General features: G+C 44.1%; 5 protein-coding genes across 5 annotated transcripts; 3 read left to right on the top strand and 2 right to left on the bottom strand.

Annotated features, from left to right (window-relative positions):
- Positions 1-18893: 18893 nt before the first annotated feature.
- LOC311148766 (ferritin, heavy subunit-like) lies at positions 18894-32580 on the top strand (the record flags this gene model as incomplete). Its single annotated transcript, XM_084185731.1, has 3 exons — positions 18894-18929; positions 30386-30532; positions 32287-32580. 3 exons carry the CDS (start codon positions 18894-18896, stop codon positions 32578-32580), a joined length of 477 nt encoding a protein of 158 aa, XP_084041857.1.
- Positions 32581-34617: 2037 nt separating this feature from the next.
- LOC311148444 (myoblast determination protein 1 homolog 2) lies at positions 34618-35890 on the top strand (the record flags this gene model as incomplete). The annotated part of the gene is made up of 3 exons (XM_084185413.1): positions 34618-35130; positions 35380-35458; positions 35664-35890. 3 exons carry the CDS (start codon positions 34618-34620, stop codon positions 35888-35890), a joined length of 819 nt encoding a protein of 272 aa, XP_084041539.1.
- A 24003-nt stretch (positions 35891-59893) lies between these two features.
- On the bottom strand, positions 59894-72200 carry LOC311148765 (troponin T, fast skeletal muscle isoforms-like; the record flags this gene model as incomplete). The annotated part of the gene is made up of 12 exons (XM_084185730.1): positions 59894-59927; positions 62888-62928; positions 63640-63730; positions 63976-64088; positions 64247-64360; positions 64486-64563; positions 64785-64901; positions 65952-65991; positions 70029-70195; positions 70298-70443; positions 72059-72063; positions 72181-72200. The coding sequence occupies 12 exons, from the start codon at positions 72198-72200 to the stop codon at positions 59894-59896; spliced, it is 966 nt and encodes a 321-aa protein (XP_084041856.1).
- Positions 72201-75884: 3684 nt separating this feature from the next.
- Positions 75885-84581, top strand: LOC311149289 (uncharacterized protein). The gene is made up of 3 exons (XM_084186417.1): positions 75885-76013; positions 76837-76886; positions 79760-84581. Exon 3 carries the CDS (start codon positions 79775-79777, stop codon positions 82961-82963), a length of 3189 nt encoding a protein of 1062 aa, XP_084042543.1. The 5' UTR covers positions 75885-76013; positions 76837-76886; positions 79760-79774; the 3' UTR covers positions 82964-84581.
- LOC311149290 (uncharacterized protein) lies at positions 78074-124673 on the bottom strand. Its single transcript, XM_084186418.1, has 13 exons — positions 124262-124673; positions 110162-110314; positions 96551-97016; positions 96240-96385; positions 95733-95985; positions 94560-94697; positions 92576-92619; positions 90791-90872; positions 88760-88897; positions 86002-86100; positions 84932-85021; positions 84599-84707; positions 78074-79518 (listed from the first exon to the last, which is right to left on the bottom strand). The coding sequence occupies exons 1-13, from the start codon at positions 124318-124320 to the stop codon at positions 79496-79498; spliced, it is 1800 nt and encodes a 599-aa protein (XP_084042544.1). The 5' UTR covers positions 124321-124673; the 3' UTR covers positions 78074-79495.
- Positions 124674-144179: the final 19506 nt, after the last annotated feature.

Raw genomic sequence — 144179 nt, 5'->3', positions numbered from 1 at the left:
CATGACCCTCCTGCGCCATCATTAGAAGGGGTGCTGTGACCTCCCTAATCAACCCAGACCCTAACGGACGGCTATCTAGGGCATGAACAGGGAAAGGCTTATCAACTGGAAGGAGGGGAATCCCTAACTCTATACAAAACTGGCGATCTACAAAATTCCCAGCTGCGCCTGAATCTACCAGCGCCTTATGCTGGGAACGAGGTGCAACCTGTGGAAAACAAACAGGCAAGGTTAGGTGAACGACAGAAAGCTCTGGGTAAGTAGGGCGCCTACTCACCTGGGGGGACCCCCCAATGCGTGACCTGCCTTCTCCTCCACCGGGGGACCCTCCCCAACACCTAGCCGCGGTGTGCCCTCCACGGCCACAGTTAGTGCAGGGAACGGCCCCCCTCGGGTTCCTACTCCTCCGTTCTCTAGCGCCAGCACCCCCGAGCTCCATAGGGCTCGGCTCGGAGGTGCCGGAGAGTGGAATGGGCGAACCCCACCCGGGACGTCCACGGGTGGCGAGCAGGGTATCCAGCCGAATGGCCATGTCGACAAGTTGGTCAAAGGTCAACGAGGTGTCCCTGCACGCCAACTCTCGCTGGACGTCCTCCCGGAGGCTGCAACGGAAGTGGTCTATAAGGGCCCGCTCATTCCACCCTGCATCGGCCGCTAGAGTCCGGAATTCCAAGGCAAAGTCCTGGGCGCTCCTCATCCCCTGTCGGAGGTAGAACAGACGCTCCCCCGCCGCCTTCCCCTCTGCTGGATGGTCAAACACAGCACGGAAGCGGCGGGAGAACTCCGCATAGGTAGTGGTAGCGGCGTCCATTCTCCTCCATTCGGCGTTGGCCCACTCCAACGCCTTGCCGGTGAGACAGGAGATGAGGGCTGAGACGCTCTCGTGTCCCGAGGGCGCCGGGTGTACGGTGGCGAGGTAGAGCTCCACTTGCAGCAGGAACCCTTGACACCCGGCAGCGGAGCCGTCGTACGCCCTCGGGAGCGAGAGCCGAATCCCACTGGGTTCCGGAGATGGGACAGGAGGACTGACCGATGGGGATGGTTCGGTAGGTGGGGTCGTGGGTACCCCGCTGGTTTCCCATCGGTGGAGAGTGTTCATCACCCCCTCCAGGGCATGACAGACCTGGTTAATCCGGTCCTCCTGCCCACGAAGACGTTCCTCCATACTTGCTGTTGGCGCGGTCGCTCCTGCTGATTCCATGGTCGATGTGTGATTCTGTCAGAGTGCTGTGTGTGGATGAGTGAAGGGAATCAAGCGCAGGAACAAGGATGACTTCAACAGACTTTAGTAATATCCAACACAGGAATGAGTCGCCAACCCAACCGGGGGCGGCGCGAACAATTACGCACAACACACAGTGCGGAAAACAAGAAAAAGCGCACGCAGTGCGAACTCTCGAAAATGCAACAAACGAGAGAGACAAACTCCTCGGAGGCAAGCTGACAATAACAATCACACATAACACCTGACCCAAACAAACGAAACTAAATAGGGAACACAATCAAACACAAACAAGGGACAGGTGTTACAAAGAGACAAAACCAAACGAACATGAAACATAGAACGGTGGCAGCTAGTACTCCGGAGACGACGACCGCCGAAGCCTGCCCGAACAAGGAGGAGGAGCAGCCTCGGCCGAAACCGTGACAACCTGTTAGGTGGATGGATTATCTTGGCAAATGAGAAATGCTCACTAACAGGGATGTAAACCAATTTCTGCACAAAATTTGAGAGAAATAAAATTTCTGGGATATTTTATTTCAGTTCATGAAACATGGGACCAACTGTACATGTTGTGTTTATATTTTTGTTCAGTGTAGTTGTCTAATGTTGGTGTGGCATATTATTATTTTTTAATGTTACTTCTGAATCACTATGATAAATATAATAGTTTTTCTTGAGTGTTTTTCTAATAAAGTTTAGATTTACTTTGAAGTCCAAAGTGTAGGAAAATAAATGTAATCAGTTATTGACAGACATGGTGGTGTAGCAGGAAGATTGGAATGCAGTGAATCAAGAGGTTGTGAGTTCAAATTCCAGGTAAGGACATGTTGAATAATAATTACTGTATAAACACACACTGTAGTCAGGTGTGTGAAATATGTAAGCTGAGAAAATTATGTTAAAAGCACTGTGTGTATCATTTAAATTTTAGTCATTTAGCAGAGGCTCTTATCCAGAGCGACTTACAGTTAGTGAGTGCATAAATTTTGCATACTATCATAAAGACTTTGTTTGCAGGGCATCACCTGTGAATTATCATGTGAAAATACACATGTAAAACATAATGTGAAATATCATCACATGGGAAGTGTTCCAAAAACACATGTCACATTTGGAAACGTGACATGTGAAACATTATAGAACAAATCCTTTTAGCTTATGAGTTTTACTGAAGTGGAGAATGCTGATAGAGCATAACACTAACATGTGAATAAAATGTTTAGAAAGCACTTGTCAAAACACCTCTTAGGCAGATCTGATTACCACTACGAGATTTTATTTTTCTGAAGCAGTGGGATTTTAACTAGCTGAGGGTTAGCTTTGTATTGATAGATACAGCATAAACCAAACATTTGATAAATTTGAGGAAATCGACTACTGACAGATTAACCTAACCACTGTACATTATTTTATACTCATACGTTGCAGCAAACCCAGCCCCAATGTCTATCATACACAGTGTTCAAAGTGGACAGAAATGTTCTCAAGCAGTAGAACATTTGAGGTGTCGTTATTCCCTACTGGTGAGCACTGGCCCAACTTAAGAACTGTTCATAAATGTCTTCATCTTTTCTTCACCCACGGACAGCAGTCTTTTTTTCTCCTTCACGGTAAGATTACACACATCCCTCTGGACCCAGAGGCCTCCCTGCTGTGTCTCCCACTTCCTTGTAGGAAAGTCATTTGTCAGTATTAACTTGGATCATGTAGAGAGCCACCAATAGGTACTAAGGTTAGGACACAGCAGTTGAGTAAATAGTGGTCACAATCCTCCTGGGGTATCTGTTTCACGCTTAAGTCACCGGGCGGGCTACTACCCTTACCTCAGGGTAAACATTCAGTGTGTCCATATACAGACCAGACAGACACTCAGGTGTCAGACCGGCCATTCTCATTTCTACTGGGTCCGCCCCTGGATCATACTTATGAAGTATATACCTAGTACATTTATTGTGCTGTGAGAGTGACAAGCTGATGCTTTTGAACAGCAGGGAATCCTAATGCATTGATAGGCCAGGGACGCCTTGGCCCTCTTTCTCCCTTCACACTGGGTTAATAATGCTGTCCTATCCTATTCCTTCTCTCAGTGCAGGCATCCCCTGGCCGACCTTGGACTTGGGAGGTTTTTGATATTTACCGACAGATTATGGGGATAGTCGGCCTTCACCCTTGTCTGCAGTCTGATGGACAACCTGACCTCTCAGTGGATCCCTGACCTCACCTCCCTGATCACAGCCTTCACCGTCAAACGCTCTTCTTCCTACTGATATTTGTGTTATGTGAGGACTCTCAGGATGGCCGTTAGTAGCCATTGTTATTTTAGCGCATCACTATTAATCAAAACTATGGACGGGAGGGTTGACCTGAGCCTGGCAGCGTGGCAGGACGGGTAACCTGAAGCCAGGTCAACTCACGTTACCTCCACCATCTCTGACCAACTGAAAACACATACACATGCATTGAGAACTGGTCTGAACTGGTTCATGAACTGGTCTCTAGGAGATACTGGTGAACAACTGGAATGTTTTTTCTTCCAGGCTCCCTGCTTATTTCCTCCAAATTTAAAGGGATCATTTTACTTAACAGTGGTGATGGCTGGTCAGACCTCAGATCTAAGTAACCTCTTCAATATCCTAGTTGGCTGAATTTATGTTTGATCAAACGTGTTATGGATGTAGATTTAGATTTGAACTAGCTATCGCAAAGTGAGTGACTTAAAGACTGTAAGATGAAATGGGGAAGAAACCAAACCAAGACAATGATACTGACCATAGGCTACACTCTTAGAAAGAAAGGTGCTATCTAGAACCTAAAACGGTTCTTCGGCTGTTCACAAAGGAGAACCCTTTGTAGAACTATTTTTGGTTCTAGGTAGAACCCTTTTTGTTCCAGGTAGAACCCTTTTGGGTTTCATGTAAAACCCTTTCCACAGAGGGTTCTACATGGAACCCAAAAGAGTTCTACCTGGAACCAACAAGGGTTGAGCCTGGAACCAGAAAGGGTTCTCCTATGGGGACAGCTGAAGCACCCTGTTGGAACCCTTTTTTCTAAGAGTGTAGTTAACAGTTGGACACTTAGCTATGCTATTTCCCAAACAATTGTGACTTGCTGTGCGGCTGATGAAACGTTCAATGATGATTGGGTTACAGCTCCCCCTTCCACCCCCTAGAGAACCTGTATCCTGTGGCTCACACTCCTACCCCCCTGGGTCTACCCCCATAGGGGCCCGAACCCTCTTGGTAGTTCCAGTTTGGACTTCATCACTCCCTAGTGTGCCCTTGGGACCTATTTAGAACATGTCCCCTACACTCCAAAGGTAACTTTTCTTTGACACCTCTCCACCATAGTGTTAAAAGAGTGAGTCTTCAAAATGGGAGTTTCCACATGTACCGGGCTGGCGTTTCCAAATGGGCTTTCATCAAGTGCCTCCTCTTACAGCCAGGGCATTCAGAGCCAAGGACAGGTCCTCTGTTGAAAGCTCTGCCATCTTTGGGGAAGTGTTTTTGTGGGTTTGGAGGTTGAGAGGACTTGGATGACTGTCCTGACTGGTGAAAGTCTGGTTAATTAGACCGAAGGCTGGGTAACATCACAGACCTAGGAGCACTTAAAGAAAGAGAGGGTGATCTGATGGGTCATGTGTTGGGGGTTGGGTGGATGCTGAAGGTGACAGGGTTCATGGATTCATCTAGTCTAGAGGTAATCTGGGATATACACTACCAGTCAAAGGTTTGGACACACCCACTCATTCAAAGGTTTTTCTTTATTTTTATTATTTTTTACATTGTAAAATAATAGTGAAGACATCAAAACTATGAAATAACACATATGGAATCATATAGTGACCAAAAAAGTGTTAAACAAATCAAAATATATTTTATATCTGAGATTCTTCAAATAGCCACCCTTTGCCTTGATGACAGCTTTGCACACTCTTTGCATTCTCTCAACCAGTTTCATGAGGTAGTCACCTGGGATGCATTTCAATTAACAGGTGTGCCTTCTTAAAAGTTAATTTGTGGAATTTATTTCCTTCTTAATACGTTTGAGCCAATCAGTTGTGTTGTGACAAGGTATACAGAAGATAGCCCTATTTGGTAAAAGACCAAGTCCATATTATGGCAAGAACAGCTCAAATAAGCAAGGAGAAATGACAATCCATTATTACTTTCAGACATGAAGGTCAGTCAATACGGAACATTTCAAAAACTTTTAATGTTTCTTCAAGTGCAGTTGCAAAAACCATCAAGCGCTATGATGAAACGGGCTCTCGTGAGGACCGCCACAGGAATGGAAGACCCAGATTTACCTCTGCTGCAGAGGATAAGTTCATTAGAGTTACCAGCCTCAGAAATTGCAGCCCAAATAAATGCTTCACAGAGTTCAAGTCACAGACACATCTCAACATCAACTGTTCAGAGGGGACTGCGTGAATCAGGCCTTCATGGTCGAATTGCTGCAAAGAAACCACTACTAAAGGACACCAATAAGAAGAAGAGACCTGCTTGGGCCAAGAAACATGAGCAATGGACATTAGACCGGTGGAAATGTGTCCTTTGGTCTGGTCTCCAAATTTGAGATTTTTATTTCCAACTGTTGTAGCTTTGTGAGACGCGGTGTGGGTGAACGGATGATCTCCGCATGTGTATTTCCCACCGTAAAGCATGGAGGAGGAGGTGTTATGGTGTGGGGGTGGATTGTTGGTGACGCTGTCTGTGATTCATTTAGAATTCAAGGCACACTTAACCAGCATGAAGGTCAGTCAATACGGAACATTTCAAAAACTTTTAATGTTTCTTCAAGTGCAGTTGCAAAAACCATCAAGCGCTATGATGAAACGGGCTCTCGTGAGGACCGCCACAGGAATGGAAGACCCAGATTTACCTCTGCTGCAGAGGATAAGTTCATTAGAGTTACCAGCCTCAGAAATTGCAGCCCAAATAAATGCTTCACAGAGTTCAAGTCACAGACACATCTCAACATCAACTGTTCAGAGGGGACTGCGTGAATCAGGCCTTCATGGTCGAATTGCTGCAAAGAAACCACTACTAAAGGACACCAATAAGAAGAAGAGACCTGCTTGGGCCAAGAAACATGAGCAATGAACATTAGACCGGTGGAAATGTGTCCTTTGGTCTGGTCTCCAAATTTGAGATTTTTATTTCCAACTGTTGTAGCTTTGTGAGACGCGGTGTGGGTGAACGGATGATCTCCGCATGTGTATTTCCCACCGTAAAGCATGGAGGAGGAGGTGTTATGGTGTGGGGGTGGATTGTTGGTGACGCTGTCTGTGATTCATTTAGAATTCAAGGCACACTTAACCAGCATGGTTACCATAGCATTCTACAGTGATACGCCATTCCATCTGGTTTGGGCTTAGTGGGAGTATCATTTGTTTTTCAACAGGACAATAACCCAACACACCTCCAGGCTATGTAAGGGCTATTTGACCAAGAAGGAGAGTGATGGAGTGCTGCATCAGATGACCTGGCCTCCACAATCCCCCGACCTCAACCCAATTTAGATGGTTTTGGATAAGTTGGACCGTAGAGTGAAGGAAAAGCAGCCAACAAGTGCTCAGCATATGTGGGAACTCCTTCAAGATTGTTGAAAAAGCATTCCAAGTGAAGCCGGTTGAGAGAATGCCAAGAGTGTGCAAAGCTGTCATCAAGGCAAAGGGTGGCTATTTGAAGAATCTCCAATTTGTTTAACACTTTTTTGGTTACTACATGATTCCATATGTGTTATTTCATAGTTTTGATGTATTCACTATTATTCTACAATGTAGAAAATAGTAAAAATAAAGAAAAACCCTGGAATGAGTAGGCGTGTCCAAACTTTTGACTGGTACTGTACATACTTGAAAATAAAAGTGGTTCTTTAGAGCTTATCAATTATGCTAATGATCTAATTTCAATATGTAATGGAGGAGAATTGATAAGTCATATTGACTTTTATTCTCTTTCTGAATTAACTGGTCATATTATTACAGATTACTGCTTATTTTCTTTCTCTGTACTGTCATCCTTTGATCTTCACCAGCTAAAAGGCTGTACCTATTGTGAACCCAACCCCATGTTCTACTTATGAGGCCAATGCCAACTATCCCCTGAACACACTCATAAACCGTAAACCATAGTCAGTGTCAGGACAGGAGAGGATGTTGGACAAAGGTGAAGAGATGTGACCCAATTCTAACGGTGTCTTGTCCTATGCAACAGTGTGTTTGATGAAACAGAGGGGAGAAAATCTCAAGGACAAGCAGGGACAACCCGTTTTTGATACTAGGTAGCAAATTTTTCTAAGGGTGTATATTTCAATTTTATTTTATAAAGATGTTGTCTTGATTTGATTTGCCCAACTGCTTTGGTTTAGTTAGGTGTGATCTAACCCTTTGGGATGTCAACCACAGGTCTACCAGAGGCGGGTCCAAAATAACCCCTCAACTAAAGACTTCAATGCCACAGACACTGTTGGGAGTCTCTGCTATGAACACATCATAAACAATACATAGTCCAAAATAGGGAGCCAGGGTAAGAGAGACGCTGTTGAAAGGTCTAAGCTCCTGTTGGTATCTAGTATCGCAATATTTTCTCCATAGCAAAAAAAGAAAACACGAAGCAGACCAAACTCTTTTGGTCCCATAAAAACCTGCTGTATGTAAAATATTGTGTGCTATAGCTTGGAAAATAAATACATGTGACTCTGGATGACAACATAACGATGTTTGTTTCCAACATTAGAGCTGTTTTCCTAAAGAAGTTTAATCTGCTTCGTGTTTTGTTTCCTTGCCACGATACTAACGCAACACAATTATTTTTGATTTAATGCTGGTATTGTCCCGTCCCTAGTATCTAGAGAGGAGAGCTCTAGTCTCGGGAATGTTTTAATCCACAGCAGATCCATGATTTCATATTACTGTATTATAATATTATAATAATATGAATATTATATATTATAATATTTTAGTAATATTATTATTATTATATTACTGTATAATGTGCAGGTTCATTAAGATCATATAAATATAATCACATAAAATAGTATATTAGACTAGTCCATAACAGTATTTCTTTATTAATCGTTTATAATCTAGTTCTATGATGACAATAGCATGACTACTTCATGAGAGCATAGCCGAAGAGAATCAGGCATGACTCGTCTTTCCTGAAAGGGTGAACACAGTCAGAGAGCATTATGGAGGGGGCTATTACAACATTATGGAGGGGGCTATTACAACATTATGGAGGGGGCTATTACAACATTATGGAGGGGGCTATTACAACATTATGGAGGGGGCTATTACAACATAAGACTAAAGATTGTGTAAAATATTATTTATGTGGGTAAGAGTCATTGTATAGAAACTCTAGTGTTAGGAGCTCAAAGTGGAGTTACCGTAAGAGTGGTAGAGCTTCAGGGTCCTCTGGGGTGTATTCAGTGAGGTGAAACGTTCCGAACGTTACAGATAAAAATGTAATGATTAGAGCTGACACAATGCCCAATTTTAAATGACAGAAAATCATACCTGTTCTATAAAATGCATTTCTGTCTGAAAGTTTCAACCCCCTGAACAGAGCCCTGGTAACAGAATCTGTGGTGCAGTTGGACGGCGCTGCGTGATAATTGGGGAATTACAGCTGTTAGTCACATGAAATACACTGCAGTTGTGGGTTCGGGGACCTGAGGGTCGGGTCACAGGAAGCAAAAGTGTAATTTAGGGGAGGTGAGCCCCCCCCCCCATACCTCTCGGTTAACATCCTGTTAGTGAAGTGAGTGCTCCTGAAAAAAGCACAGACAAAACATAATCAATAAATTATTTATAATGATCGATTTGTCTCTCATGGACAGAGTGCCGGGTTGGGTCTCTACTTTCCAATTGAGATTAATGTGAACAGAGTGCCTCATGGTGGCGGTGGAGTTATGTTATGGGCAGACATAAGCTACGGACAACGAACCTATGGTAATTTGAATGTACAGAGATACCGTGACGAGATCCTGAGGCCCATTGTCGTGCCATTCATCGGCAGCCATCACCTCATGTTTCAGCATGATAATGCACGGCCCCATGTCGCAAGGATCTGTACACAATTCCTGGAAGCTGAAAATGTCCCAGTTCTTCCATGGCCTACATACTTACCAGTCATGGCACCCATTGAGCATGTTTGGGATGCTCTGGGTCGACGTGTACGACAGTATGTTCCAGTTCCCACCAATCAATATCCAGAAACTTCACACAGCCATTGAAGAGGAGTGGGACAACATTCCACAGGCCACAATCAACAGCCTGATCAACTCTATGTGAAGGAGATGTGTCACGCTGCATGATGCAAATGGTGGTCACACCAGATACTGACAGGTTTTCTGATCCACGCCCCTACCTTTTTTATCCGTGACCAACAGATGCATATCTGTATTCCCAGTCTTGTGAAATCCATAGATTAGGGCCTAATGAATTTATTTCAATTTACTGATTTCCTTATATGAACTGTAACTCAGTGAAATCTTTGAAATTGTTGCATGTTGTTATTTGAGAGTGAACTAGCCCTTTAATAAAAGGTCTTATGTGGTTTGGCCTCATTCTACTACAGTGTACCATCACTGCTCCTGCAGTATGAGCTTCCCAGATGGGCCATCAGCAGGGTGGACACCTGTCTTGTCTCTCTCCCCTGGCCTTGGAAAGGCCTGTCCAGGAAGGTCACTGTGCTACTGGGCTAACTAGGACAAAGGCCACTGTCAGCAGGTCAAGGGTGAAACGATTAGCCATAAAGTGAACAATCACTGATTATGGACAGTGGGGCATTGTGAGAATCCATCCAAATAAATTTTTTAGCTAAAAAACCCTGAAATAAAAATGGATATTACAGCAATGTAAACACACGTTAAAATGTGAAGGCGGGAGAGAGAGAGAAAGAGAGAGAGAGAAAGAGAGGGGGGGAATCCCCAAGCTCATCTGGAAACCACATCCACTACTATACCACTCCTAAACCCCCCTCCCCCTCCCCTAACCCACTACCCCCTCCATTACCCCCTAACCCACTACCCCCTCCCCTACCCCCTGCCCCCTGCCCCCTCCCCTAACCCACCACCCCCTCCCCTAACCCACTACCCCTAGGTGTGAATGGCCAGGGCGGGGACAGTCAGTATGATCGAGAACAGCATGTCAGCACATGCCCGCTCCGCTCCTCTGTCCCTTCCCTACTGTTGTCATTGGGAAGAAGCCACTGACTAAACTCCCACGGCTCACAGCTTAAAAGAGCCACCATGCTACCGTACTGAAGTTGGCCTGGATGGGTTGTTTCTATAGGTTAGACAAAACTTTGTCGACCCTTTCTGTGTGATTTCATTAGACAATAAGACTATAAAAAGGGCTCTTAGAGTGTTGGTTCAGGAAGGAGAAGCAGTTTTGACTGAGATGCAAAGAAACATAAGAAAAGAAACAATAGAGGGGCATGATAATCTTTTAGAAAAAGTCTGCAAAGGACTTAATACATTTGACTTGATTCACACTACAAACCACACTCAGTACAAAATAATCAAATTCCTTTAAGAAAACATTGCAAATGTGAGATACGTGTTGCTAAATAATGTAAAATATTACAAGCAAAAGAGACTACTCAGATGTTTCGCTTTTTTTTTCATGGCATTTAACTTTACCTAATCAAGATTATCCCAACAGTCGGAAATTACTGGTGCCAACATTACACTACGTGACCACAGAATAGTAAAGCCAATCCTCTTCAAGCAGCCATATTTACGACCCTGCCTAGCCCAGCCTGCCACCCAGACTAAACACGCCTGGGTGTGAGACGATTATTCACAGTCACTCAGGTTCCCTCTGGCCTGGTCTGAAGGCTGGCCTACTAAGCCCCCTAGGTGCTATGAACGTGCACTTCTGCAGGTCGATATTAAACATGATACCCCACTGGATGGTCTAACAGTGTTTACCAAGCATGACAAGGCTATCCAGACCTGCAAAATCCATTGTGGGGTTTAAATACGAGTACCCATTGTTTTCCAACTTCCACCTGTTTACATGGGTATCTTTGTAATGTGTATGTTTGTAATACCGTCTTTTGCCATCTATCTTTCCATACCTCCAGCCAATCCACCGTCGACACTGTTGAACTTTAGCTGTACTTTTACCACCATCGTCTACATGGCAATGTGTGTGTGAGTCAGCAATGTATCAGAATAATACTGGGCATTCACAAGTTAACACAATGCATACCATAACGCAACCATTCCCGGTGGAGAAGACAGAGACTGACAGAAGTGGAGAGGCTTTGTTGCTGCCCTATGCGATGGGGATGATTAAGTGAGTCAGTGATCCCATAACTTCTTCAGCAGTACCCAGAAAGACTCCAGAAAGAGAGCAGATCAGAGTTGGTCGGTGGCACCACAGTGGAGTGGGGTGATGATCACACATGTTAATGGAGCATGTGAAAGCAGCGTGGCCGATGAGATTGGGCATGGACACGTTGGACAGGGCCCTCTGAGGACCACCTTCACTGTCAACGCCTCCCAGCTCCTCTTGGTGTCTCCCTCTCCCCCCATACTGCAAAGGGAGACCCTAACCTTAACAGCCTCCCCTCTACCCCTCCATCCCTGACAGGGAGACCCTAACCCTAACAGTATCCCCTCTACCCATCACAGGGAGACCCTAACCCTAACAGTATCCCCTCTACCCCCACAGGAAGCTCCTAACAGTATCCCCTCTACCCCCACAGGAAGCCCCTAACAGTATCCCCTCCACCCCTCACAGGGATCCCCTAACCTTAACAGTATCCCCTACACCCCTTACAGGGAGCCCCTAACCATAACAGTGTCCTCTCCACCCCTCCACCCGATCCCTCACAAGGAGACACACCACTACCTCTGTAGCTCAGCTGGTAGAGCACGGCGCTTGTAACGCCAAGGTAGTGGGTTCGATCCCCGGGACCACCCATACACAAAAAATGTATGCACGCATGACTGTAAGTCGCTTTGGATAAAAGCGTCTGCTAAATGGCATATTATTATTATTATTATTACCTGCTCCTCTCCACCACCCCTCCACTCGACCCCACACAGGGAGACACACCACTGACCTACACCTCCAGCCATAAGCCCAATGTTTCTATAGCAGAGGGGATGTTAATGTGGCCTAATGCAGCCATTCATACTGGATGATCACAATGGTGATTATAGTGATGACAGTGATGACAGTGATGATAGTGATGACAGTGTTGACAGTATTGACAGTGATGACAGTGATGACAGTAATGATGGAAATGGAGATGATGAGGAAGATGATGATGTTGATGAGGAAGATGATGAGTTTGATGAGGAAGATGATGATAGTGAATGAGGTGACTCCTGTTCTTGTCTCCCCCCTGGGAGGGGGAGTTTAGGACAGTGGGGTGAGGTGGTTAGTGTTCCTACAGTCACAGCTCCTCTGTGTCTTTCATCATGAAGACCCCACACTGATCCCCTCTCTCTCTCTCAGTGGGCATGTTCCCTATGTTCAAAGGTTGGTACCAACAGAGACCCCCCATACCCACCCACCTGGCTTCCCTGGCAGTGTGCCCACGCTAAGTGTGGAACGGGGCAGGACGGCGCCTCCGGTACTTAGGGCCAACATTTTAATGTTTCACATCGCTAAATCCGCCTGGAGAAGGAAAAAAGCTCAGCCTGTGGGTTTTCTGAAGCAGCTCACTGGCATGGCCGATTACAGGGTGAAACACAAGGAAATATACATTAACCTTGCTGGCTCACTACACAACTCCACAGCCACACCTGACTAGCATCAAATGACCACTGCAAACCAGAGAGAGCTCATACCTCCCTGTATCATGGGGACATTTGATCCCTGTCAATTATGGGAGGGGGGTGTTTAAGTGTAAGCTTTGGTGGAGGGATAGTAAAAGAGGACACTGAGTCCAGCCTAGCTCTTGGTATTGGGAATCACTGGAGTTCTGGGAAGTCCCTGTGTGTGATAAAGTCTGATGAAGCATTTCGTATTTTTTTTATTTTTTTTATTTAACCTTTATTTAACCAGGTAAGCTAGTTGAGAACAAGTTCTCATTTACAACTGCGACCTGGCCAAGATAAAGCAAAGCAGTGCGGTAAAAACAACAACAACACAGAGTTACATATGGAATAAACAAAACGTATAGTCAATAACACAATAGAAAATCTATATACAGTGTGTGCAAATGTAGTAAGTTATGGAGGTAAGGCAATAAATAGGTGTCACACCCTGGCTCTGGGGACTCTATATGTTGAGCCAGGGTGTGTAAGTTCGATGTGTTTTTGTTCTATGGTGTATTCTATGGGTGCTATTTCTATGTTGGCCAGAGTGGCTCCCAATCAGAGGCAACGAGTGTCAGCTGTGGCTGGTTGTCTCTGATTGGGAGCCATATTTAAACTGTCTGTTTTCCCTTTGTGTTTGTGGGATCTTGTTCCGTTTTGGTTTGTTGCCGTGTCGGTTGTGTTGTACCGAGGACGTCACGTATCGTTTATTGTTTTGTTCGTGTGTTCATTAAATAAATTAAAGTATGTTTGCAACTAACGCTGCGCATTGGTCTACTCCATACGACGATCGTGACAATAGGCCATAGTGCAAAATAATTACAATTATAATTTAGTATTAACACTGGAGTGATAGATGTGCAGAAGATGATGTGCAAATAGAGATACTGGGGTGCAAATGAGCAAAATAAATAACAATGTAAATAACAATATGGGGATGATGTAGTTGGGTGGGCTAATTACAGATGGGCTGTGTACAGGTACAGTGATCGGTAAGCTGCTCTGACAACTGATGCTTAAAGATAGTGAGGGAGATGTGTCTACAGCTTCAGAGATTTTTGCAGTTCGTTCCAGTCATTTGCAGCAGAGAACTGGAAGGAATGGCGACCAAAGGAGGTGTTGGCTTTGGGGATGACCAGTGAGATATACCTGCTGGAACGCATACTACGGGTGGGTGTTGCTACGGTGACAAATGAGCTAAGATAAGGCGGGGATTTGCCTAGAAGGGATTTATAGATGACCTGGAGCCAGTGGATTTGGCAACGAATATGTAGTGAGGGCCAGCCAAGGAGAGCGTGTACAGGTCACAATGGTGGGTAGTATATGGGGCTTTGGTGACAAAACGGATGGCATTGTGATAGACTACATCCAATTTTCTGAGTAGAGTGTTGGAAGCTATTTTGTAAATGACATCGCCGAAGTCAAGGATCGGTAGGATAGTCAGTTTTACGAGGGCATGTTTAGCAGCATGAGTGAAGGAGGCTTTGTTGCGAAATAGGAAGCCGTATGGCCCTGAATGAGAAATGGGGAGAGCGTGACACGGCCCAAATGGGGCTGTCATGGGGAGCCGTGGGTCAGCCAAGGGCCCTCACTTCCTCCTCTACTACCTAGGACCAAACAGGGACGTGTTCACACACACGCACACACACGCACACACACACACACACACACACACACACGCACACACACACACACACACGCACACCAGTGGAGGCTGCTGAGGGGAGGACGGCTCATAATAATGGCTGGAACAGAGCAAATGGAATGGTATCAACCACATGGAAACCACGTCTTTGATGTGTTTGATACCGCTCCATTGACTCCATTCCAGCCATTATTATAATCAGTCCTCCCCTCAGCAGCCTCCACCGACACACACACACACACACACACACACACACACACACACACCTCTCCCCCATCTCCTGTTGAATGTTCCCAGTCAGAGAACACTGGGGCCTAATCACATCATTTCCATTCTCTTTTTTCTTTCATAATTTTGTTTTGAAAAAACAATGGATCGTATTTCCTCTCTCCAAGTTACACCAGTGCTCTTAAAAGTCCAGCGTCTATGTTTATGTGTGTGGAGAGTTTCAGGCTACTGCTACTTAAAGACTGTTGTTTGACTGCTGCGGGCTGAGGGAGATTTGGCAGCTTTGGCAGGTGCTGATAGGGACATAGTCCATAATGTTGAACATGCATGCCAAAGACTGCACTAATGGCTGCCTGAAAACAGAGAGAGAGAGAGAGAGAGAGAGAGAGAGAGAGAGAGAGAGAGAGAGAGAGAGAGAGATAGCGAGAGAGAGAGACAGAGAGAGAGAGAGAGAGCGAGAGAGAGAGGAGGAGTTGCTTCATTTCTGTTGAGTGCCAGGAGGAAAGACCTCAAGGACGTTATATTTTTCTGAGGAAGAATGATGATCTCAACTCTTCTCATATTTCCATTATTTTCAATAACAGTGTACTGAACAATTGAGAATATCCAGAACTATGAACAGTGGCTTTTCTGGGGAATATGATCATTGTATACAAACATGTGAGTGCTACATATGCCCTGTGACTATAGTGAGATGGCATTTTTCAGCACCATGTAAAGTATTTTAGTCATCAACTGTATATTGCCATATCGCTAAAATGTTACTGTGAAAGATTCACAACATTTGTGTGCCGTTGTGTTAAACCAACATAACATTGGTTGCAAACAAATCTATCCAGTCAGTGTTTATTATGGGGTGCCTCTACTCTGTCCTCGTCCTGGTCATCCAGGTAACCCAATCCTTGGGAGTTACAGGGGCCCCTGCACCCCGTGTTTATAGCCAGGCTGCTACAATTACACTGCTACTCCAAGGTAAGGCTCTTTACTGTCGACAGCAAGTGCATTCCACTGCTTTCGTCACAGCCATGCTTGATATTACTTTTAGGAACTTTGGGTAGTAATTGAGAGAAAAGAGGGTAAGAAATTACTGAAACAGGAACTGGAGGAATGCAGAAGTAAAGAAGACGTGGTTTAGGTTTCCATGACAGAATGTTTATTTTTATGAAACGTAATAAACACTCTCACATGCTTCACTACAAGATGTGAAGTGTATAACAAACTACAACATGTGGTGTGCATAACCAAATGGTCATCCTAATGTGGAAGATACACACACCAACTGCTTGCTTTCTAAATCAGATTATTGAGGTTGTTACCCTCAAAGTCTTCACTGAACTACCAACACATATACAGCTCTGCTGTTCAGAAATAACAGACCATAATAATTCACATATCCTATTGCTGCAGGATTCTTATCCTGCTGTAGCAAACTAGCTCAAATTAAGATCCAACATCTATAACTGACTCTGATGGCATACCATGGACAGAATGAATGTCTGCAGCAAAAGTAAAGAGGCCATCACATGTTATCCCATGAGCCTCTCTTTCACAATATTGACAAAGAACGAGAACATTGTGTCAAATGGAACCCATTTATGTGTTGGTACAGGCAGGCGATTTTCTTGGCACCGAAAACCAACCTATTGGATGCCTTCACCATTTGCATTAAACAAATCTGTAGCAAAGTGGAGTGGACCACAAGGACAGAAAAAGAAAGCAAGGAGAGAGACAAACAGGGGACTGTAACTACCACTACCACCTCGGAGGCATGTGGTTTTAAGTGTCCTCTTGTCTTGTCACCCGCTGGTTTGTCCCTCTGCTCTGGGTGTTCTCCCATCAGAGCCCTGACGAGGACGAGGAGTGACACAGGACGATCAAACACCAGAGTGTCTTGGGGAAATATTCTGCTGCTGTGATCTTAGCTGAGGTCTGCCTGCCTGCCTGCCTGTCTACCTGTCTGTCTATCTGTCTGTCTACCTGTCTACCTGGGTTGTTCAACATGGAGGATCGTTGGGCATACTTAATTGGTGTAAAGTTGAGGCTGCAAATAAACAAACGTTTGTATCAGGAATGTGGTATAGAATAGAGTTGTATCACCAGATCTAAAATTGTCAATAATAGCACGTGACAACAATAATCATGGTTTTTGTCATGGTTAGATGAAGCTCCCGTTTTGATCATGGATTCACAACATTTCTGAAACATGGCCTGTTATCCAACTTGCACATGATTGGGGTATTGTAATAAGCCATTTCATCTTCAAATAGACTTGATCAATGAAAACCAAGTAGGAGAAAAAAAGGGTCAGGGTACATCTTCTTTTCTGTTCCATCAGAGCTTTAGGAACTGTTGACTCACCCGTTGTGGTGAAGGAGGGTTGTGGGTGTTGGGGTTCCCCTGATTCTCTGGCTAAAGGGGTTAGCACGGTAGGACCACACAGTGAGATGATCATTATCATCACGCACACTCACTCACGTACGCACACACACACACACACACTTTTACATGACCGTGTCCCTAAGCTGTGGGGTAATATGACCCTCATTAGGACTGATGATGCAGTCAGTCACACAGAGAACTTTAGGGCTGGTAGGGAATGAATTCTGAGTGTTTATGAGTTAATGTTCAGAATGTGGTCATTAACTGCAAGCACGCACACACACACACACACACACACACACACACACACACACACACACACACACACACACACACACACACACACACACACACACACACACACACACACACAGAGAGAGAGGGAGAGAGACAGTAGCAGCCTCTGGAGGTCATGTCTGGGTGGGCTGCTGCTAAAAAGGGATGCTGTCGTAATGTCGTGTTTTTAGAGGGCTCCTCTTCAAAGAAGGTGTTTACAGGGGGTGCGGCACATGACATCGCAGGGCCTAGAGAACACACACAGGCGGGCGCGTACACACACACACACACACACACACACACACACACACACACACACACACACACACAGACCCACACACCCGCACACACACACACACACACATACATAGTAATGCTGGGGGTTCGGTCGGTGCTCAGAGTCCAATGAGACAGCCGCCCACCACTGAGAGAGGAGGGTTTGGTTTCACCGTGGTATCTCATAGAGTTACAATGTCCTTTGACTCCACTGACACCACTCCCCCCAACATTAGCCAGGATATGGTGAGCAATTCCAATATCCCATGTTGTCACTGTGGTTCCCTTGTCTCACAGGACATCTTCATGGCAAGGTTTGAAAATACACAATTCCCCTCTAGGACAAATCAATGATGTGTTCCTCACAAATTGTGTCTATAAGTCTCAAGTCCCAGTAGAGAATTCCCCAAAACATAAATATCATCTTCAGCACTAAGATCATCGATTTCGGGTTAAGTCCATTGGTAGGCTATGGATGCACATTCATCTTAATGGTGACGATGATCTTTGTATTTTGAAAAGTTTCCCCTGGTGATATATGATTGAAACCCTCATCAATCTATGACAGGTATGAATGCAACAGTACTCTGATGTAACAGTGATAAAGGGTGTGGATGGAGAAGATCTAATAAATCACTGGTACATGCAGCGACGCAGGCCATCTGATAACCTTCACACATGACACCTAGGTCATCATCACTATCCACAGAATGTTTGTGAGAGAGAGAGAGAGAGAGAGAGAGAGAGAGAGAGAGAGAGAGAGAGAGAGAGAGAGAGAGAGAGAGAGAGAGAGAGAGAGAGAACAAGAGACAGAGAGACAGAGAGAAAGAGTGAGAGAGAGCGCGAGAGAGCGAGAAAGAGTTTGAAAGAGAGAGAAAGTGAGAGAAAGTGAGAGAGAGAGAGAGAGAGAGAGAGAGAGAGAGAGAGAGAGAGAGAGAGAGAGAGAGAGACAGAGAGAGAGAGAGAGAGCAACACAATTGGACCCAACCAAATCATGAGAAAACCAAAAAATATTACTTTACCAAAAAACTACGCAGACTGGAATGCTAGTTGGCCCTAAATAGAGAGTACACAATGGCAGAATACCTGACCACTGTGGCTGACCAAAACGTAAGGAAAGCTTTGACTATATACAGACTCAGTGAGCATAGCCTTAGGCAGACCTGTCTCTCAAGAGAAAACAGGCTATGTGCACACTGCCCACAAAATGAGGTGGAAACTGAGCTGCACTTCCTAACCTCCTGCCAAATGTATGACCATATTAGAGACACATATTTCCCTCAGATTACACAGACCAACAAAGAATTCCAAAACAAATCCAATTTGATAAACTCTCATATCTATTGGGTGAAATACCACAGTGTGCCATCACAGCAGCAAGATTTGTGACCTGTTGCCACAAGAAAAGGGCAACTAGTGAAGAACAAACACCATTGTAAATACAACCCATATTTATGTTTATTTATTTTCCCTTTTGTAATTTAACTATTTGCACATCATTATAACACTGTACATAACCTTAATATGACATTTGAAATGTGTAATGTTTACTGTTAATGTTTTATTGTTTATTATCTATTTCACTTGCTTTTGCAATGTAAACATGTGTTTCCCATGCCAATAAAGCCCTTTGAAATGAATTGAATTGAGAGAGAGAGAGAGAGAGAGAGAGAGAGAGAGAGAGAGAGAGAGAGAGAGAGAGAGAGAGAGAGAGAGAGAGAGAGAGAATAATCTACAGCAGTGGAGGCTGCTGAGGGGAGGACGGCTCATAATAATGGCTGGAACGGAGCAAATGGAATGGAATCAAACACATGGTTTGATGTATTTGAAACCATTCCACTGATTCCGCTGGTGACACTGTCTGTGATTTATTTAGAATTCAAGGCACACTTAACCAGCATGGCTACCACAGCATTCTGCAGCGATATGCCATCCCATCTGGTTTGGGCTTAGTGGGACTATCATTTGTTTTTCAACAGGACAATGACCCAACACACCTAAAGGCTGTGTAAGGGCTATTTGACTAAGAAGGAGAGTGATGGAGTGCTGCATCAAATTACCTGGACTCCACAATCTCCCGATCTCAACCAAATTGAGATGGTTTGGGATGAGTCGGACCGCAGAGTGAAGGAAAAGCAGCCAACAAGTGCTCAGCATATGTGGGAACTCCTTCAAGACTGTTGGAAAAGCATTCCAGGTGAAGCTGGTTGAGAGAATGCCAAGAGTGTGCAAAGCTGTCATCAAGGCAAAGGGTGGCTATTTGAAGAATCTCAAATATAAAATATATTTTGATTTGTTTAACACTTTTCTGGTTACTACATGATTCCATATGTGTTATTTCATAGTTTTGATGTCTCAAAAATAAAGAAAAACCCTTGTATGAGTAGGTGTTCTAAAACTTTTGACTGGTAGTGTATATATTGTGTATAATGTGCATATTTATGTTGTATTATACAGGGCACATTTAAAAAGAGACGTAGGTCTCAATATATCTTCCCTGTTAAAATAATGGTTCAATAAATACAAAATAATTTAAAAATACAAATCTCCACTGTTGAAAACCAAATGCTATTCTAAAAGAAATGGGAGATAATATCTAGATACTTTTTACAGTGGAGAACAAGTTCATAAATTGCCTGGATGGGCTGATGAGACAGTGGATTGTGCAGTCAGATGGAACAGTGAATAGGCATTTCAACGTCATACTGTAGCCTTAGCTGGTGGTATCTTGTGGAATAGACACCGGCTGGAAGGCGGTTTTAACCAATCAGCATCCAGGATTAGACCCACCCGTAGTATAACTAAAATGATAAACCAAGTGGTTCGATCCCTGAATACTGATTGGCTGAAAGCCGTAGTATATCAGACCGTATACCACAGGTATGCCAAAAAGCACATTTTTTACTGCTCTAATTACTTTGGTAACCAGTTTATAATAGCAATAAGGCACCTCAGGGGTTTGTGGTGTATGGTCAATATACCACAGCTAAGGGCTGTATGCAGGCACTTCGCGTTTCATCACAGAACACTGGTGCTTCCTTGACCCACACAGGACCAACAGGACCAACAGGACCACGCTGGGCTATATCAGTCGCCCTAATGAGGGGAAAGCATTCCAGAGGCTTTCTGGGTAATCATAGTGTCAGGCACAAAGGCATCCGTCCTGGTCTCACTAGGCTCTTTGCACCCCTATCTCCTTACCCCATGTTGGGCAACAACATTTTTCAAAAACACTGAGCGAAAGCGCGTCAGTCTGTTTAACTGACAACCTTAAACCTGCAAAAACGACAAAAGCCTCATGAAAGGTTGAAGAGTACTCTGCAAAAGCAGTTCAAGTGCACATATCAAGAGCTTGTTTGAGGCCGACACTGGTATCAGGTACTGGCAATGAAATGGGGGCTCCAACAAAAGGCTTAGATTTCCTGTGTTTCATGATCATTCATTGTATTTACCTTGTGTCTGTCTCTCCTCCATCTATAGGCCTCAATTAGCAGAGTAGTGACCTGAGCTGAGGAGAGGGCTGTTGATGACGATGCCAAATATGGTTATTAGACAGCTGCTGGCCCTGGTAAAAGACAAACCTCAGTGATCTGTTTCCCAGCTGTGTTGTGCCCACCGAACATAGCTAGAGAGGCCCTCTCTCTTTCTGCCTTACCAGTGAGCTGAGTAAATGGAACTGTTTGTGTCATCTTGCCAATGACCATAAAGTAGGTGTTTGCAAGACAGCAGAAACAGATATGGGATCAGGCTAGCCCAGGCATACTACCTCACACAATACGGAGAGAAACACCAATGTAAGACAAACGTTTTGGGCCTTGATTCAGTTACACAGACCTGCTATATCAATGTTTGCTGTCTTATTATGAAAATTGCTCTGGAACTACAGTTTCCCTCAGGCATTAGGCAAGTGCTTGGCCATCGTTATATTTTGAGTCATGTGATGAGAGACCGGAATGCAAATTGAAAGGCTACATTCCGGCACTGGCCACTGGCGCATTGAGGCTTAGCCTGGGTTATTAGACCTCAATTCTCCATGACACTTTGGATCAACAAGGACAAAAATAGTCCATTGGCAGAAATGATTGACCAACAGAGGAGGACTAGAAAATACCAACACAATTTATGATCATATAAGCTACAATTATAGGCATTTAGCAAAACATATTGTAGGTCTACAATCTTGTACAATTATAGGCATTTAGCAAAACATTTGTTCCCATTACCTTCGTTATGAAGACAAAAACAGCATATACATTTTCACAAATGTCAGATAGTTTCAATGTAGTGTGCATTCCACTGCCATAAACACAAGGGATAAATCACCAACCTCTGTTCAGCAATACAAGATGGGAAGCATTACACACATGCGTAAAGCCTGTTGTTGTACTCAGACCACCTTCCCCCCAAGCCACAGTGTTACTCAGACCACCTTCCCCCCAAGCCACAGTGTTACTTAGACCATCTTCCCCCCAAGCCACAATGTTACTCAGACTACCTTCCTCCCAAGCCACAGTGTTACTTAGACCACCTTCCCCCCAAGCCACAGTGTTCAGTCAGTCAGTCCAGTCAGGCCAGCTCTGCTTTGGGTTGTTTGGATAACTTAATGAGGGGGGAGGGGGTTGTCTAGCCACACTGATCCATCCCAGACAATCAATAAGTATTATGGTCAATCCAACCGAGGGAAAGCCAGGCAACTACATCACTGGACTCTCTCCAGTGCCAGACTACCAGACCACAGAGTAGAGGTTAGCTAAGACAAACAGAACATAGAGCTGCTCCTGGATGGCACATCTATACATTTGGGGGCGGTTTCGCGGACACAGATTAAGTCTGATCCTAGACTAAATTGCACTTTTAAACTGGACTAACTGAAATGGCATTTCTCAGACATGGCTTAAAATAGTCTCAGACTTGCCCTGGTCTAGATTTAAAAAGTCTGATTTACAGAAAGACGATTAGAGTTCATGTAGATCTAAGTGAAGGCTTCAATTAAACCTGTCCAGGAGCAGGTTTAACTTCAGATGCATGGATGTTGGCCCCCAGGTTGACCATGGCAATGGAGCAAAATTGATTACCTGGACTACAGTATTTCACTGACGATCAAAAAGCACCACCAAGGCCAGACAGAAGGGCGGTTAGGGGAAGGCCCATCCCTCCTTCCCTACAAGTACTGGTCACCTTGAGTTTTTTGGCATCTGGAACCTTCCATCGTGAAACAGGAGATTTGTGTGGTGTAAGTGAACCGACTGTATGCAGAAGAGTCCACAAAGTCTAAGCCAACTACAAGGTAGAGTTCTATGAATATAGGACCTTCCCTGGAGTCATTAGCTGTATAGATGGATGTCATATTCCATCAAGCGTCCCACTACAGCAGTGCTTCACAATGACCTCAAACAGCATGACTGCCCAGATCAATGACCTCAAACAGCATGACTGCCCAGATCCTCGCATTGAAGATGAGGATGGCCCAGATGTTCCCATGGTTGAGGCATACAATGACAGAAATGGACTAGCCTGCAGATATGCTTTTGCTATGCTGCACTTCTCACCACAAAGATAGTGATTGAAGCAAACAATAGCCATGGATTGGTGACAAAACGGTTTTTAGTTCACAAATGGAAAGATCGGGACCCCGATCTGGTGCTGGTTTGAGAAGAACATTGGTACTGCTGCTGCTTCATGTTCCTCTTAATAATAATAATAATAATAATATGCCATTTAGCAGACGCTTTTATCCAAAGCGACTTACAGTCATGCGTGCATACATTTTTGTGTATGGGTGGTCCCGGGGATCGAACCCACTACCTTGGCGTTACAAGCGCCGTGCTCTACCTCTCCTCCTTCATAGCCAACTCAACATTAAGGATCTGCATCTTCATATCATGCTCTTCTTTTAAATATATTAGTTTGCACTTATGAAATTCCATGGCCAGTTTCTCCTGCATGCTCAGCCTCTTTGTCTTTGTCCTCCGACCCTGGTTAGTGACACAATCTTCCATCCTGGCTGCTGTAGATGTAACGGGCTAACCTTCATCCTGTCTTATCCCCTCCAAGCTGTGGTGATCATCTGCCTCTAGAAAATTATTACATTGCTGCATTAGAGAACTTTATTTCTTCAAGTGTTCAAGAGTTCATTACATAATTGTTATTAAGGGAGTGCAAGAGATAACGGACAACATTACATATTCCCTGCAGTCCAGGGATGGCACATGTTGAGTGAATGTGTCCTACCAAATGAGGATTGGAACGGTCCCCCATCTGAACTGTCCAAATGGTAATCATCGGGGATATCTTCCAAGGGTTGCTGGCTATCAATGATCCCGGTTAAAAGTCCCTCAGCTCATCTGTCTCTGGTCTTACTGGGGTCCGCCACCAGTCTTGAAATGCTCCCCAGGTGCAACAGCATTTGTCTTCTTTAAATTTATTTTTATGTTTTTTCACAGGACCCTAGAATGACAAGACAACATAGAAATTATATGAATAATTATGTATGATATTGTTTGTTTTACATTTCTGTCACACAAATACATTTCAAAGAGACTCTGATTTGTAAAAGTGGGCCAACAATAAATACAGTATCGTACCTGAATTTGTTGTTGCGTCCTTTTGTTTACTTTTTCATTTGAGTTGGTTCAGGCATTATTTTTCTTGTTTTCTGTTGATGAATCATGCTGTTTGTTCTCAATAACTGGGTGGTTTGACACAATTCGCTTCAAGAGGGTTTTTTAAAAGTCACTGAAATTCTTTGAACGTTTTCTTTTACCTCTGTCCATTGTTTAGTTTAGGTGACTTAATCCACACAATGCTTATGTATTAGTGTATTAGAATCTGAAGTTAAGCGTGTCAGAATTGTCATGCCAATAGGTGGCACAGGGGCACGTGCCCTCTCAGTTTTGTCCTGTTTAAAAAATAAATGTTTTAAAAAAATAATAATTGTTATGTTTAATATGTTTCTCTGTATTACTACTAGCCACCTAGCAATTTTATGAAATTGGCTTTAGCTAGCCCAGATAGGTTCCTAATCTCCCAACTTCATAACTAGCTACCAATAAGCTATTTTCAGGCTATCAAGTTAGAGTAGCTTGTCTAACTATCTTAGCCTTCTGGCAAGGTTGGTACAGTGTCTTGCGAAAGTATTCACCCCCTTGGCATTTTTCCTATTTTGTTGCCTTACAACCTGAAAATAAAATGGATTTTCTGGGGGGTTGTATCATTTGATTTACACAACATGCCTACCACTTTGAAAATGCAAGAATAACAACAAAAAAATCCAGAAAAACGCATGTAAAAAATGTTATGAATTGATTTGCTTTTTAATGAGGGAAATAAGTATTTGACCCCTCTGCAAAACATGACTTAGTACTTGGTGGCAAAACCCTTGTTGGCAATCACAGAGGTCAGACGTTTCTTGTAGTTGGTCACCAGGTTTGCACACATCTCAGGAGGGATTTTGTTCCACTCCTTTTTGCAGATCTTCTCCAAGTCATTAAGGTTTCGAGGCTGACGTTTGGCAACTCAAACCTTCAGCTCCCTCCACAGATTTTCTATGGGATTAAGGTCTGGAGACTGGCTAGGCCACTCCAGGACCTTAATGTGCTTCTTCTTGAGCCACTCCTTTGTTGCCTTGACCGTGTGTTTTGGGTCATTGTCATGCTGGAATACCCATCCACGACCCATTTTCAATGCCCTGGCTGAGGGAAGGAGGTCCTCACCCAAGATTTGACGGTACATGGCCCTGTCCATTTTCCCTTTGATGCGGTGAAGTTGTCCTGTCCCCTTAGCAGAAAAACACCCCCAAAGCATAATGTTTCCACCTCCATGTTTGACGGTGGGGATGGTGTTCTTGGGGTCATAGACAGCATTCCTCCTCCTCCCAACACGGCGAGTTGAGTTGATGTCAAAGAGCTCCATTTTGGTCTCATCTGACCACAACACTTTCACCCAGTTCTCCTCTGAATCAATCAGATGTTCATTGGCAAACTTCAGACGGCCCTTTATATGTGCTTTCTTGAGCAGGGGGACCTTGCGGGCGCTGCAGGATTTCAGTCCTTCGGCCTGGGGCTCCATGCAAGGCTGGAATGGGCTACAAGACCATCGCCAAGCAGCTTGGTGAGAAGGTGACAACAATAACCGTAGCCCATACAACCGTAGCCCATTCCAGATCTTGCATGGAGCCCCAGGCCGAGGGAGATTGACAGTTATTTTGTGTTTCTTCCATTTGCGAATAATTGCACCAACTGTTGTCACCTTCTCACCAAGCTGCTTGGCGATGGTCTTGTAGCCCATTCCAGCCTTGTGTAGGTCTACAATCTTGTCCCTGACATCCTTGGAGAGCTCTTTGGTCTTGGCCATGGTGGAGAGTTTGGAATCTGATTGATTGATTGCTTCTGTGGACAGGTGTCTTTTATACAGGTAACAAGCTGAGATTAGGAGCACCTTCTTTAAGAGTGTGCTCTAATCTCAGCTCGTTAACTGTATAAAAGACACCTGGGAGCCAGAAATCTTTCTGATTGAGAGGGGGTCAAATACTTATTTCCCTAAATAAAATGCAAATCAATTTATAACATTTTTGACATGCGTTTTCCTGGACCATTAAAATTATAGACTGATAATTTCTTTGTCAGTGGGCAAACGTACAAAATCAGCAGGGGATCAAATACTTTTTTCCCTCACTGTACTTTTTAGAGCCACCTTTTGCAGCAATTACAGCTGCAAGTCTCTTGGGGTATGTCTCTATAATCTTGGCACATCTAGCCACAGGGATTTTTGCCCATTCTTCAAGGCAAAACTGCTCCAACTCCTTCAAGTTGAATGGGTTCCGTTGGTGTACAGCAATCTTTAAGTCATACCACAGATTCTCAATTGGATTGAGGTCTGGGCTTTGACTAGGCCATTCCAAGATATTTAAATGTTTCCCCACTCGAGTGTTGCTTTAGCAGTATGCTTAGGGTCATTGTCCTGCTGGAAGGTGAACCTCCGTCCCAGTCTCAAATCTCTGGAAGACTGAAACAGCTTTCCCTCAATAATTTCCCTGTATTTAGCGCCATCCATCATTCCTTCAATTCTGACCAGTTTCACAGTCCCTGCCAATGAAAAACATCCCCACAGCATGATGCTGCCACCACCATGCTTCACTGTGGGGATGGTGTTCTCGGGGTGATGAGAGGTGTTGGGTTTGCGCCAGACATTGCGTTTCCCTTGATGGCCAAAAAGCTCAATTTTAGTCTCATCTGATCAGAGTACCTTCTTCCATATGTTTGGGGAGCCTCCCACATACCTTTTGGCGAACACCAAACGTGTTTGCTAATTTTTTTCTTTAAGCAATGACTTTTTTCTGGCCACTCTTCCGTAAAGCCCAGCTCTGTGGAGTGTACGACTTAAAGTGGTCCTATGGACAGATACTGCAATCTCCGCTGTGGAGCTTTGCAGCTCCTTCAGGGTTATCTTTGGTATTTTTGTTGCCTCTGATTAATGCCCTCCTTGCCTGGTCCGTGAGTTTTGGTGGGCGGCCCTCTCTTGGCAGGTTTGTTGTGGTGCCATATTCTTTCAATTTGTTTATTATGGATTTAATGGTGCTCCGTGGGATGTTCAAAGTTTCAGATGTTTTTTTATAACCCAACCCTGATCCTGTACTTCTCCACAACTTCATGCCGCTTGCTTGGTGGTGCCCCTTGCTTAGTGGTGTTGCAGACTCTGGGGCCTTTCAGAACAGGTGTATATATACTGAGATCATGTGACAGATCATGTGACACTTAAATAAAGTCCACCTGTGTGCAATCTAACTAATTATGTGACTTCTGAAGGTAATTGGTTGCACCAGATCTTATTTAGGGGCTTCATAGCAAAGGGGGTGAATACAAATGCACGCATCACTTTTCCGTTATTTATTTGTTATAATTTTTTTAAACAAGTATTTTTTGGGGGACTTTATTTGGACTATTTTGTGTATGTCCATTACATGAAATCCAAATAAAAATCCATTTAAATTACAGGTTGTAATGCAACAAAATAGGAAAAACGCCAAGGGGGGATGAATACTTTTGCAAGGCACTGTAGACTTTAGAAAAGCAAGCAAAAACGAAATGTACTGAATAAAAGAGAAGCATATTTTTTTAAATATATTTTTTAAAGAACCACCCTGCAGCCATCCTCACATACTTTGTGCCCCCTCAGATTTGTGTGTCTCTGTGTGTGTGTGTGTCAGAATTATCATGCCAGCATTGTCCAGGCTGAGGGGGGTCAGGTTGGGTGCCCTGCCTGTAGCCTAAATGGTAATCTGTGTGTAATGTAATCTGTGGCCAGGGCTGTCCAGGCACAATGCTGCTGTTGTAGTGGTGGCCCGACAGGGTAACCCCCCAAGCAGTCTTTACGGCACGTAGCAGGTGTGAGGACAGACACCTTGACTGTCAGTCCAGTCAAATACTACGTCAGCACTCCTGTCCTGACTGTTAATAGTGTGTGTTGTACGACTGTGTGTATGAGGGGATATATGTGTGTGTGTGTGTGTGTGTGTGTGTGTGTGTGTGTGTGTGTGTGTGTGTGTGTGTGTGTGTGTGTGTGTGTGTGTGTGTGTGTGTGTGTGTGTGTGTGTGTGGTTACATAGCTACAACAATGTGCACAAAAACAATACTTTGAGCTTAGAGTAACCAATTTAAAACAATAAATAAGAAACATTCAAGTTAGAACAAGCAGAGATGAATGACAGATTACAAATAGAATGATCAATAGGAATGCCAAAATAGCTAATAGATAGATAACTACAAATAGTCAATCTGGTCAGGTATGAGATGTGTCACTATGTTTAAGTAGGGCCTTGTGTTTGTACACAGAGTTCAGCTGGACATGAACAATGACACAAGTCTCCATGTAGTGCCCTTGAGTGTCTGTCAACAGCTGTGTTCCAAGCCACTGTGTGTGAGCAGACCAAACTAAAAGTAACAAAGTGGGTAGGGGGACCCTGCCTGGGTTGAGTTCCTAGGACAATCCCCAGGGTGGTCTGTAGCAATACTACATCGCCACAGGCATGATTAAAGCAGTAGTTAAAACTGTTTATTTGTTGTTGTTTTCTCGTTATAAGTCAGTATATCAGGGCATATTTAAAAGCATAATGTACCCTTTAATCCAAATCATGCCATTCTATCTTGTCAGATTTATATAATTTACACTGATTGGAAGTGTTTCCTGGAGGCCTTGGATATGTCCAAAATGGCACCGTATTCGTTAACGGACGTCGGTGTGCTGCTAACAGTTTCCTCCACTGTCCCAGTGTCCCTGTATCCACATCGGGCTTGAACCTGTGATCCTCTGCTCGCAAACACACGTGACCGCTATCCTTGACAGCCTACGAATTGTTTGAGCAAACTATCTAATTCGATAGTGCCATTTCTTTCTTCCCTACTGGCAGAGCAGGCCCCCGAGGAGCGGCCAGCCCCACGCGTCACTCATCTGCCCCCCGAGAGGCAGCGGTGGCACGGGGTGCTGCTGAAACACGGGAGGGGGGAGGAGAAGAGGGGGAGGGGAGAGAAGGGGTAGGCAGAGAGGAGAGAAAGGGAGAGAAGAGGGAAGGAGAGGAGGGCACCAAATTGTTAGAGAGGAGCGGCACGGGGCAGGGGAGTCCCAGATGGAAAATTGTCTCTGTAACACAGGAAGATATGAATGCAATCACTGACACTACTTGGGGGGGGGGGGGGGGGGGGGGGGGTGAATAGTTATGCACACTCAAGTTTTCTGTTTTTTTGTCTTATTTCTTGTTTGTTTCACAAGGAAAACATATTTTGCATCGTCAAAGTGGTAGGCATGTTGTGTAAATCAAATGATACAACCCCCCAAAAAATCCATTTTATTTCCAGGTTGTAAGGCGACAAAATAGGAAAACTGCCAAGGGGGTGAATACTTTCGCAAGCCACTGTACCAACCTTGCCAGAAGGCTAAGATGTTTTACAAATAAAGGATATTCATGAAATTGCATGCATTGATTATAAAACAATCTATTGCCTGAATCACTGCAGGAAATAGGTTTTCAACCCTCTGTCATATATTTAAGCAATAAAGCCCAAGGAGGTGTGGTATATGGCCAATATGCCAAGGCTAAGGTGTGTTCTTAGGTACAACGCAATGTGGAATTGACATGATAAACTAGGTGGTTCGAGCCCTGAAAGCTGATTGGCTGACAGCCGTGGTATATCAGACCGTATACCACGGGTATGACAAAACATTTATTTAAGAACAGCCCTTAGCCGTGGTATATTGGTATATTGGCCATATACCCCACCACCACCACCCCGTGCCTTATTGCTTAATTTAGAGGTCATCATGGCTGTCATTCCACAACATTGCATAACTAGTTTGTACAAGCAATGAATCATACAAGTCCTCCTCTTATCAGTTATTTCCATGCTGTAGCCTTAGTCATATCTGCACACGCCTTTGATGAGTTGATGAATTGTACCAAGTTAGTCACAATATGAATAAAGTTGTATGCCATCCAATACAGCAATATATGTCAATAACCCATTTGTACATGGATCATTCTCACTGGAGTTAATCTGTATGATTGACTCTTCCAGGCCAAAATATTTGAGCGGAATGACATTGCCTTGCCAAGAGTGGCAGCATTCTTCCATGAGCACTCTGAGCAGGAACAGTCACAGGCTGAGGCCATGCTGGACTACCTGTCAGACAGAGGGGGACAGTACTGTAATAAAGACACTACAGTTAGAGCTGCCCACTCATATAAATATAATGGCATAGTTGACCTCAATGGGGATGCCTATTCTACTCATTCTAATTACATGTACCCACTGCTTGGGAGAGGGGATGGGTTCCTCCTAACTCTAGGCAGTACAGAAGGGCATGGGTAATGCATGCATGCTGTCTTCCTTCTGGGCAAAATAAATTGGCACACTAGCTTGGTTTCCATCCAATTGGCCACAGATTTTCATGCGGATATTCTAAAATCTGCATAAAAACAATAAGCTCATTTTCCTACCAGAGATGTTTCCATTAAACTGACTTGTTGAGGATAAAAGGCTGTGCATGATGACATAGTGCACATAAAAATGACTTTTGTGGTTAAGTTCCCATGTACGGAATAAAAAACATGAGTTAGATGGCCATAGCAATTTCAACTCTACCGATGGTTTTGTCACAAACTGTTGTGATAAATAGCAAACTTGCACAATCTGGTTTTGATGCATGCTCTCTAGACAATATATCCCTCACTGATAAAGTGAACAGGGGGTTGGTTATATGATTCATTCATTATATGGATAAGAGCAAGATCATTTTATTTGATCATTGGCAGCCAAGCACCGGTCATCATGTCACCAGCATTGAAATAATAGCTTATCCTCGATATTTAGCCTATTGGCAATTTGCATGATCACTGTGCATTTACCCACCATGTGAAGTTCATCATAACTTATTTAATCTGCCTATAAACGTATCATGCTTTTCCACGTCGTGGTGGTAGGCCCATTTCATCGTGTGACTCCAAGTTTACTTTATTATATCAATACGCATAAATGCGTTTCCACCGCCATTTCTCGCATAATTAATTTTACAGACACAAAAAGGTCCCACCATGTCGAACGAACAAATTGTCTGTGGACATTTATGATATTGTACCAACATTTCCTGTTTCCATAAGCCCTGTCATTACTTTTTTTTATGCGTCAGGTAATTATTTCGCATGAAATGGTTGGATGGAAACCTGGTTAGTGTCTATGCTTGGGGCTAGGGATAAGGGGTTGTGAGTGAACAGAATAGGAACGTCTGAGGCCAAGGGGGATGAGGGGTTAAACCCTAACCCTGGAGCTTTGCCTGGGGCTCAGGCCTATTGCCTGTCAGGGTGTACATTTCCCCTGAGTTCCGGAAAATTGGGGAGATTAATGTGCATGCGGAAGGACAGGGCATTAATTGTGTTTCCAGATGTACAGGGTGGCGTTGACACTTTAGTGCCGTGTCCTCTTTCTGCCTCCTCCAGTTTTACGAGTCATGTCAAATCGATCCCAAGTGGGATCGCTAAGGGGTCCATCATCAGCAATTTGGGACACCTTGTTATCCATTGATCTGTGAGGGAAAACGATATGTCCTGAATAAGTATATTCATCAGTTCTGATATTATTAAGATTTCAATTCTGCAGTAATAGCCTTTGGTTGAAGTTTGGAAAGAAGTTGTCTACAAAGGTTTTTATTTAGTATTTTTAAATTTTTTAAACAGTTTGGATGGATTCATTTTCATAAAGATCATAGTTAAAGTAGGACAGGTATATTAAAATGTTTTCAGATTAAAAAGAAAAACTATTAAAGTAGTGTTATAATTTAAAGAATTAATAAACTAAAAATAAATAAAAAATAAAGTAATCTTCCAAAAAGGGGGACTATTAAGCGAGCTGTTCAGTTCTAAAATTTACATTTTGGTTATTTAACAGGGTTTCCCAAAGTCGGTCCTGTCATTCTCCCCCAGAGGCCAGGCTGTGAGGAGATGTGTGCGGTGATCCTAGCCCTCGAGCTGATGCTGGGCCAGTGGAAGGAGGAGATGGCTGTGATGGTGGAGCTCAGCCAGCTGTCCAAGGAGCACAGCGACCTGCACTCCGCCAGCGTGGTCAACAGCCGCTTGCTGGTGCCCCGCGTCAAACTGCTGGGAGACCTCCTGACCAATGCCCGTAGAGTGGGCTGCACCAGCGACCGCTCGGGGGGCTTCGGGGAGTACCTCATCGACCAGCTGCAGGAAGAGTTGACCAACGTCTCCAGTGGATGAATCACTCACTCACTAGCGCGTGCATGTCTATTAAAGAAGCCTACTTGCTGAATTAGACTCACAAAACAAGCCTCTCCTGTCCTGTCAGTGTTTTTTTTTTCTGGGCACCTATATTGTGTTATTGCTAGTCAGTAAGACCAATGTATTGTAGAAGACACTCCAGGGTCCTCTATGGAAATTATTTCAGAACTGAACAAACAAGGGGGGATGGCTTAGTTATGTGTTAGAGAGGGTGGAAGGTCTTGAATCCAGTATTTTATATTCTAGGGACTACCAAAAATGAAGAATACATGTATTATGTGCTAGATCTGGGCATTTAAAATGGCACAGCCTCAGTGTATCATGTATGTATTTATTCCATAAGCAAAGTGTATTCTTGTTGTCATAAAGGCACTGTTGGATGAATTGAGAGATACAAATTTGACAATCAAAGTTGAAGTCAAAGCACTTCAAATACTGTAATATCTGGTATTTTTCTGGCTGACTCCTGCATTGACACACCTCACAGTATACTATGTTAAGTGGCTTATAATGTGAAGTATTTCTGTATTCACTATGTTACAAAGAGATCACTGATTCATTAGACATTCTGGGTTGATGATAAAGGGATATTGTTTGGGAATGGTCTCATCCATACACTTTCCACAAAACCTATTGCCTTTGCCTATACTGTTGAAATATTCACTGTCCCTCTTCATCACATACAGTACAATTTGACAACAATATGTCTTCCTTTTGAAATAAAGTTGTGAAAAAAATTCTAAGCTCTCTTTTCTCTATGGCTCATATAGTGTTTAATGTAATATAAGTGTTCATAGCGACTTCAATTTCCTGATTGTCAAAGGATTCTGGATTGTTGCAGGAGTTTTGCATGGGATGTTAACACTGGGTTAATCAACTCACTATCGCCATCTAGCGATCCTAACCCAGACCTAGATATTGTGTGTATGTTGTGATATGTAGGCTATGTGTGACGTTATAAATGTATGTATTTCAGTCCTTGACTAATAGTGTTATGTACTATGTATTATGTCATGTTTAATTTGGAACCCAGGAAGAGTAGCTGATGCTTTTGCAGCAGCTAATGGGGATCCTAATAAATACCAACACCAATACATTGAGATTTTCATGAAACAGGTTTATAATGACCTATTATTCTCCAATAGGCCTGACTATAAAAAAAATCTCTTCAGATCACAACAGAAGTTACAGCCATGAGAGCATTTCGTATGTAGAAAATTATATTTTATTTAAAACAAACAGGTCTGCCTGATTAATTATAAAGCAGCCTGCAAATTAGATAATGAATATATTCGAGGGATATAGATTATAATAATAGTGTGTGCGAGACAACAATGAGTGATATCATTAGGCCAACTTAGATCTTCGTAACAAATAGGGTCACTAGAGAAACTTGTGAATAACAGAATGAAAGATTTAGGCTATATGACTTTAAAAGAGCGTTCGAGGCCTATTATTCGTTTGAATACAGTCATACTGATATTTTAAGAAGCTCTAATAATTTTAATGAAAAATGAAATACAATCAATTAACTTTTCATAAATATAATTTACAGATTCCATTTTAATATGTTGGTGCATAGCTGTATTATTATTATAATTCTATGTAGTCCTATTACTAGAATATTATGCTGTTACTGAAGTTCCTTCTGGAAAAATAAAGTAATTATATTCCATGTTATTATAGAGACAGTTACGAGAAATTGTACACTAACTAGCATGAAGTTGTAAACCCCTCCCTGCGCACCCACTCAGCGCGACCATTGGCCAATCCAGGGAGCTGTCAGAAATGCAGAATACGCCCCCAACTCTCTCACCAGGGATAAAAGCTTGTTCGAGCCACAGCATCAGCAGCAGGTACCCAAGGGGTGAACTACGATACAGGTTGGGAAAGACAACCACATTCCATTTTTAAGTTTTTGGTTGCTCTAAGGATACCTTTTTTTTTCTCACAAAGTACAAATACAGAGCCAGGATTCCAATCGTTACAAAGCTGTTCTTGGAATTTGACAGTGAGATGGAGTTGTCGGATATTTCGTTCCCTGTCACCTCTGCTGATGACTTTTATGACGACCCGTGCTTCAACACCAGCGACATGCATTTCTTCGAGGACCTGGACCCCCGGTTAGTCCACGTGGGTCTCCTCAAGCCAGACGACCACCATCACAACGAAGACGAGCACATCAGGGCACCGAGCGGGCACCACCAAGCCGGCAGGTGCCTCCTCTGGGCATGCAAAGCCTGCAAGAGGAAAACCACCAACTCTGACCGGAGGAAGGCTGCTACCATGCGGGAGAGGAGGAGACTGGGCAAGGTAAACGACGCCTTCGAGAACCTGAAGAGATGCACGTCGAACAACCCCAATCAGAGGCTTCCCAAGGTGGAGATCCTGAGAAATGCAATCAGCTACATCGAGTCTCTGCAATCTCTGCTCAGGGGCCAGGACGGCGAGAACTACTACCCGGTGTTGGAGCACTATAGCGGGGACTCTGACGCATCCAGTCCACAGTCCAACTGCTCTGATGGAATGGTGAGTTGGTGCATCTTGACATCAGTGTCTATGGGCATGTCGTTTTTTTCTTAAATAAAACATATTTGCAGGTCTATATAAATACAGATAGTAGGCCTATTCGATTTTATTTTCTTATATTATTTTGGATATAGGTCTATAGTTTGAGATATTAATGTTATTGCATATCATTCCAAAACCTGTCAGAACACACAATGTGTTATTTTATTGATCGAATTCTTAGATTGCATTTATTAATGTTTTATGCAGATGGACTATAATGCCACAACATGCACGTCCGCAAGACGAAGCAACTATGACAGCTCTTACTTCGCCGAGACTCCAAATGGTAAGTTATTATTTTAAAGTGTTATATTATTGTGACCTGTTAGGCCTAGACCTTTATTATACGGTTTTAAAAGTACGTTTTATTCAGCAGCTCTCTTCAGTAGCCTAATGCACAAGATTCAAGACAGACATTATTTGACACACATGTAGACAATGTTACTAGTTTATATTGTCTCTGACTGATGTTTCCTTCACCTCTGTTACAGCTGATGCCAGAAGCAACAAGAACGCAGCAGTCATCTCCAGCCTGGATTGTCTATCCAACATCGTGGAGAGAATCTCTACAGACACGTCCGCGTGCACTGTGTTATCAGGCCAGGAGGGTTCGGAGGGTAGCCCCTGCTCTCCACAAGAGGGATCTATCCTGAGCGAAACCGGGGCACCGACCAACTGCCGACAGCCGTCCCATGACCCCATCTATCTAGTGCTATGAAAAGACAGTTATAGTATGGCTACATTCATGAAAACGAATCGATTCCTGTAAATGAAGAAAACACCAAACGGAAAGGGTTGCAGAATGTTGCTGTAGTAGAAGAATAGGATGGCAAAGCTCCCATTCCTTCCTTTAATAGAAAGGTTTCAATTCCTTGAAGTTCAATCATTGGCTTCCCATGGGTCACGTTTAATGAGATATAATTTCCGACTTATTTATGTGTGTTTGTGTGTCATCGTCATCTTTTGTTCTTTCCTTGCCATTTTTATTGTTTATGACAATAGAGGACCACTTTTGTACATGTGTAAATAAGAGGTGATTTGTTTTTTTTTAAATAAACGAAAAAAAAGTTTTTATGTATTTAATGTAGCCTGGGGCGCTTGGTTTGTTTGTTGGGAGAAATGATTAACTTTATATTTATACATCTTAAAATGAGTGAAAGGCTTTCGACGTTATTATAAATAAATGACTATGACTATTTATACAAAACATGTTTCATCATTTATTATATTATTTTGCCAAGAGAACTGTGAATGTGTTTCATTAATACCTGGCTTGTTTAACCTGAGGAGCATGGGGTTAAGATTATAAGGAAATATTGAAATTCGAAAATATCTTCAAAATACTGTAGCATATTATACTGTATTAAGCATATTATATGATCATATTCAAATCAAATCAAATGACATTTTATTTGTCACATACACGTGTTCAGCAGATGTTATTGTGGGTGTAGCGAAATGCTTGTGCTTCTAGCTCCTACATTGCAGTAATATCTAACAAGTAATATCTAACAATTTCACAACATATACCCAATACACACAAATCTAGTAAGGAATGGAATTTAAGAATATATACATATATGGACAAGCAATGACAGAGCGGCATGGACTAAGATACAGTAGAATATTATAGAATAGAATACAGTATATACATATGAGATGAGTAGTGCAAGATATGTAAACATTATTAAAGTGACTAGTGTTCCATTTCTTAATATTATGCCTATTGTAAATAGGGTAATGCTTCGTTTTGATTTAAAACAATCAATGGACTAGGGTTGATAGTTAAATTTTCACATCCATTTAATAACAAAATAAAACGTAATACAGTTCACAATAGCATATTATCGGAAATAAATAATTTCGATTATTACTCCATGTCATAGGCCTATCACATCTAACGTCTCAAAGCATGAACTTTGATGGGAAGATTATAGGCTATGGCCTATATGAAATACATCTTATTGTATGCCTAATTGATGGGTTTGATAAGGCTACAAATTACCCATAAATAAGACAGAAACTGTTGCCATAAAATAATATGTCTAAAATATTATTTTAAAAGAGAAGTTAATTTAAGGGATATTAGGCCTATCAACGCAGGTCCGGAATACTTACTAACGTGCGTGAAACTCCAACTGTAACATAAATCATGCATTGATGTCAAATGGAGATTTGAGCAAAAATCCATGTTATGCGCGTATTTTTCATACAAAACACATTTTGTTTAGCCGTAGCACACCATTTGAAATGATCACGAAGGTTTCCTCTTTTGCAATTCACACAAATAAATAGACAGTATAGGCCTAGTCTACAAATGTTTTCTCTCTCCATTCTGTAATGGTCTGTCTGTATTCGGGAATTCATTTCCAAAAGAAAACGTTACTCATATTTATGTGAAATATGCACGCAACGAGTAACATTTATTTAAAATAGATTTAAAATAAACCAATAATACTTTTTTAGGCCTATAAGCCTAGAGCCTTTCTTCTTTTTGATGCTATCCCTAAAAAAACAATTTTAGCATATGCATGTTATTCCGTGTCTGACATTTAGCAGGCTAGTTGTACAAAGCATTGCTATTTACCATTTCAATCGGTTAAAATGTAGCCTATTCAGTAAAAAAAAAAAAAAAAAAGAAGCTATCTATGGTCAAATGCACAAACAACATTAGGTCCGATATGACTTATAGCAATGGTCTATATTTTAAACATAATAGCCAATTAGGATAAATACAATTTGATGGAAAAGTACTATGAGCTGTGTTAACATTATTGTTTTTGCCTTTATTTCTTGTCTTGTTCAAAAGTGAATGACAGTAAAAATCTTGAACAGAAGTGAAAGGGAAAATAAGTCTGTGTTTTTTGGCTGAGAAGTGAGCAAAGTGAGTCGCTGGCCCATATGGGTCTAACGTTTGAGCATAGAGACAGCAGCAGCGTCATGACGAGTTCAGATTGTGTACTGCAGTGCAAAAGCCCGGAGCAATAATTCAACTATGCCAATAAGGCTACAGCAAAGATTAGGGCTGTTACAAAATGTTCCATGTACACAGTCTCTACTCGGCGGAAAGTAGGCCTATAGTACGGTCGCTTATATAACAATGGATTTATAGGAAACTTACTATGGCGGGCTTGCTGCAAAATCTCATGGTCTTGTGCTCTTTTGAGAGATGAACACCTAGCTGGCTGTAACCTCATCACAAGTTGCGCATGGGCAGAAGTGTCTGGGCTGTCTGAGCCGCGTGCAGTCGACTTGCAGTAGTAGGCAGGGGCGCCAGTTGGTTTTAGAAGTGGGGGACATTACCTGGGGGTCTGGGGGTCCTCCCCCTGAATTTTTTTGGGCATCTAAAGCTCATTTTCTGCATTTTACACAATCCAATATGCTGTCTCTAATTAGATCAAAAAGTAAGCAAAAACACCCACAGTCATCAAGCTAAGTAAGATATCATAATTAAATATGTTTAAATGATTAATAAGACTGAACTAGATCAAAGGTAATTAAAAAAAAACATATTGTGTTGCACCTTTAACCAATAGCTTAACAAATGAACAACTCTTGAAAAAATATAAAGACTTTTGATTGTCTTTATTAAGACATCCTCTATCTCAAATTTCAGCCAGACCGACCAGCCAGCCCGAGCCGCCTGCACGTCCAACCCCCACCAGTCTAGTTAATCACTCAACTCTCTCCCAACACAATTTCCTTCCCAGTTCCCACCTTAAATGTTTTTGATTCCCAATGAAAGGTTTGGCGAAAAAAAAAACCCCCACAAAACCCCCCACATACACCTTAAATATACAATAAAACAGCAAATCACAGTAAATCCTCCATATAATTAATTATAATTAATAGGCATAATAGTACTGTAGAGCTCTTTTTACTTGCACACAATATAGCTGGGTCGCCCCGTCCTGTCCCTAGGGGTCCACCGCCCTGCAGCACCCCAACCCAACACACCCCACTCAGCTTTAGGATCTTAGTGAAACATTCATTATTGGTTTCGGGTGTGTTAGGCCAAGGCCAGAGTGACAACCCACAGGACGGCAGACCCCCAGGGCCAGGACTGAGCAGGCCAGCAGCTAGGGATTGCTTAAATAGGTATCTCCTCTGACGTGGACATGTTTTCAATACAGACTCCTTTATTCGTACTGTATTCCATATAAGGCATCCGGACCTTATGAAAGTTGCCCAGTATACCCTTAATCTGGTAATAAATCAAATCTAGTGATACGTAACTTGACATTGTGGGAGGATAACCAACTTTCCAATTAATGGCAATGCATTTCTTATCCGCTATAAATGCTTGGTTACAGAGTTTATTCTGATAACAGTCTCCTGTATCAATATTTCCAAGCAAACAAAAACAGGGAGAAGGGAGAATCTGTAGACATCCTGAGATAAAAGTACATACTCTTTGCCAGAATTCAGCCAGCCTTCACAAGACCATAACAAATGCAAATATGTCCCCGTTTGTGTTTTACACCTCCAGCAGAGGAATTACATTTCCGAGTTCATGTAATTCAGTTTCACTGGCATATAGTACGTTCTATGGATGGTCTTAAACTGAAGTAATTTATGTCTGAGATGATATGAACATGACTGGGCATTCATCATCATCAATAGCTTCTACCAGATCTTCCTCACATTTTTGTTTTACATATTTTGTGTCATCAGGAAAAGCCTTTATCAACCCTTGACAGTTTGGAAATCAACTTTGGAGGTTTGTTAGACTGCCTTAAAATAGCATCTGGCTTGTCCAGTGTTTGTTGCACAGAGGGAATAAAGTGTTGTATCTGCAAAAATTACTCTCAGCTCTGTCACAGACTGGCCTTCCCTGGCTGCCTGACCCTGCTGAGACCCCTGTCACCATCCGATTCTCCTTAGATGAGGCATGACAAATAATTACCTTGATATACATTTATACATTATATTATCCAACAACAGAATCAATGGTTCAATAATTAAAATTACCATTATTCCCACATCACAGACTGTAGCTTTAAGCTTAAGCTGCTGTCCTGTAGCTACTGTAGGTCTACCCATCAATTCAAGATGGAACTTTGCATCACTCACTGATATTGTTAATATACTGCCAAATTCACCTGAGCTCTGTAGACTGGTCTTCCCTGGCTGTCTGACTCTGCTGGGACCCCTGTCACCATCTGATCCTGCTAAGACATGACACGGGACCTGCAGGTCCTGACAGAGATCATTGTGGCGCAGTCCGCTTTTTCTTCCCGGGGGGGACCGGGCGGTCAGACAGATGACTTTGGGATGAAAACATTTTTGGTGTCCCACATATTATTTGGAAACAGTCCTCTTTCTGCTTTGTATGCATTAGCCTACCTATTGTATTAAAATCACATATTTTTTGCATTATTCACACACAGAATTCGCTGCTTCAACTTCAGTAGCCTACCTCTCTCTCTCCTAGTTGGGCGTGAGAGTTCAAGTACGCCTAGTATGTGTGGCCTCTTTGAAATAGAGTAGGCTGCCGGAGAATCACATGGCAGTTAACTTGAATATGAAATTAACTTAAATATGATTAGACTGTAGTTTACTACAATGTCTGTAAATAAATCTTGATAATGGAAAGAAGTGGAGGGCTCTCAACCAATGTGAGTCGAAGTGCAATCAAAACATGTAATCATCATTGAAAAGGAAAAGGCAAAACAAGCACATAGGTTAGGCTACTATGGTGAGCGAGCGTTGCGCCTTTTAATTTTCAATAAGTATGGATTACCCATTTATTAGTCTCTGCCTGCAAATCGTCCTCCTAAAAGGTAGGCTATATCCTATAGGCTATGCAAAACGTAGCAAGTGTCGCTGTCATCATTCTTGCTGCTTCAATTTCAGTAGCCATAGAGAAAATGCAAGTCTCTCCAACTCTGCTCTGTTCAAACTACATCTAGCATATTGGCTGATATAGCCCAGTAATACAGATAGCCTAATATAAGGGCCATGTGAGAATCTCTGGTAATTTAACCTATTTCTTAAGTTATTTTTTGCACATTTGATATTGCCTATAGGGTTCAAAATTGCTGGGATCATGGCTGGCAAATGAGCTGCATCACATTCTCCTAAAATAACATTGCAGGACTGCGGTTGGGTTTGGGATCAGTTCTTGTGGTAGCGGGTGGATGATGGACAGAAAGCCAGTGGGTGCTGGCAGGGTGCAGTAGGAAAAGCTGTGGGTGCGGGCGGGAGCCGTATGAACAAATTGGTCCAGCGCAAACCTCTAATGTGCACCATGACAGTGAAGCCTGTAACGTTAGAGCTGTTTATTACTGTGTCAGTGGGAAAAGTAGGGAATTAGCTAGGGAAACGGATAGATCAAAAACGTTACATGCGATACTGACTAATAAAAATCACATTGCCCAGAAAAAACGTCAGAATATTGGTCTTCAATTGTTTGGCCAATGGTTTCATCGTTTGATTCAGGTCTAGTGTGATTGAGGCAAAAATATCTAGTGTGATTGAGGCAAAAATAATAGCTAACTTTAGCTAACTGTTGGCCAGCTCTCGCTCTAACGGTACATCAACTAACAAAACATTTAGTTCTGTTGAAACGGGACAAAACAAAGGCTACTGTCACGATCGTCGGGAACAGAGGACCAATGCGCAGCGTTAGTTGCGAACATATTTTATTTAATAGAGTAATCACCCGAACAAAACAACAAACGATACGTGCAGTCCTACGGTACAAACCAAAAGGAACATAGAAATACAATACTAGAATGGAAAACAAAGAGCACAAAACATACACTCTACACACCCTGGCTCAACATAAAAGAGTCCCTAGAGCCAGGGCGTGACAGTACCCCCCCCCAAAGGCGCGGACTCCGACCGCGCCAACCAAACACCACAGGGGAGGGACCGGGTGGGCACTCCGCCTTGGCGGCGGATCCGGCTCCGGGCATGATCCCCACTCCCTCTCTAACCCCCCAAAGTACCCCTGGTCCGGTCTGGCCCTGCTGGCCGGAGCTGGACTGAACACTGGTGGAGCGGATTGCTCTAGCTCCGGAGTGGAGCAGCTGACCGGTACCGGACCAGGCACCGGTGGAACAGGCACGGGCTGTGCCGGACTGACGACGCACACCACTGGCTTGGTGTGGGGAGCAGGAACAGGCCGAGCCGGGCTGGCGACGTGCACCATAGGCTTGGTGCGGGGAGCAGGAGCGGGCCGGACCGGGCTGACGATGCGCACCACTGACTTGGTGCAGAGAGCAGGAATGGACCGGGCCGGGCTGGCGACGCGCACCACTGACTTGGTGCGGGGAGCAGGAACAGGCCGGGCCGGGTTGGCGACGCGCACCATAGGCTTGGTGCGGGGAGCAGGAACAGGCCGGACCGGGCTGACGAAGCGCACCATAGGCTTGGTGCGGGGAGCAGGAACAGGCCGGGCCGGGCTGGCGACGCGCACCATAGGCTTGGTGCGGGGAGCAGGAACGGGCCGGACCGGCCTGACGAAGCGCACCACTGACTTGGTGCGGGAAGCAGGAACAGGCCGGACCGGGCTGACGAAGCGCACCACTGACTTGGTGCGGGGAGCAGGAGCGGGCCGGGCCGGGCTGGCGACGCGCACCATAGGCTTGGTGCGGGGAGCAGGAACAGGCCGGGCCGGGCTGGCGACGCGCACCATAGGCTCGGTGCGGGGAGCAGGAACAGGCCGGGCCGGGCTGACGACACGCACCACAGGCTCGATGCGAGGAACAGGAACAGGCCGGACCGTACTGGGGACACACACCACTGGCCCTACGCAGGGATCAGGAACGGGCCGGACCGGACTGGTAACACACCCCAGTACCTCTCGCCGTGCCTCTACACTTTCCCTCTCCTCTGTGACCAGTGGCCCCCTTAACCTGGCGGCCTCCTCTGCAAACCCGCTGGACCGCTCCATCGCGGCCTCCTGCTGCCCCGTCGTCCACGGCGTGAGCCCCCCCCTAAAAAATTTCTGGGTGTCTCTCCTCCCCGTGGACCAAGCCTCCCTATCTCTCGCCAGACTCTTCCTCCACTGCTCCAAAGTCCAACCACTCTGCTCTTCATTTGGCTTGACCCAGTCGAGACTCTTCCTCCACTGCTCCCAAGTCCACCCTCTCTGCTCTTCACTAGGCTTGACCCAGTCGAGGTTGCCACGGAGATCCGCTAGCGATTCCCCTGGCGATGGCTCCTGGACACGCTGCTTGGTCCAGTTTTGGTGGGATCTTCTGTCACGATCGTCGGGAACAGAGGACCAATGCGCAGCGTTAGTTGCGAACATATTTTATTTAATAGAGTAATCACCCGAACAAAACAACAAACGATACGTGCAGTCCTACGGTACAAACCAAAAGGAACATAGAAATAAAATACTAGAATGGAAAACAAAGAGCACAAAACATACACTCTACACACCCTGGCTCAACATAAAAGAGTCCCTAGAGCCAGGGTGTGACAGCTACAAAACATTTCCATATGAAAAACAGCTGTTAGATAGCAATAATAGCCTACCTTATATCGCTATCTGACAGATAGCTAGCTAGAGGCTAGAGCTGACCTGGCTGTGGTAGCTACTAGCTAGCGTAGCTAATTCATTCACCTCAGTCGAGATGGGATGAAATGTGTCAGTTACAATATTAGCTCAGCACTGATAAGTTAAACAACAGTTACCTTGCCAGCTACACCAGTAAACTAAAGAGTAGCCAGTTTCTTCTCTGCTTGCTTTTACATACACACTGAACTATGCTCAACACTCCTGCACTGGTCCAGCCAGCCTTCCAGAAGCTTTGCCTTCACACAGTCTGACAGCCCGCTCGGTGGTGTCCAGGCGGTCCTAAATCCATCCAACCTCTCTGAGGTGTCCGCATGGTCCTAAAGCATACCATTGCTGTTTTTTTTAATCACATTGCAATGATAAAACTAGTGGGGTGGACAAAAATGCAATTTCAGAATTTGGAGGGGACATGACCCACCCGTCCCCAGTGAAAGTTCCGCCCCTGGTAGTAGGCACTTGCTATCTTGATGGTTTGTAGGCCTATAGAGTAAAAATGACAAAAGTAGGCCTAATTAAAATACAAATTGTGTTAAAAGGTCTGTTTGTAAGATAGGCTACACGGAAGGAGTCACAATGTCGCTCAAACCATAGGGATAAGTTACCTGGGCCTAGGCTAGCCCAAAGGCCGGCAGATGGCGATATTGAGTCGTTTCGTCTTACCTTCCAAATGCATTGTATGCAGCCTGCAAAACATTCGTAACCCTTGTTGACTGGGTCGTACCTAAAACATTCTCCATCCAGGCTGCATAGGCTTCTATTTCCTCCTTAACTTTATTCAATGGCGAGAAGGCAGAAAAAATCGGGGGAAAAGCGTACTTTCCTTATGAAACCCCATTTTCCACCACCATGCCAGAGTGGCTAAATGCTAATCTTGATGTTGTGTATGGCCTTTAGCCAATCAGATTTAAACTATCAGACCAGGGGTTTTGTTTATTTTACGCTTGCTGCATGAGTATCATCAGATTAGTGGAAATCAAGACGGTTCTCAGGACAGACCTGGTTGTAGCTAGATATATTCGAGTCGCGTCGGGGACAATTTTAGCATTTTATTTAACCCTAACCTTTTTCCTAACCTTAACCTAATTATCATAACTAGCCATGTTAATTCTCATAACCCGCTGCGTAAATTCTCCTTACCTGCGACGAAAGGTTACTATTGCTAGTCAAAACCGGCACACCCGCCCTGAGAACAGTCTTGGTTTCCACTAATCTGATGCTACTGTGATGGAAAATGTCCCTCAATTGTTCGCGGATGATGTGTCTCCACCTGGGCAGCACACAGTAAGTGTCTGGTCTGGGCGGGTCCTCGTCCTCTTTTGGTTAGACAGGAATTTCCCTCATGCTTCATAAAATGCAAATTGATTTTCTTCACATGCCTGCCAGTAAAAGGAAAAAATATATGTTGGTAATGGTTGACATTTACTCCAAATGAACTGAAGTTTTCCCCACCTCAAGTGATATATGTATTGCTGTTGTTTGTTTTGTTTTTGTCTTGCTTCAATACAAATCTCACCAGATTGGGTCTGCTGGATGGTTGGGATTTCCCCCTAAGGATTAGCCCTCTGACTCCCTGACCCTGTAACTCTGCGGTGAGATCGCCAAGATGATAGGGGAGCATAAGCCAATAAAATTAAATAAAATGTGTTTCAACTGTGTGTTGTTATTCTCTTAGACATTTGTCTTAGACATTTGCATTAAGAATATTGGTAGTAGTAATAATTTGTCATACAGTGAATAATTTGTCATTTGTCATACAGTAAATAATTTGTCTGGATTTCCTGAATCAGAAATGCCCTAAACTAAACTGTTGTTCAGGTCTGTCCTCTCTCGAGGTTATGGAGAAGGTGACCACAGATGGTATCTAGATGCATGGAAGGGATGATTTGACTAAGAACAGTGTGAACCTCACCCCCTCTAAATGGCTGAAGTAATGGCGACAATGGCGTTCACTATTTGTATTTGTATTTGTATTGATTATGGATCCCCATTAGCTGCGTCCAAGGCAGCAGTCACTCTTCCTGGGGTCCAGCAAAATTAAGGCAGTTATACATTTTAAAAACATTACAATACATTCATAACAGATTTCACAACATATTAAGTGTGTGCCCTCAGGCCTCTACTCTACTACCATATATTTATAACACAAAATCCATGTCTAAATGTGTGTATAGTGCATATGTTATCGTGTGTTTGTATGCATGTGTCTATGTTTGGTTGCTTCACAGTCCCCGCTGTTCCATAAGGTGTATTTGTATCTGTTTTTTACATCTCATTTTAGTGCTGGCATGAGTTACTTGATGTGGAATAGAGTTCCATGTAGTCATGGCTCTATGTAGTACCGTGTGCCTCCCATAATCTGTTCTGGACTTGGGGACTGTGAAGAGACCTCTGGTGGCATGTGTTGTGGGATATGCATGGGTGTCCGAGCTGTGTGCCAGTAGTTCAAACAGACAGCTCGGTTCATTCAACATGTCAATACCTCTCACAAATACAAGTAGTGATGAAATCAATCTCTCCTCCACTTTGAGCCAGGAGAGATTGACATGTATATTATTAATGTTAGCTCTCTATGTACATCCAAGGGCCAGCCGTGGTGCCCTGTTCTGAGCCAATTGCAAGTCCCTCTTTGTGACACCTGACCACAAGACTGAACAGTAGTCCAGGTGTGACAAAATTAGGGCCTGTAGGACCTGCCTTGTTGATAGTGCTGTTAAGAATGCAGAGCAGCACTTTATTATAGACAGACTTCTCCCCATCCTAGCTATGGCCCTGTCCTTCATCACTTCTACTGTGAGACCTGAGTCCAAGCCAGCAACCTGTACACAGCATCCAGTCGAAGCTATCAACTGCCTTTTCTCTCATGCCTTTTCTCTTAGGAGTGCGACATGAGTCCATGTGGAGTGAGAATGGATAGAGATCCTGTCCAAACTTCTCTCATGCTGCTGGTGTACTGGCAGAAAAATGGACAAGACATAACGGACCGTAAAGGACAGTGGCGGCTCAGGTGAGAGGAATCGGGACATTATCAAGGGCCATCCACTTTGAACATGTACCATTGGGAGGACGAACTGTAAAGCTTCTGTAAATCTGAAGAAGAAAATGAAGAAACGGCAGAAGAATGAGTGCCGTGAAGGAGGGGGTTGGTCAACCGTGCCTGTAATTGATTTAGGCTTGTCCAAAATTGTTTATTTGGGGTATCAGGTTGATTGTGGAGATCTGCACACTGCGAATGTTATAGTAGTTTAGACTAAGAATGCATTGAGATACCAATCTGTCATTAACACAAACGGGGGTCGTGATGAGAAAAGTTAATGCTAGAAATATAAGATGAATATACTGTACGTCAATGTAAATGTACATTCTGCCATATCGGTGTGTGCTTTAGGGTCTTAAAATTTGAGTGAGAGAACCAACGTGAAGCACTAAGGACTGTCATTCTAAATTTGGGTTGGATAATTTATCAATAGTTCTAATTATGATTTGGAAAGGCGAGGCTTCTAGAGACAGAGCGATGCCGCTAAAATGTGAGGAGAGCCACTAGATTGTAGCTTGGGCTAACCTTGCCCCAATCTAATTCTTATCAAGGTTGGTGTGAAACTGTTATAACATGCATTCTCTCTCTTCCCTGTGAAAGTCAATATGGTTTCTAGGTAGTGTGGAACATGTAAGTGATCATTGTTCCAAATGAGGGATTGTTGGAAACTGACAACATTTTTTTCTAACAGACTAATTGACTTGAGCAAGTTTTTAATATGTTTATTTCTATATAAGTGGAGCAATTAATGTGTTATGGGTTAGATGGAATGATTTACAGGACCAGTCTAAAGTTTGGACACACCTACTCATTCTTGGGTTTTTATTTATTTTTACAATTTTCTACATTGTAGAATAATAGTGAAGACATCAAAACTATGAAATAACACATATGGAATCACGAAGTAACCAAAAAAGTGTTAAACAAATGAAAATCAATTTTATATTTGAGATTCTTCAAAGTAGATACCCTTTGCCTTGATGACAGCTTTGCACACTCTTGGCATTCTCTCAACTAGCTTCACCTGGAATGTTTTTCCAACAGTCTTGAAGGAGTTCCCACATATGCTGAGCACTTGTTGGCTGCTTTTCCTTCACTCTGCGGTCCGACTCATCCCAAACCATCTCAATTGGGTTGAGGTCGAGGATTGTGGAGGCCATGTCATCTGATGTAGCACTCCAATTTGCAATTGTGTAAATTGGCTCTGCAAAACAGAGAGGCTCTTGATTATATTTTGTCAGGTCAGGGGGGTACTTGTGTAATCATTGGTGATGAATGTTATACTTTTGTCCCAGATCACTCTTCTAATATAACTGATCTCGCCGAATACATTATCACCAGTGGAGGCTGTTGACTTGAAGAATTGAGGAGGATGGGAGACCCACGGTATAGGCGCGGAACACACGGAGACGACAAAGTGTGTTTCAAAAATCCTCAAAGACTAATTATTTTAACCTAAAGCACTTAATAAATACATTTATAGTACAATATTATGGGGAATGGGAATGAGAGGGCTACTTTCACAGTGTTTGCGAAGAGATCACAGCAGTGATTGAATGAGGGTATGAGGCATGAGTTGAGGTGTTCAGAGGCTTGACTTCAGTGCAGGACAGTATTTGACTGGGAAGACAAAAAACAATAACACAACACACAGTTAGACAAAAGAGCTACGAATGAGTTAGTCCAAGCAAGGAGTAAAATCATTGATGTGTAATAATGTGATTGTGTATGTGATTGACTCTACATACAGTAATGAGAGAAAATTGATAGTGGTACTCACAGTGCTTGGAAGAAACATTCAATGTGCCAGTGGATGAGAGGGCACATGAGATGTGGCAGGAGAAAGTTAATGTCAGGAGAAAGTTGACAATGGTAGTGGAGTGGAGTGGTCATCACCTCTTAATTTGGGAACAGGAGGGGACTTAGCTGTAAATACAAATAGCAGATACATTCCATTACAGCTGCACAATCGTAGGTTTGAACAACAAGTTCTCCATGAAGTTAAACACAGACTGCGCATCTCGCCCACTTGACACATCATATTAGCCCAAGAAACATTCCTGAATAAAGCCCTGATCATCCACATACCTGACGATAGCTGACAACTGCAAGCAGACTGGTGGCACCAGAATTTTTCCTTATCTGTTAACCTAACCAGGAAAACGCTGGACCCTATAAGGTATGGAAGTGATTAATCAGTTGTAAAATGGTTTTATAAGGGCTATGATGCGACCAGTTTTTCCTAATCAGGTCACATGGTTTAAAAAAACTGAAAAGAACTCCTGACACAGAGACAACAACTGATAGACAATATAACTCACAGGGCTGAGCTTGCTTTATGCATGTTTGCTTCATGCAGGCCTATGCTACTGTAGGCCTTGTAAAAAAATCACTGTCAGGGGTGCTGAAGGTGGGTGTGGTGCATGAATCAAGCGCAGGACGCAGAGGCTCAGTCCAAAAGACTTTAGTGCAATATTCACGTAGAGAAATAAGCACAATAAGCCCGAAGGCGAAATCACGGCGCACACAGGCGTCAAATAAACGGCGCACTAACATGTGCGAAAAACCTCTCCAAAACACTGGAGGGAAGTACGTAGCTCCAACACGAAAACAGAAGAGCAATCACACACAAAGACAAATACAACCAACGAGAACTAAATAGGACACTAACGAGGACTAACAAGACACAGGTGTACAACATAAAGACAAAACCAAACGAACATGAAACATCGATCAGTGGCAGCTAGTACTCCGGGGACGACGACCGCCGAAGCCTGCCCGAACCAGGAGGAGGAGCAGCCTCGGCCGAAACCGTGACAGTACCCCCCCGTGCGCCGACCCCGGCCTCGGGGACGACCAGGAGGACACGGAGCAGGGCGCGCGGGATGGTCCCGGTGGAGATGGGTCTAGGATGTCCCTCCGTGGCACCCAGCACCGCTCCTCCGGGCCGTACCCCTCCCACTCCACGAGATACTGGAGACCCCCCATCCGGCGTCTGGAGTCCAAGATGGACCGAACGGTGTACGCCGGAGCCCCCTCGATGTCCAGTGGGGGCGGAGGAGTCTCTCCTATCTCATTGTCCTGGAGTGGACCAGCTACCACCGGCCTGAGAAGAGACACATGGAACGAGGGGTTAATATTCTTATACTCAACAGGTAGATGTAACCTATAACACACCTCGTTCAATCTTCTCAGGACTTTAAAGGGCCCCACAAACCGCCGACCCAGCTTCCGGCAGGGCAGGCGGAGGGGTAGGTTTCTGGTAGAGAGCCAGACTCGATCTCCGGGTGCGTACACCGGCCCCTCACTGCGGTGGAGATCGGCGCTCGCCTTGTGACGAAGGACGGCCCGCTGCAGGTGGACGTGGGCAGCGTTCCATGTCTCTTCCGAGCGCCTCATCCAATCATCCACCGCAGGGGCTTCGATCTGGCTCTGCTGCCACGGTGCCAGAACCGGCTGGTAACCTAACACACATTGGAAGGGGGTTAGGTTGGTAGAGGAGTGGCGGAGAAAGTTCTGGGCCATCTCGGCCCAGGGAATGTACCGTGCCCACTCCTCAGGCCGGTCCTGGCAATACGACCTCAGAAACCTACCCACATCCTGGTTGACACGTTCTACCTGCCCGTTACTCTCCGGGTGGTACCCTGAGGTAAGGCTAACCGAGACCCCCAAATGCTTCATGAATGCTCTCCAAACACGGGAGGTAAACTGGGGGCCTCGATCAGACACTATATCCTCGGGTACCCCGTAATGCCGGAAGACGTGGGTAAATAGGGCCTCAGTGGTCTGTAGGGCAGTAGGAAGACCCGACATAGGGAGAAGACGACAGGCCTTTGAGAACCGGTCCACAACGACCAGGATGGTGGTATTCCCCTGAGAGAGGGGAAGGTCTGTCACAAAATCCACCGAGAGGTGGGACCATGGTCGTTGTGGAACGGGCAGGGGTTGTAACTTACCCCTGGGAAGATGTCGGGGCGCCTTACACTGGGCGCACACCGAGCAGGAGGAGACATAAACCCTCACATCCCTAGCCAAAGTAGGCCACCAGTATTTAGTGCTAAGGCAATGCACTGTCCGGCCAATACCCGGATGTCCAGAGGAGGGTGACGTGTGAGCCCAGTAAATGAGTCGATCCCGAATCTCGAGCGGAACGTACTTCCGACCCTCAGGACACTGTGGAGGGCTGGGGTCGGTACGCAACGCTCGCTCGATTTCGGCATCGACCTCCCACACCACCGGTGCCACAAGGCAAGACTCCGGTAGTATGGGAGTAGGCTCAACGGACCTCTCCTCCGTGTCATACCGCCGGGACAGTGCATCTGCCTTACCATTCTGGGACCCAGGGATGTACGTGATTTTAAATACGAACCTGGTGAGAAACATACTCCATCGAGCCTGGCGAGGGTTCAGTCTCCTTGCTGCCCGGCTGTACTCCAGGTTCCGATGGTCAGTCAAAATGAGGAAAGGGTGTTGAGCCCCCTCAAGCCAATGCCTCCACACCTTAAGGGCTTGAACTACAGCTAACAGCTCCCTGTCCCCAACGTCATAGTTACGCTCCGCCGGGCTGAGCTTTTTTGAGTAAAAAGCACAGGGGCGGAGTTTAGGTGGCGAGCCGGACCGTTGAGAGAGAACGGCCCCTATACCTGCCTCAGACGCGTCCACCTCAACCTGAAAGGGTAATGCGGGATCCGGATGCGCCAGCACCGGAGCCGACGTAAACAGGTCCTTCAGTCTCCCAAAGGCCCTGTCCGCATCAGCTGACCACTGCAGGCGCACCGGACCCCCTTTCAGAAGGGACGTGATGGGAGCTGCCACCTGTCCAAAACCCCGGATAAACCTCCGGTAGTAATTTGCAAAGCCCAAGAACTGCTGCACCTCTTTTACAGTGGTTGGGGTTTGCCAGTTACGCACAGCGGACACACGATCCACCTCCATTCTCACCCCTGACGCGGACAACCGATAACCCAAAAAGGAGACCGATTCCTGGAAAAACAGACATTTCTCTGCCTTGACATATAGGTCGTGCTCCAACAGCCTCCTCAATACACGACGCACCAGGGTTACATGCTCGGCTCGGGTAGACGAGTACACCAGAATATCATCAATGTACACGACCACCCCTTGTCCCTGCATATCCCGGAAAATGTCATCTACGAAGGATTGGAAGACTGATGGAGCATTCATCAACCCATATGGCATGACAAGATACTCGAAATGACCTGACGTGGTACTAAACGCTGTCTTCCATTCGTCGCCCTCCCTAATGCGCACCAAGTTATACGCGCTCCTGAGATCCAGTTTTGTGAAAAACCGCGCTCCATGCAATGACTCCGTCATGGTCGCAATCAGAGGGAGTGGATAACTGTATTTCACAGTAATCTGATTGAGACCACGGTAATCAATGCACGGGCGCAACCCTCCATCTTTCTTTTTCACAAAAAAGAAGCTTGAGGAGGCGGGAGAAGTGGAGGGCTGAATGTATCCCTGTCTCAAAGATTCGGCTATGTAAGTCTCCATAGCTTTTCTCTCCTCTTGAGACAAAGGATACACATGGCTCCGTGGGAGCGCTGCTCCTGCCTGGAGATCAATCGCACAATCCCCCTGTCTATGAGGAGGCAACTGCGTCGCCCTAGTCTTGCTAAACACGAGAGCTAAATCCCCATATTCAGGCGGAATGTGCAGTGCGGGCACTTGGTTTGGACTTTCCACCGAAGTCGCCCCCATGGAAACACCCAGACATCGCCCCTCACACTGAGCAGACCACCCATCGAGAGCCCTCTGTTGCCACGAAATAGCAGGGTTATGGGTGCTTAACCAGGGAATTCCCAGCACCACTGGGTACGCAGGAGAGTCGATCAGATACAGCTGTATAGTCTCTTCATGACCCCCCTGCGCACACATCCTAAGTGGCGCTGTGATCTCCCTAATCAACCCCGACCCCAACGGGCGGCTATCTAAGGCATGAACGGGAAAAGGTTTGTCAACAGGTAGGAGAGGGATCCCTAAATCTACACAAAACTTCCGATCAACAAAATTCCCAGCTGCGCCTGAATCTACTAGCGCCTTATGCTGGGAATGAGGTGCAACCTGTGGAAAACAAACAGGTATACAAAAGTGCGCAACAGAAAGCTCTGGGTAAGTGGGACGTCTACTCACCTGGGAGGCCCCCCCAGTGCGTGGCCTGTTGTCTTCTCCCCCGGAGAACCCTCCCCAGCACCTGGCCGCAGTGTGCCCTCCACGACCGCACTTGGTGCAGGAGACAGGCCCCCTCGGGCTCCTCCTCCTCCTTTCTCTAGCGCCGGCACCCCCGAGCTCCATAGGGCTCGGCTCGGAGGTGCCGGAGGGCGGAATGGACGGACCCCCCTCGGGACGTCCACGGGTGGCCAGCAGGGTGTCCAGACGGATGGACATATCGACCAACTGGTCGAAGGTAAGATGGGTATCCCTGCAAGCCAACTCACGTTGAACGTCCTCCCGTAGGCTACATCGAAAATGGTCGATGAGGGCCCGTTCATTCCACCCTGCGTCCGCCGCTAGAGTCCGGAACTCTAGAGCAAACGCCTGTGCGCTCCTCCTCCCCTGTCTCAAGTGGACTAGACGCTCCCCCGCCACTTTGCCCTCAGGTGGATGATCGAACACGGCCTTGAAGCGACGGGAGAACTCGGCGTAGGAGATGGTGTTGGCGTCCATCTTCCTCCACTCTGCGTTAGTCCACTCCAACGCCTTGCCCGTGAGACAGGAGATGAGGGCGGAAACGCTCTCGTGTCCCGAGGGCACCGGGTGTACAGTGGCCAGGTAGAGCTCCACCTGCAGGAGGAACCCCTGACACCCGGCAGCTGTTCCGTCATACGCCCTCGGGAGCGAGAGCCGAATCCCCCTGGGTTCCGGACCTGGGACTGGTGGACCGGCCGATGGGGTTGGCAGGGTAGGTGGAGGCATGGGTACCCCGCTGGCCTCCCATCGGTGCAAGGTGTTGATGACGTCCTGTAGAGCGGTCCCCAGTTGTCGTATCTGGTCATCTTGGCCGCGGACATGCTCCTCGAGCGACTCAGGCGTAACTGCAGATCCTGCTGATTCCATTCTGGTGTGTGATTCTGTCAGGGGTGCTGAAGGTGGGTGTGGTGCATGAATCAAGCGCAGGACGCAGAGGCTCAGTCCAAAATACTTTAGTGCAATATTCACGTAGAGAAATAAGCACAATAAGCCCGAAGGCGAAATCACGGCGCACACAGGCGTCAAATAAACGGCACACTAACATGTGCGAAAGACCTCTCCAAAACACTGGAGGGAAGTACGTAGCTCCAACACGAAAACAGAAGAGCAATCACACACAAAGACAAACACAACCAACGAGAACTAAATAGGACACTAACGAGGACTAACAAGACACAGGTGTACAACATAAAGACAAAACCAAACGAACATGAAACATCGATCGGTGGCAGCTAGTACTCCGGGGACGACGACCGCCGAAGCCTGCCCGAACCAGGAGGAGGAGCAGCCGTGACAATCACCTTATAAAAAAATCATTATGTTGATTGATTAATTCCAGTTAATAATTTTGGATTAAAATGTATAGGCAGCCTATCCAGCCCAATTCTGAATATAAACTAAATTTGATCACATTCACATTTTCTCCTGACCCACAAATGGACTATAAATACATAACATTACCAATTAGTTTACCCTGACCAGATGGACAGGGCGCATAGGCTGTATGCAGCTGCTCTTATTAGTAGCCTACAGTTGATCAAACTGAAAAATAGTCTCGTTTTCATCCCATACAGCAAGTCAGATTTCTAATGTTTAGGTGTAGCCTAGGCTGCTGCAACATTTATGTAATGAGTTTTTGCTTGTGTCTGACTGGAGTGATTATGTGTTATCATCTTTGCTGGAGGAAAGTGAAAAGCCTACTTGAGCACTTGCGAAAAAATGCGCTGCGTCAACCTCTCTCTTTATTCTAACTTTTAATGGATGATTCGATGGAAGCTATCAAATCATTCTGAATTGATTTTGACATCCCAGAAAAGACAGTAGAAAGTTCCATATATTCAGCAAGTAAAGCATCGTAACGTGCAATTACCGCTGCAAGCTCCTTGTAGTTGCTCTTGTTGGCGGTACTTTCCCTCTCATCGTGTCCTCCAAAAGCCTATTCTTGCATGCCCAAAAAATGCAGTGGTGTTGATAAGTCGCATGAGAACATCTCTGTTTCTTCTTACTTTCTCGTTGTGTTGCGCAGTTTGAATACGCAGACCTTCGTCATGATCGATGCAGCTTTTTCCCAGAAGCTTGAATCTGATGTGGGCATGTATATGCTCCCTGCTTTTGTTTTGCCGTTTAGCTGAACGATCAATGTTCTTCAGGTCACTGTACCCCTCTTTCGCCCAAGGCTGACATTCCAAAAAGCAGGCAAGGCCAACAATACAGGCGGCTTGATGAAAGGCTCCCTGTTAACCAGCTATACTTTTGATACCAATTGGTATTGAACGCCCTCACCTTTTCATCCTTCTTCATGAAACTCAGGCAGAGGTCGACTCTCGGTTTTAATTCGCACCTTTTCCGTGTACCCCAGAGAATGAAAGGGGTTCTTCAACAAAAAGTCACAAAAAAACTGCGGTAGCGTTGGCGGCGAAAACTGCACACTGGAGCTGCTACTTGCTACTGAAGTTAGCAAGGCAAATTGAAATAAATTGCACTAACTGGACACACAAATAATGTTCTGCTGCACAACCCCAATACAACACACTAGGTTCATTCTCTGATCCTAATCCTATGATTGGAAGGACAACATGTCAGTTCATACTGCAAAATCTTTAATTGGTTGGAGGTTGTCCTCCGGAAGTGGTCATAATTACCATGTAGGTCTATGGAAGGGGGTGAGGCCTATGAGCCTCCTAGGTTTTGTATTTAAGTCAATGTACCCAGAGGAGGACAGAAGCTAGCTGTCCTCCGGCTACACAATGGTGCTACCCCAGAGAGTGCTGTTGAAGTTACTATAGACCTTAATTGCAAAACAGTGTGTTTTAATCAATTATTTGGTGACATATAAATATATTTAGTATAGTTTTATCTAAAAAGGATAACTTTTTTAGTGTTTCACTATAAAAAAGAAAAAATACATTTCACTGAGGAGGATGGTCCTCCCCTTCCTCCTCTGAGGAGCCTCCACTGATTGCCACTGTTGCTAAGAATAATTCCCCACAACGAGAGTGGACACCTGCAATTTGGTTGGAATCACTGTTTGGAAGTTGGGGATCCCAAATTGCCAAATGGGCTGCAGCGTGTGTTTTTTTGTGTTATTTAACATGCTGTGTATGTGTGTGTATTTTTGATAAATTCACTCCCGTTAATAGAAGTATAACCTTTATTATGATGATAGTATTACCATACTAATTAGATTGTATAACCCAGAATGAAGGGTTTGAAATGATGAAGTGTCTGGTTTTATGTGTTGATTTCCCTTACTTTAATAGAAGTATAGAACCTCCTTTTGATAGAAGCTCAAAGCGACATGACCCCTTCTTAGGACCATCTGGCAGAACACCCAGAATATATTCTATAAGTTAATATAGGAGACGGTGCCAGACACATGCCGGAACCAACCCTATGAACTAAGCCTATGTAACGTGTCTATAAGCAGTATATAAGAGATCTAACGGGACTGCCCGACAGAGTTCACTTCAGACTGGTACTTTCTGCATCTAAGTTTGACTGTGACCTCTCCAGCTATGCAGCCTGGATGGAGAATGTTTTAAGTTCCCGGCTGCATACAATGCATTTGGACAGTAAGATAAACATCTCAATATCGCCATCTGCCGGCCTTTGGGCTAGGCCTATATTATCAACCACTTGTAAGAAAAAAACAATAGCGGCTGTGAGAGACTACTTACTCAAAATAATAGGCTACGCATAAACATAGCACTTTCAAAGACTTAAGTTTCCTTCAAAGCCATTCGTTAAGTTCAGTTTGCTGTTTCTTGTACTGGTCAGTAGACCTATATATTTGTTTGCTCCGCACTGTCAGTAGCCATTTTCTTTTTCTTTGGGATTATGTTGGCGGATCGCATCCAATTTAAGGTGCATACACCGCCATCTACTGTACTGGAGTGTGAGGCCATTCACGGTACTATACATTTGGGGAAAAGGAAAAGGAAAAATGACCCTGACAACTATTAGCCCTGACAAATAAAGTACCCTGCCAAAAAAAAATACCACCCCATTCCACTATTTCCCCTATCTAATCCTACTCCAGGCCAACAGTCTGGGAGGACAGAACACTACCACTCAACACCCCCTGCAACTGTTCTGCAGTAAAACCTTGCATTCCCAAGTATTTCTCTGCCGCAGCCACCACAACCTCTATTTTCTGTGACTTTCAATCCATTTCTGCAGTACAATTGACAATCATAGCTATGAATGCCAAGAAGCCTTCCTTACTGAAGCACATATTCTTCCCATCACTCTCTCTTGATCTCTGCCTACTCACAGGAATCCTCTCTGGAACACGTATCCTTTTTTTGCACTTGACACCAACCTTCCTCGCCAGAATGCTTCCCACTACACTCAGCTCCTTCTCAGCATTCATCACTGCACCTGCCACCACAGTTAATTATACCTCACTCTCGTCACGTTCAAGTTCCTCCTCCAGTTCTGTGAGATCCTCCATTCCATATTCACTCAAAACATATTCCACTTTTCTCCTTTTTTTCTTGTCCACAATCTTCTCCTTCACCAGATCTTCCAGAAGGCTTGGGAAATCCCCTACTCCATATTTATTCATAATATGCTCCACTTTCTTCCTTTTCTTCCTGTCCGCCACCTTACCGCGTATCCAGCCAGAGCCTCCGCTCCGATGCCAGCTATTTTCCCTCCAAAATGCAGATGAAGACCCGTGAAGTGTTTACACCTGGTCAGGTGGTCAGCTAGGTCTGTGGAAGCATGCGTTGTGACCTTCTCTTGTCCTTCTTTCTCACTTCATAGTATTGACTTTGGTCCTTGGGAGGTCCCTACCCCATTGAAGTTGACATTTAAAATGGTTAGGGTTCGGGTTAGGTAAGGGTTAGGGTTAGGGTTAGGGTAAGGGTAGGGGTTAAGGTTAGGGCTAGGGTTAGTGTCGGGACGTCCCAAGCATTCCGGATAGCACTAACCTATTGACTTTGGGCTTCTTCGACATTGCAGCCGACAGTACAGGCGACTGCCGACTGACTGATCTACAGAGAACCTTGCATCATAAATAACTACTCATTATTATTTGTAGATCAGTCAGTCAGTCAGTCAGAATTTACCCATGATACATAACGGTTTTGATCCTCTCTTACATATTGAGGGTGATCAGTGCCAGTTCGGAAATGCAATGCTTAAATGCTCAATGGCGAAGGTGCATTAAGATGTCGATATGGTTCAAAACATATTTAATTGCAGAACAGTGCAGATACAAAGTTTGGTAACAGAATGACGGCACAAACAGCACAAACCATCATTCTGTTACCAAACTTTGCATCTGCACTGTTCTTCAAGTAAATATGTTTTGTACAATTTTCTGTGGAAACTGTTAAAAGTCGTTTTTGTAAACTATTAAAAGTAGAGTTGTATGTTTTGTTAAAAACATTTTTGGAGTCTCAGCATCATTCTGCTACCTTGGAATTGCCCTCATCACATGTGCGTGGTCACTGAACCACTTCTTCCTGGATAGTTGTTCGCATGATGAGTAACATTGCCTGATACCTGAAGAGTTCCAATGGCTATAGGCTTTGGTTTAGCAGTCTAACGTGCTCTTCTGATGTGCAGTACACCCTTGTTCGAACCCTGCCAGTCATATTTGTGCAGTGGCTCAGATGGGTCTCTGTGAGGAGGAGGAGGTCAAAGGATGGTGAATTGTAACTGAGGTGGTTCAGTTACCAAACATGCATGATGTGCAGGCCTAACCTTGCCTGAGACTTGAAGAGTTGCATTGGCTCCCCGAGGCTTCAGCTTAGCAGGTCTATGCTTTTCTGGTGAGCAGGAGACCTGGGTTGCTTCGCACCGTGTGTTGGTTACACTAGTCTAAAATCAATCCACAGAGAGCCGACATGGCTAGGTTGTACTATTACATTGGGGTGTGGTGTTGCGCTCCTGGTTCACACCTCCAAGAAGCAATTCGCATACAGTTAAAATGGAAATTGTAAAGAGAAAATGCTTAATTGGGTAGTTGGAAAATTAAAACAGACACTTTAAATTCCACTATGCACATTGCATTTACGATTCTCTGTTTACATTTGGCCTTTTCTGTTTACCATTTACCATTTTTATTTAGAATTTATTTTTACCATTTCCAATTTTAATTTAAGAATTTTAATTTTTCAATTGAATTGTTGCATGAATCATGCGCACTGATACGATAATAAAAATGAATTTATCAATTAAGCATTGCATTTCAAACTGGCACTGATCACCCTGATCACCCTCCTATTTGTAAGTCGCTCTGGATAAGAGCGTCTGCTAAATGACGTAAATGTAAAATGTAATAGTTACATACCAGAACATTGTTTGATACATTCAATCTATGTTACAATTGAATTCAATCTAATTGTGATGTCAATTCAAATGCTTGCATTTTCCCTCAAAATGGTGCGATGGGATGTTGAAGAAACCTTCATTATAATGCAATACTCGCTTTGGACCACCCATACGTAAAAATGTATGCACACATGACTGTAAGTCGCTTTGGATAAACGCGTCTGCTAAATGGCATATTATTATTATTATTCTAACACATTCCACAAGTTAATCTTAGTCTACTGTTGCAAACACAACAATATTCTGCCTTGTATTAGAATGGAAATAATTATTAATATGAACAAATTACTTTTTTTTGTATTGAGGGTTTGGTTAATGACACGTCTACAGACAAAGTTGAAGAGTCACACTTTATTTACAAAATTACTGAGAACCAAACAGTCCAGGGCGAGAAAGCATGAAGGATAATTCCTACAACAGCAGCTAATGGCTCTGGGCTGTAGACTGTAGCACGTCTTGGGTGAATAAGCATACAGTAAAACGTAGTTAGTCTTGTCTGAGCCATGACTTTAGCGTAAGTGTGTGTTGTTGTTGCTGCATTAGGCGTGTGTCCGGTAGTACAGTGGCAGTCTGGGCTCCAAGCAGCAGAATGGGACCGTTTACTTTCTGCGGACTGTTTTACCCTTCTTAGAGCTGAAATATGTCAGAAAGAGAGAGAAACAGAGTAAGACATCCCATAAAGAGACAATCAATGCCCATTTTATCTACAAATAAAGACTTACATTGACTTTAACTTACTAAATTCACTTTAATCTAAATTATTTAACATAAAAGTGAAAACAAATGTGCGAGTTATGCTGTTCCAATGTTAATATAACATTGGTCTAACTGACAATCATCAACCACATCCGATACAATTACATCAGACCACTCAAAACAAATCATGGAGTTTTCATGCTTATCCTTTATGACACACCATGCAGCACTTACCATGGAATGAAAGTGATGGTGGAATGAATGAAAACAAAGGAAATATTCCATGATTCTCTCACTGACCCAGGTGTTCTATACCTCTGTGGCTGTGAAGATTCATGGAGTATTTGCTGTCTTTATAGAGGAAAGCCGTCTCTGTTCACATCCTATGGCTGTCCTTGGTGGCAGTGACACACATGAAAGCTTTGAGACATTAGAACGCTACACTGAGAGAGCAAAGGAACGTTGAAAGCACAATATTTCGTAATTGGCCAGGCATTTTATTGACTGCACAGTGACTTCTAAAATGAACAAATATAAAGTAACCTCCGATTTGATGCTTTCATGTATTTTCTTTGCTTCGGAAGCATTTGACAATATGACAATAACCACAAAATAGAACACATGGACTAAAGGGAACTTTAGTCAATGTGTTCTAAGTTGTGGTTATTGTCATATTGTCAAATGCATAAAATAAAAAAAGGCTCTGGAGAGATCTATCTATGTTACATCACTGCTCAGGAAAGTGATGCACAAGATTTAATAGAAGAATAGTTGAGTACCTCATTCTTTGTTGACACCCAATAAGTCCAGTCGTCTTGAACCTGGGTGTAGGCTTACATCCTCTGAGATTAGGACTGCCAGTATGTATTGTATGTATAAGAGTACTGCTTGTGTTTATGACTTTGTGTCCCAAAAGGGCCCAAGAGTACTGAAGAAGTAATGTCATAGGAAATTCAGAAGGAATGGCTAACTATGTTTGCCTATACAGTAGCAATGTTCTATAGCAAACTTATTACTTTCTTCTGTCAGATAGTGAAGGGAGAGATAAACCCAACAGCATTTCATCTCATTGGTGGATTCTAAACTGTAATGTTTTCAGCCATAAACTTACATGAACTGTCCTGAACAGTTACTGCAGTATTGTCATTCTGATGGAAGTGTATTAGGCCTATGTGACCAGTCTATGGATTGCTTGAGTTAAACGTTCTTTAACCTTTTAACTCTGCATGGTAATCAGATGGAGAAAGTCCATATGTCTGTGTTTATACACCAGATTATCATGCCTGCCGTCTGAATGGGTGTAGGAGGGGAATGTTACTAGCCTGGGTGCCAGTCTGAATGGGTGTAGGAGGGGAATGTTACTAGCCTGGGTGCCAGTCTGAATGGGTGTAGGAGGGGAATGTTACTAGCCTGGGTGCCAGTCTGAATGGGTGTAGGAGGGGAATGTTACTAGCCTGGGTGCCAGTCTGAATGTGTGTAGGAGGGGAATGTTACTAGCCTGGGTGCCATTCTGAATGGGTGTAGGAGGGGAATGTTACTAGCCTGGGTGCCAGTCTGAATGGGTGTAGGAGGGGAATGTTACTAGCCTGGGTGCCAGTCTGAATGGGTGTAGGAGGGGAATGTTACTAGCCTGGGTGCCAGTCTGAATGGGTGTAGGAGGGGAATGTTACTAGCCTGGGTGCCAGTCTGAATGGGTGTAGGAGGGGAATGTTACTAGCCTGGGTGCCAGTCTGAATGGGTGTAGGAGGGGGATGTTACTAGCCTGGGTGCCAGTCTGTTTCTTCTCTCTAGCCAACTCCTTATGGAATTGTTTGGTTTGACAATGACAGCAATGGTTGGCAACGGCAAGAGCACAAACAGATCTGGGACCAGGCTAGAATGATATAGGTGTGGAAGCTATATTACTTATTGTTTATGTAACTCATCACTGTGGTCCCTGAGAGTAACGACCTGGAAATTACACATTCAACAGCACATTTAACAGGAGACAGACAGACTGACAGACAGACTGAGGCTTTACCTTGAGACTAAGGAGCCCAATGCTCTCCTTTCTGTGGACTGAATGTCCTGTGGCCAGGGGTTGCCTGCTGTGTGTGGCAGTATGGGGAACCAAGACGGGACATACACCTAGCCTATCACGCCCTTTTGCTGAGTCCTTGGAGACTGCTGCTGTGTGAGAACATTGATATTTTGTGTTAGGTTTCTTATTAATGTTTTATTATTTTTGTATTATTTTTGTGTTTACCATAAGAGGGGGAAGAAAATATTTTGTATTAATAAAAGAGGACTATGAGAGATTGTGAATAGTTAGGCTAACTGTCTGTGAGCTGTGTATGTGTCAGTATTAACTCCCCAACTGCCAATTATAGAGAGTTCAGGAGACGAGGACATGTTGGAGACAATTGGCTATAGTTAGCAAGTTTCTGTCACTTCTTTCAGTGGGAATGAACTCCAGATAGAATAACTTACCTGTGGAAACACACCATTTCTAAAGACTTGATTAGTGAATTGGCTTTTAGGACATAAATTCTCTGTAACTCAATGATTGAGCGTCAGTCTGGTGTCCTATTCTATAGACAGCACCTTTATGTCTCTCTGCAACTCTTTTAAAAATGACATGGTGGTGTCAGTATACCATGTGTTATATCCTGTCTATAACAGAGAATGTTCTCTTCAACCTGAATGAGTGAGATATAATCAATACTTATTAAGATTTCATTTTGTGTTTCCATGGTGTCTTTTATCGTCTCCTCGATCGAACCTTTGAACCTTTGGTCTGTTTCCGTCGCCTCCTGTGTGAAGTTTCACATGCAACATTCTCACAAAAGTTTCAGGCCATGCACTGCAGTGGGCCAGGAGAGCCCCCTGAGCTGTGACAACGGTCCAGCTCTACTTACAATTTACTCAGCTCCTCCACTCTCTTACGCAGGGTTGTGACCTGGAGGAGATATCAAAGCAGAGCTGAGTTCATATCTGAGAGGCCGTGACTGAGGCCACCAAGTGGATGGACACACTCAGGGGCCCAATGTCACCCCTGATTTTACTCAGGTAAGACTTGGAATTTTCCAGGGTATCTTACGATTACAATATCTAACAGGGTGTCTTACATTAGCAATGTCTGTAAAAACCTATACTCTTAGAAAAAAGGGTTCCAAAAGGGTGCTTCAGCTGTCACCATAGGAGAACCCGTTTTGGTTCTAGGTACTGTAGAACCCTTTTTGGTTTCAGGTAAAACCCTTTTGGGTTCCATGTAGAACCCTCTGTGGAAAGGGTTCTACATGGAACCGAAAAGGTTAGACTTGGAACCAAAAGTAGTTCTTCAAAGGGTTCTCCTATGGGACAGCCGAAGAACCCTTTTAGGTTCTAGATAGTATCTTTTTTTCTAAGAGTGTATTGTGACTGAGCTAGACCTTTTATACGGTCATGGCTAATACCAGTACCATCCATACTGCCACAGTGTAATGCGTCATGTCCAGATGTATATGTTCTAAGAACAGAGCCAGTCATACTATCAGCTCAGCTCTTGAGTAGACTTAACATAAACAGCCCATAATTCTTTCAGATGTGCATTGACCTGTGTGTATTTAGGATCAATGGGATAATGTACAGTACATTTCTATTTTCGTTAACCAGGACATCAGATACATACCTCATACTTCTGCCTCTTCAGCCTCTCCATGTGATCAAACTTCTCAGACTCCAGCGTCTTCATCCATTCATGCAGCTCCTTTGCCTTCTCCCTAGAGCAGAGCAAGCAGGATGACTTGGTGAGTTAATGTACAAACTCTCTGAGGAGATTCCATATTCATATTGTGGTTGAATACTTGATTGTGTTAGGCTGAAGGGTGTTCTTAGAGTGTGCATTCATTTCAGATAACGGGACAGTTGCAAAAGTTTTTGTAGGCTGTAGGCCCATTTCGCCTCACCAAAACAACACACAAAGCCCAAGTCTGTTACTTGAACTGGGAATTTCCCAGTCTCTTACTTCAGTTTCTCTTCATTCAGATGGTCGATGTTCAGGACCTTGCGTCTGCCTGTAAGGATCTTCTTCTTCTTTTCTCTCTCAGTTTCCTTCTTCCCACCTCTCTTTGAGTCAGCCTGTTACAAATGAATGGTAGTGGTTACGAGAAGCAAGTCCATCGATCGGACATGTACACACATAACCCATCGCTCTTTTGTGAATTACATGTTATATAATAGATATTTCATAAATTCATCATGTATGGTTCTGTGAAGACCGGTTGGTCACTGGTCACCTTCTGCAGATGGCTGCTGTAGTTGGAGCCCATGCTGGACAGGGCAGACTTCTTCTTCGCATCCTCATCAGCCTTCTTCTTGGCATCTGCCTCCTCCCTCTTCAGCCTCTCCTCCTGTGTCAGAGATCACAGCACAACGTCAGTATGTGTGTTGTAAGGACATGTCCCATGTTGACAGAACGCTGATAGTTGAGGACAGCCCAGAGGGGTCGGTAGTGATACCGGCGGAGGACACTAACCTCACGTCTCGCCGCACGCTCCTTCTCCTTCTCGCTACGGATCCTGTTCTGCTCGGCCCTCTCAGCCCTACGCTTCTCCTGCAGACACACACACAGACACACATGGTTGGTTGTTATACCTTTGGCCACCAGTGGGCACTGCAACGTCTTATCGTTTTGTCATGGTCGTATTCACTAGGAACTAAACGTACACAAACAGGGATGGACTACCTGAACTTGTCCAAAAAGAAAATATGCAGAGTGATGTCATTTACTCATATGTGTATGCAGAGTGATGTCATATACTCATTCTCACTCACAATTCTTTCTTTGAGGGCGATGAGCTCCTCCTCCTCCTTCTTTCTGTGCTCAAAGTGCGCATCGATCAGGCCCTGCAGCTCAACAAGATCCTTGTTCTGACGTTTCTTCTGAATGTCCTGTAAGGTTGGGAAATAGAGCCACGTGTTAAGTACATGAAGAGTTTAAAGACGCAATATGTAACGTTTTTAGGCGACCTGACCAAATCCACATAGAAATGCATGTTATAGATCTGTCATTCTCATTGAAAGCAAGTCTAAGAAGCGGTAGATATGGTCTATGTGCACTATTACTATGCTTCCCGTTCTTAAGTTTCGTTTTTTACTTTCGTTTCTGTACACCAGTTTCAAACAGCTGAAAATACACTATATTAAGTGTGGAAAATATATTTCACAGCAGTTTAGATGGTACAATGATTCTTTAGACCAGGATTTCCCAAACTCGATCCTGGGGCCCACCCTGGGTGCACGTTTAGTTTTTAGCCCTAGCAAAATCATGGCATGGGGTTGTCCAATTGCAGATATGTATTTATTTAAAATCTATCACTTGATGGTTTCATTTCAGAGACACATAATCATGTTTTATTGTCAAATGCTATATATGCGCCTCACTGTCAGAGAAATAAGTAGTACTGCTAGGTTTTACACAGTCAAATGTAACAAATTACTACATTTTGTATAAAGAAATGTACAAATTATACATTTGTCACATCAATATTCGATTTTTTAAAAAGATAATAATTCAATACAGTAATATGAGATCTGTATATAAAACATTTACATTTGACATTTTAGTCATTTAGCAGATGCTCTTATACAGAGCGACTTACAGTAAGTGCATTCATCTAAAGATAGCTACGTGAGACAACCACATTTCAGTCAAATATATAGGATACGAACATTCCATTCCAGCTAAACAATAGATATATAGCGATTTGCATAAAAACACATTTTCATACACATCTAAATCTGAGAACAGTAATATTTTACATACACATGAAGGTATCCATAAGCAATCATTTTCTATGAGAAAAACAAAAACAAATGTGAAAAGGTGGTGGATATAGCGTTTTGGAAAAAATATATTGTCAACTCTGACATTAGTCCTGGTATTTATGCAGCCAGCTGTCTCCAGATGGTCATGACGTATGAAGGGCTATAGCTACTTACATCAAAGTCCACTTTCTCGCCATCAGGAATCTTTGGTGCCCTGAGAAGTGTCAATATAAAAATACAGTGAATCTATGAAAAATGTAAATAATAAAAATAAAGAATGTTTCTATTTACGAATGTAATAAAAATGTAATAATGTAATTTATTAAATATTTTATAATATGTAAAAATGTTAGGGGTAATGCAACATTGTAAGAGAGCAGAGAACTGAAAGGGAATTTCAAAATCTTTTTTTTTTTGGTGGTGGTGTTTCTGTTGTTTTTGTTTACTGCCACTAGTTTGTTTTCTGTTGCTTATGTTATGTTTTATGTAATCTTGTTTCTTGTTTGTATTCAAATATATGTACATATTTACAATTTGAAATAATCTTGACCTAAAACAAGAAAAATTAAATAATAAGAAGAAGATATATCTAATATATACTGTATATATATATATATATATATATATATATATATATATATATATATATATATATATATATATATATATATATATATACTACCAGTCAAAGGTTTGGACACACCTACTCATTCAAGGGTTTTTCTTTATTTTTACTATTTTTTACATTGTAGGATAATAGTGAAGACTTCAAAACTATGAAATAACACATATGGAATCATGTAGTAACCAAAAAAGTGTTAAACAAATCAAAATATATTTTATATTTGAGATTCTTCAAATAATCACCCTTTGCCTTGATGACAGCTTTGCACACTATTGGCATTCTCTCAACCAGCTTCATGATGTAGTCAACTGGAATGCATTTTAATTAACAGGTGTGCCTTCTTGAAAGTTAATTTGTAGAATTTATTTCCTTCTTAATGCGTTTGAGCCAATCAGTTGTGAGTTATGATGAAACTGTCTCTTACTAGGACCGCCACAGGAATGGAAGACCCAGAGTTACCTCTGCTGCAGAGGATAAGTTCATTAGAGTTACCAGCCTCAGAAATTGCAGCCCAAATAAATGCTTCACAGAGTTCAAGTAACAGACACATCTCAACATCAACTGTTCAGAGGAGACTGTGTGAATCAGGCCTTCATGGTCGAATTGCTGCAAAGAAATCACTACTAAAGGACACCAATAAGAAGATGATACTTGCTTGGGCCAAGAAACACGAGCAATGGACATTAGACCCGTGGAAATTTGTCCTTTGGTCTGGAGTCCAAATTGGACATTTTTGGTTCCAACCGCCGCGTCTTTGTGAGATGCGGTGTGGGTGAACGGATTATCTCTGCATGTGTAGTTCCCACCGTAAAGCATGGAGGAGGAGGTGTTATGGTGTGGGGGTGCTTTGCTGGTGACACTGTCTGTGATTTAGAATTCAAGGCACACTTAACCATCATGGCTACCACAGCATTCTGCAGCGATACGCCATCTCATCTGGTTTGGGCTTAGTGGGACTATCATTTGTTTTTCAACAGGACAATGACCCAACACACCTCCAGGCTGTGTAAGGGCTATTTGACCAAGAAGGAGAGTGATGAAATGCTGCATTAGATGACCTAGCCTCCACAATCCCCCGACCTCAACCCAATTGAGATGGTTTGGGATGAGTCGGACCGCAGAGTGAAGGAAAAGCAGCCAACAAGACTGTTGGAAAAGCATTCCAGGTGAAGCTGGTTGAGAGAATGCCAAGATTATGCAAAGCTGTCATCAAGGCAAAGGGTGGCTATTTGAAGAATCTCAAATACAAAATTGATTTAGATTTGTTTAACACTTTCTTGGTTACTACAGGATTCCATATGTGTTATTTAATTGTTTAGATGTCTTCACTATTTTTCTACAACGTAGAAAATAGTATAAATAAAGAAAAACCCTTGAATGAGTAGGTGTGTCCAAACTTTTGACTGGTACTGTATATATATATATATATATATATACCAGTCATACACATATTTGGTGTGCTAGGCCTATATAAAATAAGACAGCTGAACGTTTTGACTACCACAGCTAAGAATATAGTTTTTTTCAATGAGAGATTGAAATGGAATTGGAAATAGGAATGTAGTCTTTCTATGTAGTAATCATATATATAGATAGAAATGTGTACAATGAAATGAGGGGTTACATGAAAGATGACTTACTTGAACTGTGGCCTTTGGGCTGTATATTATATTAAGAAATGAAGAGGACAAGTACATGTTATTGGGTTAGAAATGCACACATCATCATAATGCACACATCAGCAAATGAGTCATTCTCAGGCAAAAAAATATTCAGGCATTACTTGGATGACTATTTGGTTGTTTTTACATTAAATGGAAAATAATGGATCTGCAGTTAGATATTCCTAATTTTAGCCTGGCTTTTAATTAGAGGTGGTCAATGTTCATTAGTGATTAGAAAATCAAAAGAAAAATAACCACAAACAGACAGAAATCTAAATCTCACAAATTGACTTAACATAAACAACTTTGCACACACAGTTGGAGAATGTAAACATGTTTTAAATGTGCAGGATTTAATTCTAAAGTGTGGTCTTATTTTAAGATAAGGAAAGTCCACTTGTACAGTATATTTAAGGACAATATTAAACTGAAAATATTACTCCTTAAAGACAGGCAAAGTGTTTTACTTTAAAATATAAATGTCATAACTGTGTAGTGTTTATGGCTTGACCCCCACACCATTTCCACAAGCAAGACAACACAGATTTCATTGTTAGAAAATGGACTTTGAAGTTATCGAGTTGTACCATGCTAATATTGAGTGGGCATAGCAGGGAGGGTTGAACAGTGGGGTCAGTACGGGGTTAAGCAAATGTTAGCATTTCATATTCTTTCATCCTCCCCCCCCCCCCTCCCCAAACTATACCATTTATAAATTGATTAGATGATCTGATGTACAGATTTTTTAAATCCTAGCAGTTCTTAATTTTCATTTAGTTTAGAGTCGACCAATTCCGCAGTGCTCCTTGATCTGACAGACAGCCATGACAGAGCAAACATTCCCTCAATACAGTGAGACCTCAGACCTGGGACATGGACAATATAAAGGCAGTCCTGTGTACCGACCAGAGTGAAACAGATAATTCATCTTTAATCAACGTACCTTCCTCTTCAATGACCTCTACATGCAGCAAGCAAAATGAACAGCGTTAGCAACGGCAATAAGGGCTGACTAATGAGACTATAGGCTGCATACTGTAAAATAGTCTACCTAAGCTTGAGCATTTGCGTCGTCTCTCTTTCATATTTGAAATGTAAATTATACTTTGTCAGGCTAAGCACTAGGAATTACCTTTGCTTAACACATCAACAGTTTGTGGAAGAACAGTTATGGATTTGTAAATGTATCTCACACAATAGCACCTCAAAGTATCATTCAGTTAACAAGTGCCTGTCACAACAAACAAATGTTTAGAGTGCATGTATAATCAGGATTATGCCTTTTCAGGCTCATAGTAGAAGCACAGGGGTATTTTTGCTCCTGTTAGAGAAATGGGCATAAACACTGATGATGAATTACATCAGGTATCAAAAGTTTAAAATGTGACATTTTGCACATCCAACCAATTGCCATATATTTAATTAATCAGCAATGGTGTGACTGCCTCTTTGAATACATAACATAAATGTATTATTACTATTTTTAAATATTTGTAACATTAGGGATCATAGCATAGGGTTAGAAGTCTAATGCATCTATAGCTATGAGGAAGCAGTTTGCACTAGGCCTAAAAGCAGGAAGAAGGGAACAGGGCATATTTATTTACACATTCTAAATGGGAACATACAACTAATAACATACAACTAATAACATACAACTAATAACATACAACTAATAACATTGCATAATACATCCATTGTGTTGGTCAGCTATGAAGGGAAGGTACTACATTCTAGTAAACGTAGAACAGGAAAGTACACTGGGGCTCTGTCCCATTATCCACACTAACATTCCACTTAGAATGAAGTATGCCCCAAGGTTTTGAGGGTAAGCTACTATGGACATTGGAACACAGCCCTAGCTATTCTTGTCTTAGGTCTGTCTGTCTGTTTGTCTGTCTGGCTGTAACAGGTGGAGCTGACTGCTGCATCTAAAAGGATGATAGAATACCCCATGCCAACATACCTTCCTCATCTGCCTCTGCCTCTGGCTCTGGCTCTGGGGCTGCCTCAGGCTCTGGCTCTGCCTCTGGCTCTGCCTCTGCCTCTGGCTCTGCCTCTGCCTCTGCCTCTGCCTCTGGCTCTGGCTCTGGCTCTGGGGCTGCCTCAGGCTCTGGCTCTGCCTCTGGGTCTGCCTATGCCTCTGGCTCTGGCTCTGGCTCTGCCTCTGGCTCTGCCTCTGGGTCTGGCTCTGCCTTTGGCTCTGTGGCTGCCTCAGACTCTGCCTATGCCTCTGGCTCTGGCTCTGCCTCTGGGGCTGCCTCAGGCTCTGCCTCTGGCTCTGGGGCCACTTCTACCTCTTCCTCTATCACTTCTTCTTCAACTACCTCTTCAACTACATCTTCAACTACCTCTTCAACTACTTCCTCTGCTACGGCTACACAGCATGCATTGAGTAACCAGGGAGAGGAAGGGGGATGGATAGGTTAATGAATGGAAGCACGAGAAAGAGGGTGTGTTCTTTAGAGAAAGAGGAGAGTAGTTAATGGTCGTGACCACCAGGTGACGCTGCATGATGCAGAGACAAAAGCAAGAAGGAGAAAGAGTTAAGTTGTCAATGACTAGATCTTAGGTAGCCTAGCGGTTAGAGCATTGGGCCAGTAACTGAAAGGTCGCTGGTTCGAATACCCGAGCTGACAAGGTGAAAAATCTCTCGATGTGCCCTTAAGAAAGGCACTTAACCCTAATTTGCTCCAGTGGTGCTGTACTACTATGGCTGATCCTGTAAAACGACAAATTTCAATTCAACAATAAAAACATCATCTTATGAACAGGGACCTGATGAAGTGAGGTGTTTAAATGAAGAAGTAGCATTAATCTGAGTAAGTGAGGTGTTTGAATGAAGAGGTAGCATTAATCTGATGAAGTGAGGTGTTTAAATGAAGAGGTAGCATTAATCTGAGGAAGTGAGGTGTTTGAATGAAGAGGTAGCATTAGCCTGAGGAAGTGAGGTGTTTGAATGAAGAGGTAGCATTAGCGTTATCCAACGTGCTACAAGCTACATGAAGATCCAAAGAGTTGAATGCACATTCTCAAACACACTGAAGATCAAGAGCGAAACAATGACATATTAGTATAGATGACATGACCGTCTTCATAGTCTGAGCGTCATTGTTTTTTTACCTTCTCCCTCGCCTCCACGGAGAGTTTTGTTTTTTTTGGAGAAAGAAAGCAGTAAAACAATAGTATTACCAAAAGAACCCGGCTGTACCCAATATATCAGTTTATAATATTTAGTTTATGTAATATACTGAAAATATGGGTACAGTAGGGATCCATTGTATGCGTACACAATACAGTCCTCCATAGCTAATGAAATGGTACCAAGTTCACAAACTTTTGAGCAGACAAAACATTTCAAGGCCTGGTAGTATAATAGGCTTGATTTATCTCCCTCCATAATGAGGAGATACATTATGTATTTTAAATCAGAAAGAATATGGACAGACTAGGAGGACAGTATTACTGGAAAAGGTCTACAGAGTTGCAGGGACCTGTTGCTAACAGACTAGTAGATGTATGTGGTCTGACATTTAGAAAATAATTTAAAGGTATGCTTTAAATCATTTGAATGTTTGATTTATATGCTTAATTTAGTTCATGGCCTGTTATCAACATTGGCTCCTGAAACCATTAATCAGTAAGTCATGAATAAGGGCTCTATTCAATCTATCGCGGAAGTTCAGCTTTACAGATTGAAAAGAGCCCTAAATCATGGCTTTCTCCACATTCAGTGTCAGAAACAAAGTCAATGTATGCTGTTGTGCTGTAGAGGGCAGTATTGAACACAACTTGAATTCCAAGGAGGCAAGCCAAGTTTGTCCATTGCATTGAACTATTCTACATAGAGGACTGAAATCAGTTAGGCATTGGTTCAAAAACATACAGAATGATTCAGCATGCGATTGAACAATTGCCGATTTAAAATGACTATGATAATGAAAAGATACAATAATGATACCTAGCAATAATAAAGTAAGAATGTTACTTACCTTCACTGTGAAAGGATAGAAAAAGATATTGCACGTTTAGTCAGGCAGTCAAAACAACATGATGCATGGGAAATCTGGATGAGGTAATCGTGAGGATGAAAACAAATGTTACCAATACTTACACTTCCTCTGTGTCAGACATGTTGACAGTGGACTTTGCAGCTGAGGTACAAGGGAAGAAAGAGAGACACTTTCACTCAAGACGCCAAGGAGGCCACGCTCAAGTCACTAGCAGTATTTATAGCATGAGGCTATGGTCCCAGGCTCTAAAATGTCTTCTCCCATTACCAGAACCCAACCCTAATTGAATAACATTTCGCCTACATTTTTTAATAAACTGTGTTACAGGACAAATGTGCAGTATTTATAAAGGGAAATGGTTTTGAATCACCACCTTTTTATAACTGTTTTATAAATAGTGTTAGGAAATGGGAAAAGACTGAAATTCAACACACCCACAATTTTGCTTCTCAGACGATAAATGGGAAGACCCCCATACAAATATTGATGGCCTTTTTTTGTATTTATAAAGGGAAATGGTTTTGAATCACCACCTTTTTATAACTGTTTTATAAATAGTGTTAGGAAATGGGAAAAGACTGAAATTCAACACACTCACAATTTTGCTTCTCAGACGATAAATGGGAAGACCCCCATACAAATATTGATGACCTTTTTTTCTATACCCCCACCCACCCCCCCACCCACCCTCCTTCCTCCCCTCCCTCCTTCCTCCCCTCCCTCCCTCTCTCCTCCCTCCTTCCTCCCCTCCCTCCCTCTCTCCTCCCCCTCCCTCTCTCCTCCCCCTCCCTCCCACTCTCCTCTCCTCCCCTCCCTCCTTCCTCCACTCCCTCTCTCCTCCCCTCCCTCCTTCCTCCCCTCCCTCCCTCCTCCCCTCCCTCCCTCCTTCCTTCCCTGGCTGGGAGTCATGTTGCATGAGACCACAGGTCAATGTAAAGATCTGTGGCCCTCAAATTAACTTAATCTCTTGGTCAAATTCCATGTCTCAACATAGGTGCTAGGAAATGCCTATCTTTAGAAACATGATGACCTAGCTCTTTATCAACATTTTAAAGGCATTCTGTGACTTCTAGGCCAATTTTAGTAGGCCATTGGTTACCTGGGCACACTGGTTGAATCAACGTTGTTTCCACGTCATTTCAATGAAATTACATTGAACCAACGTAGAATAGACGTTGAATTGACGTCTGTGCCCAGTGGGCTTTTGCTTCTGATTACGGTTTTGTTTTGCAACTTATTGTTTGTTATCTTTTCAGACAATGTATCATCATCTGATGAAAAATCCCCAAAGTATCAATTTCGAATTGATTAGCGTACATTGCAAGGATGTTTGCATTAGCCTTTGCATTTGTAAACCATACTCCTATAACTGTTAAGGCCACCCTGGAGGCCTCCTCGCACATCATAACTATTCCCAAACAGACAGCTGCAAATGTCTCTGAGAAACATGTCCAGGATCCGGTTTCCAAAGCACAGATCAGGTTCTTTCTCTTGGAATAGTATCAATAATTCCCATTTAATTTCCTTATGCGGGCTTCTCCCTCACATAGGCATTTCAGGCACTTTCCTCTGATTCCATGATGCCATATGAACTTCTTATAGATGAAAAACAAAAATGGGGGTAAAGCGGAATAATGAAAGTACATGAAACTGTTTGATAACGTAAAAGACGGAAAGTCAAAGGTTGTTTCTTGAAGTCCCAATCCTATTCTGATAGCTATGCATTTCTGGCTTGATTTCACAAATCAGGCTATAGTTCAATGGGTACTGTAACAGTAGTAGTGTCTATGTGTTTATCCTAAGTATGGAAGGTTTAATGTACCACCATGTTCTCCTAGTTCATGGGGCTCCTGGATATCATAAACTATCAAATGTCACACCTTTCTCTCTATGAGACTGTCTCCGTCTTTGCTGCGATATACACTCAAGCAAACATATCTATTCACCAGATGTCTGTCCAGCTATCTGTTAACCATCTCACAAAAAAACTGTATAGTGCTAGCAATACTGTTCCCAACCCTAACATTGAGGTAGCTTTGAGTATATCTTTAGATCCCTCATCTTAGCCTTGACTGTTACTTAAACCGTTGGATCAGCTCCACAACATAGCTACAAGTCTTAGAGGGCCATTTGTAAAGCCCAGGCTTACGATAGCCAGTTGGAGCCAGGCCTCACCCCCAAGACACTTTTACCGCTTAAGTCACTTTTACCGTTTAATCCATCAACAGCTACCAGCACATAGCAGATACAACAACAACATACTTTCACACCTATACTAGCATTTCATGACACAAAACATTGACACTCGTCTCAAGTCATTCTACATGTCCAGCGGATTTAAAGAATTATGTTCTATTCAATGTAGCCTACCGTAACTCAAAATGCCAAAGCAAAAAGAGACACCCACGCTCTACTGATCAAGTCAAGATAGAAGCTTTTGTAGAAACCTGTATGTTCCCTTCACCTGTCCCTATCCCCCTGGTTGGGTCCTTCTCACCCTTGACCTCAACAACAAGGAGCAGCCGACTGTTTTAAAGCCTGAGTGTTTTAACACAGTGGCAGTGGTTTTGCACGTGTGGATTCAGCTGTTCTTGAAAGGAGACAGCTAGGGGGGCCCTGAGCTCTTAACATTGCACTTGATCTTAATCTTTCCATCTCTCTCTCACTCTCTCCTTCTCTTGTTCTACTCACTCACTCTTTCTTTCTTCCTTCCAAACCCTCTCACTCTCTCTCTCTCTCTCTCTCTCTCTCTCTCTCTCTCTCTCTCTCTCTCTCTCTCTCTCTCTTACCTCAGAAAAGCGTAAAGAAGAAGTGAGCTCCCTGGTGGCCGAGACTGGCTGTAAGGTTCTGCAGAATTACCACCCTGATTATGTCCTTCTGTTATAGTGACACTTGATCCACGGGGGGTCCCTATTGGCCAAGGAGGCGTAAGAGGCGAGGCTGCAGGGGGGATGTCTCGACGTCTTAGACCCGGCACTCAATAAGGAGATGGAAGGATTGTGGGGTAGGGAGGGAGGTCTTAAGTTGGGAGAGGGACAGCAAAGATACCCCTGTTGCTATATTTGCCGTCATGTTAGGCAAGCAAAATTAACCTAAAAGTGAGACAAGACAGGAACGTCAGTGAGGCAATCAGATGGCTTTTCCACAGAACTGGGAGCTCAGATAGATACATAAACATAATATATGTCAATGGCCCGGGCAAAGGAGAACAGGATCTGTGGACAGTCTGTTTAACTGTTACTGTACTCGACCCTTGACATTATTAGCTGAATCAACTATCAAGGTCTTCAGCAGTTTTAAAATAGTATTTGGACTGACCAGTGGGTCTAATTCAACTTCATAAACAGGCTATGATGGGAAGATATGTGTGGCGGTGTACATTTCTTGTATTGGTGTGAATTAGATTCTCACCAGGGCAAGAACTACCTGTCATGCTGAGAATGTTTCTAATTTGCTAGCTTCACACGCGCCTTACAGAATTGCAAAATTATGAATTTTCCTCATCTCCTGTGTCATGGGTGCTTGATTGGATCTTTTTTCTACTCTACCCAGCAGCTTTGATTGGCAAACAATTTGATCAGAATTGGTAGAGCTAAACTTCCTGAGCTGGTTGAGATGGCTCATGCTTTCCTGCAGGGGGCGTCACTCTGAAAGAGTATTTTTCAGAGAGGAGCATCTGGTCGCGGTAACGAGGGGTGATGATATCGAAAGTGCAGTGGCCACCCCCTGCCTGGCTGACGGTCGCAGCTAGAGTGCTGTCACGACGGAGCACATTCTGAGCAAAGGGCTCAGGTTATATTTTTGGACTGCCATGGAGACTGGCCCTTCCATTTGTAGGAAGGGGGTACAGTTGCGCTCAACATGAGCCTCCCGCTCTGACAATCCGGGCTGGGACAAGCAGGCAGCAGCCGATCCCCAAGCAGCAGTCACACAGGTAAACAAACTGCAGTTACGATTTTATACTTTTCGACAGCTCGTAGTAATGTGTTTATGCTATTGACAGGAGGTGGGGGGGAGGGGGGGGGGGGGGGGGGGGGGGGGGGGGTGCGTCATCAAATTGGGAAATGGGGCTTAGAGACGGGTATGCGCACTGTTACATGTGTTTTTAATATATTCAGGGTGTTGCGTTCCCGGTATCAAAACTGGATCGAGATATGATAATGCTTAAAATAATAATGGCTTGTGTTCTGATACTCCTGCAAGTATATGTTAACCTATGAACTTATGAAAACACAGGGCGTTAGCATGTTTACTGTTGAAAAACAATCATCAAATTGGGAAATGGGGCTTAGAGACGGGTATGCGCACTGTTACATGTGTTTTTAATATATTCAGGGTGTTGCGTTCCCGGTATCAAAACTGGATCGAGATATGATAATGCTTAAAATAATAATGGCTTGTGTTCTGATACTCCTGCAAGTATATGTTAACCTATGAACTTATGAAAACACAGGGCGTTAGCATGTTTACTGTTGAAAAACAATCATCAAATTGGGAAATGGGGCTTAGAGACGGGTATGCGCACTGTTACATGTGTTTTTAATAAATTCAGGGTGTTGCGTTCCCGGTATCAAAACTGGATCGAGATATGATAATGCTTAAAATAATAATGGCTTGTGTTCTGATACTCCTGCAAGTATATATTAACCTATGAACTTATGAAAACACAGGGTGTTAGCATGTTTACTGTTGAAAAACAAGTTTGTACAAAGTGTTTTAAGTTGAATGTTTTTTTTGTTTTTTTTTCTCATTGTAAGGGGTCTCCCCTGTCGGGAGTGTGTTAGTCAACGGTAAGAAGCATTACCTGGTAAGCTCAATTATGTTATATATTTTTTAATCTTTACTGATCATGTGATTAGCTCATAAACTAACTGCTTGTGCATGTTTTTTTAGGGGTTGGGGGAGGGAGAAGGTGGACACCCAAAAGCCATTGTGTGATGCATGGTTTTATTGCTAGGTTATTAATACCCTTTCCTCTTTTGAACTTGCATCTTGGAGGTGCTCCAAATGCCTAACCTACAAGAGCCTTAAAAGGATGACCTCCTCTCATGTAGCAGGTCCAGTCTCTCTTACTGTAGCAGAGTGGTCCCTTTAAAGCATGATCAGTGGTGGCCTGCATTTGAGTTTGACTGGTAGAGGCCTAAAACATACAAACCTACATTGAAAAACAATTTAAGTGAAAAGGGATTATGTGAAAACCATTTAAGTGAAAGACAGAATGCTGTGAGAGAACTATAATATCCTGATTTGTAGACCTATCACATTCCCTTTGAATCTAAATACAACTATCAAGGTTTAAACTTTAAAAGGTTTACAGCCATCAAGGTTTAAATAGATATGAGTCAAAATCTTCCAATTCTATAATGTGTTTACTGTGCATAAAAAAAAAAAAATCACATCACCATGACCGTGTGATGACGTAGTGACGTCATTGGGGTCAAATGCTCAACATTCACTTTCACTCTCAGTTAATGCTTGAACCTGTAGGTTGCAGGCCAAGTGTGTCTGCCAGTCAGACCTCAAAGCAACAGTATCTAACTGCACTGTAGTTTAAACGTTTGAAAAATTGGATCTGTATAGGTAATTTAATCCCTGCTCATGTTCAGTATACCCACAGGCACAAGTGTCAGATCTTCACACATTACTCTACCTCGTTGTTATGTGTAGTACAGTGATTGGTGATATGCATAAACTGCACCTCAGGTACCTTCTTGTCAGTGATTTACTGTCACCGTGATGCACCCTGCCTGTACAGGACAGAACCAAGCCTTATAGAAGGGAGCAGGTGATTGGCTGCCCTCCTCTCTGCTCTCAGCCTAAAATTAGGCCAAGGAACCTTCCAGTATCAGCTGTGAGGTCTTAATAGTGTTACATTTGACTGCCCTCCTTCGCTTTCCACTTCACTTCGTCTCTAAGTTTGCTCCTTTGTCCGCTGCAAATAGCGTTTGTCGGGCTGCGTAAAATTTACAAATAAAAACGCTACTAACAAAAACAAACGTTATTGTATACAATACTTTATTTCATGTCAGAGAAAAAATGAAGGTTTAATAACAAGAAAAGCAGAAATGACAATAATGGGTCTTTTAAGATGAAAATGTCACATTGGTAACATAAAAAGGGTGGAGGAAAACTCCAGTGTGTAGCACTGAAAACAGAATCATGGTTAAATGGCAGGATGAAATGTTAGTTTGTGTGAGATAAAGTGTTATTCATACAACAGACACAAGCAATGTTCTGTAACCAGGTGATTCAGTTACCGCAAAACAATTTGGCATTTCGAAGCAGTATTTTATGAATACACAAAAGAAGACATGAATCGCTTAAAAGCTTAGAGAATATGCAGCACCCAGTGAAGCCTAGTGTTTAAAGGCCCAGTGGAGTCAAAAAAAACGATTTTCCTGTGTTTTATACTGTATATATTTCCACACTATGAGGTTGGAATAATACTGTGAAAATTATGATAATGCCCTTTTAGTGTAAGAACGGTTTGAAAGGACCGTCTGAAATTTCAGCCTGTTTTGGTGGGATGGAGTTTTGGTCTGCCTGGTGTCATTACCATGTGGTAAATTAGTTAATAGACCAATAAGAAAGAGTTCCAAACCTCTCTGCCAATAACAGCTGTTTTCAGTTTTCCCCTCCCCACTCGGACCACTACCAGGCAGTCCTAGCTAAATTCTTGCTTGAGAAATTACTCTTTGCTAAGAAGCATTTTTTTTTCTTTTTGACCATTTTAATTGACAACAATCACAGTCAGGTACTTAATTGTTACCAGAAATTATTTGATATTGATATAAAAACAGCCGCATTGGGCCTTTAACACCATATTCAGAAGATGTTTGGATAATCTCTGGGCTCAAATAACAGCCAGAAGAAAAATAAAATATAAACATGACAAATAACGGGCTCGGTGATCAAACTTCCCAAACCAGAACATTTTACAAGAGTTACCATTTCAAATTCCAAACTTAGGTTTTGGTTTTATGTTACTTTCTGCATAATTTCCAACATACATGTACAGTACATGTAAATGCATTCACCTAAAACTTTTCAATGGCATAAAATGAAAAAATATATAAAGTAAAAGTAAGTAAAAAAACATATTCATATATACATAAACATATGTGAAAGATACTTTTGACAAGTAAGCAAATATATGTCTGAAGATTAAATTGAATTGGGGAGTTCTCATTGCTTTGTTCAAAGTGAGTACATAGAACAAAGCAACAACTAACCATTTAAGAAGTTCTCAAAAGTTACCTACTGAAGGTGGTAGGAAAGGTATAAACTGTGAATTATATTGTTTTCATAACAAGTGCTACTGCAGGATATCACCACAGGGTTTGCTGACAAGGTGACCGAAGTTGTTGAAGTCCATACCATCTTGAATAGAAAGTCTTTGCCACCAACATTTGTATTTCAATATTCACCATGGCATAGGTCTGAAAAAGAAAGAAAAAGTAGTCAAATGTGTTTGTTTACCAATGATGTATTGATGATGTTCTTGATGGTCAATGAATAGTTCAGCCACTGATCTATACCATGGGCCGAGATGGGGGTGGAGAGCAGCTGTAAGGAGAAGTTGAATTGATTGAACACTGCCCCTCTTCCTTTAAAACAATAGGCTACAGTATCATTGATAACCAAATAAATATGCCTCACACTGTCCTGTATTTCTTTCAGGGGGTTAAACTGCTCATGGCTGCCAGTTATAGCAATGTCAATGAACCAGGCCTGCTTTTCCAGCAGTACCCTCCAGCTCTACTGCCCAAGCCTGGCAAGGAAAATGCTAGACTCCAGAAACTACTCAAGAAAACGGAGAAAAAAATCACGAAAAAAGCAGCCCCTGAGAACGCAAAAACACCTGTCCCTTTCCGCTCAAGCCTCTCCCCTGTGAATGAAGCAAGCCCTGACTTGGAGCACAGTGACCACTCAACCCCTCCCAAAACCCCAGAGGCACCCTTCTACACACAGCACCCCAGATTTGCTGTCAGGCCAGTCTATCGGCATGTTGCATCCCCTTACCCGCAGCAACGAGGAGCCACTTTTGGTGGAACCGCAAGTTTCTCCCCACAGCTGTATGCTGCTCCAGCCCCCACCTTCCCCCAGTATGTGGCCCCACTCTACACATTTACTCCAACACCCGTTCCAGACGTTCCAGGGCCAACCTTGCATGCATTGGCACCCAAAACGCCTGTGCAAACTTCCTCTGTGCCTGACGTGACAACGACAGCTGTTGCTCAAATTGCTCCTCCAATCACTGCTCCAGTTACTCATCCACTCACTGCTCCAGTTGCTCCTGTCACTCCTGCTGCTACACAACCTACTCTGCGAATAGCCCCAGTAGTAATACACCACAAAAGTCCAAGTCCACGTTTTAAAGCTACCGAAGCTACACTAAAAGCACCCAAACCGATGTTTGATGTCCCTCAAATTAGGGTCTATACTGCATCTATGTCCCCTCTCCATGATTATACTGGATCAAAGACATCTACTGCAGACGCATTACCTCTGAGTAAAACAACAACATCAGAAATCAGAAGAGCTACAACACCAACAGCTGAAATCAAAAGGAGTGCAACACCTACATCCGGGGTAAAAAGAGGTTTAACACCGACACCTGAACTCCAAAGGAGTACAACGCCTACATCTGAAGTGAAAAGAGCTAAAACACCAACTCGCGATTTTCTAACACCAAGAACTCCTTTAGGTCGCCCTAAGACACCCTCAAATCATGTCTCCCGTGCCAAAACACCTGTTTTTGAAATATCAAGAACCAACCCACTTTTATTCACTGTCTCACCCATTACTACAGAGGCACAGAGATCTAAAACACCAACACCTGGTTCTAATGCTGCCAATCAATCTTTGTCAAAATCACCTTCAACTAGTCAAGGTACAAGAACTCTAAATGGGGAAGTGACGTCGAAAGAGACTCCCACAGCTAAATCACCCCCTCAGAACATTTCAAAACCAGAGGCTCCTCGACATGAAACTCCAATAGTTGAGTCTGCCAGACCAAAGACCCCTACAGATCTATTAGGCTATCAAAGGCCCAAGACTCCAACAAGTGTTGCACCCTCATTTGGGTACCAAAGGCCCAAGACTCCAACAGATGTCACACCAAAATCTGGTGCACTCTCATATGCGTACCAAAGACCCAAGACTCCAACAATTGTCACACTAAAGCCTACAGCACCCTCAGATGGGTCCCAAAGACCCAAGACGCCAACAAAAGAAACATCAAAACCTACAGCACCCTCAGATGGGTATCCAATGCCCAAGACTCCCTCAAATGAAGGGCATAAACCTATGACTCCAACAATTGAGTATCAAAGACCACAACCACCAGCAGGGTATCAAAGACCAAAGAGCACCACAGCTGGGGTATCATCCATAGGATTTCAAAGGCCCAAGACACCAACATATGTGGCCCCTAAACCAATCCATACATATTATGGGTTGACTCCTGCTGCATATGTTGCCCATGGTGGAATCCAAAGTCTTTCACCTTTATTCGGCATATCCAGGTCTAAGACGCCAACTCTAGAGGAATCTAAAACCCCAACACAAGAGTTAGAAGCATCTAAAGCACCTACCCAAAAGTTCTCTAAAAAGCCTACCCAAGAGTTACTTGTAAAATCACATCCTTTGCACGATGTGTCAAACCAGGAAGCATCCTCCAAAGAGCTGGAAAAAACTATTTCAAGTGAGGCCACAGTATCCACGACTCCAGTAGTTAAGCTTCCGCTTCCAACCATTGTTGTTACACAAGCTGAAGAGGTCTCAGAACCAAGAGTATCCACAGCTGTGACCAGCAAAATGCCAACTCCTGTTCCTGAAATGCCAAAGGTTAAAACTGTGGCCAACACAAGACCATGGGCTAAATCTCCAACACCTGAGGCTAAGAAACCAGAGGTTAAAACCCCAGTGAAGACACCAACATATGGAGTTTCCCCAAAACCCAAGACACCCACCCCAGAAACCCAACGTCCTGTGCCTGCTGCTGCAAACAAAGATGCCAGCAAGACAATACCTCCTGTCTCAAAAACAGAATCTCCTGTGGCTAAAGCCAGTGTGGCGCAACAAAAAGAGTTGAATGAATCAACAGATCCGAAAACGCCAACCAAAGCAACCTCTGAGGCTAAACCAGTAGGGACAAAGCCGACCACTTCTTCTCCACTTGCAAAGACCTCAGCTCCTGAGAAGCTTGTGTCGCCGGCTAAACCAAAGGATAACCAGGAAGCCAACCCTGAAAAGGCGGTATCAGCTCCAACCACACCATCGACAGAGAAGAAGGAAGAGAGGAAAGACTCTTTCCCAGCAGCTGAACCTCTTCTTAAAGTGATCCAAAAGCCAAAGGGCATGATGAAGTCTAAACTCAGTGGTTGGTCACGGCTCAAGCAGCACATGGTGGTGGAAGAAGAACCACCTATGTTCCCAGAATCAGATCCTAAGAAAGAAATCGCCAAGGGGACTGAGCAGGATGGAGGTGAAGCAAAAAATGATGAAAAGGTGTCATTTAAAGACATGGTGGCCGCGGTAACGGCTGACGATCCTCCCAAGGCAGTGAAGAAGTGGGATTCTCTTCTCTTCGATATGTTCTCCACTAAAGAGAAGATTATGCAGGTGATTGAAGCCAGCAAAAGTGAGGAGGAGAGAAAAGAGCAGCCAAAGGATGCAGTGAAAGAAATCCCATCCTTTGCCCATCGTCTGCCTGTTCTCCTTTTCAGCCCAAAGTTTGATGCCAAAAGGCTAAGAGAGGCTGCGTCAAGGCCACTTACTAAAATTTCGACTGTGTTTGAGATGGGTCTCATAGGGCGTAAACATAAAGATGAGGAACCAAAAGACTTTAACAGAACAGCTAGAGGGTTCACTTGTCCTTAAACCATGTCTCTTTGGACTGGTAAAGATGAAACTGAGAAGAACATTGTTGTTAAATGTTTTATGTTCACTGGTGTAGAAATGGTAGTCATAATGTACAGGTCCCATGTAATAGTCTCTGCTTGACACAGGATACAATATTTAAGACAGTCTCATAGAGAATGTGGTCTTAACTTTATACTTGATAAATGCACCATGTTGCATTTTGAGCACTGATTGTTTTGTCGTCTGACTACGTTATGCATTTGTCTGAATGTCCCTTTCTCTGATAATATGAAAATATTACCTTGACAATCAGAGGAAAATGAAAAATATATTGTTGTCTTAAAGGAATTTAGACATCTCGTGAGATTAAAATGTACAAAGATTAAGTAAATCTCAGAGTTGATTTTTTGTCCACTGTTGAACCCTGAGAGGAGAATGAGTTGCTTTTTCAGAAGGGGTCCTGAGACTGTAGTGCAATGTACTTACTTAGGTACACCACCTACTGAAAACCATCAACTCTCAGTTATAGTACTCAGTTATGTGTCTTGAAATCGCAGATGAGTGTATAGTCTATAGACTGTACAGTATATTGATGCAGGTTTTGGGTATCCGAAGGAACTTGGGCATTTAGAGTAATGTTTCCAAAGAAGGATGAAAAAAAGAGGAGAGGATGAAAGTAGGAGTGTATATTTCCCAAAATGGTGCTATTTACTTAAGTCTTTCAAATAGACTTTAGATATTCAGGTGATACTTTTTCTTAGAACGTTTGAGTAGACTGCAGACGATTACCAGCTTTGCCTTCTTCCCTTTTAGGACTACAGGTCAGTGAGAGTGTTATTTGAGAAATAGGGTTTCTAACTCCTGTGGGGGACATGTCAGCTCTATGAAGGATGTGTTTAACTGTTGGCGTGAGTGGATAAGAGGTCATGGGGGGAGGGGTTGTGGGATATGGAGGCCAGTGACGACAGACGCTAAGACAAATGTATCCTAACTTGTGATCCACAAATCTCCCATTGACACCAATGCAGGATTAACGTGAAAGTAAAATAGACTGAAATATCATGTTTCACACACACAGTTTTCAAGTAGACAGCTTTCAAACGAGGGGCCCGGAAGGGTCAAGAGCTGAGAGTGACATTTGACTTTGAGGTTCTGTAGGTTCGTCAGCTTGTTATTGGTGCTTTACGTTTTTCTTTCATGCATGTCTATATTAAAAAGATTAAGAATATTGCCTGTTATTGACAGAGTGATGTCCAACTGCTTTGGAATCTGAGATTTTTCTGCATAAGTTTACAGTAAATGTTATTTTCTATATATTTTTGATAAAACAGAAAATAAAAAAGAGCTTGAATAGAAAAAATGCTTATGTTGTATGACATAGAAAGTTCATTTTGAGCTACAGAATTAAATAGAGAGAATTCATTCTGTAGTGAAGATAATGGGCAGATCAAGGGCTTTTGTTGTTTGATACAAGTCATGTTATTTAATTGTAGCTGGTATTTTGTAGATTGAATTGTTTTATTTTTATCCGCAGGACCAGCAGAATAAAAAGGTGTTTTTTGCCTAAGAAAATACGAGTTATTATTGGACTATTATGGTATTTACACTAATGTTTTAAAATGTATAATTATTGTCTAGACCCAGTCATCTCACCTGCTTTTCCATTGGTGTATCCATCCATATTTTCATCATCAACAGGAATTTTCTCATATTTGCCATGAGCAGTCATCACAAATTTGTACTTTTTACCAGATGGATTGCCCTGAAAAGCATAGAGACTGATTTAGAACAGAGAGAATTTGCCACAGTATATTATACACTGTTTGACACAGAATATTCAAATACTGTACGTGTGTATTGATGTGTGTGTGTGTGCGTGCGTGCATGCGTGTGTGTGTGCGTGCGTGCATACATGTGTGTGTGTGTGTGAGCGTGTGTGTGTGTGTGAGCGTGTGTGTGTGTGTGTGTGTGTGTGAGCACGTTCACCTTTGCTCCTGCTCCTGAACTCCCAGGGGATGTTTCTCCAATGATCTCCCACATGTTCTTTTTCTGCATCACGTCACCAGCTTTTACATCCTGGGGAATGAACAGCACCAAACAGCAACTCTTCAAATGCTTTCTGGAGAGTTGTATATAAAATGCTTTTGGGAGCCATGCAAGACAAGCAACCCTCTGTGCTTTGGTTCTGAACCACAGGAGGTTGGTGGCACCTTAATTGGGGAGAACGGGCTCGTTGTAATGGCTGGAGCGGAATGAATGGAATGGTCTCAAATACATCAAACACACGGTCAATTGCCATTCCATTCACTCCGTTCCAGCCATGTTTATGAGCTGTCAGCAGCCTCCACTGTTCTGAACGTAGAACTCTACGCCCCACTAGATGTCAACCTTGGATAAGGCTGACTGTACACACACATCTCTGATTCTCTGCATGCCTGGTGCACTACAGCTGTGCTACAAACACTTCCATGTAGAACAGTTCAGAAGGAAAAAAGGGAGGTAAGGGAAAGAGAGCGAAAAGAGCAGTTACCTTGAGAAGGGAAGACGTGAAGACAGTTGAAATAACAAGAATGAGGAATGAAAGTATAGGAAGTAGATACGCAGATGCTGTATTTTGATGAAGATGATTCAGTCTCTCTAAAGGGGATGAGAAAACCCAGTGTGACTTCTTACTACATTGTTGAACCAGAAGCCACTTCTGTGAAGGCGATGCCAGTGCTAGAGAATAGTGACGGAAAAGCGGTTGGCGGTAGTGTGTGCTCCGCAGGCAGACTGTGGTGAAATGCAGAGCCAAATACAGTAAACGTATACCAGTAGAGGCTGCTTAGGGGAGAACGGCTCATAATAATGGCTGGAACGGAGCGAATGGAATGTCATCAAACACCTGGAACCCATGGAAACCATGTGTTTGATGTATTTGATACCATTCCACCGATTCCGCTCCAGCCATTACCATGAACCCGTTCTCCCCAATTAAGGTGCCACCAACCTCCTGTGACGTATACCCATATACACTATATACTGTACTGTACACGACTGTTCTGAGCGAGACTTACAGCTGGTCTTGATGGGGAACTGCTGCTGGTGCCATCTGGGTTCCCCTTCACCCACTGGGTGATCATGTCCGCCACGCCCACCTTCAGACTCTCAGCATCCTGCTGGCACACACACACATACACATATTTCCACTCAGGCGTTCATCAAGACACTTCCATTCCCTAGTCTCTTGTGACAGACTGTTACTGATAAATGTAGCTGTCCAGCACACACACAAGATTTGGTTTTGGTTTTGGGTGCAGAGATTAGGCAGCTCTCTTTCGTCCATACGAGGTTATACACCATTAGGCTACAGATGTAGGATCTTAATTTGATCACCCTGTTGCAGGAGAACTTTCCTGCAATGCCGAAAATGTTAAACCTGCAGTGCATTTGAGGTTAAAAAGGCTTCTGAAGTTTGTAATTTCCATTTACGGAAAACATATCAGCCCCTACAATAATGCCCATCAACTATAATCCACATAATACTTCATATTTCCTGTGGCTGCAGGATTATTTTCCTGCTGTAGCAAACTGGCTCAAGACTGCTGCTCTGTGGCTGCATCCTTCAGACTGCCATGCAACTTATTTTCTGTAATTTACTCTCCATTGTCCTCTCACTCATCTCCTTTCAAGCTAGCCTGTCTGGTCCATTGGCCTGTAGATTAATTTTCTTTAGGGCTACTCCTGCGGTGAAAGCTGTTAGCATGGTGCTAGAAAGGGTAAGACATACTGTATCTCTGGGGGCAGGTTAGCAGCTACTGCTACAGATGTAGGATCTTAATTTGATCACCCTGTTGCAGGATAACTTTCCAGCAATGCAGGAATTGTAAAACTTGTAATATATTTGTGGTTTAGAAAGGCTTCTGAAGTTTGTAATTTCCACTTTGAAATTTCAGACTTGATTTTCCTTTACGAAAAATTTATCAGCCCCTACAATAATGTCAATTAATTGTAATCCACATAATAATTAACATTTCCTATTGCTGCAGGATTATTTGCCTGCTGTAGCAAACTGGCTCAAATTAAGATCCTACGTCTGTACATGCTATGGAATACCTCTGAGGTACCGGAGAGAGGGGTGGGGGGAAACCACACATTTGTCGTAGAGAGTTAAAATAAACAACAGCCATAAGGGGCTCAGATCTGTACCGCCGTGGCTCACATGCTGTTTGTTATTCCTCTCTCCCCGGGGTCAAGCTGCCATGCCTTTCTGGTTACCTCAAAGAACCCTGGCCTGCACACGATGAATGGGATACAGTAATTAAAGACATCACATCGGGGAGAGGGGGGGCTGTGGCCTGGGGTGGGAGGACTATAAACAGAGGTCTGAGATCACAACCATACAATAGCATGGAGAGTAGCATTGGGACAGATATAATTAGACATCTGCACAGTGTGTAAATGTATTTTGAAAGAGAGCTAGGTAGATTTCTGTGTCTCCAGTCTAGGCAACAACACATCTGCCACGCTGCTCCTCAAAACAGGGGCCCCTCAGGGGTGCGTGCTTAGTCCCCTCCTGTACTCCCTGTTCACCCATGACTGCGTGGCCACGCACGACTCCAACACCATCATTACGTTTCCTGACGACACAACGGTGGTAGGCCTGATCACCGACAATGACGAGACAGCCTATAGGGAGGAGGTCAGAGACCTGGCAGTGTGGTACCAAGACAACCACCTCTCCCTCAACGTGAGCAAGACAAAGGAGCTGATCGTGGACTACAGGAAAAGGAGAGCTGAGCACACCCCCATTCACATCGACGGGGCTGTAGTGGAGCGGGTCGAGAGCTTCAAGTTCCTTGGTGTCCACATCACTAACAAACTATGATGGTCCAAACACCCCAAGACGGTTGTGAAGAGGGCACGACAATGCCTATTCCCCCAGCAGACTGAAAAGAGTTGGCATGGGTCCTCAAAAAGTTATACAGCTGCACCATCGAGAGCATCCTGACTGGTTGCATCACTGCTTGGTATGGCAACTGCTCGGCCTCCGACCGCAAGGTGCTACAGAGGGTAGTTCGTACGGCCCAGTACATCACTGGGGCCAAGCTTCCTGCCATCCAGGACCTCTATACCAGGCGGTGTCAGAGGAAGGTCCAAAAAATTGTCAAAGACTCCAGCCACCCTAGTCATAGACTGTTCTATCTGCTACCACACGGCAAGCGGTATCGGAGCGCCAAGTCTAGGTCCAAAAGGCTTCTTAACAGCTTCTACCCCCAAGCCATAAGACTGCTGAACAGCTAATCAAATGGCTACCCAGACTTTTTGCATTGACCCCCCCTTTTTTTTACGATGCTGCTACTCGCTGTTTATTATCTATTATCAATGCATAGTCACTTTACCCCTACCTACATGTACATATTACCTCAATTACCTCGATGAACCTGTAACCCCGCACATTGACTCGGTACCGGTACACCCTGTATATAGCCTCGCTATTGTTATTTTATTGTTGCTCTTTTATTTTTTACGTTAGTTTATTTAGTAAATATTTTTCTTAACTCTTACATTAAGGGCTTTTAAGTAAGCATTTCACGGTAAGGGTTACACCTGTTGTATTCGGCGCATGTGGCAAATACCATTTTAATTTAATTTGACAGTATAACTCCAGGCAGATACTGTATGTAACGAGCATTCACATGTTTTGTATCCATAAGGTTCAATTTATGTTGTTGGGTGTATAATGTTCAGTCATTGGCGATGGTGAGAAATGACTTAGACTTCTATGACTTTATTAATTCATGTGTATGTAACGTTATAGGGGTGTTTCCTTGCCTTGGTTGGTGTGCCTTTGGTCGGGCACTGGTTCCAGGCCTCCCCAGCCTCAAACAAATTCTTCTTGGAGGACACTGCCTCAGGCGACATGGGAATGTCCATCAGGCCCTGTTTGGCTGCCTTGATCTCCTGGGAGTACTACACAACATAACGATACAATATACTTTATTGACCATTTGCATGGACATTTGCATATAACAAAACTCCAGATCAAAAAGCATATTTATCAAGCTTGTTCACTGATATTCATCTTATGAAGTCTAAAAGAAACGTGAGATAATGTCTAGAGGCTTTTTATAGTGGAGATGAAGTTTATAAATTGCCTGGCTGGACTGATGAGACAGTGGATTGCGCAGTCAGGTGGAACAGAGTAAATAGGCATTTTAACGTCATAGATTTAGCCGGTGGTAACTTGTGGAATAGACACCATCTGGAATGAGGTTTTAACCAATCAGCATTCAGGATTAGACCCACCCGTTGTATAAAACACAGCATAACATACATTTTACATTTACATTTTCTCATGACTGTAAGTCGCTTTGGATAAAAGCATCTGCTAAATGGCATATTATTATTATTATTACATTTTAGTCATTTAGCAGACGCTCTTATCCAGAGCGACTTACAGTTAGTGAATACATTTTTTTTTTTTATACTGGCCCCCCGTGGGAATCGAACCCACAACCCTGGTGTTGCAAACGCCATGCTCTATCAACTGAGCTACATCCCTGCCGGCCATTCCCTCCCCTACCCTGGACGACGCTGGGCCAATTGTGCGCCGCCCATGAGTCTCCCGGTCACGGCCGGCTGCGACAGAGCCTGGATTCGAACCAGGATCTCTAGTGGCACAGTTAGCACATAATTAGACACAATGAGTAACAAAGTCTAGAAAAACAGTGAACATGGCATGCTAGTGATCTGATGATGCAATAGGGACTTCATGGGAGAGCAGTAGGAGGGCCCCACACACACAACTACTCCCATGTACTTATAGTATGACTCAGGCACCACTCAGGAGATGAGAAAGCAAGCTAAGCCTCAAATGCCCATCAATCCTCTCCCAAATTATAGAGTAGACAGGTGGTTTGACGGACTGGGCCTGACTAAGGCCACGTGACTGACTTTGATGTGTAAACAGTGATATCGACATGTTTCCATCCAATTGTCGACTGATTTTCATGCAAATATTCTAAAAACAACATGCACAATTTCCCATCAGAGGGGTGTATCCATCAAACTGACGTTGCGGATAAAAGGCTGTGCGTGACGACGTAGAGCAAATACAAATATTTTAAACTCTACTGATGGTTTTGTTGGTAAAAATATTGCATTATATTGCGAATGTGCCCACTCTGGTCTATAGTGCGGGTATAGCCTACAGTCAAGCATTGATCATCATGTCACTAGAATAAGACCCTCAATATTTATTGGAAAGGAGCATCAAGCTCATCACGTGCACTTTCACCACCCTGTGAAGTTCATCATAACTTATTTCATCTGACTCTAGCCCAAAACAACGTCATGCTTTCCCAACGAGTCGTAGTGGGAGGACCACAAAACATATCATCGCGTGACTCCCAGTTTACCTCGATATGATGGTTTTTATATCAATATTTGGGCATAAATGCGTTTCCACAGACATTTCTTGCATAATTAATTTTACAGACACAGAAAGATCCCACCTTGTATAGCCTATTTTGTTTTGTCGACATTTGGAAAGTTTGAAGACAAATTTGCTGTTTCCATCAGGCCTGTCGTGACATGTTTTATCTGACGTACTTTACTCGCATAAAAAGGTTGGATGGAAAGCTGGTTACTAAGGCTGATATGAGACTGACTCTGAGTTACAATATAACTATGTATGTGTGATACTGACACAGTGTGTCACCTATAAAGAGGCAGAGAAGGTGGCAGAGAAGTCTGGCTGAGTAGTCACCAGATGAAAGCCTTCATCACAGCCCCCATCAATGGGGGATCTGTCTGTCGGGATGGAGGGAGGGAGAAAGGGGGAGAAACAAGGTGGGAGCTAACCTCGATGGCGGTGGTGTATTGCTCCAGCCTGTCATCGATCTTGGTGAGGAGAACAGGGGGCTGTGTCTTCTTGAAGCTGTTGCTGTATCCAAAATAGAGACGCTCGGTCAGAGGGTGAAATACAACACAAGAGGACAAATGGTTGGGGGAAGAAAAACAATAACGTTTTACTATCTCATCTGACTGACAACAGGCCTGCAAGTGAGCAGGGATCATCCTTTCCCTCCCCTATTGAAATATCCTACTGGGGACAGACGTCAGTTCGATGTCTAGTTTTGATTTTTCATTTGTTTAAGTTGTCAACTAACGTGAATTCAACGTGAAATAAACAAAAAATATCACCATGTCATTGGATTTAGGTTATAATTTGGGTAAAAAACAGACACAATTCTCTTACGTTGATGACTTTTTTCAAATCCAGTCAGTTTTCCACGTTGATTCAACGTCATCACATGTAATCTTTGGGTTGAAATGACGTGGAAACAAAGTTGATTCAACTAGTTTTTGCCCAGTGGTTTCAGTGTGGTGATACACCCCCTTGATAAAATGAGCCATTTGAATCTGCACTGCCATCAGACAGGGGATGGGATTGCATGGCCTCTTGCAGGGACTTCTGTCAACACTGTCTTTCAGGCCCAATATGAGGCTTGTTCGCTGACCACAGTGGGACCCAGTGCGAAGGACCCCTACCCAAACACACACACACACACACCGCTAGCTGCCTAAAAATCCACTACACAGAGCTAATGTCAGACATACCGGGTGGGTCCAATCTGAAAATACTGAGCCTATTCCCTGCATTTCAAAATTGCCCCCAAAGCTATTTATATTAGTAAGAGAGCTCCCATGGAAGGCATGAGTCATTCGCCTGATAGGGCTGGCTAGTTCTTCAGGCATGGCAGGATGGTTTTAACATGATAAACGTGCACGGCCCACAAATCTTTATTTGAAGGGTCTTTTGCTCTGCAAAAACGTTAAAATTGGGTTGGCTAAATGATGTCATGCTATCTTTCTGCATGAGAGAAGGCTGTTATAAGTAAAGGGGTGAAGGAAGCCGTCTGTCACCCATAACTTCTTCTCCAGAATGCTTTGATTTGGTCTAACAGTGTTTTTACACACATCAAAGGACTATCACTAGTGATGTCATCACTGAACTCTCCCTCCGACCTAAACTCTCCCTCCGTCCTAGACTAAAACATGACGTCACACTCAATTCTTCAGATCTCAAACCTGCACCTGGATGATAAAGTCGTTATTATGCCCTGTTTTCATTCACACTCTCCATATTATTTTAACCCTGGCCTGGCCTCTACTACTCCAACTGCTCAGAGCTTTTTACCGCTGATAACTTACTACTGCGGTCAGACTGCATGGAGCCACACCACAGCCCCACAGTCCAGAGCTATAGCTCACCAGCCACCAGAGAGAACCCAGCCAGCCCAGGCTCCAGCCCCCACATCTGGTCAGAGTTAACCAAGCCATAAATCACCCAGGCTGACAAAGGTGATGCACTGAGAGAGGTTTAGAGGTCACCGCTGGCCCTCTTCTTCTATGTTTACTTTTACACACCAGCCATTTAGCCGGCATAACTGCTGTTCTGCCATAGATAGCACCTCTCCATCCAGGCATCCGCAGGGGGGCCCAGTGGGACTTTGGTCAACTTCAAGTTACAACCAAGATTAGAGAGAAACTATGTGAGAGTACAATTGGAACAACAGAGGTTGTGAAATTTGTTTGTTTGCTTTGTCTTATTCAAAATGCCTCGTTTGCTTGCATGATGCTCACCTTTTCTTTAGGGATCGGTTCAAGGATTCCGTTCTCTCTGTGATCTGAAAAAGATGAAGAGGATGTTGAAGGTGATTGTTTTGGAATTGGAATAGAACAGTGAAGTGTTCCATGACTTCTAAAATTGTCAGACTGGAGATTCTCATGATCAATGTGATGTTAATCACAGCCCTGTATTTAGCCTGACGCAGCAGATCTCTTCCAAGTCAAACAGAGCAATGTTCTACTGGTCTTTTTCAGCTGTCTCCATCGGCCTGTATCTGTCCGTTCATATCATCAGAGAGAGAGTCAAGCTGACTGCCTTAATCCAAGGTTTACTGCAGGCATAATTATAATGAAATCAGGGTGTGGGAAGGCTTCCAAAACCCATTCCTTACCTTGAATCGGTGTATTTACTGCATTACAGACTGAATCATAGTAAAGAAAATGTGTTTGGGATTACAAGTTTTAGGCTAGTCATTATCAAAATACTAATATTTGTATGAGAGGAGTTCTAGTTTGAGGCAGGGTCATAATGTCCTGTCCTCTACCCTTGGTTGCCAAAGGGGTCATACTTCAATGGATCCAGCACTAAGCTCTGGTTCCTCCCACACAAAAGGATCCCTTATGTTACTGTTCACTGTCCAGCCCTGGACCTGAATCAAAGAGCACAGCCTGTCGACCCCAACTCACAGAGCATGTATGTTCTCCTGTCAAACTATTCATTCTCTCTCTAAAATTACACACATAATCAGAGAGAATCTCATGACAGCGCTACAGATGCAGGCCCAAGGAAACAACCACCGCAACCCCGTAACCACATAACCCTGTACAGTCGGGTTAGAAAGTAAAAATAAGAGATAGTGGATGGAAACGTAATATTATTAGTAGCTGAACGTGTTGCCTGTCAAGGAGACGATAAGGTGACTGAATGCTACATGCAGTGAGTGCATTTATGACAGATGAGAGGTACATGATATATGCATCTGGTTGTAAAAATGTAATTAGCTATCTCAATGATCTGACTGATATATTAAAGTCAGAGTTGAGCCAGGCTCATAAAGCAAGCTCATAGGGTTGGGGTGTTAGAAATGACATCCAGCTCTAAAAGGTTATCTAGGGTCCTTACTGGAATCTCCTTGCAGAACACAAAGCCAGTAACTGTGATTAGGCTTCATATCCTAATGGGATCTGAGTGGATTATAAACCCTGTGGAATGCATCTGACAGTCAACAAGTCTAATGAAATGATACAAGAAGCAGGAACATGGTACTATACTCAACCCTTCACAACATGTCATGCAGTGTAAATGCTAAAATCAAACAAATGAACCCATGGAAACACTATCTATTAGCTACTGACAGTATATCTATATTAACTAACTGAATAACTTACTACCCTACTTTTTACAGAGCGAGGTGGAAGGAGTGAAGGACAGTAACACAGAACAGTGTAAACACAGGCTGTCACAGCGACCGTTTGGCCTTGGCCTGAAAAACTATGACATTGTATGGTCTCTGCCTTTTTCATTCACTGGAATGGAGGTATGTACATAGAGACATGCTGTCAGAGAAAACTAACATCACACAGACAGAGACGTGGTTGTATTGACACAAAACAGTGAATAATGATCGACTTCAAAGCTGCACATGTCTCACACACACACACACACAGATCGCAAACCCATACGTAAATGTGTGTGACCTGATCACACTACATGCATTGTGGTGGAGACTGTGGCAAATTCTGACATTTAAAACACACACATGCAATTTACAGGCTTAAAACTGAACACAATAGCTGTAAAGATGGTATAAAGTCACATTTTAGTATTTTTTTCTTTGTTTTAACAATAATACAAAGTACCGAGCAATTTAATTTGAAAAAAATACTGAAAGCAAAGGTATCATTATAATCTCATAAGAACAGTACTTGTCATTTATGACCATGGGCAATGATGACAAACCTTGGCTACATAGACAGAGGAAACAGACAAGTTAGCTACCTTGTAGATGGAGCCTTTGGGACTGAGCGGGCTAAACATCTCATCTCCGTCCACGCTAGAGGTACTGAGGCTCTTCATCCTCTCTGCTGCCTCCATCCTCCTCCTCTCTATGTCCTCCTTCATCCTCCTCTTCTCCTCCTGTACATGAAGACACAATGGTTCAGTACACTCCTAGTTAAAAGGGTTCCAAAAAGGTTCTTTGGCTGTCCCCATAGGAGAACCCTTCTTGGTTCCAGGTAGAACCCTTTCTGGTTTCAGATAGAACCCTTAATGGTTTTAGGTAGAAACCTTTTGGGTTCAGTGTAGAACCTTATGTGGAAAGGGTTCTCCATGGAACCTAAAAGGGTTTTACCTGGAACTAAAAGGGTTCTACATGGAACCAATCAGGGTTATTCAAAAGGTTATCCTACGGGGACAGCCTGAAAACCCTTTTAGGTTCTAGATAGAACCTTTCTTTCTAAGAGTGTACCACATGTGATCATAGCTACGTTACACATGTATCATAGACTCCTGTTGGAGGCAAAGGGGTGGCTCATTTAGTGAGTGCTATATTCAACTGCTGTATACCTGCTTAGCTGATTTAAAGCTGCTTTTGCATGTGTTTAACAGAGTGATGGGTCGTTCGTGAATGAACAGCTCTTTTGGAACAGATCTTTTTGGTGGACGTCGGAAATCACATCGGTGAAAGAGCCGTTCATTTGGCTCCTTGATTTGCATACTGCTAGTACTGTTTTTTGAGATCCAGACATCGATTATCTGCAGATAAAAACATTACCTGAAGGACATTCTCACTGCAGGAACAATAGATAGTCGGAGAGAGCCTTATTCAGGTCCATGCACATTTTTGCAGATGTATCTTTGGCAGGTGATGTAATAATGTGGTCAGGTAAAAATGTATTTGAACTCACATTTCACTATCTGACATAATGGTAGGCAGATCTTAGGCTTTACATTCACAATTTGCAATGTTTTCATTCTTCTAGGTACATTTTTAAGCACTACTGAACGAAGAGCCATTTGGGTGCTAAATTAATGGCTCTTTTAGGTGAACGGAGCCAAATTATCCAGCTCACTGAAAAGACTTGGAATGCCCATCACCATTTATTCTCCTTCTGTGTGTGTATCTTGAGGCCGTAGGCTTCACAGTATGTCTACACAGTAGTTGACCATCACCTCCTCCTTGGCTAGACGCTGTTGCTCCTCCTCCCTGCTCCTGCGCTCCTCCTCCTTCCTGACCTGGCGTCTCTCCTCCCTCCTGCTCTTCAGCGCCTCCAGCTCCTGCTCGGCCTCAACCTGCTTGTATCTGAGCTGCTCAAGCTCCTGGTTCTCCTTCTCCGCGTGGCTCCGTCGGATCTTCTCCAGCTTGGCCTCTGTCTCCAAGATGGCCTCCTCCTCAGCCTCTGCCGCTGCCACTTGTACCACAGCCCTGGGAGAGATGGCGGGAGAGATGGAGGGAGAGATGGAGGATGACTGCATGGAGGAAGAAAGGTGGATATATAGAGGTGGAGGATTTGAAGAGATGTCTCTGTCTCCTAATAGTTTTCACCATCCTGTTGGTTTAGAATGTGAAACATCTAGGAGTCACAATGTGAATTGCAATATGATTTGCTTACCATGAAACTGAATTTGGAAGCAGATCTAGTGAGACATATCCATATACCACAATACGCCATGATTTACCTGGGAGCCCTTAATTTGGTTTTGGCAATGTATGATGTCACTTTCTCCCCAGCTGCGTCTCCGTTGGCGTTGCCAGGCTTTGTCTCTGTATGCAGAACGACTTTGGATGTGTACGAGACCTTCACCTCTTTTCTCTTCTCTTTCACCTGGAGTTGCAAAGAACATTAAACATCTCCAAAGTTGACTACTTCAACTAAATACATTTTTTAATAATCATATTCATCATTTATATTTTATTAATTAATCACATATTGGCCTATATATATTTTTGTTGTTGTTGGGTCATTTTTTTCAGTAATGCTAAAGAGTACCTCCTTCTCAGCATCTGGTCTTTGGTCCTCCTGTCTCTTCTTCAGCACTCTCATCTGCTCCTGCCTCTGTTTCTCTGCCTCCTTGTCTCTCTCCCTCTCTTCTCTAACCACCTCCTCCTCTTGCTCCCTCCCTTTCCTCTCACTTTCCTTTCTTTCCCACCTCTTCTCCTCTTCATCCTCCGCTTCTGCCTTGTGCCATCTCTGCAGGCGAGAGGTGGATGGGGTGGGGGTGGATGTGGTGGGGGTGGATGAGGTGGGGGTGGCTGAGACAGAGAGGGTATATGGTGTGGGGGGCTTTGCGGCACCATTCAGGGGCCTCTGGTCCTGCTCCTCTGTGGCCTGACTGAGCTCCTCCATACGTTGGGCCTGCTGCCTGCGTCTCTCCAGCCGCTGTGTCCAGTCACTGAAGCCCTCATCCTCCTCCATAGAGGGAGAGTTGCTGCTGGGCTTCAGATCACTCTCATACCTGGGACACAAAGAGGAGCATGGAGAGATAGAACAGGTTAGGTCACCATTCAGATGAGCATCATGAGCTAATCTTGGTTGAGTTTCCAAAACCTTTGTAGCACTAAGATCATCTTAAATCCATTGGTAGGCAATGGATTAAAAAGGATCTTAGTGCTACCAATGTTTTGGGAAACTCACCCCTAGTCTGAGAGGGAACTAGACTTTGCTAGCTTCAGTTTATAACATGAAAGACCTATAGGGGTATGTGAAATCAAGGATTGCCTAACCCAGGGGTTCCCAAACTTTTTATCTCGGGGTCCCCCTTCCGGCATTGGGGAACATCGTGCCCCCCCTGCGCGCACGCACCACGTCTATTTCTATGGGCACAAGCACTGTTCATGACACAAACTGTTCACACCCCTCTTGTTGGTGGAGAGTATTTAGCAGGTTTAAAGCTTATTTCCTGCAATTCTACACATTTTGTCATGGGGTGCAAAGAAAATGTGGCAGTTTTAAAACGAATTTTCTTGCAATTCTATTCTATTTTGCCATGTCTAATGTGTATTCATGTGATATTTGAGTGACAAAAAAATTACAACAATATGGGTTAACAAACCTAAATAAGAAAATGTTAGCTGACGTGGGCTAGTTGATCTGGACATTTCTCACAAGTTATAAATAGCTCTCTAAGGTATGCAATGACTAACATGACAAGAGGAACTGATGATGCACTACCCAATTTCGAAATTGCACCTTTCATTCTACTATTACAACTTAAGTTTATAGAGTAAGTTTATAGCCAGACAGAGTTCCTTAAAAAACTCAGTCTGTGTCACGACTTCCTCCGAAGCTGCCTCCTCTCCTGGTTCGGGCAGGCTTCGGCGTTCGTCATCACCGGCCTTCTAGCCACTGCCGCTCCTCATCTCCTCATTCCATTTGTTTTGTCTTGTTTTTATACATACCTGGTTCATATCCCTCATCAGTCCCTGTATACGTATTCCCTCTGCCCCCCATGTCTTTGTGTGCGAATGTTTCATGTGGAGGTGTCGATAGCTCGGTGGAGCTTTATGTACTGTATCGCCGGGATATTCACCCGTGTGTTTTGTTTTTCTCGAGTGCGCCATTATACCACACTGTAGTTGTTTTCCGCATTGCTGCGAACCGCTGTATTGGCCGAATAAACCATTTATTCTGTGATTTACAGCTCCTGCGCCTGACTCCGTCCAAATCACCCGCTACAGAATCACACACCCAACAGCATGGAGTCAGCAGGAGCGGGGAATATGCCTGGAGTCGTTGAGCGGAACCAGCTTAGCGACCAGATCCAGCCACCCACACCCCAGTGCCCAGAGTATTCACCTGTCTCGACCGAGGGAATACTACGGGACAGTGGCCCGCTGCCAGGGCTTCCTCCTGCAGCTGGACCTCTATTTTACCACCATCAGCCCGGATCCATCAGATTGGGAGAAGGTGTCCGCCCTCATCTCCTGCCTCTCGGGGAAAGCCCTGGAGTGGGTCAACGCGGTCTGGAATGAAGGAGGATAGGCTTTGGACAACTACGGAGAGTTCGCTCGCCTCTTCCGTGCAGTCTTCGATCATCCCTCCCGAAGGTAGAGAGGCGGGCGAGCGTCTGGTCCATCTGAGGCAGGGGACGAGGACCGCGCAAGACTTTGCCCTGGTTTTAGAACTCTAGCGGCTGGGTCCGGGTGGAATGAGCGGGCCCTCATTGACCACTTCCGATGCAGCTTGCGTGAGGACCTCCTAAGGGAGCTAGCCTGCCGGAATACCACGTTGACCTTCAATCAACTGGTGGACATGGCCATCCGGTTGGACAACCTGCTGGCTTCGAGAGGACGTCCTGGAAGTGGCCTGCCCGTTTCACCCCCCTTCAACCCAGATCAAGTTCCGATGGAGCTGGGTGGTGCAGCGATCCGGGAGAACAGAGGACGGCAGATCCAGTGTCCCTCTTGTGGCAAGAAGGGACATTCTGCTGCACGCTGTCGTCAGAGTTCTTCTGGGTCTGGAGGAGGCAGGCAGGGCACTCTCGTGTCACCCCAGGTAGCACATACCCACACTCGTTCAGAGCCCTCTGCTGCGCATTTCACCAACCACGTCAACTTCCCTGATTACACGGTAGTTCCCCAGTGTAAGGCACTGGTCGATTCAGGCGCAGCTGGAAACTTTATGGACAGGTCTTTAGCTAATAGTCTACGTATTACATTGGTTCCCCTGTCCATTCCATTGCCCATCAAAGCACTTGACATTCGACCATTAGGGTCAGGTTTTGTTAGGGAGGTTACAGCACCAGTCACTATGATTACGCAGAAGACCCATAGGGAGCAAAACACCTTTATATTATTGAGTCCCCTGATTTCCCTGTTGTGTTGGGCCTTCCCTGGCTAGCACTACACGACCCCACCTTTTCATGGCCGCAGAGGGTTCTCACGGGGTGGTCACGAGAGTGTCAGGGTAGGTGTCTAGGTGTTTCCGTTGGTGCAACCACGGTGGAAAGTCCAGACACTACCTCCACCGTGCACATTCTTTCCGAATACCTCGACTTGGTGCACTCATTTTTCAAAACGCAGGCGACCAAATTACCACCCCATCGGGCGGGGGATTGCGCGATAATCCTCTGGTTAGATGCTGTGCCTCCCAGGAGTCATGTATATCCCCTGTCGCAGGCTGAAACGGAGGCTATGGAGATATACGTCTCCGAGTCCCTGCACCAGGGGTTCATTTGTCCCTCCACTTCACCCGCATCCTCAAGTTTCTTTTTTGTGAAGAAGAAAGATGTGGGTCTGCGCCCTTGCATTGATTACCGTGCACTTAATCAAACTACCATTCGCTATAGTTACCCTCTACCCCTCATCTCCTCTGTTATCGAATCAATGCATGGAGCGCACTTCTTCACGAAATTAGATCTCAGGAGTGCGTACAACCTGATGCATGTCCGGGAAGGGGACGAGTGGAAGACAGCCTTTAGCACAACCACGGGGCAGTCTTCCAGTCCGTTGTGAACGAGGTGTTTCAGAACATGCTTGGTCGCGGCGTGGTGGTCTACATTGATGACATCCTGGTGTATTCCGCTACGTGTGCCGAGCAGGTGTCCCTGGTTTGCAGAGTGCTGGGCCGACTTTTGGAGCATGACCTTTATGCCAAGGCAGAAAAGTATCTGTTCTTCCAACAATCAGTCTCCTTCCTTGGATACCACATCACCACCTCAGGTGTGGAGATGGAGGGAGACCGCATTTCAGCCGTGCGTAATTGGCCGACTCCAACCACGGTAAAGGAGGTGTAGCGCTTCATTGGCTTTGCCAATTACTATCGGAGGTTTATCCGGAGCTTTGACCAGGTCGCAGCTCCCATCACCTCTCTGTTGAAGGGTGGGCCATCCCGACTCTGCTGATCTGCTGAGGCTGACAGGGCTTTCAGTAACCTGAGGACTCTGTTCACCTCAGCCCCGGTGCTGGCCCATCCCGATCCATCCTTGCCGTTCGTAGTGGAGGTGGATGCGTCCGAGGTAGGGGTAGGCGCTGTCCTATCCCAACGCTCGAGCACGCCACCCAAGCTCCGCCCCTGTGCCTTCTTCTCTAAGAAGCTCAGCCCGGCGGAGAAGAACTATGATGTTGGTGACCGGGAGCTTTTGGCTGCTGTCAGAGCCCTGACCACGTGGAGGCACTGGCTCGAAAGGGCGAAACACCCTTTCCTCGTCTTGACTGACCACCGTAACCTGGAGTACATCCAGGCAGCAAGGAGGCTGAACCCTCGCCAGGCCAGGTGGACCTTGTTCTTCACCTGGTTTGATTTCACGCTGTCCTATATACCAGGCACGAAGAACGTGAAGGCAGACGCACTGTCACGGCTGTACGACACAGAGGAGAGGCCCATAGACAACACCCCCATACTCCCGGCATCCTGCATTGTGGTACCGGTAGTGTGGGCGGTGGACGCGGACATAGAGCGGGAGTTACGCACAGAGCCATCTCCACCTCAGTGCCCAGCTGGGCTGTGGTATGTGCCGTCTAGTGGCCGTGATCATCTGATCTGATCACACGTCCCCCTCCTCTGGTCTCCCAGGCATCGGCCGTACAGTGCGCTGTCTGACCGGGAAGTACTGGTGGCCTACCTTGGCTAAGGACGTGAGGGTGTATGTCTCCTCCTGCTCGGTGTGCACCCAGAGTAAGGCACCTAGGCACCTTCCAGCGGGTAAGTTACATCCCTTACCAGTTCCACAACGGCCATGGTCCCATTTATCGATTTATTTTCTCACTGATCTTCCACTCTCTCAGGGTAACACAACCATCCTGGTCGTTGTGGACCGCTTTTCTAAAGCCTGCCACCTCCTTCCCCTGTCCGGTCTCCCCGTGGCCCTGCAGACTGCGGAGGCCTTGTTTACTCACGTCTTCCGGCACTACGGGGTGCCAGAGGACATAGTGTCTGACCGGGGTCCCCAGTTTACGTCTAGGGTCTGGAAGGCGTTCATGGAACATCTGGGGGTCTCGGTCAGCCTGACCTCTGGGTTTCACCCCGAGTCTAATGGGCAGGTGGGACGGGTGAATCAGGATGTTGGTAGGTTCCTGCGGTCCTACTGCCAGGACCTGCCGGGGGAGTGGTTGGTGTTCTTGCCATGGGCCGAATATGCCCAGAACTCTCTCCGCCACTCCTCCACTAACCTATTACCCTTTCAATGTGTTTTAGGGTATCAGCCGGTTCTGGCACCGTGGCATCAGAGCCAGACAGAAGCTCCTGCGGTGGACGACTGGTTTTGGCATGCGGAGGAGACATGGAATGCCGCCCACGTCCACCTCCAGCACGCTGTGCATCGCCAGAAAGCCAACGCTGACCCCCACCGCAGTGAGGCCCCGGTCATTGTCCCGGGTGATCGGGTCTGGCTCTCGACCCGGAACCTGCCCCTCCGCCTGCCATGCCGGAAGCTGAGCCCGTGGTTTGTGGGGCCGGTCAAAGTCCTGAGGAGAGTTAACGAGGGTAGGTATAGGTTGCTGCTGCCTCCTGATTACCATATTAACCCCTCGTTTCACATATCTCTCCTCAGGCCGGTGGTGGCTGGTCTGCTCCAGGAGTCTGAGGTGCGGGAGGGCCCTCCGCCCCCTCTGGACATCGAGGGGGCCCCGGCCTACTCCGTCCGTTCCATCCTGGATTCGAGGCGTCGGGTGGGGGTCCTTCAGTACCTCGTGGAGTGGGAGGGGTACGGTCCGGAGGAGCGGTGCTGGGTCCCGGTGAAGGATGTTCTCGATCCCTCCCTGTTGCGGGATTTCCACCATCGCCATCTGTCTCGCCCTGCTCCGCGTCCTCCTGGCCGTCCCCGAGGCTGGTGTCAGCGCGCTGCTGGAGCTGCGCGTCAAGTGGGGGGGTAATGTCATGACTTCCTCCGAAGCTGCCTACTCTCCTTGTTTGGGCAGGCTTTGGCGTTCGTCGTCACCGGCCTTCCAGCCACTGCCGCTCCTCATCTCATCATTCCATTTGTTTTGTCTTGTTTTTATACACACCTGGTTCATATCCCCTCATTCTCTCTGCCCCCCATGTCTTTGTGTGTGATTGTTTCATGTAGAGGTGTCGATAGCTCGGTGGAGCTTTATGTACTGTATCGCCGGGATATTCACCCATGTGTTTAGTTTTTTTCCAGTGCGCCGTTATGCCGCACTGTAGTTGTTTTAAGCATTGCTGCGAACCGCTGTATATTCTGTGATTTACACCTCCTGTGCCTGACTCCGTCCAAATCACCCTCTACAGTCCGGCTATAAACGGGGGATGGGGGGACTGCGCCCCACAGTTTGGGAACCACTGGCCTAACCGACTCCTAACTGAGCCTCAAAACATTATAGTCAATAATAATTGACAACCTTTGACAAAGTCAGGAAGCCCTAAAAGAATGTGGCAAGGAAGAACAAATCTGGATACAAATAACTAATATGGTCATTATATTCATTAAATCCCCTTTGAAGAAGTGCCTGTGAATCCAATCATCAGTGTAAGAGTTATTACGATCCTTTTATAGCTAAATTGTGTCGGTGAGAGCAGACGTGGCCCACACACAGCTAACAAAGCCGTCTCTCAGCAGCCCAGCGAGTGGTGTGGGGTGGGGAGGTGGGTAACAGAATGAGAGGTGTAGATGAGGACAGGAGCTGCTGCTGAGCCCTTCTATGAACACCAGCAGGCCCAGATCGAAACACACACAACACAGGGAAACAGCTGGAACAGCTTGTAGACTGGCTCTGGTGTTGTTGTTTCTCCTCTACAGCCACTGCCGCAAGCTATCGTGTGTGTGTGTCTGTGTGTGTGTGTGTGTGTGTGTGTGTGTGTGTGTGTGTGTGTGTGTGTGTGTGTGTGTGTGTGTGTGTGTGTGTGTGTGTGTGCGTGCGTGCATGTGTGGTGAGATGGTAGGCGGTTGACACCTGATTTCACCACGCAAACACTTGGGTTGGGAGAGGAGTGGTGAGGAACTGTGGGCTGAAGTAAAAACAACACTAACTGAGATTAGAGCTGGCATGAACACTGAATCAGCCCTGGGTTCTTTTAGCACAAAGATACATTTGAATGATGATACCAGGGGATAGAGAGACAGACAGACAGGGGGCTTATGAGGACAACAGGGCCTATAGAGACCCAGAGAACCAGAGACAACACAGCTGGACAAATGAACTGGCACCTAGGAGTCGAGAGCCTCTAGCTTCCGTCAACTGGCATTAAGTGGTTTCTGTAACGAGTGCTTAAGAGCCAGTGTAAACAAGGGCTTAGACTAACTGCAGAGAAGGAGGTTGGAGCCTAATGTGAGGACTATGGTAGACAGTAATGTGGGGACCATGGTAGACAGTAATGTGAGGACCATGGTAGACAGTAATGTGGGGACCATGGTAGACAGTAATGTGGGGACCATGGTAGACAGTAATGTGGGGACCATGGTAGACAGTAATGTGGGGACCATGGTAGACAGTAATCTGGGGACCATGGTAGACAGTAATGTGGGGACCATGGTAGACAGTAATGTGAGGACCATGGTAGACAGTAATGTGGGGACCATGGTAGGCAGCAATGTGAGGACCATGGTAGACAGTAATGTGGGGACCATGGTAGACAGTAATGTGGGGACCATGGTAGACAGTAATCTGGGGACCATGGTAGACAGTAATGTGGGGACCATGGTAGACAGTAATGTGGGGACCATGGTAGACAGTAATGTGAGGACCATGGTAGACAGTAATGTGGGGACCATGGTAGACAGTAATCTGGGGACCATGGTAGACAGTAATGTGGGGACCATGGTAGACAGTAATGTGAGGACCATGGTAGACAGTAATGTGGGGACCATGGTAGGCAGCAATGTGAGGACCATGGTAGACAGTAATGTGGGGACCATGGTAGACAGTAATGTGGGGACCATGGTAGACAGTAATCTGGGGACCATGGTAGACAGTAATGTGGGGACCATGGTAGACAGTAATCTGGGTACCATGGTAGACAGTAATGTGGGGACCATGGTAGACAGTAATCTGGGGACCATGGTAGACAGTAATGTGGGGACCATGGTAGACAGTAATCTGGGGACCATGGTAGACAGTAATGTGAGGATCGTGGTAGTCAGTAATGTGATGGCAATAATGTGGGGACCATGGTAGACAGTAATGTGGGGACCATGGTAGACAGTAATGTGGGGACCATGGTAGACAGTAATGTGGGGACCATGGTAGACAGTAATGTGGGGACCATGGTAGACAGTAATGTGGGGACCATGGTAGACAGTAATCTGGGGACCATGGTAGACAGTAATGTGAGGACTATGGTAGACAGTAATGTGGGGACCATGGTAGACAGTAATCTGGGGACCATGGTAGACAGTAATCTGTGGACCATGGTAAACAGTAATGTGGGGACCATGGTAGACAGTAATGTGAGGATCGTGGTAGTCAGTAATGTGATGGCAATAATGTGGGGACCATGGTAGACAGTAATCTGAGTACCATGGTAGACAGTAATGTGGGGACCATGGTAGACAGTAATGTGGGGACCATGGTAGACAGTAATCTGGGGACCATGGTAGACAGTAATCTGTGGACCATGGTAAACAGTAATGTGGGGACCATGGTAGACAGTAATGTGGGGACCATGGTAGACAGTAATGTGAGGACCATGGTAGACAGTAATGTGGGGACAATGGTAGACAGTAATGTGAGGACCATGGTAGACAGTAATGTGGGGACCATGGTAGACAGTAATGTGAGGACCATGGTAGACAGTAATGTGGGGACCATGGTAGACAGTAATCTGGGGACCATGGTAAACAGTAATGTGGGGACCATGGTAGACAGTAATGTGGGGACCATGGTAGACAGTAATGTGAGGACCATGGTAGACAGTAATGTGGGGACAATGGTAGACAGTAATGTGAGGACCATGGTAGACAGTAATGTGGGGACCATGGTAGACAGTAATGTGGGGACCATGGTAGACAGTAATGTGGGGACCATTATAAACAGTTGTGTGGGGGCCATGGTAGGCAGTAATGTGAGGACCATGGTAGACAGTAATGTGGGGACCATGGTAGACAGTAATGTGGGGACCATGGTAGACAGTAATGTGGGGACCATGGTAGACAGTAATCTGGGGACCATGGTAGACAGCAATGTGAGGACCATGGTAGACAGTAATGTGGGGACCATGGTAGACAGTAATGTGGGGACCATGGTAGACAGTAATCTGGGGACCATGGTAGACAGTAATGTGGGGACCATGGTAGACAGTAATCTGGGGACCATGGTAGACAGTAATCTGGGGACCATGGTAAACAGTAATGTGGGGACCATGGTAGACAGTAATCTGGGGACCATGGTAAACAGTAATGTGGGGACTATGGTAGACAGTAATGTGGGGACCATGGTAGACAGTAATGTGAGGACTATGGTAGACAGTAATGTGGGGACCATGGTAGACAGTAATGTGAGGACCATGGTAAACAGTAATGTGGGGACTATGGTAGACAGTAATGTGGGGACCATGGTAGACAGTAATGTGAGGACTATGGTAGACAGTAATGTGGGGACCATGGTAGACAGTAATCTGGGGACCATGGTAGACAGTAATCTGGGGACCATGGTAGACAGTAATGTCATGGACATGGTAGGTATCCTATGTGGTAAAATAAGTGGATAACTGTGAGTTTTAGAGTCATCTCCTCTCCCCTATTCTGTAACTCAACATCTGAGGCATGTAGAGAAATGCTGAGACCCAGGCTGTGTCGGAAATTGTACCCTTTTCCCTACATAGTGCGTTCATAGCGCTATGGTCAAAAGTAGAGCACTTTATAGGGGATAGGGTGACATTTCGGACACAGCCCCAAAGTCAAATCAAATCAAATCAAATCTGAAGACCCATGCCAGATGTTTTCAGTCTCCTGAGGGGGAATAGGCGTTGTCATGCCCTCTTCACAACTGTCTTGGGGTGTTTGGACCATGATAGTTTGTTAGTGATGTGGACACCAAGGAACTTGAAGCTCTCGACCCGCTCCACTACAGCTCCGTCGATGTGAATGGGGGTGTGCTCAGCTCTCCTTTTCCTGTAGTCCACGATCAGCTCCTTTGTCTTGCTCACGTTGAGGGAGAGGTGGTTGTCTTGGTACCACACTGCCAGGTCTCTGACCTCCTCCCTATAGGCTGTCTCGTCATTGTCGGTGATCAGGCCTACCACCTTTGTGTCGTCAGAAAACGTAATGATGGTGTTGGAGTCGTGCGTGGCCACGCAGTCATGGGTGAACAGGGAGTACAGGAGGGGACTAAGCACACACCCCTGAGGGGCCCCCGTGTTGAGGATCAGCGTGGCAGATGTGGTGTTGCCTACCCTTACCACCTGGAGGCGGCCCATCAGGAAGTCCAGGATCCTGTTGCACAGGGAGGTGTTTAGTCCCAGGGTCCTTAGCTTAGTGATGAGCTTTGAGGGCACTATGGTGATGAACGTTGAGCTGTAGTCAACAAACAGCATTCTCATGTAGGTGTTCCTTTTGTCCAGGTGGGAAAGGGCAGTGTGGAGTGCAATAGAGATTGCGTAATCTGTGCATCTGTTGGGGCGGTATGCAAATTGTAGTGGGTCTAGGGTTTCTGGGATGATGGTGTTGATATGAGCCATGACCAGCCTTTCAAAGCACTTCATGGCTACAGACATGAGTGCTACTGGGCGGTAGTCATTTAGACAAGTTACCTTGGCGTTCTTGGGCACAGGGACTATGGTGGTCTGCTTGAAACATGTAGGTATTACAGACTCGGTCAGACTCAGTCACATTACTGAGTGGTAAAGCCCTATGCTGAGTAAACACAGGCCACTAACAGCTCTCCTCTCCTGTGATTATAGTTTCTAATCGGAATGTTATTAGCGGACAAGTTGAAAAAATGGTGAAGTATATGTAAGTATACAGTATGTATGTGACAAGTAACAATGCAAACAGTCCCTCCAAAACTATGTCTGCTCCAGTCGGAAAACAATCCGTTTTAAACAACCTAATTCTGGGATTGTGTTCAGTACTTACTTTCTTTCTTTGTTTATTTTTTTTTTTACAAAGTACTTAGAGATTTTGTTGGCATTTCAAACCAGTCTAGTTTATGTGTGCAGTGTGTAACACACATGTGATCCTGGCATCAAGTCAACATTCACAGAATTAATTTTCTTACCCTACCATAGGACACTTTGGTTTTCTACCCTTACAGGGCAAGGATTACTAATCAATTACTAAGTTTTGAAGTTTTGCTGGTGGAAAAAGCTGAAAAATCCTCTTGTCCTAGTTACATTTTGATGACCACATTATTGAAAGTGCACCAGGGACTACTGTCCTCCCGTTCCCTGAGGTTGGTCAATATTGACATGGCTGTGGTCCATACAGAACAGAAGACATGTTGAGTGCCCATTCATCACCACACAGCCTTTCTGTCCTCACCACTTCACCTGCCTCTAGACTAACACTGTGTCGTGCTTTCATACAACATGACCACAGGACATTTACTAGTTTACCACAGAGTATTTCACTGTAAACTTCACAGGGGTCTCCCCAGGTTAATCCAAACATCTGCACCTGGCTGAACAACTCCAAGAACCTTCTATCAATTACCAGGGAGAGTGAAGAATGCCATCTTTAACGATGAACAGATTAGCAGCGCACCTCTCTCTCTCTCTTTCTCTCTCTCTCTCGTTCTGTCTTTCTCTCTCTCACTCTCGCTCTCCCGCTACTCCTCTATTCTCTCTAACCCCCATTCATTAAAACAGTCCTGAAATGAAAGTCTGTTTCATCTTCGCAGGAGCTAGCTGAACGGAATGCTCCCGCCAGGCATTCCAATTATGATTAAGCAGGTTAGCTACTAAAGTAAATTGATGTTTCCAGATGGCAGTTTATATATATATATATATATATATATATATATATATATATATATATATATATATATATATCTAAAATATCTTTAATGGACAATTAGGAATGATGAGAAGTAATTGTGGTGGTTGGATTCTTCAGGTGTTTAGTCATGCTGATGTTGTTATGAAGTGGTTAGTTCTGACGCCAAAGGCGCTACGGTAACAAGCTACAGGCACCTGTTGGAAAGGAATGTTTGTGTAATGGCTCTAAAATGTCATGTTACTGTAATGACTTTGAAAACAAAGAGGAAGGAACCAGGTCTGAATCTGGGTTGGCAATTACGTTGTTGAGAGAGAAGTGCGCGAGTGTCAACGACACAGAGATCGAATAACAGCAAACCCCAAACCAGTGTTCACAGTTGCTTTGACATTTGGTCTTCTGAACTATTATTCGACCGTATCATCTATCATTTATCCCCTAGGGATAAAGAGGAAACAGTGAGTGCTTGAAACAGTTTGGACATTTTCCTGTTTTATGATCAATCCACAATTACAGACTACACTGAGTGTAGTGACTATACCTCATGTCAAGTCACTCATTACGGTTTAGAAACATGGAGCCATTGACATGATCTAGGGCGGTTTTTGTTCTTTCTTTTTCTCCCACCTTGGAGAACATGTGGCAGTTATGCTAAGGGCCATGATAGTAGTAGTTTCCCAAGATGCTCTTTAGTAAACATTCTTCTGAGGTGCTGTAATGAGAAGGCAGCTGTGTGTGTTCTTCTTCTCATGGAGAGAGTGAATCAACCAGTGAGGGAGAGAGAGAGAACGGAGTGAGAGAATGAACGTGTGAGGGACAGAAAGAGAGAGAGAGAGAGGGAGAGAGCGAGAAAGAAAGAGGGAGAGAGACAGTCAGACGGGAGAGAAATAGAGAGAGAGAGAGAGAGAGAGAGAGAGAGAGAGAGAGAGAGAGAGAGAGAGAGAGAGAGAGAGAGAGAGAGAGAGAGAGAGAGAGAGAGAAAGGAGGCATGTGGAGATTAGTGGCTTTTCCTAAAGGAAATATTTTGTTTTTGTAACCACGCATCCTCGGGATAGTGGAGCAGACCCATAAACAACTGAATGTATGGCAAGCAAGGGGGAAGTAACAATCCCAGTAAAACTCCCATGGTGTTATTACATTTTAGTCATTTAGCAGACGCTCTTATCCAGAGCAACTTACATAAGCAATTAGGGTTAAGTGCCTTGCTCAAGGGCACATCAACAGATTCTTCCCCTAGTCAGCTCAGGAATTGAACCAGTGCCCTTTCAGTTACTGACCCAACACTCTTAACCGCTACGCTACCTGGCTCTCCAGCTGGGAAATCTGACACACAGCCCTTAATATAAATAATGATATCAGCTGCTTCAGCACAAGACAAAACATAATCGAGAAACTATAGTTTGGATGTGGGAGATGTGACATGAATGAGTGGGTCACAGGGTTGGGCTCAATTCGAATTGAAGGCAGTCAATTTAGGAAGTGATTTGAATTTAACATTCAGAAATGTAAATACTTTTGAAATAAATAGCTTCTACTTTTCAGTTTATTGAGAAGTAATTGAAAATAAATGCCCTTTTTAAATGATTGAATTGTAGTTTTAGTTTGTTTCCTGAATTGACTGTCTTCAATTCGAATTGAGCCCAACCCTGGTGGGTCAATGAGTGATGTTTGGTTGTGGGACAGGGATGATAGGAAATGAGTCATGCCTGATCTACAAGGTTCAATAACTCCATTGTCATGTTTGATGAGTCATAGTATAGTACTTGGGTACTTACAGGCCATCCTCCGCCAGGGCCCCATTGTCCAGTGAGGGGCCTCCGGGGCCCGAGGTGCTGCTGCTGCCCATACTGCGGAAGGACTCCCGGGCCCTCCGCCGACGCTCTCGCTCCACCTCCTCTGCATCCTCGACGCTCCTCTGGGCGGTTATTCTGTGGAGAGAGAGACGGGGTGAGGAGATATTGTTTAAAGCTACAGTCTGTGATTTGTAAAATAACAAAATGGGTCGCCTCCACTTGAGAGATGGGGCTAAGGAAATTTTAATGACCATTGAACAGCTTTCAAAATCCCAGACTGTAGCTTTAGAATCTAAATGAGAAACGGATTTCAGCCCAATGTATCTTTGAGTTTTTTATTTATGGCTGACATGGTTGGATCCCATGAGTCATCATCCTGGGCTCTCCCAAGAAGATGTTTCTAAACAATGGCCTGTTAATTCCTGGAGAAGGGAGAGTTCTGGGAGATAATGCCAGGAGTACATCTGCCTCAGACCCCAAGCATTCAGCTCGCAATGGATGAGCGATGACATCCCAACAGAACATCGGAAACACTACGGCATCCCCCTGTGTTTATCTCACTAGTAAACATACTACACATGGTTCTACACATGTTTGCATTTTACTGCAACAACACATTTATAACAACAGTGTAAACCCCTTTCTCCGCAGAAGACCAAACCAAACTCCCCGTGGGATCAAAAGGTTCACCCTCGCTAATGTAGACATTTAAATGTTTCCTGGATTTGCATGACATCTATTTTTCAGTGTTTATGAAGAGCAGATTCCACAGCACTTATGGACTTGTCGGCTGTACTGTTTCTCTGTTTTGTAGCGAAGTGCCATGGTATTAGCCTCAGAGTAAATGTAGGAAGTTCAAGACATCTAAGATGAAAGGGTCAGAGCACAGGTGGATCGAGGTTACCCAGATATGTTCTACTATTTTAAATTGTGGTTTCCTTCACAACCAGAACTGGTGGCCAGGGGAGAATAATTTGATAACCAAGTGCCCAACAACACTGAGTGATGGATGAACCAGGAGGTATTGTCATGGTTTCACAAAGGTGACTTCACAGACGGGTTGAGAAACTGATGTATAACACATTTGACATATCAATTGTGATACAAAGGATAATTTTCATGAGTTTGTCTCCGCTAAAATGTTGACACAACATAACCATTGTGGAGACAAGAACGCAGGCACACCATCCCAGTTGGTATGGTATGGTGGTAGGGGGCGTGGCAGTCTGACTTGATAACTTCTTAACCTATCATTCTTTTTCCTTTAATTTGCATTATGGAATTATCTCATTCTTGGCACCAGTCAAACGTCTGACTCAGATGATGATGTCATTAATCTGTTGCTGACTGGATGGCCTTTCTTTCTTTGTCATCCTGTTTCACTCACTGTCTAAATCTGTCCTAGTTTAAACCTAATCTAAGTGACCCATTTTCTCACCCCGTTTATCTTCTGGATCTGTAACCGTGGGGGGTGGGGGGGAATAGCAGTGAGGAAAGACGCGCCAAAGAATCAGGTTAACATTGGGGCTTATGTTGCCTTTCCTGACAATTGTAACAACGTCTAATCTCGACTTCCTCTGAATAATGTTCAAAAGCCGCAGGGCCAAGGAGCCAGACTCTGACAGTTAGACTGTTAAGGGGATTTATTTGGGGCTGTTTTGCCCCTTTGTAAATTCACACCAGAGCAAGTCTGAGCATGCCACTGCTGTCTCCACACAAAACTGAAAACAAACAGGCAACTGCCTCTCCAGACCAGATGGGTCGGTGTTGTGCCTCACAGGGGAGTGTGATTAGCAGAGTTCTTGGAGTGGGAACTACCAGAGGCTTCACCTTTCTGACTGACTTATTTACTTATCAAATCACATTTTATTTGTCAAATGCACTGAATACAGTGAAATGCTTACTTACAAGCTCTTTCCCAACAATGCAGAGTTGAATAAGAAAATGAAAAACACATGAGGAAATAAACCACACAAGAATGAAGCTATAAACAAGGAGTACCAATACATATCAATGTGCAGGGGCACGAGGTATTTGGGGTCGATATGTACAGTGCCTTCAAAAAGTATTCACACCCCTTGACTTTTTGCTCTGGAAGTTAATGACATGATCTACCCCAGCAATAAAGTATTCAAATGCACTGAGGGTTGGAATGATTATGGAACAACATGTGAACCCCTCTGGTAGTTCATTCCCCATCTCTGCCTCCCATGTTAGGTTTGACACCTGGCTGTTAAAGATGATTGACTGGCCACCCGGAGATCACAAAGATCAATGGAATACAGGAAGAGAGGTGAACTCTAACCTCTGACTGTGACACACCAGGTTTCCTGCCACACTGTGAAATGTTGAGCCAAAATGATGACTGAGTCACATATTCCTTCTGTTGTGTAGCATTGTACTGTACCAGTCAAAAGTTTGAACTACCTATTCATTCAAGGGTTTTTCTTTATTTTTACTATTTTCTGTATTGTAGAATAATATTGATGACATCAAAACTATGAAATAACACAAATGGAATCATGTAGTAACCAAAAACATGTTAAACAAATACAAATATATTTGAGATTTGAGATTCTTCAAATAGCCACCCTTTGCCTTGTCACGGTTTCGGCCGAGGCTGCTCCTCCTCCTTGCTCGGGCAGGCTTCGGCGGTCGTCGTCCCCGGAGTACTAGCTGCCACCGTTGTATGTTTTCGATGTTTGTTTGGTTTTGTCTTATTTGTACACCTGTTTCCGTTTAGTGTTAATTATGTGTCCTATAAGTTCTCGTTTTGTTAGTCGTGTGTTGTGTGTAATTGTTCCGCCTGTCAGCAGGTGCTGTGATTGTTTTGCTCCATTGTTTGGAGAGTTTTCGCACTTGTGTGCGCGCTTATTGTAATTTGGTGTTTACGCACGGTGTGCGTAATCGCTCGCCTCCGGGCTCTTTTGAGGCCCGTTTGTATTTCGTTGTCGTCTACTAAAGTCTGTTAGACGAAGCTTCTGTGTCCTGCGCCTGATTCCTGCACCACATCCACATTCAGCATTCTGACAGAATTACAGACCTACTATGGAATCAGCAGGAGCAGCAGCAGCGCCCGAGTCATTGGAGGAACGCGTCCGCGGGAAGGACGACAGGATCCATCAAATCGGGACCGCCCTGCAGGACATGATAAATACTCTGCACCGATGGGAGAACAGAGGGGTACCCACACCTCCACCTACCTCACCACCACCATCGGCCAGTCCGCCCATCCAAGCTCCGGAACCCAGTGGGATTCGGCTCTCGCTCCCGAGGGCGTATGATGGCACCGCTGCCGGGTGTCAGGGGTTCCTCCTGCAGGTGGAACTCTACCTGGCCACCGTACACCCGGCGCCCTCGGGACATGAGAGCGTTTCCGCCCTCATCTCCTGTCTCACCGGCAAAGCGTTGGAGTGGGCCAATGCCGAATGAAGGGGGATAGACGCCGCCACTATCACCTACGCGGAGTTCTCCCGCCGCTTCAGGGCCGTGTTCGACCATCCACCTGAGGGGAAAGCGGCGGGGGAGCGTCTATTCTACCTCCGACAGGGGAAGAGGAGCGCCCAGGAGTTCGCCTTGGAATTCCGGACTCTAGCGGCGGATGCAGGGTGGAATGAGCGGGCCCTCATCGACCACTATCGATGCAGTCTGCGGGAGGACGTCCGCCGAGAGCTGGCCTGCAGGGACACCAACCTCTCGTTCGACCAGTTGGTGGACATGTCCATCCGTCTCGACACCCTGCTGGTCACCCGCGGACGTCCCGAGTGGGGGCCGTCCATTCCACCCTCCAGCACCTCCGAGCCGAGCCCTATGGAGCTCGGGGGTGCTGGCGCTAGAGAGAGGAGGAGAAGGAACCCGAGGGGGGCCGTCCCCTGCACCAACTGTGGCCGTGGAGGGCACACTGCGGCTAGGTGCTGGGGAGGGTCTCCAGGGGGACGAGACAACAGGCCACGCACTGGGGAGTCCTTCCAGGTGAGTAGGCGCCCCACTTACCCAGAGCTCTCTGTTGTGCACCTATGTATACCTGTCAGTTTTCCACAGGTTGCACCTCATTCCCAGCATAAGGCGCAGCTGGGAATTTTGTTGATCGGAATTTTTGTGTAAAGTTAGGGATTCCCCTCCTTCCTGTCAATGCTCCCTTCCCTGTACATGCACTAGATAGCCGCCCGTTGGGATCGGGGTTGATTAGGGAGGTCACAGCGCCACTTAGGATGAGTACGCAGGGGGGTCATGAGGAAACTATTCAGTTATATCTGATCGACTCTCCTGCATATCCAGTGGTGCTGGGGCTTCCCTGGTTGATTACCCATAATCCCTCTATTTCGTGGCAACAGAGGGCTCTTAAGGAGTGGTCTGCCCAGTGTGTGGGGCGATGTCTGGGTGTTTCCGTGGGGGCGACCTCGGTGGAGAGTCCGAACCAAGTGCCCGCAATGCACATTCCCCCTGAGTATGAGGAGGTAGCACTCGTGTTTAGCAAGGCGAGGGCGACGCGATTGCCACCTCATAGACAGGAGGATTGTGCGATAGACCTCCAGGCAGGAGCAGCGCTTCCGCGGAGCCATGTGTATCCTCTGTCTCAAGAGGAGAAGGGGGCTATGGAGACATACATAGCCGAGTCTCTGAGACAAGGATACATACGGCCCTCCACTTCCCCTGCGTCCTTGAGCTTCTTTTTTGTGAAGAAAAAGGATGGAGGATTGCGCCCGTATATTGATTACCGTAGTCTCAATCAGATCACTGTGAAATACAGTTATCCACTCCCTCTGATTGCGACTATGACGGAATCATTACACGGAGCGCGTTTCTTCACAAAACTGGATCTCAGGAGCGCCTACAACTTGGTGCGCATTAGGGAGGGCGATGAATGGAAGACAGCATTTAGTACCACCTCGGGTCATTACGAGTATCTCGTCATGCCATACGGGTTGATGAATGCTCCTTCAGTCTTCCAATCCTTTGTGGATGAGATCTTCCGGGACATGCAGGGGCAAGGTGTGGTCGTGTACATTGACGACATTCTAGTGTACTCGTCTACACGAGCCGAGCATGTAGCGCTGGTGCGCCGAGTGTTGAGGAGGCTGTTGGAGCACGACCTGTATGTCAAGGCAGAGAAATGTCTGTTTTTCCAGGAGTCTATCTCCTTTTTGGGTTATCAGTTGTCCGCGTCAGGGGTGAAGATGGAGGTTGACCGTGTGTCAGCCGTGCGTAATTGGCAAACCCCAACCAAGGTTAAAGAGGTGCAGCAGTTCTTGGGTTTTGCGAATTACTACCGGAGGTTTATCCGGGGTTTTGGACAGGTGGCAGCTCCCATAACGTCTCTTCTGAAGGGGGGTCCGGTGCGCTTGCAGTGGTCAGCTGAGGCGGACAGGGCTTTTGGGAGACTGAAGGGCCTGTTTACTTCGGCTCCGGTGCTGGCGCATCCGGATCCCGCTTTACCATTTCAGGTAGAGGTGGAAGCGTCTGAGGCCGGTATAGGGGCCGTGCTATCGCAACGGTTCGGCACGCCACCTAAACTCCGCCCCTGTGCTTTTTACTCCAAAAAGCTCAGCCCGGCGGAGCGAAATTATGACGTAGGGGACAGGGAACTGTTAGCCGTGGTACAGGCCCTAAAGGTGTGGAGGCATTGGCTTGAGGGGGCTCAACACCCTTTCCTCATTTTGACTGACCACCGTAACCTGGAGTACATCCGGGCAGCTAGGAGACTGAACCCTCGCCAGGCTCGGTGGAACATGTTTCTAGCCCGGTTCGTATTTAAAATCACGTACATCCCTGGGTCCCAGAACGGTAAGGCAGACGCCCTGTCCCGGCGGTATGACACAGAGGAGAGGTCCGTTGAGCCCACTCCCATACTACCGGAGTCTTGTCTGGTGGCACCGGTAGTGTGGGAGGTCGATGCTGAAATCGAGCGGGCGTTGCGTACCGACCCTGGCCCTCCACAGTGTCCTGTGGGTCGGACGTACGTTCCGCTCGAGGTTCGGGATCGACTTATTTATTGGGCTCACACGTCACCCTCCTCTGGACATCCAGGTATTGGCCGGACAGTGCACTGCCTTAGCGCTATGTACTGGTGGCCAACGTTAGCCAGGGATGTGAGGGTTTATGTCTCCTCCTGCTCGGTGTGCGCCCAGTGTAAGGCGCCCAGACACCTGCCCAGGGGGAAGTTACAACCCCTGCCTGTTCCACAACGACCCTGGTCTCACCTCTCGGTGGATTTTGTTACAGACCTTCCCCCCTCTCAGGGGAATACCACCATCCTGGTCGTTGTGGATCGGTTCTCTAAGGCCTGTCGTCTCCTCCCAATGCCGGGTCTTCCTACTGCCCTACAGACCGCTGAGGCACTTGACCAGAAACCTACCCCTCCGCCTGCCCTGCCGGAAGCTGGGTCGGCGGTTTGTGGGGCCTTTTAAAGTCCTGAGGAGGTTGAACGAGGTGTGTTACAGGTTACAACTGCCTATTGATTATCACGTTAACCCCTCGTTCCATGTGTCTCTTCTCAGGCCGGTGGTAGCTGGTCCACTCCAGGACTGTGAGATAGGAGAGACTCCTCCGCCCCCACTGGACATCGAGGGGGCTCCGGCGTAGACAGTTCGGTCCATCTTGGATTCGAGACGTCGGATGGGGGGTCTCCAATATCTCGTGGAGTGGGAGGGGTACGGCCCGGAGGAACGGTGCTGGGTGCCGAGGAGGGACATCTTAGACCCGTCTCTCCTGACTGAGTTCCACCATGGTCATTCCACGCGCCCTGCTCCGCGTCCTCCTGGTCGTCCCCGAGGCCGGGGTCGGCGCACGGCTGGAGCCGCGCGTCAAGGGGGGGTACTGTCACGGTTTCGGCCGAGGCTGCTCCTCCTTGCTCGGGCAGGCTTTGGCGGTCGTCGTCCCCGGAGTACTAGCTGCCACCGTTGTATGTTTTCGATGTTTGTTTGGTTTTGTCTTATTTGTACACCTGTTTCCGTTTAGTGTTAATTATGTGTCCTATAAGTTCTCGTTTTGTTAGTCGTGTGTTGTGTGTAATTGTTCCGCCTGTCAGCAGGTGCTGTGATTGTTTTGCTCCATTGTTTGGAGAGTTTTCGCACTTGTGTGCGCGCTTATTGTAATTTGGTGTTTACGCACGGTGTGCGTAATCGCTCGCCTCCGGGCTCTTTTGAGGCCCGTTTGTATTTCGTTGTCGTCTACTAAAGTCTGTTGGACGAAGCTACTGTGTCCTGCGCCTGATTCCTGCACCACATCCACATTCAGCATTCTGACATGCCTTGATGACAGCTTTGCACACTCTTGGCATTCTCTCAACCAGCTTCACCTGGAATGCTTTTCCAACAATCTTGAGGGAGTTCCCACACATGCTTAGCACCTGTTGGCTGCTTTTCCTTCACTCTGCCGTCCGACTCATCCAAAACCATCTCAATTGGGTTGTGCATGACACAAGTAATTTTTCCAACAATTGTTTACAGACAGATTATTTCACTTATAAGTCATTGTATCACCATTCCAGTTGGTCAGAAGTTCACATACACTAAGTTGACTGTGTCTTTAAACAGCTTGGAAAATTCCAGAAAATGATGTCATTGCTTTAGAAGCTTCTGATAGGCTAATTGACATCATTTGAGTCAATTGGAGGTGTACCTGTGGATGTATTTCAAGGCCTACCTTCAAACTCAGTGCCTCTTTGCTTGATATCATGGGAAAATCAAAAGAAATCAGCCAAGACCTCAGAAAAAAGTTTTAGACCTCCACAAGTCTGGTTCATCCTTGGGAGCAATTTCCAAACGCCTGAAGGTACCACGTTCATTTGTACAAACAATAGTACGCAAGTATAAACACCATGGGACCAGGCAGCCGCCATACTGCTCAGGAAGGAGACGCGTTCTGTCTCCTAGAGATTAACGTACTTTGGTGCGAAAAGTGCAAATCAATCCCAGAACAACAGCAAATGACCCTGTGAAGATACTTGAGGAAACAGGTACAAAAGTATCTATATCCACAGTAAAACGAGTCCTATATCGACATAACCTGAAAGGCCGCTCAGCAAGGAAGAAGCCACTGCTCCAAAACCGCCATAAAAAAGCCAGACTACGGTTTGCAACTGCACATGGGGACAAAGATCTTACTTTTTGGAGAAATGTCCCCTGGTCTGATGAAACAAAAATAGAACTGTTTGGCCATAATGACCATTGTTATGTTTGGAGGAAAAGGGGGGTGGCTTACAAGCCGAAGAACACCATCCCAACCGTGAAGCACGGGGGTGGCAGCATCATGCTGTGGGGGTGCTTTGCTGCAGGAGGGACTGGTGCACTTCACAAAATTGATGGCATCATGAGGAAGGAAAATTATGTGGATATATTGAAGCAACATCTCAAGACATCAGTTAGGAAGTTAAAGCTTGGTCGCAAATGGGTCTTCCAAATGGACAATGACCCCAAGCATACTTCCAAAGGTGTGGCAAAATGGCTTAAGGACTACAAAGTCAAGCTATTGGAGTGGCCATCACAAAGCCCTGACCTCAATCCTATAGAAAATTTGTGGGTAGAACTGAAAAAGCGTGTGTGAGCAAGGAGGCCTACAAACCTGACTCAGTTACACCAGCTCTGTCAGGAGGAATGGCCAAAATTCACCCAATTTATTGTGGGAAGCTTGTGGAAGGCTACCCGAAATGTTTGACCCAAGTTAAATAATTTAAAGGCAATGCTACCAAATACTAATTGAGTGTATGTAAACTTCTGACCCACTGGGAATGTGATGAAAGAAAGAAAAGCTGAAATGAATAATTCTCTCAACTATTATTCTGACATTTCACATTCTTAAAATAAAGTTGTGATCCTAACTGACCTAAAACAGGGAATTTATACTAGGATTAAATGTCAGGAATTGTGAAAAACTGAGTTTAAATGTATTTGGCTAAGGTGTATGTAAACTTCCGACTTCAACTGTACACACACACACACTCACACACACAAACACACCCTTTGCTTGACTGTTGTAAGTAGTACTTGACTAGAGATGCATTAGGTAAGAAAGTAAGTATTTCACAGGAAACATTATTATCTTAAGGTTAAAAAGGTTCAGCGCACTTGTTAAGTGCTTGGTTACTCGCTGAATGATTAAATAATAACATGGTTTCCTTCCCCTGTTAAAAGCCAGACAGACAGACATTGAAGAGAGGGTGCTGTGAAGAATTTCCAGGATGATGTCATGGTTGTCATGAAACAAGTTAGAACAGTTGCTATGTGGACGCCATTACATCAGCCAGACACAATACTATGTTGTTGACGATACTGAAGAGATTACTTTTCCAAGAATCGGTTGAACAAGTCACTAACTGAGAGGAGCTTTTTCCAACTCACAGTGCCATGACCTTACTTGAACTACAGTTTAAAACCAAGTCAGCTGTAGCCTTATGTGTCTCTACTCAAACGAATGAAAGTCTACTATGAATGCCACATCATCATGACACTTTCCAGTCATCTCCAAAATTGCTGGTCATTTTCAGTGAAATGCAACATGTTTAGGGCAGATGTTCACACACGGCCAACTGGGGAGGATGGACAATGACCATGGAGGTGACTGCCGGGCAATCTGACTGCGTTGCCATCAGAGGAGGCTGGTGGGAGGAGCTATAGGAGGACGGGCTCATTGTAATGGCTGGAATGGAATAAATGTAACGGTATCAAACACATCAAAAATATGGAAACCACATGTTTGACTGTTCCATTTGTACCATTCCAGCCATTACAATGAGCCGGTCCTCCTATAGCTCAGCTCACCAGCCTCCTCTGGTTGCCATGGACACAGGCCTGCCTGGGCTCCCCCTGTAAGCCAGGAGAGTAGACAGTAATCACCAATCACCATGTTATGGCTGGCGACTGGCCCCCCTTGCAGAGCCCAAATGGAGCAAAGCTCATTTACTGCAGTCTGGGAACCCCAGGGCCCTTTTGGTTTGTTTACCTATGGGCATTAGTTAAAGCTCATTACACACAGGTAACTGCCAAAATAAAGGAAACACCAACATAAAGTGTCTTAATAGAGCATTGGTCCACCAATAGACTTTGTGTCCCTCATTTACTTAACTGTTTCCATTATTTTGGCAGTTAACTGTTTATGTACACGTCATTTCTCAACTGCATGGAATACCCTAATAAAGTTGTTCAATGAGCAGGTCTGGTGAATCCATTTGCACGTCATCTTATCTCACTGTGTGGGATTTGATGGTTTTAAGTCCATGTTGAGACCAATAGAGATAATATCCATCCACCACTGAGTATTTCTTATCCTATAGGATCTTAACTGACCAAGGCAGGAGAGATAACTGTCAGACAGCCAGTCTGTCTATCACCTCTTTCCTTTACTGCTCTAAAGAGAGTGATCTCTGGAGAGGGAAACACCTGGGTGTTTGCGTTCCCCTGCTGCCCTCCAAAAGCAGACAACCTTTGGTAAGGCACACCAGGGCAAAGGCAACAGAGGGCTGTGGTCAAACATAGTGCACTATATAGGGAACAGGGTGCCATTTGGGACACTGTCAGAGTTTATTGCCCCTTTCACTCAACTGGCAAAGCCCCCTACGTTCCTCTGTCTCTTATCTCTCCCCCCTATCGTAAACAGAGAGAACACCAAGTCTGCCATGAGGATTAAGAGGTCACAGGCTGAGGTGGGGTGGGCCTGTAGTATTAATGTGTGTGTATTGATCGGAATCAGAATCGCCTTTATTCGCCAAGGAAATTTTACCCAGAAAGTATCTTAGCAAAATGGTGATGCCAGCAATATATAAAATATACAGACAGAATATAGACAGAGGAATTTATACATAGTCTACATATAGACAATATAGATGCAGGCTAGCATAGGGGTGAACAGGCCAAGGTGGGGTGGGGCTGTAGTAAGAGTGTGTGTGCATTGATGCAGGCTAGCAGAAGGGTGGACAAAACAAACAGGCTTGCTCTGCTTGACGCCTACCTGGATGCTTGTGAGTGACATCATCACAAACCTCTGAGCGATGGAGGATCAGAGATGAGGAAGACAGAAAATAAGCTCTCTCTCTCTATTTCTCTCTCTTTCTCTCTCTCTCTCTGTCTCTATATATGTCTCTCTCTGATTTCATTCAAAACAGATCCACCCCACATGCTTTCCTTGACCCATTCAAATTAATGGCACAACATCAGATAAAACATGTTTCCATTTTTGTTCTGTTTGTTTTTATTGGTATCGACACGCCGCTCTTTGAGGTTTTCCTGTCGTTTTACTGTGAATACCTCCTCTTGGTAGAAGCTGAAGTTTGGGGCAGTTTCACTGCTTAGTGTAAGGGTGCTTTTCACTAATAATAAGACTAAACTGTGAGTTTGTTCGGCTTCTAACATCAGTATCTCTGACTCACTTAATAGTAAATCTGAGACAACATAACATTTAGACAAGAGGATGAAGGATCATGAACAAACTGAAAACCATATTTTCGTTACAGTAAAAAAAAAAAACACTTCCAAGGGTTTGGCATTGTCATAAACTTTCTAATGATGGGATGGGACTCACCTGATAAAAAACCAGAGGCAACAGAACATTTAGACAAGAGGGTGAAAGGTTTGGCATTATCAGACACTTTCTAAGGATGGGATGGAGGAGTGTCATCCATCTCTCTCCACTTTCCCAGTGGGACCAGCTGCACTGAGGATCAGCCCAAGTGTCTCGTGGGCACACAGCTCTGATACACCCCCCAGGCCTGGCTGTATAGTATTTATGACTGTTACCTAAAAACATTGGATAAAGTGCCTAATTACATCCCTCCTAACTGTTCCACACCCTCTGTGCAGCAGCCTAACTGCCTAAGCCTCAACTCTCAGCTGTTTGATAAACCCCACCTGCTATGCTCCATCTGAAATCCTCTCCCATTGACAAAACTGGAACTCTCTGAATACATGATCAAAACAAAAGGTTGAATTCTCAGTGAAGACTTTCAATTCACTTTCATTCCCTCTCTTTCTTCTCTTTTTTTGTTGATTATAACGGTTGAAGTGTCTTAAGGACCCTTTCCCAAACAGTGTTCTGTGTTTGATCAATCATGGAAGGCTCTGGATCGACTGATCAGCTATTTGGAAATGAGACTGAAATGGGTCTCGGTAGATGGAATCTATGTTATTTCATGTCTCTCCTATTTTCATTGTGTAATGTCCCCCCCCCCCCCCCCCTTCATGTTATAGTGCTATTTCTATTTTATTGTTGTATTACCATTTTCATTATTTGATTTCACTAGTCCTGCATGTTGGAGCTCCAAGCCTAAGATTTTCACTGTACCCTGCAATCACACCTGCAACCCTGTACTATTAAACACTCTGAATCTGAATCTCTGAATGTTGAGTGATTCCTGGACCTGCACTAAATGGAGGCTATCGGTTTACAGACCACCTACACTTTACTTTCACTACTGTCTCTCTCCCTCAAAGCAACACTGGGGGAAAGGAATGTAAAATAAAGGGAAAAATACCTAACATGCCGCCGCCCGTAAGCGGCCCCTTTTCACAATGGAGTTGCCCATGTCACCCCTGTCACCTTTGACACAGGTCACTGCCCCAATTTGTCTCAGCTTCAGTCTGAAGCGAAAGCCTGGGGCGCCTCTCTCATAATTTCTTTCTCTCTCTCTCTCTCTCTCTTATTCTCTCTCTCTGTCTCTCTCTCTTCCTCCCTGTTCCCCAGAGTCTTTGAGAGGAACAACGAACAACAAACAACCAAGGACGAGATCTGATGTAAAGGTCTGTCTGTGGTGACAGTGTGGCACTGCTTCAGTCCTGAACTTCACCAACGGCGTGGAGCCGAGACCAGGCTTTGTGGAATCTAGCTCCGACTACACCGATTTGCCCAAGGTCAATACTTTTAAAAAAAAGTATTATGAAAAGCCCACCTTGTACTTATGTTTGTCCTCTGTAGTTGCTTGCCTTTCTTTGTTTACTGAAATCCATACTTTTTCTTTAAACGTTCATCAAATACAACCACCGACTGCGCATGTGGCCATTGAATCTCAACAAGGAAACAGTAAATGGTGGTATTTGATTAACTTTTTTATATTTGATGAACAGTTTAGCCTGCTACTTCAGTCCATGTCCAGGTTGTGTTGTTAACAGTGATAAGACCCAGGGCAGTGGACATTGAATTACCCCTCCTGTAATCAGAGCAACGGGAGAAAGCCTAGGGTCTGTACTTATGAAGCTTCTCAGAGTAGGAGTGCTGATCTAGGATCAGGTCCCCCCTCTTAGTCATTATGATTTAGAAGGCAAAACTGATCCTAGATCAGCACTCCTACTCTGAGAAGCTTTGTATATGCTGCCGTGGGATCTGACCTCTGACCCACATCTATAGTACACTGATCCATCCCTCTGGTGCCCAATCTGACAAACATGTTTACTAAGGAGAGGCTTGCTAGCCAGAACTGGGGGATATATGGATACATGGTTTAGCATGGTTTAACATACAGTGGTTCCTCAGGTAAAAGTTGCATCATACCACAGTATAGCATGCGGTATCCTGTGCTATGGCATGGTACAATCCCACAATGGACCTCAATGGGCCACGGCATAACTTCAAAACATTTAATTGAGGAACCACTGTAGGGATAATATTATGCATTATATGTAACAGATCAGTGTAAAACATACTCTGAGCCATTGTATTTCTTGATGAAATATGGATTTTAGACAAATTCACGCGGCAGTTTTCCTGAGCCAAGAAAGGTTGTTCTGAGTTAAATGAGGACAGACTTCGACTCACGTCCACACGTGGACCACCAATTGAGGTGTGATTGATGACCATTTAAAAAAAAAATGTTTAACTAGGCAAGTCAGTTAAGAACAAGTCAGTTAAGAACACACAGTACTTGTGTCTCACAGTCACAATAACCATTAACTTGAGTGCTGCCTTGTGCCCACAAAACAAAGAGATTGAGAATGGGTCTGGAGCTACAACTCAATTTACTCTAGCAGGCTACCAACATAGGGCTATGACTCACTTTACACATTTTTGTCTAGCATACCTGAAAAACAGCATAATTAACTATCTTTCTTTATTCAAACTATTTGTACTCCAAAAAACGGTATTCATGTTTTTACTCACTTCAAGAGGTTCTGCAAACCTTGCTTACTGGAGTTTCTTCTCAGGATAGCATGTGACATGTCTCCTTTCTCCTCTTCTGGCCCTCTTTATCAGAATAAAAATATCACAAGTGTAGCTCCTCTTCTTCCAACAGAATGACAGAACCTCTCTGTCTCTTCCAGTCCTGAGCCCAACGGCCAGTGATGAGGTTTCTATATGACAGATCTCTGTAGTCCTCTTTTCTCCCTCAGACGGGAAGGCACACACACTCTCTGACCTACACACACAGACACACACTCCCAGGGCTCCCTCGTCTCTTAGATCCTGGCCCCCACGCAGCCTGTTGAAAATGTGAGGAAAGCTCAGAGAAGCACTCTCTTTCCTCTCACAGAGACAGGTTTCAGTCACTGCCCCCGTCACCCTCCTCCTCTCTCCCTCTCTCCTCCTCCTCTCTCCCTCTCTCCTCCTCTCCCTCTCTGCTACATGTGGTTCTTATTTAGTGCTCAGACCGTGGCCCAATATCTTTTCCCCTCCCTTTCCCGTTCTGCAGGGTCATGTGTCTTTCCCTGGGGGAGGTGTAAAATGATACCCCCACCCAACGTCCTCTAATCCAGCCCCCTAAAACCCCCCTGTCCCTCTGTCTGTCCCCCAGCTCATCCACTCCTTACATCTCAATCTTCACTCAGATTAGAAAAGATGAAGAAAAACAATGAAGATATTTCTGTTTGGGTACAAACAACACTTAATGGTCCTACACATACAATGGGGGAAAAAGTATTTAGTCAGCCACCAATTGTGCAAGTTCTCCCACTTAAAAAGATGAGAGAGGCCTGTTATTTTCATCATATGTACACGTCAACTATGACAGACAAATTGAGGAAAAAAAATCCAGAAAATCACATTGTAGGATTTTTAATGAATTTATTTGCAAATTATGGTGGAAAATAAGTATTTGGTCACCTACAAACAAGCAAGATTTCTGGCTCTCACAGACCTGTAACTTCTTCTTTAAGAGGCTCCTCTGTCCTCCACTCGTTACCTGTATTAATGGCACCTGTTTGAACTTGATATCAGTATAAAAGACACCTGTCCACAACCTCAAACAGTCACACTCCAAACTCCACTATGGCCAAGACCAAAGAGCTGTCAAAGGACACCAGAAACAAAATTGTAGACCTGCACCAGGCTGGGAAGACTGAATCTGCAATAGGTAAGCAGCTTGGTTTGAAGAAATCAACTGTGGGAGCAATTATTAGGAAATGGAAGACATACAAGACCACTGATAATCTCCCTCGATCTGGGGCTCCACGCAAGATCTCACCCCGTGGGGTCAAAATGATCACAAGAACGGTGAGCAAAAATCCCAGAACTACACGGGGGGACCCAGTGAATGACCTGCAGAGAGCTGGGACCAAAGTAACTGTCACGCCCTGGCTCTGGGGACTATTAAATGTTGAGCCAGGGTGTGGATTTTCTATTGTTTAGTTTTCTAGGTTTGTGTTCTAGTTCGTGTATATCTATGTTGGCCAGGGTGGTTCCCAATCAGAGGCAGCTGTAGCTTGTTGTCTCTGATTGGGGACCATACTTAGGCAGCCTGTTTGGCACTGTTATTTTGTGGGATCTTGTTCCGTTTGGTTTGGTGTATAACCTAGGACTTCACGTATCATTTGGTTTGTTGTTTTGGTTCGTGTGCAGTACGGTAAATAAAATGTACGCTTATCACGCTGCGCCTTGGTCCGAGTCTTCCTGTAACGATCGTGACAGTAACAAAGCCTACCATCAGTAACACACTACGCCGCCAGGGACTCAAATCCTGCAGTGCCAGACGTGTCCCCCTGCTTAAGCCAGTACATGTCCAGGCCCGTCTGAAGATTGCTAGAGTGCATTTGGATGATCCAGAAGAGGATTGGGAGAATGTCATATGGTCAGATGAAACCAAAATATAACTTTTTGGTAAAAACTCAACTCGTCGTGTTTGGAGGACAAAGAATGCTGAGTTGCATCCAAAGAACACCATACCTACTGTGAAGCATGGGGGTGGAAACATCATGCTTTGGGACTGTTTTTCTGCAAAGGGACCAGGACGACTGATCCGTCTAAAGGAAAGAATGAATGGGGCCATGTATCGTGAGATTTTGAGTGAAAACCTCCTTCCATCAGCAAGGGCATTGAAGATGAAACGTGGCTGGGTCTTTCAGCATGACAATGATCCCAAACACACCACCCGGGCAACGAAGGAGTGGCTACATAAGAAGCATTTCAAGGTCCTGGAGTGGCCTAGCCAGTCTCCAGATCTCAACCCCATAGAAAATCTTTGGAGGGAGTTGAAAGTCCGTGTTGCCCAGCGACAGCCCCAAAACATCACTGCTCTAGAGGAGATCTGCATGGAGGAATGGGCCAAAATACCAGCAACAGTGTGTGAAAACCTTGTGAAGACTTACAGAAAACGTTTGACCTGTGTCATATTATTATTATTATTATTATTGCCAACAAAGGGTATATAACAAAGTATTGAGAAACTTTTGTTATTGACCAAATACTTATTTTCCACCATAATTTGCAAATAAATTCATCAAAAATCCTACAATGTGATTTTCTGGATTTTTTTTCTCTCATTTTGTCTGTCATAGTTGACGTGTACCTATGATGAAAATTACAGGCCTCTCTCATCTTTTTAAGTGGGAGAACTTGCACAATTGGTGGCTGACTAAATAATTTTTTCCCCCATGCATGTCCTGTTTACACTCTCTCAAATTACTAATAATCAGTTTTAAAAAATATTGAGTAGGTTCAGTTTTATTTACCAATCATAAAGTAGTAAAAGCACTTTGATTGAACACATTTTGTTGATCAAATATGACTTATTTAGAGGCATGTGGCATTTGGAGAAGGGTAACTGATTACCTCGGCAAAGTACTGTATGTCACTTTGGTGGTCCTCTATGTCCCTTTCCAGCCTATGGGGCTCATGAAAGTGACAATCTCAGTGGGACTTGGTGCCAGAAGATACATGACAAAGTTCAGTTTTCTTGGAAAACAATCAGGGAATATTCTGAACCTGCAACAACAGGTCATTGGGGAGTCTCCTGTGTATTCAGTGTGTGTGACAAATGACAAGCTTTCTTGTAAGCAGACAAATGGTAGCATAGCGTCGGTCATACACTATTCAAACATAATAACACGATTTATAGTTCCTATATGGACTTTCTGTTTTATGAGAATGTGCACTTTTTTCAGGCCCCAAAGAAAGAAGGATCACAAGCCACTCAACAGGCCTCCTGTAGCACAGTTGGTAGAGCATGGCGCTTGTAACGTCAGGGTTGTGGGTTTGTTTCCCACGGGGGGCCAGTATGAAAAATGTATGCACTCACTAACTGTAAATCGCTGATTTACAGTTAGATAAGAGCGTCCACTAAATAAGAGCGTCTGATAAGAGCGTCCACTAAATGACTAAAATGTAAATGTAACACACACAGACAAACACACTTTCCTTTTCTATTCAGCCTCTCATGAATAACCCCCCCCCCCCCCCCCCCAAAGTACATTGTCACACACACATTCACCAGGGCGACGACATAGTTAACGCCGTTACCATGGCGAAGCTGCCCACCATTCACGCCTCCTGTGCTGCTGAGTCTCTCTCTGTGACACGTCGGACAAAGGGAGTACTCAGCCTGTCAGAGCCCGCCATAGATCGGCCGTCCCACCGTCCCACCCCCCTCATCAGGAGAAGCTGCTCACACAGCAGGGGAGCAGCGGTGAGACAACCCAAGCCAAAGAAAATACTATATGGCACCCTCACTGACCTGAACACTGGTCATATCCAGACCTGTGTTCAAAAACTATTGAAATAATTGTAAGTACTTTATCTTTGCTTGATTAAGTTTGCCTGGCTTAATCGACCAATAGAATAGTCCCAAAATGTAAAACCCAGCCCATCTGGCATTGTAGGTACGCTATAGCAAATGTTCAAAGTATTTGAAAGATTTCTAATAATGTTTGAACCCAGGTCTGGTTGTATCCCGCTGGTCGTATCCCAGACAAACAGAATAAACAGTCCCATAAGTCTAAGACACTACCTGGCCATGTCACTTGGGCAGCTAGATCAGCTAGTCTTGACCAGCTTTCCCCCCTCATTTTTAAAAAGGCTACTGTGTTATTAGTTTCCGTTACAACAGCATAATTGTTGAATAACTATACAGTAGTGTAGCTAAGTCACTACTCTGTCTCTACTGTTAACTTTCTACTCGTTCAAGTACTGGTGCCCGAAGTAAAGTAAGTGAGTAGTGACCGAGAAAAGATTACATTATACTCTAATGTAGCTTTTTTTATAATGGAATATTATTAACCATTATTATTTTGAGAAGGTTATATTTAATACATTCTAAAGTCTTAGCAAGTTGTGTACCGTATATGACCCAGAGTACAGTGGATCATTTATGAGAGAGAAGGCCTAATGCCAGCCAACTCTACAGTATGATACCACCGGTGTGGTTGATCCACAGCTGCAGGGCCAGGGCTTGACACACACACACACACACAAACACACACACAGAATCTGATCCACACACAGAACAGAACCCTGTCATTGTGCATTCCTCCCCTAACACGAAGGAGGAGGTGGATCATCATCAGACACTGCTTTGTGCCTGCGTGTCTGTGTGTCTGTGTGTCTGTGTGTCTGTGTGTCTGTGTGTCTGTGTGTCTGTGTGTCTGCGTGTCTGTGTGTCTGCGTGTCTGTGTGTCTGTGTGTGTCTGTGTGTCTGTGTGTCTGTGTGTCTGTGTGTCTGCGTGTCTGCGTGTCTGTGTGTCTGTGTGTCTGTGTGTCTGTGTGTCTGCGTGTCTGCGTGTCTGCGTGTCTGTGTGTCTGTGTGTCTGTGTGTGTCTGTGTGTCTGTGTGCCTGCGTGTCTGTGTGTCTGTGTGCCTGCGTGTCTGCGTGTCTGTGTGTGTCTGTGTGTGTCTGTGTGTCTGTGTGCCTGCGTGTCTGTGTGTCTGTGTGCCTGCGTGTCTGCGTGTCTGTGTGTCTGCGTGCCTGCGTGCCTGCGTGTCTGTGTGTCTGTGTGTCTGCGTGCCTGTGTGTCTGTGTGTCTGTGTGTCTGCATGTCTGTGTGTCTGTGTGTCTGCATGCATTTGCTTGTGTGTATAAACTGAATGACCATACTGTGCAGAGAGAAACAAACAGATCTATAATATGCAGCACATTTTATTGCTAATGACAGATACCAAATCTAATTCTTGGACAGCGTGATCTGTAGCTCACCTGCGTACACTAAACAGGAGATTTACGATCACTTCTTATCAATCCTGAGATATACAGTGCAGACTTAGCGGAAAACTCGATTTACTGTGCAATAGGAGGGGGGAGACAAAATAGGTGGTCAGAGCCAAAACACATCAATGGACAATGATCCATGTCTTACTGCAGTCTGAGTGTGTCTGCAGCTGCTGTGAGCCACAGTGACCTGCCAGCAGACTCAGACACACTATAAGAGGCCTGTAATTATGCTGTGGCCTAAACTGTGCTGTAACTGGGGCTGAAAGTATACAGAGGAATTGGTCAGACTTTACATTACAATATTGTTATAACTGGGTAATTACTCTGAGGGGTGTGGACATGAAGCTAGGGTTGGGGTTAGGGTTATGATTGAGCCGGGTGTGGACATGAAGTTAGGGCTAGGGACGTATGTCTATCTACATATCGTTGTCACAATAGCTATGTGTTACAGGTACAGTACAGTACTGTATATACAGCTGTGCTCTCTTAATTTCATCACTCTGTTGTTGCAGATCATTTTCCTGCGCAGCAGGAAATGCAAATTGTAGTATATTCTAGGTTCAAAAAGGCTTATAAATTATGTAATTTCCACTTTAAAATGCCAAACTTGATTTATCCTAATGAAAAAATTTATCATCCCCTACAGAAATGTCCATTAATTATAATCCACATAATAATTCACATTTCCTGTTGCTGCAGGATTATTTTCCTGCTGTGAGAAACTGGTCAAATTAAGATAGCACATCTGCATGGTGAGGAGTGTGTAAGGGATCGGGGGTTGGCTGGGTCTAGACAGAGTCTGACACTTCCCCGATCTACAGAGAGGGGGAGTCATCAGACTCGATCTGGTTCACCTGAGTTCTGAGCACACCTGTCAGTAATTAGTGTAGGATTTAAGGTGTGCTCAGAAGTTCAGTCGGTGCGAGGTATTGTTCCATTGTGACTTGCTAAGCGTTTTGTTCCGAGAGAGAGAGAGAGTTTGTTGTTTTTGATTACCCGTGTATCCGACCTGTGCCTTGTTGTTTGACTCCCCGAATTGCTTAATCCTCTACTTGTCTACCCCAGTGATTACCGTTATCTGATCCTGTGCCTGTGACCTCGACTACGACTAAGCCCGCTCCTTTGGTACCTCTGCCTGTCTATGCCTGGCCCGGTTTTGACCACAGCCCGCCCGACCACGATTAAGCTATTCCCTTGTCTGTACTCTAATAAAGCATCACTATTCTGCGATTGGATCTTACCACTCTGTCCGAGTATTCATTACAGAGTGTTTAAACTGGGGTAAAGCTTATGATTCAAACCTCTCCCCTTGTAATACCATCCGCCCCTTTACCTGGGTTTCTCACACTGCCTCTCGTTCCATCTCAGAGAAAGGAGAGGTTGTGTTGATAAGTGACCAGGAGAACTAAATCCTCCCATCTCCAGGAGCTGAGTGCTGACCTGTGACCTGGAATGTGTGTCCTCTCCTCCTTCTGATACCCAGGCTCTACTCCCTCCCTCTCTCTAGCTATGAGCTGTTTGATACAGTTTTGATGCAGTTTTGATACAAAACTATAAAAGTTATAGTATTGAAAATTCAGATGTGTTTCCTCGCTTGAAATTGCAGACTATTTTACCTGAGGTAGATTGTGAACACTTCAGTACAGGTTTAGAGAGATAAGGGCATGGTAAATTTGTGACAAACTTAACTCACACAGAGACATCTATTCACACAGAGATACATGTATCCTAGGTAACAGGGAAGAAACTCACCAACGTACAGTTTCCATCTAATAGGGCACTTAGGCGTGGATTCAATCTGACCTCGCCTGTTGACAATGCAACATTTAAAGGTAATATCCAATTGAACCGACATCTGCAGCTGTTTACCGTGAATGCAATCTCCGCGAACGCGGTAACCTTGCCTTTAAAAGCCACAACCCAGGATCAGATTGAAGCACGGCCTAAATCACTCTCTCTCTCGCTCTCTCTCTGGTAGTGCTCAGACCGTGATTTATCATGCACAGATCTGTCATACTGTATACAGTGCCTTCAGAAAGTATTTACACCCCTTGACTTTTTCCACATTTTGTTGTGTAATAGCCTGAATTTCAAATTGATTAAATTGACATTTTTTGTCACTAGCCTACACACAATACCCCATAATGTCAATGTGGAATAATGTTTTTCTAAATGTTTACAAATTAATTAAAATGAAAAGCTGAAATGTCTTGAGTCAATAAGTATTCAACCCCTTTGTTATGGCAAGCCTAAATAAGTTCAGGAGTAAAAATTTGCCTAACAAGTCAAATAATAAGTTGCATGGCCTCACTCTGTGTGCAATAATAGTGTTTAACATGATTTGTGATTTACTACCTCATCTCTATACCCCACACATACAATTATCTGTAAGGTCCCTCAGTCGGGCAGTGAATTTCAAACACAGATTCAACCACAAAGACCAGGGAGGTTTTCCACTGCCTCACAAAGAAGGGCATGGATGGTGTATCAATACACCCAGTCACTACAAAGATACAGGTGTCCTTCCTAACTCAGTTGCCGGAGAGGAAGGAAACAGCTCAGGGATTTCACCATGAGGCCAATGGTGACTTTAAAACAGTTACAGAGTTAAATGGCTGTGATAGGAGAAACCTGAGGATGGATCAACAACATTGTAGTTAGTCCACAATACTAGCCTAATTGACAGAGTGAAAAGAAGGAAGCCTGTACAGAATACAAATATTCCAAAACATGGTTCCTGTTTGCAACAAGGCACTAAAGTAATACTGCAAAAAATGTAGCAAATCAATTAACTTTCTGTCCTGAATACGAAGTGTTATGTTTGGGGACAATCCAATACATGACATTACTGAGTACCACTCTCCATATTTTCAAGCATAGTGGTGGCTGCATCATGTTATGGGTATACTTATAATCGTTAAGGACTGGGGAGTGTTTCAGGATAAAAACAGGCGAAATCCTAGCGGAAATCTGGTTCAGTCTGGTTTCCACCAGACACTGGGAGATGAACTCACCTTTCAGCTGGACAATAACCTAAAACAGAAGGCCAAATCTACACTGGAGTTGCTTACCAGGAAGCAAGTTTTCTTTTAAATCCACAACTTGAATCCCTCCACAGCCTCATAGAGGATCTATATACATTTTCTAACCTCTCTGGATTACAACCAAATTATGACAAATGTACTATATTACGTATTGGATCACTAAAAAATTAAATATGTACATTACCATGTAGTTTACCAATAAAATGGTCTGATGGTGATGTGGATATACTTGGAATACATATCCCAAATGAAATAAATGATCTCACTTCAATACATTTTAATAGAAAGTTAGCAAAAATAGATAAGATCTTGCTACCAGGGAAAGGTAAATAATAATAATAATAATAATAATAATAATAATAATAATAAATACCTGTCTATTTGTGAAAAAATCACCCTGATTAACTCTTTAGTATTATCCCAGTTTACCTATTTGCTTATGGTCTTGCCTAAGCCTAGCGAACAGTTTATTAAATTATATGCAAAAAAAATAATCCATTTTATTTGGAACGGTAAACCAGACAAAATTAAACTGGCCTATTTATATACTGAATATGAATTCGGAGGACAGAAATGATTAAATATTAAATCATTAGACCTATCACTAAAAGCATCAGTCATACAAAAGTTATACTTAAATGCGAACTGGTTCTTTAGCAAATTAGTAAGATTGTCTCACCCCATGTTCAAGAATGGCCTTTTTCCCTTTATTCAGATTACAACCACTCACTTTCAGTTATTTGAAAAGGAAATAATCTCCCAAATATCCCTATTTCTAAAACAAGCCACAGAAAGTTGGTTGCAATTTCAATTTAATCCTCCAGAAATGACAGAACAAATAATGCAACAAATATTGTGGTTAAACTCATATATACTAATTGATAAAAAAAAAACATTGTTAAAAAAAAAGGAAAAAAAATGTATAATCTTCATAAATGATATCATAGGTAGGACTGGTGGAGTTATGTCGCACATGCAGCTAACAAAAACATGTGGAAATGTCTGCTCTACCCAAAATTACAAGCAAATAATTGCAGCATTACCGCAAAAATGGAAGAGGAAAGTGGAATGGGGAAAAAGTAAGGAACTTGTCTGTCGGCCCTGCATTAAAGAACATAATTGGTCAAAGAAAATTGTACCAGTTCCATTTAAGAAAAAAAAAAAACATACCAGTTTCATTTAAGGACCAAAGGATTGACAGCCGTCCCATATAGACTGCAAAATAGTTGGGAAGAGATTTTTGACTTACCGATTCCATGGCATAGTGTTTATGAACTGATACGCAAAACGACGCCGGATTCAAAACTTAGAATTTTTCAATTAAAATTATTATACAAAATTCTTGCTACCAATACAATGTTATTGATGTGGAGGATACATTTTTTTACATTTGACATTTTAGTCATTTTAGCAGACGCTCTTATCCAGAGCGACTTAAACGAACCCACACATAAGCTCTACCAACTGAGCTACATCCCTGCCGGCCATTCCCTCCCCTCCCCTGGGCCAATTGTGTGCCGCCCCATGGGTCTCCCGGTCGCGGCCGGCTACAACAGAGCCTGGATTCGAACCAGGATCTCTAGTGGCACAGCTAGCACTGCGATGCAGTGCCTTAGACCACTGCGCCACTCAGGAGAATAGGGTACGAGTTATGGTTAATCTTCCCAGCTCTGCAGATTTTGCTGCGAAGAGACAGAATCATTAGATCATTTGTTTTGGTAGTGTCCATTTGTAGCTTGTTTTTGGTCACAGGTCCAGGAATGGCTGGAGGATTGCAATATTTACCTGGAACTAACCCTGCAGATAGCAATACTGGGTGATCTGAAAAGTCATAGTCAATCGATCAATAATGTAATAATACTTTTAGCAAAAATGTTTATTTTCAATTAACAATCTGCAGAAACAATGAGAAGGGTAACCCTAACCTTAACCATAACCCTTACCTAACCCTAACCTTAACCATAACCCTTACCTAACCCTAACCTTAACCATAACCCTTACCTAACCTTAACCTTAACCATAACCCTTACCTAACCCTAACCCTAACCTTAACCATAACCCTTACCTAACCCTAACCTTAACCATTTTAAATTTCAACTTCAATGGGGTCACGTCAGAGTTGGAGGTCCCAAAGATTCTAGATTGCAAGGACCTAATAGAAACTAAGGCTGAGCACATGACATGAAGGAGTTTAACTTTTCCATATCAATCATTAAATATTTTTCTGTAGTGTGTTTTTGTCAGTGAAAGATCCATGAGAGGAATGTATAACCCTGTGTGTGTGACAGGATAAGTCCTACACACACACACACATAGCCCTTGGCTACAACACTTCTGTACCACTGGAGTCTCCCCAGACACTCACAAAACCAAGTGAGGAATACTTTTCATAGAAATCTACACACATCCATCTTACATTTGGACACGGTGTAGATTTGGATACAAATATCCATATGACATGTTTCGAGAAGAAAATAAAAAAATATATATCTTTCTTTGAGGAAACTGTACATTAACGGAAAGAGTGGAATGAAGCCCAGATCTGTTCAAACCGCAGATGCACTTATCTAATAAACTTGTCAATGAAGTGCTTGTTAGCCTGTAGAGATGTAATCGCTTTATAACAGCAGCCATGCGGGCAGCCCAGATCTCACACAGATTACTACATGACAAGATAGAGTACTGTCCTGGCAGGTAAACCTCCCATCTGACGGGTTTAATACAACTTCCCTTCATAAGGGGTAAGCCCGAGCCATATATCTCAGTGGGGGTGAGGTGTAGCTGGTGAGTGAATTCTACCATCACAGGGTAGTGTCTGGTGTTCTCCCACGGCCTGCAATTAGGTGTAAGAAAGGAACCAGATGTTATCAAAACTATTCACATCATGGTCATCATCCATGTATGAAACACATGATTAGAAGTGTCTTTGTGAGCTTATTTGCTGACGTCAAAGTGCCTCCCTCCAAGTCCCTTGAGCATGTGAAAATTATGACTAAAGATTGTCTGTTCCCTCTTGGATCAGGGTACCATGACGACACCAATAATGCTTATCAATTTTCACTGGACCAAACGACCATTCATTTCTAAATTCATAATGGCATGTCTTTAGTCTCATCAAGTACATATGTGCAACCTCAAGGTGGTTATGTTTGGAATATCTTTTTTATGTTACTTGTAAAAATAAGTCAAATCAATCAGTTCATCAATTGCATTGTATACATTTCTTTACACTTTTGACAGATTTTGCTGATTGAATTTTCATTTTATTTGGTACTAATATAAATAATAATAAACAACAAAACATCATACAATGTTGACAAACATAATATATAGGAACATAAAAACAGCATAAGCAAAAACAATGTTACGAACAAATAAATTACATTTCATGAACACATTAACTTATTCATGTTGAATGGACTCAAAAGAGGCAAGGTTGGTCAAAACAACAAGCCTTTGACATATTTTGCCTTGAATAATGTGAGTAAAGTGGCTAAACAATAACACCAAAACAAGATAACATACTTGGTTCATTTCAAAGTGTTTGACTTGCATTTGAAATGTCTATTTCGGTCAACAGCTTTCCTAGCATTAGACAACAGTATGAAAATGTATGCACTCACTAACTGTAAGTCGCTCTGGATAAGAGCGTCTGCTAAATGACTCAAATGTTTTAAAAAAAGTAAAACAACTATAGACATGAATGAACTAGAGAGCAGTGGTGTAATGAAAATAGCATATTGAATCTCCACCAGTGGAGGCTGCTGAGGGGAGGACGGCTCATAGTAATGTCTGGAACGGAGTAAATGAGATGTCTCAATCACATCAAAGACGTGGTTTCCATGTGTTTGATACCATTCCATTTGCTCTGTTACAGCCATTATTATGAGCCGTCCTCCCCTCATCAGCCTCCACTGGTGGAGATTCAATATGCTCTTTTCATAACACTACTGCTTTCTACCTTGATGCTGTGCTGTTGGGACACTTGGCTGCGGGCTGCTCTTGAATGGATCAGTTGCAACTGCAATGCTCTGCCATTATAAAAACCAGAAAGACACGCAAGCTGGAAATTTGCATGCATTATAAAGTTATGAGTTTAACTTATGAGTTTAACTTATTTGTGGTCATTGGGAATTGGGTGGCATCTGATAATAAATCCTGAGTGTTAGGCCAATCGAATGTTTTGAGCAGTGTGTTCATTAGATCTTGAAGCATTTACCAATAAATAATTACATTCTGAGCTGTCAGACTTGGGGTCAAGCTCCATGGTGCTCTTCCCCCAGGGAAGACTCATCAAAAATATCACGTCAGTTAATGTAATACATTCTACAGGGATCATACAACATACAGGTAATTTATGATTGAATAGCCTAGATTATGCATTATGTATACAACACACAAAATAATCAACCAATTCCAATACCTTCTTCCGTGGTGTTGCTCCAACTTTAGTCATGGAACTCCAAGATGGAGTTTTTGGGGCTTCGCTTTCCATTTCCTTTGACCCATCAAAAACATAATATCAGTTCATCTAAGGTATTATACAGTGATTATGCACAGGGATGAGAAACACTTTAGAGAGCCTTTGACCACAACATTTTAGAGAGCCTTTGACCATGATCACTTACATTCATGTTTGGAGTTACAGCAACTCTTTTGTCAGAGTTTTTGGATGGGGTTACAGAGGCTTTCTGAGTTTTCGTATATCTCTGACTCTCCTTTGCCAAATGGAACAAAGGCATCTTGGCGAAAGAGCAACTTCTTTGGACTTTGGCTCAGGCAGCTAATTTGTAAATATAAAAATGGAAAAACAACAGTTTTTGTCAAGACACTTTTAAACAACACAAACTGGTGTTCTGATGCTCAGATACCTGATTATCTACCTGTTTATCCTGTGTCTCCAGTTGCCTCCTTGTTTTCTGAGATGTCATCTCTTTTTTCAGGTCTTTAACCTCTTGTAGTAAGCTTTCCTACAACCCAACATGACTTCATGACTGAGTCAATAGACTACATCTGTCTCTATACACAGCTTTGTCAGCATGGTGCATGACATGGGACATGACACACTTACCCTCTCCTTCATTTCTTTCTCTAGTTGTTCCTTCAAACGACCATTCTCAATGTTCTGCTGTGACAGCTCCAATTCCTTTGGAAAAATCAGAAAAATATCCAAAAAGCAGAGCTATAACACCCTACTGAAATACTCACAGTTAATACAATCTCATTTGTATTTCTATACTATCATCAGTGGAGGGGAAGATGGCACATAATAATGTCTGGAACAGAGCGAATGGAATGGCATCAAACCATGCCTTGATGAGAAGAAGAGAAAAGACATGGAGGCAACTGCTAATAAAACATCACTGGCATGATACCATTCCAATTTTTCCACTCCAGCCATTACCACGAGCCCGTCCTCCCCAATTAAGGTGCCACCAACCTCCTGTGACTATCATGTATCATACTAGTGATGTTTTATTAGCAGTTGCCTCCATGTCTTTTCGCTTCTTCTCATCAAGCTCTGTATCTTTCTCTTCAACCATTTTGTTATACTGGTTCTGATACCAACAGAGAACAAAATGTTAACAAACACACATGGAGAGCATTTCATACAACATTCAAGATGGCAGCGGTGTTGGTGTAATCTGTGGATATCGACGAACAGACAACTTTACCTTGTGCTTTTCCATCAAGGCAACCATGTCTGCTATCTTGTTCTGACATTTTATTTCGGCATCTTCCTTACTGTTGATGGCCTTTGTAGCTGTAAGATGTAGCTTTGTTACCTGCAGGGATCAAGGTATGTAGTACGTATTCTGCCACATCTACCAGAAGCTGAAAATGTGCCATATTATTCACTTCCAATAAGCACCTTTTTCTGAAGCTCTGCCTCAGATGTTGATTTGGTTCCAAGGTCATCAAGCAATCTTTTACATTCCTCTTCATTTGACTGCTGAAGATTTTCTGACTCCTCTTTCAATGTGTTTATAAAAACAAACCAAAAAGCTGCATCACAACTGCATTAAAATGTTGCACTTTTCTTGTAAATTATCATTTAAAGCCATGGAGTACCTCATTTTCAAGTTCACTGGATTTTGCTGTCTCAATTGCAATTTGTTTTTTCAAAGTTTTGTTCTGTGAACAAACAAGTAAATGAAAAACAAACAAGTAAATGAAAAACAAACAAGTAAATGAAAAACACGAGGTTAAAGAAAGCTGAAAGTGTTTATATACTGTATCAGTCATTTTTCATTCATTTTTTGAGTCAACAAAAAAGTATTTTTGTTATTCGTCCTGGACTTTAGTTTTACTCACTAATTTTATCTTCAGGTTGGACATCTAGAGGGAAAAACTAAGTATTTGATAAGATAATTAAAGAAAAAATAATCAAAGTGTAGCCGATGACTTTCTTAATCACCTTTTTTGAGAGCTCAGCCTGCAGATCTCCACACTATAAAAAAGTACAAGAGAAAATAGTCAATTTTATTTATTATCACTTATCACTCAGTTTGAATATAGAATAAAACAGACGTGCATTTAAATTTGGACATTTACATTTACATGGCCATATCATTTTTTTGAAAAACTGTTTTAAACTGAGTTGATTTGCTTACACTTTATTCAAGTTTCTTCTGCAGAGTCTCAGTCTCTTGACATTGCTCTTCAACTCTGACATTTAAGGATTTCAAGTCCTCTCTATGGTTAAGTAAAGGTGAATGATTTAGAAAAAATCTTGCTGAATTGTATAATTACTATAATGTATAAACAATTAACTATAACTGACTGTAATTGGTGGTTTTCTTCCTGGAGTTTTTCCATTTCCTTCTTCATCTTCATCTCTTTTGCCTCGCTCTCCTGAATGAGGGAAAAATATCCAGATTACAACATCATGAATTATCAACAAACTGCTAAAGTATTGTATACAAACAGCAACACATGTTCAATTAATACAGACCTTAAGTTGTGCTACAAGAATGGTTGCCTCTGAGGATTCATTCTGCATATGCTCCTGAATAGACTTCTTCTGAAGTTGCAGCTGATTGAAACTTGCTAATAGCTCTTCATACTTCACCATTGTGAAGAATTCACATTCAGCATTATTTAAATGGTGACTATCCCCTCAGGTTATTTTATAAGTGATATTTGAACATCAAAGGCCTCACTCATGCTGTACAATGGCTGTCTTTAGATTATCTTCTCCTTGGTTGATTTTTAATCTCTTCTCATTGCAGCAGATAACTGCCCCTCAATCTCTTGTATTTTCTCTGTGGGATAGAACATATGAACGATCTCTTTCCTGGACTCATGCATGTACAGGGGTCAAACAAAAAATGGAAACACAAATACGCATTGCAAATATTGTGCAAGGAAAATACAATTAATATAATCAAACCTCAGTCATATTGTATTTTTCCTTCAAATCTGTTTGCATCATTTTAGCCTTTTCAAGGGCCTTTTCCAGTAAATTATTTTTAAACAAACATGGTTTGCACTTTATTCTAGAAGGGTACAACATATTCCAATAATAAAATATTATACAATTTAAGCAAAAAATATCCTTCTGACAATATCCTTCTGAATAAGTAGCGTGACAAATGTATCTACACAACGATTATCTGAATATCATCTCGCCTTGAATTGATGTGATGAAGGAGCCATGTCCACCAGTTTCGGACCCAGCTACTAGAGTCCGAAACTCCAAGGCGAAGTCCTTCGCAGTCCTCGTCCCCTGTCTCAGGTGGACCAGCCACTCGCCCGCCTATCGACCTTCGGGCGGGTGATCAAGCGTTGGCCCACTCCAGGGCTTTCCCCGAGAGGCAGGAGACGAGGGCGGACACCTTCTCCCACTCCAATGGGGCCGGCCTAATGCTGGAGAAGTAGAGCTCCAGTTGGAGGAGGAATCCCTGGCAGAGAGCAGCTGTCCCGTCCATCTCCCGTGGTCGGGATATATGGATCCCTCTGGGTGCTGGGGTGTGGGTGGCTGGATCCGGTTGCCCAGCTGGTCTCGACAGATCGGGTCCTTTCCTCTCCAGGCGTTGGACGACCTGGAGAACCCGATCCATCGCTTCTCCCAAGCTGGCTCCATTTTGGGTGGGTGATTCTGTAATGCGTGATTTGAAGGAGTCAGGCGCAGGGGGGTCAATCACAGTATACAGAGTTTATTCCGTAATCCAGCGTAACCAATCTGCACTTTGAAGACTTTCTAACAGGGATTATTGTTCTTGTTTGGAACTTTGAAGGGCTTCCTGATGTTGCTCTGTCAAAGGAAATAAAATGTTGATATGTTCTTGTTGTGAATCATGATATTATACAGGAATGATGCAGCTACCATGCTTAAAGTTTCACTTCCAGAATAATGCATGAAATGGATGTAAAAGTTCACTAAGGCCTATCCAGACGGGATTCGTTTTACTGGGGGATGTCGGGTAATGTAATTATGTGCACAAGACCAAAACACCACATCTGTAATTTTAGTCCCGTGCGAATCTGATATGTCAGTAATCTTTACATGGCAGGAGAGTAACAATTCCAGCCAGAATAACCTACAGTTTTTTGGCAAACTCCAAGGTCCTTTTATAATTCTAGTCAAATCAAATCAAATCAAATTGTATTGGTCACATGCGCCGAATACAACAGGTGCAGACATTACAGTGAAATGCTTACTTACAGCCCTTAACCAACAGTGCATTTATTTTAAACAAAAAAAAGTAAAAATAAAACAACAACAAAAAAAAGTGTTGAGAAAAAAAAAAAAGAGCAGAAGTAAAATAAAGTGACAGTAGGGAGGCTATATATACAGGGGGGGGTACCGTTGCAGAGTCAATGTGCGGGGGCACCGGCTAGTTGAGGTAGTTGAGGTAATATGTACATGTGGGTAGAGTTAAAGTGACTATGCATAAATACTTAACAGAGTAGCAGCAGCGTAAAAAGGATGGGGTGGGGGGGCAGTGCAAATAGTCCGGGTAGCCATGATTAGTCCCGTGCGTATTGACATCCCTGTGTTTTCTGTGACAATACAGAGTTTGACAGTATCACTCACAGTTTGAGCAAGAAAACCGAACTGATTTGATCAATTGATGCTTAAAACAAAGTGCTGCACATATTGTATATTTCATATGAATGGCCTGCATTCATCAACTTTCAAAGTAAATACTTTTGTTTACACATTTTTTTGCCAGTAAATTGAAGTAGAAGAAAGCAAGTTTAATTAGGCCTAAATGTGCAATAAAAAAGTATTGTGGATATAGGCTTATTTAATGAAACCCTGGCTGTTGATGTAATAGGCAGGCAATGGATCAATAGATCTCAAAGCAGGGAATCCGATTCCTCACTGAACTAAGTTTGTTGGAAATGGCAAGTTCACTGTCTCATCCATTAACGGATCTCAAGTGCAAATAGGTATTCTGTTCAGCAGCTCAAATCAGCAGGATGGGGGGCATTTTTATTAGGAGGGACGTCTACCATATATTGCAAAAATAATGATTATACTTCCTCAATTTAAATATTATGGGAACACCCATAAATTTGGCAGCCAAGCACGAGTTATCCGTGCCTATTATCATCTATGTCAACAAAATGAAGGAGCTGATCGTGGACTTCAGGAGACAGCAGAGGGAGAATGCCCCCATCCACATCGACGGGGCCGCAGTGGAGAAGGCGAACAGCTTGAAGTTCCTCGGGATATACATCACTGACAATCTGAAATGGTCTACCCACAAGACAGTGTGGTGAAGAAGGCGCAACAGTGCCTCTCCAACCTCAGAAGGCTGAAGAAATTCGGCTTGGCCCCTAAGACCCTCACAAACTTTTACAGATGCACCATTGAGAGAGTCTCATCGGGCTGTATCACCGCCTGGTACGGCAACTGCACCGTTCGCAACCGCAGGGCTCTCCAGAGGGTGGTGCAATCAGCCCAACGCATCAGCGGGGGCACACTGCCTCCCTCCAGGACATCTACACCACCCGGTGTCACCGGAAGGCCAATAAGATCATCAAGGACCTCAGCCACCCGAGCCACGGCCTGTTCACCATGTTACCATCCAGAAGGCATGGTCAGTACAGGTGCATCAAAGCTGGGACAGAGAGACTGAAAAACTATCTCAAGGCCATCAGACTGTTAAATAGTCACCACTAGCCGACCTCCGCCCAGTACCCTGCCCTGAACTTTAGTCACTGTCACTAGCCGGCTACCATCCGGTTACTCAACCCTGCACCTTAATAATGGAACACTGATCACTTTAATAATGTTTACATACTATTTACTCACTTCATATGTATATACTGCATTTTAGTCAAGGTCTATCCTATTTAACTATTGCTGCACAAATACTATTCTATCCTACGTATTCTTCAGATATACTAGATATTCTATCCATATCCTGTCCATAGTGTCTCTACATCCCATCATATATACTGTCCTGTCAAAGTTTGGACACACCTATTCATTCATTATTTTTACTATTTTCTACATGGTAGAATAATAGTGAAGACATCAAAACTATGAAATAACACATATGGAATCATGTAGTAACCAAAAAAGTGTTAAACAAATCAAAATGTATTTTCAAAGTAGCCACCCTTTGCCTTGATGACAGCTTTGCACACTCTTGGCATTATCTCAACCAGCTTCATGAGGTAGTCACCTGGAATGCTTTTCCAACAGTATTGAAGGAGTTCGTACATATGCTGAGCACTTTTTGACTGCGTTTCCTTCACTCTGAGGTCCAACTCATTCCAAACCATCTCAATTGGGTTGAGGTCGGGTGATTGTGGACATCATGTCATCTGATGCAGCACTCCATCACTCTCCTTCTTGGTCAAATAGTAAAAATAAAGAAAACCCTGGAATGAGTAGGTGTGTCCAAACGTTTGACTGGTACTGTATATCCACTACCGGTCAACACCTACTCATTCAAGGTTTTTCTTTATTTTTACTATTTTCTACATTGTAGGTACACTTCAACTGTGAGAGACAGAATCTAAAACAAAAATCCAGAAAATCACATTGTATGATTTTTAAGTAATTAATTTGCATTTTATTGCATGACATAAATATTTGATCACCTACCAACCAGTAAGAATTCCGGCTCTCACAGACCTGTTAGTTTTTCTTTAAGAAGCCCTCCTGTTCTCCACTCATTACCTGTATTAACTGCACCTGTTTGAACTCGTTACCTGTATAAAAGACACCTGTCCACACACTCAATCAAACAGACTCCAACCTCTCCACAATGGCCAAGACCAGAGAGCTGTGTAAGGACATCAGGGATAAAATTGTATACCTGCACAAGGCTGGGATGGGCTACAGGACAATAGGCAAGCAGCTTGGTGAGAAGGCAACAACTGTTGGCGCAAATATTAGAAAATGGAAGAAGTTCAAGATGACGGTCAATCACCCTCGGTCTGGGGCACCATGCAAGATCTCACCTCGTGGGGCATCAATGATCATGAGGAAGGTGAGGGATCAGCCCAGAACTACACGGCAGGACCTGGTCAATGACCTGAAGAGAGCTGGGACCACAGTCTCAAAGAAAACCATTAGTAACACACTACGCCGTCATGGATTAAAATCCTGCAGCACACGCAAGGTCCCCCTGCTCAAGCCAGCGCATGTCCAGGC

This window comes from Coregonus lavaretus (genome assembly GCF_964263955.1).
Source record: "Coregonus lavaretus genome assembly, chromosome: 21".
Classification (NCBI taxonomy): Eukaryota; Metazoa; Chordata; class Actinopteri; order Salmoniformes; family Salmonidae; genus Coregonus; species Coregonus lavaretus.
Note: the sequence above shows the minus strand (reverse complement) of the source record. Positions and strands in the feature narration are given on the sequence as shown.

Coding starts and splice junctions, on each gene's coding strand:
- LOC311149289 (XM_084186417.1), top strand. CDS start 79,775: ATGGCTGCCAGTTATAGCAATGTCAATGAACCAGGCCTGCTTTTCCAG.
- LOC311149290 (XM_084186418.1), bottom strand. CDS start 124,320: ATGTCACATGCTATCCTGAGAAGAAACTCCAGTAAGCAAGGTTTGCAG. Junction 94,698..95,732: donor AGCGTCTAGCCAAGGAGGAG/GTGATGGTCAAC, acceptor CTTCATGTACAG/GAGGAGAAGAGGAGGATGAA. Junction 92,620..94,559: donor CCAAAGGCTCCATCTACAAG/GTAGCTAACTTG, acceptor CATCTTTTTCAG/ATCACAGAGAGAACGGAATC.